We start from the raw sequence: 144,179 nt of genomic DNA, 5'->3' as shown, positions 1-144,179 counted from the left end.
CTTCCCAAACCAGATGACACACCTGTTCAAACAGATGGAGATGGAGAGGGCGAGCAACCCTCAACTTGTACCTTCTTCTGAAGATTTTCTTGACATTGCCTGTGTCACTTGTAATCTGTTTCTAGGGGCTGGGCAGCCTAACCTTGAAATACTTCACCCATTGTATATTTCCAAGACATTTTGGGTGGCAGCCATTGTTTCAATATCCAATACTTAGCACATTTAGTGTCTTTTCCTTAGACACTTGCAGGTTTAGATGGGTGTCTGGATTATAGGAAATGTCTCTCTCTTCAGTCTCCTCTAAGGGATTGGTTTCTCACTTTCACCTTGGAATGTGACCTTGCACCTTGAAGCAGTTTGCTCTGTTTCAGTTAAATTGCAAAAGCGCTAGTCAGTTGAAATCATATTTTTAAAAATGATGGGGTATTGCCATGTAACAAGTTGTGGGAAGGGTAGGCAATAGATTTGGGAAGTAAAAACACATTCAAGGACAGAAGAGTCAAGACATAGCTCTAAGGATGGATGTGACGAAAACAGATTTGAAACAGAGGGAACTGGTACCTGAGGAGAGGGGAATATTAACATTAATAAACATGGGGCTAAATAGGAAGGGTGGAGAGTCTGTAGTATTGTGAGACACTGGCTGAGGGGCTAGCAGGTGCCGCTCATGGACAAGGTCATAGAATCCATAGAGTGCAGAAGAGGCCATTCGGTGGCATGGTGGTACAGTAGTTAGCACTGCTGCCTCACAGCACCAGGGACCCAGGTTTGATTCCTAGCTTGGGTCACTATGTATGTGGAGTTTGTACATTTCCCCCGTGTCTGCATTGGTTACCTCGGGTGCTCTGGTTTTCTCCCACAGTCCAAAGACGTGCGGGTTAGGTGGATTGGCCGTGCTAAATTGTTCCTTAGTGTCAGGGAGACCAGCTAGGGTAAATGCATGAGGATAGGACCTGCGTGGGACTGTGATTGGTGCAAGCTCAATGGGCTGAATAGCCTCCTTCTGCACTGTAGGATTCTATACTTCTATGATTACGTCTGCACCAACTCTCTCCAAAAGGGCATTTTACCCACGCCCTCTCCCCCATCCCTTCCCATCTTGTAACTTACACATTTACATTGGTTTATCCATCCAACGTACACATCTATGGATACTAAGGGGCAATTTAGCCTGGCCAATCCAATTAATCTGCAAATCATTGGAGTGTGAGAGGAAACTAGAGTACCCAAAGGAAACCTACTCAGACACGGGGAGAATGTGCAAACTTAACATAGTCACACAAGGCTGGAATCACACCCAGGTCCAGCCAAGATTTACCAGATTGATACGAGATCTTAAAGGGTTAAATTATTACAGCTAGGTTGCATACGCATGATGAAAAACTCAAAAGACTCCAACAATTTTGTTCTCTCAAGAAACAAGCAGTGCACATTTAATTTAGTAAGGGGAATAACTGTTGGGTGAGTTCTTATACTGTACAGCTGGCGAGTATATTGAAAACACATCCCTTTGCTGTCTTCCCCTTTTAAAGTTATACTCTATAAATCAGAACAAAGCATTCCACTAACGTGCACTATATGGGGAATATGGCATACACTTGTATTTGCATATATTTTGAGGAAATGACCTTTAAAACTTTATGCTAGTTATTGTGGTCGCCATAAATTTACAATATATGGTGTGTATCCTATAGGTAGACTGAGGACTTTATTTAACAGTGAAATCGTTGAATAACAACCCTTGAAAAGAAGAACTTGTGCCACAATCTTAAACAAAACAGAAATTCAAAAAGTATCAACAAATCTATGTCATATGAAGCTTTCACTTGTGCATATCATAGTATCAGTTATTCATAGGTATGCTATTCATTTCTTAAATTCATTTGTGAAACATGGGTGTCACTGGCTGGCCAGCATTTTTTATTGCTCATCCCCAGTTGCCCGAGGGCAGTTGAGAGTCAACCATGTTTCTGTGTGAATGGAGTCACATGTAGTCCAGATCATGCAAGGATGGCAGATTTCCTTCCCGAAAGGATAGTATTGAATCAGATGAGTCTTTCCGACAATCGTTTCATGGTTATCAGTTGATTCCAGATTTTTTATTATTGAACGCAAAATCCACCAGGATTTTGTGGCAGGATTTGAGCCCAGAACCATAGCTGAGTTTCTGGATTAATAGGCAAGCAATAATATCACTAGGCCATTACCTCCTCCTCAAAAGTCTCCTGACCTCAAGTAACAGACAGCTCAGAGGATTCAACACTTCCATGCGGAGAATTGTACATTCTCTCAGGGCCTGCGTGAGTTTCCTCCAGGTGCTCCGGATTCCTCCCATAGACAAAAGACATGCATTGGCCATGCTAAGTTCTCCCTCAGTGTACCCAAACAGGCACTGGCTGGAGCGTGGCAACTAGGAGATTTCCGCAATAACTCCACTGCAGTGTTAATGTGAGCCGACTTGAGACAATAATGAAAATAAACTTTAAAAATAATCTCCCAACTTCTGGTTTGAAGCCAGATTCTCAACCCTCAGTTCAGTATTAGGTGCAAGGAAGTAGCTAACACTGATATTTGTGAATGATTGTAACCACACACTTCCCCCTACTCTCCCTTCCCCTCAGCCACCGACACCCGAGACTCTCTTTACTTGACTAGGAAATGATTTACAGTCAGACAATAATGGAAGAAATGAAAAGTAGCTGACGGGAAGCAGAAGGATTGGACACAAATGTGTTTCAATTGAAAGAGATTGCCTGCAAGGCAGGAGCTTAAATGGATGGAAAAACACTGAGCATCTCATGCTTCTGGTTAATGCAGTGGAGAATTTAGTTTAGTTCTCTTCTGCTCCTTGAAATTTCAATTCCCAATGGAACTGGGAATTGGAGGATGGTGTAAAGGCTGCCAATAGGACTGGGCAAATTCCCATTCTCATAAATCTTTCATCGGTGAGTTGGTGATGCTAGTGGGAGGCCACGGCCAAGTAGTATTATCGCTAGATTATTAATCTAGAAACTCAGCTAATGTTCTGGAGGCCCGAGTTCATGAATTCAATTTAAAAAAACCTGGAATTAAGAATCTACTAATGACCATGAAACCATTGCTGATTGTCGAAAAAGCCCATCTGGTTCACTAATGTCCTTTAGGGAAGGAAATCTGCTGTCCTTACCTGGTATGGCCTACACGTGACTACAGAGCCACAGCCATGTGGTTGATTCTTAACTGGCCATTGGCCAACTAGGGATAGGCAATGAATGCTGGCCAGCCAGCGCCACTCATGTCCCATGAATAAATAACTGTACGGACTCCCATACTGAAAAGCCTCTTTGGTAGGCCCACAAAGAAAATTACAGCACAGGAACAGCCCTTTCAGCTTTCAAAGCCTGCACCAGCCATCCTACCCTGAACTAAACCCCCCTATTCTTCCGGGGACGTGTCCCTCTATTCCTATCTTATTCATGTATTTATCCAGATGCTCCTTAAAACTCACTATCATATCTGCTTCCACTACCTCCCCCAGCAGCAAGTTCCAGGCACCCACCACTCTCTGTGTAAAAAACTTGCCTTGTATATCTCCTTTAAATCTTGTCCTTTGCACCTTAAACCTGTGCCCCCTAATAATTGACTCTTCCACCCTGGAAGAAAGCTTCTGACTATCCATTCTGTCCATGCCTCTCACAATCTTGTAGGCTTCTATCAGGTCGCCCCTCAACCTCCGTCACTCCAGTGGGAATAAACCAAGTTTCTCCAACCTCTCCTCATAGCTAATGCCCTACAAAACAGACAACATCCTGGTAAATCTTTTCTGTACCCTCTCCAAAGCCTCTACATCCTTCTGGTAGTGTGACGAACAGAATTGAACGCTATATTCCAAGTGCGGCTTAACTGAGGCTCTATAAAGCTGTAAAATTACTTGCCAGCTTTTAAACTCAATGTTCCAGCCAATGAAGGCAAGGAAGCCATAAGCCTTCTTGACTACCTTCTCCTCCTGCGATGCCACTTTCAGTGATCTGTGTACCTGCACACCCAGATCCCTCTGCCTATCAATACTCCTAAAGATTCTGCCATTACCTATTTATTTCCTGTCATTATTTGACCTTCTGTAAGGAGGATGTGCCAACTCCACACAGACAGTGACCTGAGGTCAGAATTGAACGCGGGTTCCTGGCGCTGTGAGGCAGCAGTGCGAACCACTGTGCTATCATGCCACCCCATAATCAAACCTGCCAGGGAAGAAGTGGAGGCCCTAAAATGCAGATTCTAAGTCATCAACAAAAGGAGAATCTCAATACACTTCAAAATGCTAGAAAAACATGCAAAAAACAGAATTAAAATCAGCTCAAATTGTGAATATCCAGTTGTGCAGACCCATTTCTTCATGAATTTTACAATACTTTTATATTTTAGTGGATCTGGGAATGGATTGCGCTCAGGAGTTCTTTATGTTCATCGTGCCCAGTGCCCTACATGACCTGGATCCATTTCTGATCGTGAGGCTGTTTTGGTGATGGGTTTACATCAATGATGAACAAGAGATGATGATGATTAGTATTCTGGCTTTAAAATAATAGAAATGTGACATAACAAATGTCAGCGAGTGAATTTAAATCAGTTGTACAGTGTGGGCAGCACAGTGGCACAGTGGTTAACACTGCTGCCTCACAACACCAGGGACCTGGGTTTGATTCCAGCCTTCGATGACTCCACGTTCTCTCTGTGTCTGTGCGGGTTTCCTCCAGGTGCTGTTCCGTGGTTTCCACCCACAGCCCAAAGATGTACAGGTTGGGTGGATTGGCCATGTTAAATTGCCCCTTAGCGTCCAAAGATGTGTAAGTTAAGTGGATTAGCCATGGTAAATGCACGGAAGGATAACAGGGCGGGGGGGATCCTAGATGGGATGCTCTTTTGGAGTGTCGTTGCAGACTCAATGGGCCAAATGGCCTCTTTCTGCATTGCAGGGATAAATGGTACCATCTTAGAGCTTAGCTGATGCATTTAAATCAGACTGATTTCTTTCTGGTTTACTATATTTTCTTACCTAACATCTTATATTTTCATCACCGCATCTCATAGTGGAGAAACAATGTGCTTTCTATGTTCTGCATGTGACCCTTTTCAGTCCACTTCATGGGTGATTTGTTAGCAGTGTTGTGGTTAGCTATGCTGTCCATTTAGTTATTAATTTATTAGTGTCACTAGTAGGCTTACATTAACATTGCGGTGAAGTTACTGTGAAAATCGCCTCGTCGCCACACTCCAGCACCTGTCGGGTTCACTGAGGGAGAATTCAGCATGGCCAGTGCACCTAACCAGCACATCCTTCGGACTGTGGGAGGAAACCGGAGCACCCGGAGGAAACCCACGCAGACACAGGGAGGACATGCAGGCTCCGCACAGAGAGTGGGAATTGAACCTGGGACCCTGGCACTAACCACTGTGCCACCCCTATGTCTGTCTCCTCAGTCACATTCACACTGCTCTCGTTATTTACAAGACCATCTAAACCCTTCAATTGGGTTAACCGTTTTCGCAGCTCACTGACAAGTACATTTGCTGCACCTTCCGTTCACACAATTTGATTTCACACTAATCCGATGTAGCTTTCTCCTGACATATTTCAGCAATATTTGTGCATTCTATGTATAATTCTTTTGGGGAAAAAAGATACATTATTGGTACGAATTAGCCATCTGATCACAATACTTGGCCACTTTGTCACAATGTAATAACTCACGTGCCTTTCTATGCCCCTGTGATCAGATGCATATGCTCGGAACTGGCAAACAGCTTCGCACATCTGGCTGACAGACTCCTGCGTCAACCGCTGGCTGGTATTTAAGTCAGTGATCACTGTAGTGATGAGCCAAGAACCGTCATGGCTTGTCTCCCTCAGTGGAATAACTATCAATTCTGTCCTGACCTACTTTTCGTGTGTACTTGTACTGGCGGTTTTGTTTTGTTTGTGGAGACTAGCACAAGGGTTTGCTACATAGTCTGCACCATGATGTTCGTATCAAATGTCCCTCTTACATACTTTTCAAAAATATTGTTGCCTGGTTACCATAGCAAACATACTCCAACAGCTGGATTAATTTATATCCTCTTGCAGCTTGCTGAGGAATTCCTGTTGCTGCTGCTGTAAAAAAGGATTGGTTTTAGCAACATTTCTGTTTTGTGCTATCTGAGAAAATGTTGCACATTGTCCGCCCTTCTGAACAGACTAATCAGAAATAAGTATCTGTTGGCCTGGAGTTTTCACTCCCCAGATGCAAATTGTGACCAAAATTTGATGTTGATTTAAGATATAGGTTTCTCCTCTGCTTTCCATTCAAGCTCATCTGCTTAAATGGCTTAGCTTGCCATTAGTGAGTCCAGGATGCTATTGTTCAGGCTCATTTGAATGTATCTGCTTGTTGGTCAATCTTCTTACTGGCGAGAATCACAGCTGTTCTCCACCAAAGAAGACCAGACATGATGGCCTCACCAGGGGTGAGGGGGAGTGGTCGGAGGCCATTGAAGGCCCCCTGGGTGGCTGGGGGCAAAGCTGGGCAGTGCCGCCCTGGCACTGCCCACCAGGTACCCTGGCACTGCCCACCAAACACCCTGGTACTACCCACCGGGCACAGTGCCACAGCCTGCTGGGCACCATAACTGTGTCAGGGGCCAAGGGGTTGGGCCTGAATGGAGATGGAGCAATGAACAGGGGCAGAGAGGGGGTACTCTGCAGATGGGGGCAGCCAGGAATTGAAGGGGAAAACTCTGCAAGGGTGGTGGTTGGCAGAGTCCTAGTGTCAATGGGGCAGTGAGAGTGGTAGAATGGTACATGGGACATTGGCGTTAAAGTTAAATGGTACACTGACGGGAGGGCAGTCCCATGTCCATGGGGTGGCAGGGGTGTGCGGATGGCAGGATGTCTGTCAGTTCACTGGGCGATCAGGGCGCCTGCCCAATGGCACGCCAAGAGCTCAGCAGCCGGTTTCTCCAGCAAGCTCAGGCTTCACCCCATCCTCCCCCCCCCCCACCCCCCAGTGAAAATCGCATCCCAGCCCTTATTTTGCACAAAGTGCCATAACATTGCGATTCACAGGAAAGCCGACATGAACCTGTCCTGCTTTCCCCCACGTTCGACACTTAGAATTCTCCTCCTAAGTTTGCACTCATTGTCTTGTTTTCTTAAAGAGCTTTGCTCTGAGAAAAAAGTCGTCCTTGATAATGTCTGGCATTAACTTGGTGCAGTTTTACTTTTCCAGCTGATTGGAGTTATAATAAAAAAAAATGAGTATTTTAATCAGAGTGTTTAGTCCAATCTGGGTAAGCCAATTCTGAATAACTGTAAATGACCTTTTAAAGTAGGGTGCAGAGCCATTTGTCAAGATTCATGGGTGTACAGTAGCTAGTTATTTAGTAAACTAAAAATACAAGGGTCATTTAAAATAATGGTGCCCTTGGACAGAGATCTGTGGCAGGCTTTGGGGCCTCTACAAGGGCTGCAAGTGGCTCCTCAGCTGAGACTTGTTGATAGAGGGATGGGCCAGTGAGTTTACTACTGGCAGCCTCTAATGAAGGCCAGCCAGCGGGATTTTGACGCTGCCAATGTGATCAGGTGGCCGACAACTCCAAGCTGGAAGACGTGGACACTGCTTAGGTAGCTCTGAGAACACAAGGGCACCTCAACATGGGAGGTTCCCCTTGGAAAATTAAATAAAAATAAAAATTTAGGTGGTTGATGATGATATGCCCAGCATGACTGAGGAGAAATTTCTCTGGGGAATAATTGGGGGTCTTAGGGTGTTTTCCTTTGTGTCCGCAGTCCCCTCCGGCATCTCTGAATTGTTACACCTCCCCCGCCCCCGGGTCGCCCACTAAACCAGCAGCCAACCCACACTGACACCACTGTGCAACATCTGTAATGAAATTTTTTATTTCGTAAATTGCATAAATTTTTTTATTACGTAAAGTGGAACTGATCCACTTCAGATCAGCCATGATCTTATTGAATGGCGGGGCAGGCTCGAAGGGCTAGATGGCCTACTCCTGCTCCTATTTCTAATGTTCTTATAAATAGACTGCCCACCTCTATGACGTGGAGAGCTGAACCACCTCACAACCCCATCCCCTAGTATTAAAAATAAGAACATTGGAGCTAAAAGCAGGAGTAGGCCATCTGCCCACCACCGCCCCTCCCCCCACCCCCCGAGCCTGCTCCGCCATTCAAAAAGACCTTAGTTGATCTTTTTGTGGATTCAGCTCCACTTACCCACCCACTCACCATAACCCTTAATTCCTTTACTGTTCAAAAATGTATCTATCCTTGCCTTAAAAACATTCAATGAGGTAACTGTAACTGCTTCACTGGCAGGAAATTCCACAGTTTCACAACCCTTTGGGTGAAGAAGTTCCTCCTCAACTCAGTCCTAAATCTACTTCCCCTTATGTTGAGGCTATGCCCCCTAGTTCTAGTTTCACCTGCCAGTGGAAACAACTTCCCTCCTTCGTCATCTGATATTTTTCTATAAGATCTCCCCTCATTCTTCTGAATTCCAATGAGTATATCCCCAGTCTACTCAGTCTCTCCTTGTAAGCCAACCCTCTCAACTGTGGAATCAACCTAGTGAATCTCCTCTGCATCCCCTCCAGCGCCAGTATATCGTTTCTCAAGTAAGGAGACCAAAACTGTACACATTACTCCAGGTGTGGCGTCATCAGCACTTCATACAGCTGCAACATAACCTCGCTGTTTTTAAACTCCATCCCTCTAGCGATGAAGGACAAAATTCCATTCGCCTTCTTAATTACCTGCTACACCTGCAAACAAACTCCTTGAGATTCCTGCACATGGACACCCAGGTCCCTCTGTACTGCAGCATGCTGCAATTTTTTACCATTTAAATAATAGTCCATTTTGCTGTTATTCCTACCAAAATGGATGACGTCACATTTACCAACTCCTAGTCATGACCATCCTGCAACCATGTCTCTGTAATGGCCACCAAATCACACTCGTTTGCAATGACTTGTGCTGTCAACTCATTTACCTTGATCTGAATGCTACAGGCATTCAAATAAAATGCTCTTATGCTAGCTTTTGTACCTTCTTTTTGAATTCTAACACTTCCTTTAATAAAAACTCCTGAGTCCTCCTTTCTTTTAACTTTTTTCCTGATTTTTGATGCAGTTGGAAACTTCTCCCCACATTTTGTCCTTGCTCTCTCCTTCTCGGACTCCTTTCATAAGTTCCAATCTCCCTGGCATATTAGTTTAAATCCTCCCCAAGCGCTCAAGCAAACAATCCCCCGAGGACATCAGTCCCAATCCTGCCCAGGTGTAACCAGTCCAATTTATACAGGCCCCACCTTCCTCAGAACCGGTCCCAATGCCTCAAGAATCTGAAACCCTCCCCCTGACACCAGCTCTTACCCGAAAGAACCCACCCCCCTGACACCAGCTCTTCAGCCACATATTTATCCAATATATCATTTAATTTCTCCTCTAACTAGCACGTGGCACTGGTAGTAATCTTGAGACCACTACCCTTGAGGTCTGATTTCTTAACTTTCTTCCTAGCTCCCTGTATTCTGCTTGTAGGACCTCATCCCTTTTTTTACCTATGTCGCTTGTACCAACATGTACTACAACCACTGGCTGTTCGCCCTCCCCCTTCAGAATGACCTGCAGCTGCTTCGAGACATCCTTGACCCTAGCGCCACACCATCCTGGAGTTTCGTTTGCAGCCACAGAAATGCCTGTCTATTCCCCTTACAATTGATTCCCCATAACTACTGCACTGTTATAGGGGATTCTTGACAGCAACCAGGGGCAGCCTCATTGCACTAACCTGCTACCTTACCAACTCCTTGCCTCTCACCCCACCTCAACTGCTGAAATACCTCTGATGTTTTTTTAAAGAAAGCTTAATTTTAGCAATCTCCCCAAAGACTTGTTGACATAATTTGCAGAAATTCACCCTGATGGTAACTTCCACCTGGGTAAGTGGCCAGTCTAATGCGTGGGCCGGGCTCAAAGGAGATGTTTTTGAAACTAGTGCAAAAAAAAATCTGCATTTGCGATTCCTCAATCATTTTGACTGCTTTAGCCAATTTTGGATGGAAGAGACAATACAACAACACCGTAACTTATACAGCTGCAACACATATATACTAAGCTGCCAATATATTCTAAATTATTACAGAAACAGAGAAATTAGAAGTAGCATGATGCCATTCGGCCCTTCCAGCCTGCACTGCCATTCATTTTGATCATGGCTGATCATCAAATTCAATATCCTGATCCCTCCATTCCTCCCATATCCCTTGATTCCCTTAAGCCCCAAGAACCATATCCAATTTCTTCTTGACATGATACAACATTTTGGCCTCAACTACTTTGTGTGGTCGTGAATTCCATACATTCACCACTTTCTGGGTGAAGAAATTTCTCTCCACCTCAGTTCTGAAAGATTTACCCTTTATCCTCAAATTATGACCCCTAGTTTTGGACTCCCCCACCATCAGGAACATTCTTTCTGAATCTGTTAGAATTTTATAAGTTTCTAAGCGATTCCCCTCTCACTCTTCTAAACTCCAATGAATATAATCCTAACCAACTTAGTCTCTCCTCACATCAGACCTGCCATTCCAGCCTGGTAAACAGTTTCTGTGCTCCCTCTATGGCAAGAACATCCTTCCTCACATAAGGACACCAAAACTGCACACAATACTCAAGGTGTGGCCTCACCAATGCCCAATACAATTGCAGTAAAACATTTCTACTCCTGTATTGCAGATATGGTTCAATATTATTCTTGCTTATAGTATCATAGAATCCTACAATGCAGAAGGAGGCCATTCAGCCTATCAAGTCTGCACTGACTACAATCCCATCCAGGCCCTATCCCCATAACCCCATGCATTTACTCTAGCGAGTCCCCCAGACGCTAAGGGGAAATTTAGCACGGCCCATCAACTTAACCTGCCCATCTTTGGACTGTGGGAGGAAACCGGAGCACCCGGAGGAAACCCACATAAACATGGAGAGAATGTGCAAACTCCACACAGACTGTGACCCAAGCCAGGAATCAAACCTGGGTCCCCGGTGCTGTGAGGCAGCAATGCTAACCACTGTGCCATCCCTAGAAATAACATGATAGCTCAGTGGAAAGAACACAGTGGAATAGTAGCATGCTGAGTAAATGTCAAGAACTCGTTTCTTAGATATTTGAGAATAAAATATATGAACTTAAATGTGATGTATACAGAAGGATCAGCCAAGTGGGTGAGAGTATATCTGCTGTAATGAGATCGAGTGTTTCAGTAAAATGGGTTAAAACTCACAGCTATATGTATTTCACACAAAGAGGTCATGAATAAGTAAATCACAAGCAGCATGTTGTTATGAGCATTAACCCATCGTGCACCAGTACCATAAGATGTTCCCTCACATTTAGCGACGAAAGGAGATGCTAGATCTTAAATGTGTCCTGAAATAGTAAAACAAACCAAAATAGTTTGACTTTTGATATGTTGTGGATTAAAAGTAGTTCAATTATTCATCCAGTTGGCAATTGAATGTGTCTTTTCTTTGCATTTGGACTAAGGTACATTTGAGCCAGATGTTGCAAGGCAAAAGTCATTATAAATTGTCACATTCACAGCATAGGCAGTCACGTGGCTGTTTTGTCTGTGACACCTTTTCAAAAGAGCAGTTTTGTCCCCATAACCCTGCAAATGAGCTCTCTTTAAATACAACTCCAATTGCATGTCATAAATCCCCGTGCAATCTGATTCCACCAGACTTTAAGGTATTACATTCCAGAGCACTCCATGTGAAAAAGTTTCTCAGCAATTTCCAAATGTGGACAAGTTCACATTTCCTAATTATTTTTTTTTAAACTACTATCTTAAGTTAACAACCCAACAGGGTGGAGCAGGTAATCAGGAAATCTTATGGAATGTTGGCTCTTATTTCACAGGGCTTGGACTTTAAGAGTAGGGAAATCTTGTTGCAACTGTACATCTGCTGCTACTAAGAATGATGTTCATTGGGTTCATGTCACACTAGCTGTAACCCCACAACTTGCCTGGGCTTGCAAAATCTTACTAACTGCCCTGGCTGGAGACAATACACATGTCTTTAACCAGTGCTTAACCCCCTCCCCACTCACATTGTCTGCACCTGTAAAGACCTGATTACCTGTTAAGACTCGTATTCCAACCATTATCTTGTAATTGAGTTTGTGTCTACATATGCCCTGTTTGTGAAACAAATCCTGCACTCACCTGATGAAGGAGCTGTGCTACTAAATAAACTTGTTGAACTTTAACCTGGTGTTGTGGGACTACTTACCACAACTAAGAATATGCACCTAACTAGCATGTCTTTTGGACTGTGACAGGAAACTGGAGCACCCAGAGGAAACCCACACATATACAAGGAGAATGTGCAGACTTCACACAGACAGTGACCTGAGCTGGAAGTTGAACCCAGGTCCCTGGTGAATTGAGGTAGCAGTGCTAACCACTGTCCAAAGTTTGGGTGAGACTGCATCTGCAGTACTGAGAGTAGTTTTGTCCCCTTTCTTGAGGTAAGATTCTATTGGAGGCAGTTCAGAGAACATTCACTATGTTGATCCCTGGTATGAAGGGATTTTCTTGTGAGGAAAAGTTAAACAGATTGGGACTCTACTCATTCTCATTTTGAAGAATGAGAAGTGATCCCATTGAAACATATGAGATTCTTCAGATGCTTGACAGGGTTATTGCAGAAAGAATGTTTCCCTTCATGGGACAGTTGAGGACCAGAGGGCACTGTCTCAGAATAGAGGTACCATTTTAAGACTGGGATGAGGAGGAATTTCTTCTGAGTGTTGTGAGTCTTTGGAACTCCTTGCCACAGAGCTGTGGGGGCAGGATCCTTGTATATTTTAAGGCTGAGAGATCTTTTTTGATCAGTAAGGGAATCAAGGGTTACATGAAAAGGGCAGGAAATTAGATGAGGAATACTGGACCAACCATGGTGACTTGATGTTTCCTCAGGGGAGGGTGGCAAGAGCCAGTCTGGGCCAACACAGGTGGCTCAGCTGCATGGGCAGGAAAAGAGTGGCAGAGCAATGGTAGAAGGGAGTTCTATAGTTAGGAGAATAGACAGGCATTTCAGCAGCCTCTGCCATAACTCTAGGATGGTATGATGCCCCCCTGGTGCTAGTGTCAAGAATATTATGGAACAGCTGCAAGGCTTCAAAGGGAAGGGTGAACAACCAGAGGATATGGTTCATGCTGGTACCAATGACATGTGTTTGATTCCTGGCTTGGGTCACTGTCTGTGTAGACTTTGCACATTTTCCTTGTGCCTGCATAGATTTCCTCTGGGTGCTCCAGTTTCCTCCCACAGTCCAAAGATGTGTGGTTTAGGTGGCTTGGCCATCCTAAATTGCCACTTGGTGTCAGGGGGATTATCTAGGGTAAGTGTATGGGGATAGGGCCTGGGTGGGATTGTGGTTGGTGCAGACACAATGGCCTCCTTCTGCACTGTAGGGATTTTATGACCAGATTTTCAAAAGAACATGGACAAGTTTCTGGAATAAGCAGATAAGTGACAGGTGAAGTTCAATGTGGAGTAATTTTCCAATCTTCAGTGGACGCTGGTGAGGTGGTAGAGATTTAGAGGATGGCTAATGCTGTACTTTCTTTAAACAGGGAGTGAGATACAAGCTGAATAATTACAGGCCACTCAGTCTGACTTTAGGAGTAGGCAAATTATTTGGATCAGTTCTGAGAGACAGGATAAACTATGTCTCTAAACCAAACTTTCTAAGCTATCATTTAGAAAAGCCCAGATTAATCAATTAGTCAGCATGGACTTATTAATGGAAAGTTATTTCTGACTAACTTTTTGAATTCATTGAGCAAGTAACAAGAAGGATTGGTGAGGATATTGCAGTTGATGTGGTCTACATGGATTTTAGCAAGGCTTTTGACAAGCTCCCAAAGGGCAAATTGGTTAAACAGTTAAAAACCCATGGGATCCAGGGGAATCAACTGGATACAAAATTGGCTCAGTGGCAGGAAACAAGAGGGTGTTTCATGGATGTTTTTATGACTGGAGGACTGTTTGCAGTGGGGTTCTGCAGGGCTCAGTTCCAGGTTTCCTGCTTATTATGGTGGATATTAATAATTTTGATAAATGTCAGGGAATTATCAAATACTTTCCAGAGTGCACAAAAATTGGCCATGCAGTAATAATGAGGATGATTGCTGTGGACTGCAGGAAGCATCAATGGACTAGTCAGGTGGGCAGTGAAGTGAGAAATGGAATTCAGCCCAGATAAGTGTGGGGTGTGGCATTTGGGGAGGTCAAACAAAGCAAAGAATTATTCAATGAATGGAAGGATGCTGAGAGGTATCGGGGAACACTTTGCAAAATGTGTTCCTTTGTTTCCTTTTCTAACTTCATTAACTTGTTATTTGGTTCTGCTATTATCTCACCCAAGTGAACATTTATTTATCCATATGTATGAGTTCCAGCAAGTTATTTGACCGTGGGTGTATTACAGCCAGGTCGCACCTTCATCTGAGGTCTGCATTTTCCAGAAGTTAGCACTGAATGGCAATGAGGAAGAGGAAACCTGGGTCATTTTTCCCTTCCACAAACAAGGAGCCTTAGGCCAACTACAGCCTGAACACCACAGACCTGAGCTTGGTTAATTCCACACTAACCATAGATTGACTGCAAAACTTTCTCAAATAAAAGCAAAATACTACAGATGTGGGAAAGTCTGAAATAAAAACAATAGATGCTGGACAAATTCAACAGGTACCAGGATCATTGGTGGAGAGAGGAACAAAGTTAATGTTTCGAGTCTGCGAGCTAAAAGGAGGTAGAAATGTAATTGGTCTTAAATGGTTGAAGAGAGTGAATGGAGCAAGTGAAGCAAAATAAGAGGCCGGGGACATTTGGGAGCTCAGGAAGTATCATGATCACATGACAAAGGAAGTGTTAATGATCTTCTTAAAGACTAAGGCAGGTGTTAATAGTGGCAAAAAAAAGGTCAGTTAGCAGAATGTGTCACCAACACAAGTATCAGTACTCTGACAGTAAACCATGACAATAAGTTACATACTGATGTGCAGTGTCCAGAAGGCAATCAAGTGCCTAATTGGAAGGTGAAGTTCTTGAGTTTTTGTTGGGCCATACTAAACTCTTTTTATGTTTGTGTCACAAGTGGGCTTACATTAACACTGCAATAAAGTTACTAGACAATCCCCTGGTTGTCACACTCCGGCACCTGTTTAGGTACACTGAGGGGGGGGGGAAAGAAGAGCACTCGGAAGAAACTCAACCCATTTGTCAACTTGTGTCGGGGAGTTATTAGGTAAGCCCAGTGAAAAATACTGAGAGCTCTGTTAAACATGTCTGCCCTATATGAGCCTCAGCTCAGACTCACTCATTGCAAAGTGAGTTCTTTCAAAACCATGGCTCTAACACATAATCAGTACATCTTACAGATCTCAAGACACACTACAAAAATAAACACTCCAGGTTCACGTCAGTGCCAGAGATCTAGTTAAGAAAGCAAACAGTAAAAAGACACAGAGCGGTACTCAACTGTGTATCATCAGTGCTGCTTAACCTTGTCAAATCTTTTGAAGACAGGAAGCATTTTTAAGCATGCTGGCAGTAATACAAACTGATAAATAGAACAGACTAGAGGCTAAGCATTGCAAACTCTCCGAATCGAACTGCGTTGTTACCAAGGCACAAGTACAAGTCTGAACTTTCAAATGAAGTGTTTATTCATTTATCAACCTGCTTTTCTAGTTAATGCAGCACAGAGCATGGCACTGAACTAGAACAACATGATGTTCAGGGCAATTACTATTTTAGATGTCAATACACTTGCACTAATCATGGTGTTGTGGGGAAATGCGCTAAAATGATTACCTGCACCCCATACTAAGATGCTTGAGATATTGAGTGTCTTGACAGATGACCTAAACACTAATATGAATTTAATTGACTATTTTGCTTTGTGAAAATATGATATCTAATTCTTTACTATGAATGCTCAACCCATATAGTTAGAAGGGAGCTCCTTTATAATTTTCCCCCAACATCCTGATCGTTCCAGATCACAAATCGGGTTGTCATGCCTCTGAAATGTGTATAAGTTGCAGCTAAGTGAGGAATGAAACCATAACATCTCCGTTCCATTTATTCTCACTGTTCCACACACCTGATTCCCAGGCGCCTAAATTCCCAAATGCTCCAATGGCTAAATGTACCACCCCTGTGTCATATTAAGATGTAGCTGAAGTACTGCGTACAGTTCTGGTCACCGCATTACATAAAGGTTATGATCACACCAGAGAGGAAACCAAAGAGATTTGCGTGGATGTTGCCAGGAATAGAGAACTTTAGCTCTGAGGAAAAGTTTGGATATGTTTGAGTCATTCACTTTGGAACAAAGGAAGCTGAGGGGAGATTGAACTGAAGAGTATCAATTTATGAAGGATTAGATAAAGTGGATAGGAAGGACATAATCCAACTTAGCAAAGAGGTCAATAACCAGGGAGCAGAGTTTTTTAGTAATTGGTAAAAGAATTAGAAATGGGTCGAAGACTCCCTTTGAAAGAGCAGCACGGTGGCACAGTGGTTAGCACTGCTGCCTCACAGTGCCAGGGACCCGGGTTCAATTCCCAGCTTGAATCACTGCCTGTGCAGAGTCTGCGTGTTCTCCCAGTGTCTGCATGAGTTTCCTCCAGGTGCTCTGGTTTCTCCCCCATAATACAAAAAACATGCAAGTCAGGTGCATTGGCTATGCTAAATTCTCCCTTAGTATACCCAATGAGGCAACGGAGTGTGGCGATTAGGGGATGTTCACACTAACTTCATTGCAGTGGTAATGTAAGCTGACTTGTGACACTTCTCTTCAATAAAAAAGATTCTTTCACCCCAAAAGTGGTCTGAAATCTACCATCTGAGAAGATGGTCTTGGCAGATTCCTCATTACATTTTTAAAAAAAAAACTTGACTATGCACTTCAAGTGCCATAACCAACAGGTCAAGGATTGAAAACAGGGGTTTAAGCCAAATAGTTTGCTTCCAGCCTGCATAGAAGTTGAAGAACTCCTGTGCTGTAGATTTTTATCTTTCTAAGAGTTATGGACGAGAAGAATCTCATGATGGCTTCTAAGTGAGTACTGTGTTAGTTAGAGGGACAAGTCGGGATTCCCATTCATGATTGTTACCTGTAGTGATGTGTGCTGATACACATGTGCCTGGATACATGTGAAGGCAGGGTCAGACATGGGTGTGATGACCCTCACAGCTCAATAGTTTGCAAACAGCCCATAAGTGATGATGAGCAGTTTGGGCAAGGAATCCTGCCACCACCCCGATGTTGTGGACAAGAGGAGGAAATTGGGGGGATGAAGGAGGAATCCCTTTGAAAAACACACAATTGTGCTTTAATCTAATGAAAACCAACGTGGCTCAGAGGGGCATTGGAGTTTTAAAACTATTTATGAATACATTTATAATTCTAGCACAATGTAGAGACAGAAAATTCACCCTAAATATTAATAAAATACTTGGTCATAATTTGTGGACTGTACATTCGATTCCATTAAATCAAACCAGCAAAACTAATTTATACTTCTATTCCTGTGGGATATTTGATTAAGCAAAAAAAAAAATCACAGGCACAATCACAACTCTGGACTGTAGATAGAAAGGATAACTCCCACTTGAATTGCGTTTCGCAGACTAGAATGGCTTAAATGCTGAAACATGAAGATTTCATTCAAATTGCTAATATAACGTTGGAGGCAGAAGTTAAGAGATCATCTTGGGTATTTCTTATACCATCCCCTCAACCAGTGTGAGGCACACATTTTAAAGGATTATATTTCCAATTCTAGTAATAATAATTCAGGCAGTTTGTTTTAAATTTGATATTAAAATAACTCCCTTAAACGTACTCCGATGAAGGGTCATCCTGACTCAAAACATTGGCCGTGATTCTCCCAAAAAAATTCTAATGAAAACAGGGGTAACTCCCACTGGATTTTTTAGTGGGATTTTCAGAATGAATCTCCCATTCTCTGAGCACCATACAGTGCCCTGGTGCATGATTCACTCTGAAAATCAGGGGCAGGGCCTATTCCCATCCAAGAGGCCGGCAACATAGTGCTGAGTGAGCCACTGCACATGCGCCGGTTTGTCAAAGAGTCGAGATTGGTACATGACAGTAGTCCCACATCACTGGCCATCCCTGCAATCCCCCATCGCTGCCATCTCATGCCCCCACTCACTGATTGCTGGCCTCCCAGACCTCCCCAGATAAGCTCCAATGTCTCCCCTGGCCGCACCCAATCTCCCCGACGCCCCCTGGAAGTCCTGGTCCTCTGGGCAGCCCAACCCCATCCCTACCCTACCACCTGAATGGCCAGCTCTAACCACCATATTCCCTCTCTCTGCCACCAGTCCCAAATGCAGAGTGGCAATGAAATCCCCCCGCCCAGAGATAGGCCCATCCCCTCTGGCCCCACCCCTTGACACTGCCTGGTGAGCAGTGTCATGGTGCCCTTTGGGCATTGCCAGTTTGCCCCTTGGGCAGTGCCAGGAGCAATATATGATGCATGCAGATCTTCAAATATAAGACACACAGATACTGTTGTGTTGTGGACATATCTTTTCAGGCAGATACAGTACACTACTCTTTACATCCAGTCCTCTGACCTGTTCATCAAGAATCTACACCAGGAGTAGTGTCTTGCAATTTAGGGATTGTGCTTATCTCTTTATTTGATGAGGAGGTGAGTTAGCAGTGTAGGTTGGGAAATGTAAAGTAAGCAATACTCGCATTTTGGGAACTCTGGTGACCACTCGCTAATGATTTGATTTATTATTGTCAAATGTATGGGGATACTGTGAAGAGTATTGTTTTTTGCACACAAAGTATACCATCCTTAGAGAAGGAAAGGAGAGGGTGCAGAATGTAGTGTCATAGCTAGGGTGTAGAGAAAATTAGTGCGAGGTAGGTCCATTCAAAGGTTGACTATGATTGTCCACCTGTGAAACTGTGTCTGTGTCTCATTGCGTGGCATATGATCCCAATCTTAGAACCGTACCTTCGACTGCACACTCGGCAAGTGTTTCTGAGAGGTGAATTTGGTCTTTGGACTGTAGAACACTTGTATTTTTTTTCTCAGGGTCCTTTTCAGGGCCTTCCCTTGCTGTCAGGTGTCCTCAAAGAATTGTTTCCCTTTGATCAGGAGGTTCCTCCAAGTAGGTTTATTATAAGCAGTTCCAGACATTGATGTCTATGTTGAGATGAGCCTTCAGGGTGTCTTTGAAGCACTTCCCAAGTCTCCCTCTTGTTAGGGAGCCTTCCTTGAGCTGGGAGAAGAAGATTTGCTTTGGCAGTCGGCACTCTGACATCTTAAGCACATAGCCGGCCCAGGGAGCTGGTTTTAGATGATCGTGGTCTCGATGCTGTTGCTCTTGGCTTCTTCAGGGATGCTGATGTTAGCATGCCTGTCCGCCCAGCAGCAAGTCCATCTCAGATAGTGTTGTTGGTACCCCTTCAAGGACTTGGGGTGGCATCTGTACAGAGTCCAAATTTCTGAACTGCATAGAATAGTTGAGAGGGTGGCTTGTACGTGGGGATCTTGGTGTCAGCACGGATGTTACAGTTGTGGAAAACTCTCATCAACAGGCATCTGAAGGCGGCACACGTGGATTGATATGGGAATCCAACATCATATCCAATTTCATGCTTTGAGAGGTGGCCCTCCTGGAGGGAAATGGTCCATGTTTGGGAGGGTTTCTCTGTTGATCTTGATGGCAGGAGAGACTGGATTTTGCTGTGGGGAGGCTTGGTAAAGGATTTGAGCCTTCCTGGGGTTGAGGCTGAGACCGATTCTTCGGTATGTTTCCGCAAAGGCCTCAAGCATGGCTTGGAGATTCTCTTATTATCCACACACTGGAGTACCACAAAAAATCTGTCATTTTCTTCTTGGATTTCAACTGAATGAGGTTGAAAAGTTTTTCACCCATGCTGTAGATTATGTCTGCTCCACTGAGAAACTTGTTCTTGACAAGGTGAAGGATGATGGTGATGAAGATGGAGAAAAAGGTGGGAGTGATTACACATCCCTGTTTGACTCCAGTCTTGACCTCAAAGTTTTCTGTCATATTTCCATCAGTGAGGACAGTTGCCGACACCTTGTCATGGAAGAGTTGGAGGATGTTGATGAATCTTACCGGACAGGTGGCCTTTGACAGAATCTTCCGTAGCACCTCCTGATTGACTGAGTCGAAAGCCTTGGTTAGATCGACGAAGATCGTGCAGAGTGGCTGATGTTGCTCTTGGCATCTCTCTTTTTAAGTTATTGAGTGGTGAAAATCATGCCTGCTGTTCCGTGGTTTGGTTGGAAACCAGACTGGATTTCTGGAAAGGTTCCTTCAGAGATTGGAAGAAGGCAGTTAGCAAAGATTCGGGCAACGATTTTCCTGGTGATGGAGATTAGTGCAATTCCTTGGTAGTTCCCATATCCACTCTGCCATAGTTGAGATTCAAATCCAGGGTCTCTGGATTACTAGCTCCAGTGACAATACCATGAGGCCACTACCTCCCCCAAAGGTATCTGAAGCAAGATGCTAAATTTGTGAAAGTCAAGTCAGTATCCTTCAACAAAAGGAAAAACACTGCATTTATTTGAATGATATTCTCAAGAGATTAGCTTCATTCCTAGAACTATGGTTTCTTTTTTGTTACCTTGTCCATTCAAGATATTTGGAGGACTGCCTACTGCAAATAAATAACATTGGTATTTTTAACTTGAAGCAAAGTCTATCGTAATGTTCCTTTACTTTGAAATACTAAATACGTGATCATGTGAAGGCGTAAGTATGCTAACCAAACATTACACCACATAGGGTTTTCTGTTTGTTTCCCTGTTTCTTCACCAAAAGTTTATCTCGATTTCAAGGTTGGGATTTACCAATGTGAGTCACCTAAGATGTGGGAGCCAAAATAATCTAGGTTAAGAAGGTTAGAAGACTGAAAAAAAAGTAAACATTTCAAATTTGTTCCAATCGTACTATTCATCCATGATATCCCAACATCTTAATGATTTGGAGATGCCGGTGTTGGACAGGGGTGAGCACAGTTAAATGTCTCTCAATACCAGGTTAAAGTGCAACAAGTTTATTTGGAATCACAAGCTTTCGGAGCACTGCTCCTTCATCAAGTGAGTAGAGTGGGTTCACAAACACAGCATATATAGATAATGACACATTTGCAAGATAATGGTTAGAATGCGAGTCTTTACAGATAATCATTTATTTACAGGTACATCTAATATATTCTTCTCTAATGTGTCCAACAGTACAACAATGACTACACTTAAATGTATTTCACTGGCTGTAATGCACTTTGAGATGTCCTGTAGTTATAAAAAGCATTGTATAAATGCAAGTCTGTATTTGTTATCTCATAGCCTTAGAGTCTATCATCAGTTTCATTCAATATTTCTCATTACCAATCTATCAGTCTATTTGCGATTTTTTTTTTTCTTTCTCCATTTGTTACTTTGGTTGGGTGCTTAAATTCACTCTGATCCCATTTTACTAGGCACCTTTTGTTTTCATTTTCTGCTCTTGCTCTTCATCTAATTATGTTGGAGCCACTACATCCAACTATTTTTAGGTTGACTACTTTTCCACTTTGTTAGCCAGAACTGGGCTAAGTGGTGTTTCCTTTCTCTGTTGGAGGAGCAATATATTGACTGAGAAAACAGACTTGAACACACAGTGGGGAAAAAAAAACTTCCCTTTTTACCACAAATATTTTCCTTCTCCATATCTATTTTTGGATAATTAAACATCTTTCACAATTATGACCCTGGAATTTCCTGATACAGGGTAACTGGCAAGTTCTGCTGAAACTTACACCAAGACTTGTGTTGACCTCCCCACTAAATTAGCCCAGGACAGAACATTCATAAACAGGTGGTAATTGACACACACAATTGGGACCCAAGTGAAACTCCAAACTGACTCCATATTCCTTCTTCAAATTCCCCTTTCCTGATATCAGAGTCCCTACAGTGCAAAAGGAGGCCATTACGGCCCACCAAGTCTGCACCAACCACAATCCCACCCAGGCCCTAACCCTACTTATTTAACCTACTAACCCCCTGACGCTAAGGGGCAATTTAGCATGGCTAATCAATCCAACCCACACATCTTTGGACTGTGGGAGGAAACCGGAGCGTTTGGAGCAAACCCACGCAGGTTATTACAGAAGGTCAGGGGACATGGAGTTGGGGGTAGAGTGTTAGCGTGGATAGGGGATTGGCTGTCAAATAGGAGGCAGAGAGTGGGGGTCAATGGGTGCTATTTGGATTGGTGATGCAGAGGGACCTCGGGGTTCTTGTGCATGAGTTGCAAAAACCCAGCTTGCAGGTGCAGCAGGTGGTCAGGAAGGCGAATGGGATGCTGGCCTTCATAGCGAGGGGGATTGAATATAAAAGTAGGGAGGTCTTACTGCAACTGTACAGGGCACTGGTGAGGCTGCAGCTGGAGTACTGTGTGCAGTTTTGGTCGCCGCACTTACGCAAGGATATTTTGGCCTTGGAGGGAGTGCAGAGGAGGTTTACTAGGCTGATACCAGGGTTGAGCTATGAGGAGAGGCTGAAGAAACTAGGCTTGTACTCATTAGAGTTTAGAATAATGAGGGGAGATCTCATTGAGACGTATAAGATGATGAATGTGGTGGATAGGATAGAGGTGGAGAGGCTCTTCCTGCTCAGAAAGGACAGTAGGACTAGAGGGCACAGCCTCAAGATAAAGGGGGTGTGGTTTAGAACGGAGTTGAGGAGGAACTTCTTCACTCAAAGGGTGGTGAATCTCTGGAATTCTCTGCCTGTTGGGGTGGTGGAGGCTGCCTCGCTGAATATATTTAAGACGCGGGTTGATAGGTTTTTGATAGGCAAGGGGATTAAGGGTTATGGGGAGAGGGCGGGAATGTGGAACTGAGCCACGACAGATCAGCCATGATTTTATTGAATGGCGGGGCAGGCTCGAAGGGCTAGATGGCCTACTCCTGCTCCTATTTCTTATGTTCTTATGCACAAGGAGAATGTGCAAACTCCACACAGTGACTCAAGCTGGGAATCCAATCCGGGTCCCTGGCGCTGTGAGGCAGCAGTGCTAACCACTGTGCCACAGTACTGCCCCAGAAAGGAATATGTCACATGGTGCAATTTCATAGATTACTTGAGAGGGATTAAGGCTCCGCTCAAAGGCTCAAGTTTGATGCATTTTCTGCATTAGTAGTATAGATTTCTGGATTTTTTATACATATTCTCAGTGCCTAAACGTTTATTCAAGGTTACACAAAATATATTTTTTGTTCTGAATGAGAAACTTACGAAATATGGCAATAAATGTCAGGATTATAGGTTTGATTTGATTTATTATTGTCACATGCATTTGTATACAGTGAAAAGTATTTTCTCGAATGCTATACAGACAAAGCATACTGTTCATAGAGAAGGAAAGAGTGAAGAATGTATTGTTACAGTCATAGCTAGGGTGTAGAGAAAGAGCAACCTAATATGAAGTAAGTCCATTCAAAATCTGATGGCAGCAGGGAAGAAGTTGTTCTTGTGTTGAAACCTCGGACTTTTGTATCTTTCTCCCAGTGAAAGAAGGTGGAGGAGAGTGCATCTGGGGTGCATGGGATCCTTGATTATGCTGGCTGCTTTTCCAAGGCAGCAGGAAGGGTAGACAGTCAAAGAACAAAGAAAATTACAGTACAGGAAAAGGCCCTTTAGCCCTTCAAGCCTGCACTGACCATGCTGCCCATCTGAACTAAAACCCCCTACCCTTCCAGGAACAATATCTCTCTATTCCCATCCTATTCATGTATTTGTCAAGACGCTCCTTACAAGTCACTACCATATCCGCTTCATTACCTTCCCCAGCAACGAGTTCCAGGCACCCACTACTCTCTGCCTTGTACATCACCTTTAAACCTTGCCCCTTGCATCTTTAAAATTGTGCCCCCTAGTAATTGACTTTCCTCCCTGGGGAAAAAGTTCCTGACTATCCACTCTGTCCATGCCTCTCATCTTGTAAACTACTTCCAGGTCGTTGCAGTGAGAGCAAACCAAGTTTCCCCAACCTCTCCTCACAGCTAATGCCTTCCATACCAGGCAACATTCTGGTAAATCTTTTCTGTACCCTCTCCAAAGCCTCCATTTCCTTCTGGTAGTGTGGTGGCCAGAATTGAACACTATATTCCAAGTGCGGCCTAACTCAGGTTCTATAAAGCTGCAACATGACTTGCCAATTTTTAAACTCAATGCCCTGGCTGATGAAGGCAAGCATGCCATATGCTGCCTTGACTACCTTCTCCAAATGCATTGCCCTTTTTCAATGACCTGTGTACCTGTACACCCAGATCCATTTGCCTATCACTCCTCTTAAGGGTTCTGCCATTTACTATATACTTCCTATCTGTATTAGACCTTCCAAAATGCATTACCTCACATTTGTCCAGATTAAACTCCATCTGCCATCTCTCTGCCCAAGTCTCTAACAGATGTATATCCTTCTGTATCCTCTGGTCCTTATCACTCTCTGCAAATCCACCAACTTTTGTCATCTGCAAGCTTGCTAATCAAACCAGTTGCATTTTCCTCCAAGTCATATATATATAACAGCAAAGATAACAGCCTTGATCCCTGAGGAACGCCATTCAGAAATGCACCCTTCCACTGCTACCCTCTGTCTTCTTTGACCGAGCCAGCTTTGTATCCACCTTTACCAGTTTACCTCTGATCCCATGCAACTTCACCTTCTGCACCAGTCTGCAATGAGGACCCTCAGTAAAGGCCTTACTGAAGTCCATGCAGACAACATCCGCTGCCCTACCCTCATCAATCAATGGATGGGAGGCTGGTTTGTGCGATGGACTGAGCTTCATTCACAATCCTTTATAGATTCTTGCGGTCTTGGCAGGGCAGGAGCCATACCGAGCTGTGATGCAACCAGAAAGAATGCTTTCTATGATGCATCTGTAAATGCCGGTGAGCGTTGTAATTGATATGCCAAATTTCCTTAGTCTTCTGAGAATGTAGAGGTGTTGGTGGGCCTTCTTAACTACAGTGTCGGCAAAGGGGGACCAGGACAGGCTGTTGGTGATCTGTACACCTAGAAACTTGAAGCTCTCAACCATTTCCACTTCATCCCCTGTGGGGGCAAATGTACAGCTGGTTGAGATGTAAACTTGAGGAATTTGAGTATGCTGTAATCCAACAGAAATGAGTCAATGGATTTCCCTAAGCAGTAGTGAAAATACGTTTTCAGGGTCAGGTTTTCAAATTCTAGATCCTGACCCCATGCCAATTTATGTGCCTTAAGTGGGGGGGGGGGGGGGAGAGAGGGAGGGAGAGAGAGAGAGGGAGGGGGAGAGAGAGAGAGAGAGAGCGCACCTGTCTGGCTGAAGCCAGCAACAAAGGCAACAGCAGCCATGATGGAGCCTGCCACTGCTATGCCTAAGAGAGGAGGCATCTCGTCGGGTAAATTCATCAGAATGGCTTGGCCCAGTCACCCTCAATGTAAAACGTACACTCTAGAGCAGATTATCCAAGCATCTGCAATGTTCACCAATCCAACAAGAAATTGCACTTGACCCCACAGCAATCCTGACTGATATGCACCACACTGTTCAGATTCATCGATACGGATATTAAAAATTCCCATTCCCAACCACACCTGCCCTCTAAAAGCTTCACAAGGGGCTTAATAGTGGCAAGTGGGTCCTTGATCCCCTCCTAATGTCAACGACTATGGAAACTTTCAGGGAGCCAATGATGCAGCGGTATTATTGCTAAACTCTTAACTGAGGATCTTTAGCTAATGTTCTGGGGACCCAGGTTCACATGGCAGCTGGTGGAATTTGAATTCAATTTTAAAAAATCTGAAATTAAGAATCCACTGATGACCATGAAACCATTGTCAATTGTCAGAAAAACCCATCTGGTTCACTAAGGTCCTTTCGGAAAGTAAATCTTACCTGGTTTAGCCTTCATGTGACTCCAGAGCCACAGCAATGTGGTAACTCTCGACTGCACCTTGGGCAACTAGGGATGGGCAATAAGTGATGGCCAACCAGCGACGCCCATGTCCCACGAATGAACAGAAGAAAAGCAACTTGTCTCAAAAGATCCTGAAGCAACCTTTCCAAACGTGGTTTTGGAAAGCTGCCTACACTTGGGTGGTACCCCAATTGCAATTGAAAATCTGATCCTAGAATGATCCCAGCTGGATCGGGGGGTCAGTGGGAACAGTGCCCTTTAGACTAAGGTGGAAAAGGAAATCAGTCACAGTCCTAATTAATTCGATTGCTTTCCCATATTGGAGTGCATGCAAAGGGACATCAGCTGAGGACAACATTGAGTTCAGCTGTGACGCTTCTCATGGTTAAACGGCACGTCAACACGCTTCATGCGTGAAGAATGACCATTTGGGCAAATGACCGTAAGACAGCCAAAGATTGTGGAACCACATGACAAGAGGGCAGGAGCCAAGATGATGGAAAGGGAAATGATTTCAGGGGTATGTTTTGCTGGATACTCTAATATGTTTAGCATGATTGAATTTTCCCACATGAAACTGACTGAGAGGTAGTTTAATCACCAGTGATATAGTAAAACAGTAGAGTGATAACTAACTGAGGGCAGGGCAGAATATTTAGGGTGGCATCTGGTTAGCACTGCTGCTTCACAGCTCCAGGGTTGTGGGTTCGATTCCCAGCTCGGGTCACTGCCTGTGTGGAGCTTGCACATTCTCTTCGTGTCTGCGTGGGTTTCCTCCGGGTGATCCGGTTTCCTCCCACAGTCCAAAGATGTGTGGGTTAGGTTGATTGGCCATGCTAAAAAAATTGTCCCTTAATGTCCAGGGATGCGTAGGTTAAAAGGATTAATGTAGGGATATGGGGGTAGGGCCTGGGTAGGATTGTGTTGGGTGCAGACTCGATGGGCCGAAGGGCCTCTTTCTGCACTGTGGGGTTCTATGATTGTAGCACTTGTACCCTGAATCTTCTGAAAACATTATGCTTTAACAGGTTAACTTTTTTTCAGTTTACAAATCAGCAGTGGCCAAAAGGATCTTTAGTTAACTGAAGCTGTAGAGAGGAATCCGCTTTTAAACAGTTTCTTCCACATTAGACGTACAAGCCAGAAAAGATTTAGTCATTTCCATTGTAGTCTGGAAGCAGGATGGTTGAAATTCAATATGTACAGGTTCAGTTAAGGTATTCCCTAACAAAAAAAAAATGTGTAGTCTCAACAAGAAGTCTGAAAGATCAGGAGCGAGGGATCACAAAGTGATACAGACAAACAGGAGGCTACAGATGAAATGATGACAAAGCACTGAGCAGAGCAGTGATCTTCTGGCCATTTTAGTATCTGCGCAATGCAAACATCTAACCTGCTTGATTCAGCTGTCTAAACATTAGGTGAGCTCTGTTTAGTTTTTATTCGTTTCATCCTTGCATAATGGGGTCCTTGCCAACTTGCCATCCATGCATCACGTTTGGATCATAGACCCCACAGTTTAAAAAAAACTCACCACAGACATTTCTGATATTTGCTTCGCAGCAGGATGTGAGTATTCGGTAAACAGGACATTCGGAACAAGGGAGTGGGGTAAACATTTATGGAAAAGGAGGAAATACCATTTATTTGGTTTGTTTTTTTTGCCTCATGGGGCCCGTTTAGTGCTGCTGTTACTCTGTGCAGCATAGGTAGCATGTGTATGAGTTACATAGAGTGACATAGGGCTGGATTTTACGTGTCACCTGCGGGCAGGAAAGCAGGTGGGTGGTGGTGGGGGGGATCCTGTGAAGTAGGGCAGATTGTCACCATCTGCCCTCTGTGTTTACAATTTAACCAGGAGTTGGGGGAGGCATTGTGTGGGCCCGTGGCCCAACTGAAGCCCTTAAGTTGGCAATTGATGCTTATTTAAGGGCCTCATCCCACCACCACTTAGATTAAATGGGCAATGGGAGAGGCCCACGCCCAACATGCAGTCTGATAGATTTGGCCCTGTAGGGTGCAGACCATAAGGGAGAGAGTGCCTCCTTTCTGAATCCCCCCCCCTCCCCCCCCCAGTGCCAAACGGAAGTTGCTCCTCACAGTTTCCCCCCCCACCCTGCCACATCCACACTCCCTCAGCTACTGCCCTGTCCATTATGCCTCCTCATCCCTTTCGCCATGGCTTAGCAACCTTGCCCTGATGAGATCCCTCTCCAGGGTTCAAGAGCATCCATGATTGCTCTTCCTCCCAGGGCTCCTGCAAGACCCGTGGTATCCACCAATCCTGATTTGACAGAGCTGCTGGCCTCCGATTGGCTGGCAGCTCCATGAGCCTGCATTGGGCAGTGATTTGAAAAGGGCAAAGTTCATTCAGCAATTTTAATGCTGCTATCTCGAGCTGTTCACCATCACAAAATCTTCAGAGATGGGATTTATCTCTGAACAGGGGCAGAATCGTGTTCTTTAACAAAAGTGCTTTAGTGGATAAATTAAAGTGAGGCGAGCTGACTAAGTGGAGAAAGGCTCACCCCAACATTTCCAGTGGGGTAGGGAGAAGCTTTGATGAACCGAGAGATTCATAACTTCACTCTCCACTCGGAGTATAGTAGATAGTGTCTCTGTTAAAGAAAGGAACTCGCTACAGAGCGTATAAACTTCCTCGGGTCTAAAGGCTGAATTTCCACTGCTTCTAATAGACAGACAGTCATTCAAATGATGAGCATTGTCTACTTGTTCCAAAATTCCTGGAAGTATGCCAATATCATCACTCACTATGGATGTGGGTGGCACACTAGTGGAGAGAATAGTATTTCCATAAATCTATCTGCGGACCTCTGTGGTCCTATGAAGTAGTCAAACGTTTGAGGCAAGGGCAAGGATAGCTCACCAAATATGGTCATCACTACCTTTCCCCAGACTGCCTCTCGCAGTAGACCATTCGACCCCCTCCAGTCTGCTCCATCATTCAATAAGATAATAGCTGCTCTATTTTGTGTTTTGAGCTCCACGTTCCCTGTCTTTAGATCCCTTGCCGAACGAGAACCTATCTATCTGCACCTTTAAAAATACTCAGTGACCCCACTTCCACTGCCTTCTGAGGCAGAGAGTTCCACAGTCTCTCAACCCTCCAAGAGAAAATCTTCCCATCTCTGTCCTAAAATCTCTGATTTTTAAAACAGTGCACCTTTGCTCTGGAACTGCCCGCAAGAGGGAAAATCCTTCCAACGTTCACCTTTGCGTCACCGTCCCAATTCCTATTGCTGCACAAGTAGGTGGAGCATGCTTACCATGGAATACACAGAACACAACGAGGCTATTCGGCCCATCAAATCTACACCAACCACAATCCCATCCCCATAAACCCCTGCACTTTTCCTATCAAGTCCCCCTGACACTAAGGGACAATTTAGCGTAGCCAATCCATCTAACCCAGACATCTTTGGACCGTGGGAGGAAACCAGAGGAAACCCATGCAGACGCGAGGAGAATGTGCAAACTCCACACAGACAGTGACCCAAACCAGGAATCAAACCCGGGTCCATGCCACTGTGAGGCAGCAGCGCTAACCACCGAGCCACCGTGCTGCCCCTTATATGGGAACACAATTGGAGTTGCGGCCTTTCAAATGGGATATTAAATCAAGGCCATGTCTGTCCACCTCAGATGGACAAAAATGCCCCATGGCACTCTTGAAAGAAGGACAATGGCCTTCTCCCATTGTCCTGGCCAATATCCCTCCCACCAATGTCACCAAAATGATTGTTTTGTCATTGTCACACTGCTGTTTGTGGAACCTCTCCTTTGTGTTCCCCACAGTACAACAACAAGTACACTTCAAATGTATTTAATTTGGGGCTGCTTGCAATTTTGAAACGTGCTACAGCAGTGCAGGTCTTTCACTTGAAAGAAAGCAAAGATACAGAGAACTGTGAACAGTCCCAATTAAAGACAAAGCAGAAAGTTAACTGGTAACTCTAAAATCATGGCAAACATGAAATATGTAAAAGATAAATCTGTTTGTTATTCATTAGCAGAGGCACTAAGTTATTCCATTTGTAATATGAAACGCACTGAATATTGATGCAATTAATTGTTCCTTTCTACTCTTGATCTCTCTATTACTGACTCCCCTTAAAGTCCCAAACTATCCACTGTCTTGTTCGCTATCTGCTTATATAGAGGAGACAAAAGGTCACAATCAGCAAGTTAATTATAATCAATGGGAAGAGGACAAGGGAGATGCAAAGTTCAAGTAGTTAAGGAGCTTCCCGCGGTAGCAGAATATTCCACGTGAGAGCACCAACAGAAGGAAAATTGGATCTATTCATAATTTTCTGTCTGGCGCATTGCCCAGACTGTCCCAGATTAGAGATGTTCATCTGAAAAATTTACTCAGTTTCAAAGTCCAAGTGCTCTCGTTCAAAGGAGTATTTGGCACTGTGGCATGCAATTGCAAACAGATCCAGCAGAAGGAGCCAGTCACGGAGATAATAGTGCACTTTGTTAGCTAAGTAAGTTTCTAGTTGAGAGGAAAATTGTCAACAGATAGGAGAAAAGAAAATAGGACACCTTTCATATGGCTACAGGATGTCCCAGCCAATGAAGTCCTTTCGAAATATAATTGTTATAATGTAGGAAATGCAATATTCAATTTGTGCACAGCAAGCTCCCGCACACAGCAATATGATAATGACCTATACTATAATCTAGTTTTATGGTGTTGTTAGAGTGATAAATATTGACTCGAACGTCAGGAATAACTCCTTTTGCTCTTCTTCAAATTGTGCCAAGATATCTACTAACTCTCGGGAGAAAATATGAGGCATGGAGAACCATACCAGGGGAAAGAGGTTGACAAATCTGTGAGAGGGGGAGGGGAAGGGTGGGTGGAGGGTATCAGCAATAGGCAGTCACTATGGAACAAATGCACAATGTCTTCAATTATGGAAGAAACGTAAAATCAGGGATGTGGTCATCCTGTCTTCTACATTTACCTGAGGAATCAGAAGGCATCTCAGTTTAACATCTCATCCAAAAGACAGCAGTTCCGCCAGTGCAGCACGCCCTCAACACTGCATTGGAATGTCAGCCTTCATGCTTGTTTTCAAACGCTAGAACCGGATTTGAACCGGGTACCTTCTGAGGCTACCTTCTGAGCCATGTCTGAGACGCAAGACGTAGTCACTGAAGAGATAGAGTAATTGTGAAATTGCTTGGCATGCCAGATGAGGGATGGAGATGAACTGCCCACCTCTATTATCGTGGTTTTATCTCGAGGGGTCCTTTAGCTTCTTCCTCTGAAAGAAATCTTGCTGGAGATAATCTTGGAGAGACCATTAGTTACATACTATTTACAAAGGTTAACTAAGTCCAAGACATGGCTGGAGCTATTTTCTAAAATGCTTCTTAGTTATCTTCCCCCAGTGAGTGACATTGCTCCTCACAGGCATGCTCAGTAGTATCTTTAGAGTTCACCCTCTAGGTTTAGGAATGGGTTTAGTAATGGATAGCAATAGGTTTAAGAACGCCTGCTGACTGCTTCCCATTGGGCGAGTCTCCAATCAATAAGGCAGTTCATATTGCCCCAGGACAGTTGAGAGTTAAACACATTGCTGTGGCTCTGAAGTCACATGTAGGCCAGACCAGGTAAGGATGGTAGATTTCCTTCCATAAAGGACATTAATGAACCAGATGGGTTTTTCCAACAATTGACGATGGTCATCAGATTCTTAATTCCAGATACTTTTTTAATCAAATTCAAATTCCACCATCAGCGTTGGCGGGATTTGAACCTGGGTCCTCAGAACATTAGCTGAGTTTCTGTATTAATAGTCTAGCGATAATACCACTAGGCCATGGGTCTTTATCCTCTTACTATTATACACACATTCCCCGACACCAGCCGGTGTGGAAGGCCATGACCTATATTCCCCTAAGGTGAGGTAATGACCTAGTGGTATTATCGCTAGACTATTAATGCAGAAACTCAGCTAATGTTCTGAGGACCCAGGTTCAAATCCCACCAACGCTGATGGTGGAATTTGAATTTGATTTTAAAAAAAAGTATCTGGAATTAAGAATCTGATGACCGTGGAACCATTGTCAATTGTTGGAAAAACCCATCTGGTTCATTAATGTCCTTTTACAGAAGGAAATCTACCATCCTTACCTGGTCTGGCCTACATGTGACTTCAGAGCCACAGCAATGTGGTTGACTCTCAACTGTCCTGGGGCAATTAGGGATGGGCAATATGAACTGCCTTATTGATTGGAGACTCGCCCAATGGGAAGCAGTCAACAGGCATTCTTAAACCTATTGCTATCCATTACTAAACCCATTCCTAAACCTATTACTCTACCCAGGCTGTCATTATATGTCCCGATGTAGAGGCTACCTGATTGTAAGCCTCAACCATGGCCCTTTTTATTGTGAATCAAAAGAAGGTATTAGTGACGGGAAACTGGCTGAATTCCTACAGTTACACTATTGTCGTTCCAAATATTTATGTCTTACTTGGGGAATACTCATATCCTGTTATGATGCAAATATCAAAATTTCTGGCGGTAAGTTTTCATTTTGAGCTAGTTGTGTTTGATGTTTCAAGGCAGTGGTCAAACAATGAAACATAGATGATAAAGCACTGAGTGCTGTATAATACAAAAAACAGAATGATTAAATAGAACCATAGAGTCCGTACAGTGTAGAAAGAGGCCATTCATTCCATCAAGTCTGTACCAACTTTCCAAAGAGCATCTTGTCCATGCCTCCATAACCTTGCGCACTTACCCTGCTAATCCACCTAACCTAAACACCTTTAGACATTAAGGATCAGTCCACCTAACCCGCACATCTTTGGACTGTGGGAGGAAGCCAGAGTACCTGGGGGAAACTCTCGCAGATATGCGGAGAACGTGCAAACTCCACACAGTCACCCAAGGCCAGAATTAAAAGTCTGCCCACCATCTACAAAGCTCAAGTCCGGAATATGGTAGAACATGCTGCAGCAGCACACAGGAAAATGCAGAAATACTCAATAAGCTAGGGTGACACTAGCACTGCTCCCTCACAATGCCAAGGATCCAGGTTCAATACCTGGTTTGGGTCACTGTCACTGCAGACCTGCATGTTCTCCCCATGTCTGTGTGGGTTTCCTCCAGGTGTTCCTATTTCCTCCCATAGTTGGAAAGATGTGCTGGTTAGCTGCATTGGCCATGCTAAATTCTCCCTCAGTGTACCTGAACAGACACCGAAGTGTGGCAACCAGGGGGGATTTTCACAGTAACTTCATTGCAGTGTTAACGTAAGTCTACTTGTGACAATAATAAACGAACTTCTAATCTTTAAACCATCCAGGACAAAGCAATGTATCTGATTAGCATTCCATCCAATACCTTCAACATTCACTCCCTCCACCACAATGCAGAGTGATAGCAGAGTAGACTGTCACAAAATGCACTGCAACAACTCACTAAGTTTCCTTCAATAGCACCTTCCAGGCCTTCAACCTCTATCACTTCAATGGATAAGGGCAGCAGGTGTATGGGAACCCCACTACTTGTAAGCTTCCCTCCAAGTCCTTCACCATCCTGACTTGGAAATATATCACCGTTCCTGCACTGCTCCTGAGTCAAGATCCTGGAATTTCCTCCCTTACAGCACTGTGGGTGTACCTACACCACATGGACTACTGTGGTTCAAGAAGGCAGCTCATTGCCATCTACTGATGGGGAAATAAAAGCTGGCCTTTCCAGCAATGCCTGTACCACATGAAAGATCTTTTCTTGAATTGGGATTGAGAATTTGAAATCAATTTGGGAGGCTCCAACACAAAGGAAGAAGTGGGGATGTGGTAGGGGTGGGCAGGCAGGAGAGCCTGAGGAAGTTGGCAGAGATTGTAATGCTTACTTGAAATGCTAAAAAAGCTTTGAAAGGGAAAATCTTCCGGTGTTGCCTTCAGTGTTCTAGTATAATGTACATGGAAGAGGCGGTGATATAATAATATTGTCATTGAACCAGTGATCCAGAGACCCAGGATAAGATCTGGGAATCCAGGTTCGAATCCAGGTTCAAATCCCATCATGAGGCAAAAGCTGGAAACAGTTGACTTTTTGGTCAATCTCTTCAAGAATTCCAGATGTCTGACTGAGTGACTGGGACATTTTAATATTCAGCATGTTCTAAAATTTTAAGTCAGTTGGTGAAAGAAGTGAAAGAAATCATTGCCAAATCTTGGCCACTTCTGAATCATGCCAATGTGCTCCCAAGTTTAAAATTAAGAGTGAACATTCACTCCCCAAACCATGTTGGAAATCTAAAGGTAGATTTTCCTCTTCAGCTTGACAGGCCAAAACCCCTATCGCAAAGTTAGGAACAGTGGGTGAAATCTTACCAAAAAGAAAGAAAGTGAATAGAGAAACGGGCCGATATTATCTCCAGATCTCTCAATACTGTGCCAGAAGAAACAAAGGGGCATGTTTCACACTATCACAAAGGGGGGCAGGGTCTCAACACGCCAGCAAAGTCCAGCTGACAGAGATCAGGGCACCATCTTTAAAGTACAAGGGGTGCTCATCATCAGAAAGCTTCCGAGTGTAAACTTGATCGTCTTTCTCGACCCGTTCAAACAGGGTGAATTTGCGGGGATTTGAATATAATCTCAATAAATCTTCCACACAACCCTCCACAGATGTCTCAGAGCTCCCCTGCACACTCCAGATCGGAGTCGGGGCTTCTCTACTGCCGCTCCCATTACCCAGCCCCTTCCCCCAGCCCCTTCCCACCCCCCTTTATCATCAATTGACCCCTTTGACCCACCCCCCCGATCAAAGGCCCCTATGTGCTTTCCGCCCGCCCCCCCCCCACTCCTTCGATCATCATCCACTTCTCTCCCCATAGCCTGAGCCAGGCATTGCCGTCCTGCACCAAACTTGATGTTCTGGGGACCCAGGTTCAAATCCTGCCATGGCAGGTGGTGGAATTTGAATTCAATGAAAAATTAAGAATCTACTGATGACCATGAAACCATTGTCGATTGTTGGAAAAACCCATCTGGTTCATTCATGCCCTTTAGGGAAAGGAATCTGCCGTCCCCACTTACATGAGTCTCCAGAGGCACGTCACTGTGGTTGACTCTCAACTGCCTACTGAAATGGCCTAGCAAGCCACTCTGTTCGAGGGTAACCAGGGATGGGCAATAAATGCTGGCCAGCCAGCAGTGCTCATGCCTCATAAAAGAATAAAGAAAAACATTCTGTTTTGTTACATTTTCTTTCTCAATTTTTTGCCACTCACTACTTTGCTCCTAAGGGCATTGCAGCCTTGCTGAGGTCAGATTCCGCAGGTGACGAGAGTCTTAGAATACCTTGTCCATTTGGCTATTGTTCACCTGACAGTGGATGCCAGCGAGCTATGTGGCCAGCCTGGTTAGAAAGATGGCTGCTGTTCATGTTCGAGGAACTTTATGCCCGCCTAAATGGTCCAAAGGTGAAAAGACACTACTGGGACTGGAAGGTTTGAATTATGAGGAGAGGTGGGATAGACTGGGACATTTTTCCCCTGGAGCTTAGGAGGGGTGACCTTTATTGAAGTTTATAAAATCATAAGGGGCATAGATAAGATGAATAGTCAAGGTTTTTTTTCTCCCCCAGGGAAGCGAAGTCCAAGAATAAGGGGAATCGGTTTAAAATGAGGAAGGAAGGATTTAAGGAGGAATTGGAGAGCAATTTTTTTCACACAGAGGGTGGTGTGTGTGTGGAATGAATTTAAAATACATTTGCACAGGTACATGGATGGGAAAGGTTTAGCAGGATATGGGCCAAATAGGACTAATTCAGTTTAGGAAAGTGGGTTGGTATTGACAAGTTGGGCTGAAGGGCCTGTGTCCATGCTGTATGTCTCTGTGACTTTAAGTTTTCACAACTGGGCCCAAAACATTCCAAACGTTGCCTAACACAAAACAAAGAATACAGCAGTTTTGTAAGCGGTAAACTGTCATTTCCCTTGTTTACAGCCACACTGCCATACAAAGAACACATTCATTCTTAAAAAGTACCCAAGCAAATCTTGTACAATCTTTCCTCCGGTTTGTCTTCCAATAATTTGAAACTCAGCTCTGCAAGTGCTGCCAGATGTTTTGGCAAAATCTTCCCTCAGTCCAGTACTGATTAATGCTGAGAAAATGGAATCATTGCTCAGTCTGAGACATGCGAGCATTTTAAGTCCGAGCTTGGCTATTGGGAGAAGCTAATATTTTAAAGTTACAAACTTAATAAAGCCACATAAATCAGTGAGCAACTTAATTATAATACTGTAAAAGATTGTTTTAAATTTTTGCTCAAAACCATTATGAACGACGGAGATACAAACTATTCAGAAGAACACGGTGAAAGGATGTTTTCAGGAATCCACACAGAGTAAAAGGAGGCCATTCAGCCCATCGAGCCTGCACCGACAACAATCCCACCCTATCCCCATTGCCCCACGTATCTATCCTGAAAGCCCCCCGACACTAAAGGCCAATTTATCATGGCCAATCAACCTAACCCACACATTTTTGGAGTGTGATTTGTGATTCAAGGGTTAATATGACCACCTGTCCCTCCTACATTGTTGGCTTTGTAAATGGTTAGTAGTGATCCACCTGTTAAATCTGCTTATTTGGTGCTAAGGTTCAAAACTGGCATGTCCAGATCCTGATTTAGTCAATAGCCCTGTGTGTTCCAACAGGAATGCTGTGAAACTGTAGCCCCAAAAACTTTTGGGTTTTTTTTTGGTTGCTTTTATTTATTATTGTCACTGCAATGAAGTTACTGTGAAAATCCCCTAGTCACCACATTTCAGCGCCTATTCGGGGACACTGAAGGAGGATTTAGCATGGCCAATGCACCTAAGCCGCATAGTTAGTGGGTAATGAAAAGGAGGGAGGCTATGGACAAAATCTCCAATGAAGTTGACTGTGACAGTAGCAAGGTAAACTGATTTTGGAGATGTGTTGTCTCTATTAGATAGGAACTGGATTGATAACATGAGAAAGATAATCGATGTAGCAGAGGCACAATTAAGGAACGATGGATTATTTTTCTTAGGGACAGATTAAACATAAATACACTTCTAAATGATAGATGTGTTAAGAGCCAGAGGTGGTTTGCAGTAATTTCAGCAACACGTATTTGAGGATACTGGAAGGGATTGCATTTGGACCCAATTGACCCCAGACAGCACAGCATTTGATAGTCTTAGATAAGACTCAATGTTGATTTTAATGGAGAAAACTTGTTACAAACATGATTGAGATTAGAGTTGAGGCCTAGATAGAGTGGATGTGGAGAGGGTGTTTCCACTAGTGGGAGAGACTAGAACTCAAGGGCACAACCTCAGAGTGAAGGGAAGCTCCTTTAACACTGAGATGAGGAGGAATTTCTTCAGCCAGAGGGTGGGAAATCTGTGGAACACATTGCCACAGAAGGCCGTGGAGGCCAGATCATTGGATGCCTTTAAGACAGAGATAGATAGGTTCCTGATCAATAAGGAGATCAAGGGTTACGGGGAGAAGGCAAGAGAATGGGAATGAGAATCATATCAGCCATGATGGAATGGTGGAACAGATTTGACAGGCCAAATGGCCTAATTCTGCTCCTATATCTTATGGTGTTATGGTTTCAGGAGCAAAAAGCCAGCTTTCTTTCGAGGAGAGCCACCTGGGCAGGAAAAGGATAGAAAGGAGCATTTGTAGAAGTCACAAGAGGCAATCTTGGCAGGAAGCCAGAAGAAGCAGCTGCTAGGAAGGCTGGAAGACATCAGTTGACATGTCCTTTCAAAAACATTGCGTTTGGCAGATCTAATGGTGAATTTGCAGAGGTCACAAGGAGGCTTTACATCGATCGAGAGGCCAGGTGCAAGAGGCAGTATTTCACAGGAGACTACATAATGATAGGCATGATTGAAACAAGGCCCAGCGCTGCAATTGATAGAACAGGAAGAATAAGGGACATCAGCGTTCACATCACTGGAACAGATTGAAGGCTCAGGAGAATAAAAGCAGCAAGTAAACCAGAAAAGAAATCCGCAAAGCGTTTGCAAGGACCACCTCAGCTGGACAGAAAGGAGCTGACCGTTCTATAATTAAAAACATCCACTGATTGACACTAAACCTGGAGTGTCAGACCTTCTCCATGTGGGTGAATTTAATATCTGCTTAGCTCACACATAGTGACATGTCGACTAAGTGGGTGGTCTTCAAATCACTTTTCCAGCCTGGACAGCAATCCACATGGAAAGAACATTTAATTAGCTTCCAATTCATTTGTTTGAATTGGGTTGCCTTTCTTTATTAACACCACCTCATTCGCCACATGCTCACAGGTTTGAATGTAAGTGTATTGGACAATGGTGGACTTCCAGGAGATCTTGTTTGTTTCCTCTCGTCTACTGAACACAGGAGCAACCACTGAAATTGGGTACTTCATATCAATTCAAGGATCTTTAGTTAGCTGCCTGAGCTGGGTGCTGGACAGCACAAACAATTGCTCATAATGGTGTCAATGCCATCCCATGTTAGGGAGAGCGCTGCATGTTGGGTGTTTTGTCTGTAGTGTTTTCGCCTGACTCTGTTGTAATACAAGTTCAGTCTCTTTTACATAAGATTGCAGCGCTTCTGGCGCCGATCACCAGAAGTAATTGGGCGTCTTATCTCCCAACTCTTTTTTTTATTCATTCATGGGATGTGGGTGTCACAGAGCTGGCCAGCATTTATTGCCCACCCCTAACTGCCCTGCAGGAGGTGGTGGCGAGCTGCTTTCTTGAAACGCGGCAGTTCCTGTGGTGTAGGAATACCCACCGTGCTGTTAGGAAGTGATTCCAGGATTTTGATCCATCAACAGTGAAGAAAAGCAATATATTGCCAAGTCAGGATGGTGAGTGGCTTGGAGGGGAACTTCCAGGTCGTGGTGTGCCCGTGTGTCTGTTGTCCATGTCCTTCCAGATGGTAGTGGTCATGGATTTAGAAGATGCCGTCCAAGGAGCTGTGATGAGTTCCTCTAGTGCATCGTGTCGATGGTACACACTGCTGCTACTGTGTGTTGGTGGTGGAGGGAGTGAATGCTTCTGGGGGGGCACTGCCAGGGTGCCAGATTGGCACTACCAGATGGGCAGAGCAAGATGGGCACTGCCCAGCCATGTCCCTGATCACCTAGGGGCTTCAATGGCCTCCAAGCTTCCTGGTCTCCACTGGAGACCAGTGCTGATTTACATCAGGTTTGAGCTGTGCCCTAGGGTCAGTAGATCCTGGGAACTGGGAGAATCTGGCCATGAACAGGATACACATATTTAATTGCTAATTTAAATATGCTATTTAACCTTGCATCCTTTCTAGGCAGGATTCAGTTTATGCTAGTGGCAAGGGACTGGGCAAACCAATTGGTGATAGGCCGGTTTTAATCCTGGCTGCAATTTTCCCAGATTAGCGCAACCTGCACCAGGTGCGGTTGGCCAGAAAACCACCCCCAATGCCCCTAGGAGCTTGGTAGATGCGAGTGAAAATCTAGGATTATTCAATCATGCATTCTAATTCAGCCAAACCTTGGAGATTTCACTTGGAGAGTTTCACCTCCAAGTGAAGCTTATAGCATGACGTGACCTGGGTTGTTTAATAAAGATCGTTGAAGCAATATCCCAGGAGAACCTTTCATTCTCAGTTGGGAAGCAAGATGTTGAGCATGTTGTCCCTGGAGTGGAAAGTTGAAACTGTAAAGTCAATTAGAAGTTTGGAACAAACAATCAATTGGACACTATTTAAGAGAGGAATTTCAGATCAAATTGGAAAAGTAAAATGCCTAAAGCAAGAGAGTAAGGTTCAAAACAGTTTGTTTAAATATCTGGAGACAGGTAACATTTTTCAAAGATATCTATTCCATATTGAGGCTAGGAACTTGGATCTGATTCCCGGCTTGAATCACTGTCTGTGCAGAGTTTGCACATTCTCCCCATGTCTGCGTGGGTTTCCTCCACGTGCTCCGGTTTCCTCCTACAGTCTGAAACGTGCATTGGCCACGCTAAATTCTCCCTTAGTGCCAAGAGTGTGGCAACTAGGGCACCAATATGGAATAGATATCTTTGAAAAATGTTACCTGTCTCCAGATATTTAAACAAACTCTATTGAACCTTACTCTCCTGGCTAACATCCCCCTTCAGATAAGGAGTCAACTGATGTTACAGAAAAAGACACTCAAAATCTCAAATTACAGTATGCTTTATTGCACCTTAACAAGTTGCCACAAGAGTAATAAAACTTCAGTACAAAAGATATGAAAACTTTGTTAAGTTATAGTTTATTTATCAGTGTCACAAGTAGGCTTACATTAACACTGCAGTGAAGTTACTGTGAAAATCCTCTAGTCTCCGCACTCTGGGAAAATTTAAACATGCATCTAAGCAGCACGTCTTTTGGAGGCAATCAGAGCATGTGGAGAAAACCCACGCAGGCACTGGGAGAACATGCAGACTCCGCACAGACAGTGATCCAAGCCAGGAATCTAACCTGGGTCCCTGGACTGTGAAGTATCAGTGCTAATCATTGTGCCACCATGCCTTCAAACTCTGTTGTACTTGTACACTAATCTCTGATCTATTTCATTATACATCAAGTGTCTAACCTCTGAAGTTCTTCATTATAAACAAAGTATTCAAAGGTCTCAAAAGCTCCACAAGAATATCCAAACTTATGACTTGGATTTAGATACTCCCAGTGATGAAGTGAGGTGACCAGACTCCCTCCCCATGAGTTTGGTTCCAATGGCAAGAACCCCAGACTCAAGGTCTTGATGCTTCTTCTGTGATGATTGGTCCCGAGTTACCATTGCCAATGGTTCTTTGTTCCTTTGTTTATACAGATTCCGCTGGCACTGATATGTTTTCAGTTACAGACTCGCAGAACGGGCACTAATAAATCACTATCCTTTTGGCTCAGGGAGTTGTGTCTCTCTGAGTGTTGTATTTCTCTCAGGAGCAAACCATGAGGGTCTGTGTTCAGTCCACTGTCTGTTCAAGGATTAAAACTGTCACTGTAAAATTAGCTCCTGCGCCTGTTCTTCACTGCACACCTTTTTGATTTGATTTATTACAGTCACATGTATTGTTATACAGTGAAAAGTATTGTTTCTTGTGTGCCATACAGACAAAGCATACCATTCATAGAGAAGGAAAGGAGAGAGTGCAGCATGTAGTGTTACAGTTATAGCAGAGAAAGATCAACTTAATGCAGAAGTCTGACAGCAGCAGGGAAGAAGCTGTTCTTGAGTCGATTGGTACTTGACCTCAGACTTTTGCATCTTTTTCCTGATAGAAGAAAGTAGAAGAGAGAATATCCAGGTTGCGTGGGGTCCTTAATTATGCTGGCTGCTTTGCCAAGGCAGTGGGAAGTGTAGATAGAGTCAATGGATGGGAGGCTGGTTTGCGTGGTGGTTTGGGTGACATTCACGACTTTTTGTAGCTCCTTGTGATCTTGGGCAGAGCGGGACCTACGCCAAGCTATATACAACCAGAAAAAATGCTTTTTATGGTGCATCTGTAAAAGTTGGTGAGAGTCATAGCTGACATGCCAAATTTCCTTAGTCTTCTGAGAAAACAGAGGCATTGATGTGTTTTCTTAGTCATAGTGCATGGGGGCACCAGGACAGGTTGTTGGTGATCTGGACGTCTAAAAACTTAACTCTCGACCCTTTCTACTTCATCCCCATTGTTGTTGACAGGGGCATGCTCTCCTCTATGCTTCCTGAAGTCAATGACAATCTCCTTCATTTTGTTGACATTGAGGGAGAGATTATTGTCACCGCGCCAGTTCTCCAAATTCTTTATCTCATTCCTGTACTCCGTCTCATCATTGTTTGTTTGAGATCTGACCCACTACGGTGATGTCATCAGCAAATTTGAAAATCAGTCATTATGTGTATAAGGAGTATAGTAGGGGGCTGAGAACACAGCCTTGTGGGGTACTGGTGTTGAGGATGATTGTGGAGGGGTGTTGTTGCCTATCCTTACTGATTGTGGCCTGTGGTTAGGAAATTCAGGATGCAGTCGCAGTGGGAGGAGTCGAGGCCCAGGCTACGGAGTTTGGAGATGAGTTTTGTAGGAATAATGGTGTTGAAGGCTGAGCTGCGGTCCATAAATAGGAGCCTGACATTGATGTCTTTGTTATCTAGGTGTTCCAGGGTTGAGTGGAGGGCCAGGCAGATGGTGTCTGCTTTAGACCTATTGCAGGGGTAGGCAAGCGAAAGTGGTTCCAGGTAGTTCAGGAGGCTGGAATTAATTCATGCCATAACTAACCTTTCGAAGCACTTCATAAAGATGGATGTCAGAGCCACAGGCCAATAGTTATTAAGGCACGCTGCTTGGCTTTTCTTTGGGACTGGGATGATGGTCTCCTGTTCTTTGCTGATACAGGGTTAGCCTTTGTTAACCCATCAGTCTTTGCTGGTGTCTTTATAGATACCCATCAGGCTAACATTAATGCCCTTAGTTGTAGATACAAAAATCCTCATTCTTCTCGAACATATAAGTGTTTTGGAGGTACAACATAGTTTGTTTTGAACTGGAAATCGCCAGATCCCAAAGACTGAAATGTTCTTGAGTTTCCCAATTAACCCAAGAGTTTATCAGTTTCCTTTTGGCATAAAAAATTATTCCAATGTTGATAGAATTATGGAATCCCTATGGTGCAGAAGGAGGCCCATCAGCCCATTGACTCTCTGATAGCGTATCTGACCCATGCCCTATTCCCGTAACCCCACAAATTTACTCCACTAAAGCCCTTTTGGCCAATCCCACTAACCCTCGCATCTTTGGACTGTGCGAGCAAACCGGACCACACCACAAAGTCACCCAAGGCTGGAATTGAACCCAGGCATCAGGGACCCATGTAAACAGGGCAAGCAACTGTGCAGCTGGAGGAAACCCACACAGATATGGGGAGAAAATGCAAATTCCACATAGGCAGTCACCCAAAGCTGGAATCGAATCCATGACCCTAGCACTGTGAGGCAGCAATGCTAACCACTGTGCCACCGTGCCACTCCATGGAATTGGAATCCTGAAGTGGTTTGCTTCCTCTGTGTGTGAAAAGATTATCACCAAACACAATAGTAGTCATTCTTTAAACAACATTGCCAATGCAGTCGGTGCCAACTGACCTGTTAGCAGGTACCAACTGAGGTGATGTGATCTGCTGTCTTCTTGAGAAAGGTCGTCATGTACAGCTCCCAAAATATCAATGCTGCTCTGAGCTTGTGGACTCATCATGTCTTTCGAACTCAACTTACCGATCCTCCTGTTGTAAAGCCCACTATTATGGTAGCACTTGGATTTGCATCAAAACTGCAATATACGTGGACTTGTTCATTTCTGGAGGAGGCCTCATTATCCGGGTCGGACACAAGATAGCATTGCCATGCAATGTGGATGTGGATTCCTCTATACTCTCAGCCACAGTGCTGAATCTCCTTGGTATGTCTCTCAGTGTCTCATAAATAAGACCAGCTATTTTCTTCTCTTGGGCTGGTTCCACAAAATCCTCACTCCCATCTTTCCCAGTGAAGGCCCTGCTCTTCAGTAAGGCTTCCACTGAGTGTGTCTCTGCCAGAACTGCATGCTGCTGCCCGTTGCTTCCAGATAATTCAGACAGCACAGTGGCACAGTGGTTAGCACTGCTTCCTCACAGTTCCAGGAACCTCGGTTCAATTCCCAGCTTGGGTCATTGTCTGTGTGGAGAGTACATTCTCCCTATGTCTGTACAGGTTTCCTCCGGGTGATCCAGTTTCCTCCCACAGTCCGAAGATGTGCGTGTTAGGCGCATTGGCTATGCTAAATTGCCGCTTAGTGTCCCGGGATGTGTAGGCTAGAGGAATTAGTGGGGTAAATATATTGGGTTACGGGATAGGGCCTGGGTGGATATGTGATCGGGTAGATTACATTCACTAGAGTTTAGAAGAGTAAGAGGTGACTTGATCAAAACCTTTAAGATCTTGAAGGGTCTTGACAGACTGGATGTGGAGAGAATGTTTCCTTCAGTTGGAGAATCTAGAACTAGGGGTCACTGTTTAAAAATAAAGGATTGCTTATTTAAAACAGAGTTGAGGAGATTTTTTTTCTCTGAGTTATAAGTCTCTTTTCCTCAAAAGGTAGTGGAAGCAGAGTCTTCAAATTTTTTAAGGCAGAGTTAGATAGATTGTTGATTAACATGGGGGCAAAAAGTTATTGGGGGTCAGCAGGAATTTGGTGCTCAGGTTACAATCAGGTCATCCATAATCTTATTGAATGAGGGAGCAGGCTTGAGGGGCTGAGTGGCCTATTCCCCATTTGTATGTTTGTATGAAAGAGCCTCAGTTTAAAACCACGTTCAGACAGCGGCATGTCTGATGGTGCAAGACTTCCTTGTGAGTTTATAGAATTCTGTGCTCAAATCTAGAATAGGATTTGAACCCACAACCTTCTAAATCAGAAGTGTTATATTATTTTAATTTAAACAGCTCCCAAGCATTCCAGTTTAATGAGACAAACAAGGACAGTATTTCAATTATTTATTTATTTATTGAACACTTCTAGTACCAATTCAAACATAATCAATTGCAACTCATTAACTATTTACTGAACTTTAACTTAACTGAACATCAACTTTCAACAACTTTAACTCTTAACTGCATATTAATTTTAATGGAGCATCTACTTTAACTATTTAACTGAAAGTAGATAATACAGAATTTAGGAAAACCTTGGCCAAGATGTGGAATCTATCTTCTCCTTCTATGAAGCATCCTTCAGGGCACAGGTCACTTCGAGTTATCGCTGGCAAACAAAGGCTCACATGTCTGTTTATCTACAGTTTTCCACTCATTTCTGGAAAATGTATTGTCATCCAGCCAATGAATTGAACAGAAACCCCCAATTGCATCATTTGATTAGGCCAATCAAACAGAGGCAGAATAGTGGAATTGGCCACCTCAGGCTTCATTATCTCTAGGCCTCTTAAGTGCATTTTGTTTACATTCCAATGCCCAGATGGGGCATTGGAACACTAGCTCCAAGAGTCTGTACAGCACTCATCCCTTCCAAGTACAAGCTGTTAAAATCTGACACCTTCTGTCCTTTGACAAATTCCAGTCCACTGGCCACAAGAAATCCCAGCATAGTGAAGAAAACAACTGTAATTCCACATATTTACCCTGCTAATCCCTCTGACACTAAGGGGCAATTGAGCTTGGCCAAATCAACCTAACTTGCACATCTTTCAGACTGTGGGAAGAAACCCATGCAGACTGAGGGAGAACATGCAAACTCCACACAGCCATAGGAGTCCAGAATTGAACCCAGGTCCTTGGTGCAATAAAGCAACAGTGCTAACTACTGTGCCATGCTGTCGGCTGTATATAAACATTTAATCGCAAGGACGTGCTGAATAAACTTGCATTGATTTGAACTTAGAAATTTACAGGATGGTTTAAAGGTGATGTTTCAAATGACAAATGAATGCAATGGAGTAGATGTTAAAAAATACTCTTGGCTACGTATCAGAGTATCAGGAGACATGGATTAATTCGAGGCAAATTGAGTTGTGTTACAGATGAGAAACAGGCTTGAGGGGTTTTATGGCCTGCTCCTATATTCTGAGATTATGTTAGGTACTGCAAGTGTAGCATTGCTGCAGTGGTGGCAATGACAATATGCAACAGACAACATCCCCCACTCAAAATAATGCAAGAGATATATATATTTTTATTGTATTGCTTGTCCAAAAGAACAATTACATGAAATATTATTAAATAATCACATCACTCTTCCAATAACTAAAAAAAGCTACTTGATTGAAAGCAGAAATTAGCTCGATCCTCCCAAGCTCAGTCCTTGAACTAGCTTCAGGAAACAAAACTGTCATTTAATAACAAACATGTTTTTGGTTTGGGGAATTCTGCCAACAGTATAATTTCAAGAGTACAATCATTGCCTAAAAACTATTACCGTAATAACTGGGGAACGGATACACACACCAAACACAAAACCAGGTGCCTAGAGTTCAACTCTATTTTCATTTTCTCTCCGTCATTATATTTAAGCAGTTAATGACCATTCGTTTAACACACCAAAACTGAAGACTTCAAGCACAGGTGTAAAACTCCGTGATAATACTTTTGCTTCTACTCGCAAGGTAGCCAGCATTATTAAGGACCTCATGCACCTTCTTCCGTCGGAAGAAAGACACAAAAGTCTGTGGTCACATACCAACCGACTCAAGAACACCTTCATCCCTGTTGCCGTCAGATGTTTGAATACACCTACCTCGCATTAAGTTGATCTTTGTCTATACTCTAGCTATGACCATAACACTACATTCTGCACTCTCTCGTTTCTTCTCTGTGAATGGTATGCTTTGTCTGTATAGCATACAAGAAACAATACACTGTATGCTAATACATGTGACAATAATAAATCAAATCAAAAAAAGGGGACCATTACTGTCAGCATTATTTTCCCCCCTCACCCCCATGCTGCTGGTTCTCAGTCTAAAAGTTTAATTATTAGTGTCACAAAGAGGCTTACATTAGCACTGCAATGAAGCTACTGTGAAAATCCCCTAGTCGCCACACTCTGGCGCCTGTTCGGGTACACTGAGGGAGACTTTAGCATGGCCAATGCACGTCTTTCAGACTACGGGAGGAAACCGGAGCACCCGGAAGAAACACACGCAGAAACGGGGGGAACGTGCAAAGTCCACACAGACAGTGACCCAAGCCGGGAATTGAACCCGGGTCCCTGACACTGTGAAGCAGCAGGGCTAAGCAATGTGCCACCCAAAAAAAAAACCTGTGATGACTTTGGAAAATCAAATATAGTTATTTCTACAAGTATTGACGCAATACGGGCACAGAGAGGTTTCAAACTGCAGCTTTTTAAGAGCTTTTACACTGAAAAGCACTTGCCAACAGGCAAGGAGCTACACAAATAGGTCAATCATTAGAGTTTGCATTGCAGGATTCGGAAAAGAAGATGGAAGTATAAATGAATCCAATAGCAAAGGGATATATTGAGTCATCTGGCTGGGCTCCAGTATCAGTCTGAATTAAAATGAACGATTTATCTTCAGGTTCATCACTGAGTCATGAGGAGATTGTGACCCTCTGCAGCTCCATGTTATATATACTACCATGTCCTTTCTTAATAAACTCTCATTGAACCCCTACAGTGTAAAAGGAGGCCATTTGGCCCATCAAGTCTGCACCGACACTCCAACTAAGCATCTCAACTAGGCCCACCCCCACCCTATCTCTGTAACAACACACACGTATCCTGCTAATCCCTCTAACCTATGCTTCTAGGGACACTAAGGGGCAATTTTGCCTGGCTAATCCCGCACATCTTTGGACTGTGGGGGGAAACCGGAGCACTCAGAGGAAACCCACGTAGACACGGGGAGAAAGTGCAAACTCCACACAGATAGTGGCCCAAGGCTGTGAGGCAGCAATGCTAACCAGTCTGCCATCCAAAAAGAAATCTGTGGTGACTAGAAAATCAAATGTAATTATTTCCACATCCGTGCTGCTAATGAATTCTATTTATGAATTACCTGATTTTTAGTCTTTTTTTTGTCTTAAAACAAAGTTGGACTTTGCAGTAGAATTAATGGTAAGGCACATCATTGTAAGTCTGACAGCAGCTTCCAGAGACCACACATACACAGTTGCTAAGTTGCCCCTTGGTGGCCCAAGATGCATAGATTAGGGGGATTAGCAAGGTAAATGACTGGGGTTACGGGATAGGGCACGGGGTGGGCCTAGTTAAGATGCTCTGTCGGAGTGTGGGCACAGAAAGTTGCCATCTGAGAGACCTTACTACTCCAGAAACTGTACAATAATGGCACTTTGCTGAGAGATGCCCCATTCAAATACACTGAACAGCATAAAGTGTATACCTTATCAACATGTACTAAACTCGCCAGCCAAATTTAGGGCCTGTCCATTCCTGTGTACGCATCCAGTTCACAGTTTGAAAAGTTTCAGTTACTGCCAAACGATTTTTTTGATAGTGAAATTTACAAGTGCTGAGTCTTAATCATTCAGATTTGAATTATTGTTGGAGATTTCAAAATGAAAAATTTGTGTAAAACAATGTCTTTCTCTTATATCTATTAATATTATTTATTTTTATTCATTTGTGGGACATGGCCATCGCTGGCTAGTCATCCCTAGTTGCTTTTGAGAAGCTACCTTCTTGCAACGCTGCAGTTGAATGCAAATACCCATAGAACATCAATGTGTTTGTTCCCTGCTAACCGCAAAAATTGGCCCAATGTGTAAAACTAGCATTATTCTACTAGTTTTGAAGAATTCTTTTATGTTGTACTCACACTAATCACTCTGGGTAGGAGAAAGTTAATGTCAGTTGAGCGAACGCTGCATTTTCCACTGCATTCTTCACAAAAAAAAAGCTGTGGTGAATTTAGAAAATCAAATATAATTAATTCCACATCTACGCTACTAATGAATATCCTTCTAATAAGTACTTCCATGAGCGAGCTGCATCACATTGCCAATCACTCAGTGTCTACACGTAAAGTGATTTGTAACCCTAAGTGATTTGATTTGACTTATTATTGACACATGTATTAGCATACAGTGAAAAGTATTGTTTCTTGCGTGCTATTGAGACAAAGCATGCTGTACATAGAGAAGGAAAGGCGAGAGTGCAGAATATAGTGTTACAGTCATAGCTAGAGTGTAGAGAAAGATCAACTTAATACGAGGTAGGTCCATTCAGCAGGGAAGAAGCTATTCTTGAGTCGGTTGATACGTGACCTCAGACTTTTGTATTTTTTTTCCCAACAGAAGAAGTGGAAGAGGGAATGTCTGGGGAGCATGGGGTCCTTTAATTATGTGGGAATTGTTGACAGAGTCAATGGATGGGAGGCTGGTAATGCAATTTTAGATGAAGCAATATTCTGAAGGTATGTAAGTATGCCTAATTAAAATATTTGCATTTATAGGGCACCTTATCGCAACTTGCAAGAATGTTACACATAAGTTGAAGTGCTACAACTGTTACGTATACTATTTATTTTATATACAGCAAGATTGCAGTTAAAGCAATTAGGTGAATGCCCAGTTAATCTATTTTTAGAGGCATTAGAATAATACAATGGAGGAGGTGGCCATTCAGCCCATCAGTCTGTACTGACCCTTTTGATGAACAATCCAGTTGGCCCCACTCCCATGCACCTTCTCCTTATCCCTGCAATAGGGGCACAGTGGCATGCCTAGGGAGCACTACCCTTCCACTGTTTGGCCTCTGGGGAGCCCCAGTTGCCCCCCGCCCCACTCTGGCGGGGTCTCCCGCTCATTTCCCGTATGTGAGAAGCTACTCTAAGCCTTGTTGGAGTGAAGTAGTCCTGGTGGGGTAGGAGATGTTATCGGGCCTGACAAGCTCTGTACCAGGCTCGATAGTGACATCTAAAATAGATTTAAAATTCATTTAAAACAGAGTAAAATCACTCAACCTCTCTTCCCGACGGTTTCCAGCATGGTCCTGACTGCGCCTGTTCTCTGGCTCTGGGAGATGCGCATGTGTTACCCACACGCGTGTGAATCCCGTGAAATGGCCGACACGCGCATCTCCCGAGGTGGCTCTCTGCTGGGCTGAGGAAGGAGGGGTGGTGGGGGAGGCTGGTCAGATCAATCTTTGGTGAGGAGGAGGGAGGTGGGTCAGATCAATCTTTGGTGAGGAGGAGGGAGGTGGGTCAGACGGATCTCTGGTGGGAGGGGGGCAGGGGGTTCCACTGCCACTCGGCGTGTGACCGTTGTGGGGGAGGGGGTTCCACTGCCACTCTGTGTGCGATCGGTGGGGGGGAGGGGGGTTCCACTGCCACTCTGCGTGCGATCGGTGGGGGGGCAGGGGGAAGTGGGGTCTGCTGTCACTCTGTGTGCGATTGGTGGGAGGGGAAAGGGGAGGGTCTGCTGCCACTTTACATGCAATCGGTGGAGAGGGAGGGGGGGCAAGGGGCTGCGATCGTCTAGGTGGGGGGGGGGGGGTGGGGGATAAGTTGGTCAGTTATGTTACGGGGATGGGACAATGTCTATGGGGGTCAGGAGGACATGATGTGGAGATGCGGTCACTACCAAATAAACCTGTTGGACTTTAACCTGGTGTTGTGAGGCTTCTTACGGGGTCAGGAGGAGGCATTATCCAGCCTGGGAGCGATGTGGCAGGGGAGGACTTTTCTATTTCTCTTCCACTGCGCATGTGCAGTTGAAGGCTCCGATCTGAGCTGCAGGATTTCGGGTGCGATGAGCCCCACCCACAGGCTTGTGCAGCGCGATTCAGAATTGCTGATATATTTTTTCAGGCAGAGTGTGTATGGGGGTGCCTGAGAACAGGTCTAAAAATCAGATCTGAAACGCTCCCAGTTTTAATTTTGCCCAGCACTTAGAATTATAATGGTAAAATAGGGCTCCTTGTGTCAGGGGGACCAGCAGGGTAAATACCTGGGGTTATGGAGATAAGTCCTGGGTGGTGTTGTCAGTGCAGGCTTGATGGGCTGAATGGCCTTCTTCTGTCAGGATTCTATGATTCCCCTGCAAATATGGTGGCAGCATGGAATTTTTTTTTTACCTGAACAGATTTAAGAGGTGTCAGGTCAGTGTAGGGTGACCACTACGAGAGATAATGGCATCAAGCATCGGGGTTTGAGAAAGCAAAGATGCATTGGGAACCAGAGTGGCTAAAAACTGGACTATCTGGTATGCAACGAGAGTAATGAACACTCTAACACAATGTTTAACCTGAAGAATAGCACCTCCAACAATGCAGCATTGTCTCGGTACTGCAGTGGAATGTAAGGTACTCATATCCTGCTGTGTAGCTGGAATCAACTGCCTTCTAGAACAAGAGGCAATAATGTTTAATACTCAGGCAAGGAAATGATATAAGCACGTTTGGGTAGATTGTATGAATTGTACTCCCAATCTTAACATTTGGGTCTCTGTCCGAATGCTTCAGGTGGGGCTCCCGCTGGAGTAAGTGAGATTTTTATGGTGCATCTTCACACCCATAATTGGGATTTTCCGCACCTACCACTGTGTGTTTCGTAGCGGGGGGAGGCAGCCCACCATTGGCTGGTGGCAGGACCTTCATGCCAACAGGGTTTCTGGTTTTATGCATCCCCTGCTGCCAGGAAACCCCCGTTCGCCATCAGCCAGACTTGAAGATCCCACCATCAGGAACAACTGGAAAATTCTGCTATAACATTTCCCATCCTTTGGGAAATATTGAGGCAGCTAGCGAAAGAATTCCCAACAGGATTATCAGCCTGTTGAGCGCTTCCTCTGTAGTCAACAACTCTTGGCGTAGGACTCGAAGCCAAAGCTTCTGGGTCCAGAGGTAGGGACGCTTCACTGAGCTACAAGACCTAGCGGAGTAGTTTAAGTTTTAAGTATATTTATTAGTGTCACATGTAGGCTTACAGTAACACTGCAATGAAGTTACTGTGAAAATCCACTGGTCTCCACACACTCTGACGCCTGTTTGGACACACTGAGGGAGAATTTAGCATGGCCAATGCACCTAACCAGCACATCTTTCGGATTGTGGGAGGAAACCGGAGTACCCAGAGGAAACCCACGCAGACACGGGGAGAATGTGCAGACTCCACACAGACAGTGACCCCAGCCGGGAATCGAACCCGGGTCCCTGTCACTGTGAGGCAGCAGTGCTAACCACTATGCCAATATATGGTGCCACATTATTATTAATTCAGTGCGTAAACCTACTAGGGGCCTATTTTCTCTTGCATTCTACCACATTTTTGTGTGTTAATGGGTAGAGAGGATAATATGGTGAGGTGGGGGCTGGGGGCGAGGCATCAGGAGTTCTTAATCCAGCTTTCCTCCAGAGCTTTGTGCATCAGGAATGCATATCAGGAATTCAGGCACAGAGGTTTGCAAGGATACATGGAAATTAGTATTCGGCCCACCGATTTCATCGCCTGTATTCCCTCTGTGCCCTCCCAATATTCAAGCTCCATGCCAGGAGTGCAAAGCCACATTGTTAGTTCTGTTCCAGCAGTAAAGAGCTACCATCTTGAAAATCTCCCAACTAAAGTTTAGATATTAAATTGAATAACAGTCTCTGTCCCATACACAACTTGTTTCAATTTTCAAAGTTCAATTACTGTCACCTAACATGGATGTAAATAATTCCACATTTTCTCGTGGAGACATGAGGCATAAATATTTTCCTATTTGTCTCCCAAGCTAAACCTCTAGTGCAGAACTATGTTGACATGCAACTGAATCGCAGCTGTGTGTGTTTTTTTATCTCGAAAGCTATTTAGTACAAGTTAAACTTCTCTTCGTACACTGTGATGGGGGCAGATAGCACGTTAAAGAAGGTCTAACCATTTATCACAGACCCCCATGCCTAGCAGTGTCCAATAATGCAGCAGCGCCCACCAGCCTTTCAAATTAGGAAAGAAGGGACAACTGTGTCTAATGCGCCGGATAAAATAGTTCTGAAACTATCTTTTCTCATAAAATCAAAATTCTGCTGATGCTGGAATCTGAAGCAAAAACAGAAATGCCGGAAACTCTCAGCAGGTCTGACAGCATCTGTGGAAAGAGAATAGAGCCAACGTTTCGAGTCTGGATCACTCTTTGTCAGAGCTGTGATGAAGGGTGATCCAGACTCAAGACATTGGCTCTGTTCTCTCTCAACAAATGCTGTCAGATCTGCTGAGATTTTCCAGCATTTTTCTATCTTCTTTCATACTGTTTACAGTTGTAGCTGGAACCGGTGACCCAATGGTTAGCATTGCTGTCTCACAGCACCAGGGACCCCGGGTTCAATTCCAGGCTGCGGAGTCTGCACATTCTCCCTGGGTCTGTACGGGTTTCCTCTGGGTGCTCCGGTTTCCTTTTGCAGTCCAAAAGTCGGGCTGGTTAGGCGCATTGGCCATGCTAAATTCTCTCTCAGTGGAGCCGAACAGCAGTGCGCGACTAGGGGATTTTCACAGTCACTTCATTGTGGTGTTAATGTAAGCCTGCTTGTGACACTGATAAATAAAATTTAGCTGATTTTAAATTTTGAAAGCATCTAACCTTATAGGTACATTTTACACAATGTGGCTCTAATCCCAAGCTGTAAAACTCACCTGGTAGACAGATGCATTATGTGGGAGCAGTACCAAACACAATGCTGTGCACTTAAGATGCCAGAATACTTGAAAAAAATAGCAAGCAATTTATCATATTTCATTTTAAAGAGGTTCCCTACCTCCTTTTCGTGCTTACATGAATAAGAAAATGTTTTAGAACCGATGGCTGTTATTTGCCATCAAATTTATATCATCTTGATATCAAACTACATCAATTGTTCAGTCATCCAGTGACACACACATGATGAATGAATAACCAAATCCTTGTGTGCAGTGTGCAGAGCAATTATGTTCTAAGTCGGGCTCAGATCCCAGATGATCAAGAAGTTCTGGGAACCAAAGCCTATAAATCACTCTGACACTGCAAGTTTTTTCCATGCTTAAGGAAGAGGGAAAAGTTGGCTAGGTGTCCCCAAACCATGGCAGCAGCTGCTCCAATCTAGGCTAACAGGAAATAGCATGGAAGGAACTCAGCGTTTGCCCCATCTGGAAAAGATTGCTTGTCTTTGAAAATAATGCCCAATTCCCTTGTTCCCAATGATGAAATTTCAGACTTCCATATCATAGCCAACAAAATTGCTTCGAATTAGATAAGAAGCAACTGGATTAACCCTATCCTGCTCCGTATGAATTCAAATAATTTAGTTGAACTGAGATCAAGCTTGAGCAATTCATACTCAAATATTAATCTACATTATACAAATACATTGTATTAGCAGAAGCCAGCAAAATATTTGTGGTGAGATTTCTTTACCGCAGTATTTCTTTAAATCTCCATTCAGACCATTCCCATTCCATCCTTCCAATCACATCCCTTTCATCCAAACCCATCTCATTCCTTTCATCTGTCTCATATGAGCCCCATTTGCAATGCCATCCCTCCCGTCCCTTGCTATCCTATTGCCATCTGCCAATGTACAGCTCCAAGGATGGTGCCCCCCCCATCCATGCTGTTCCACCTCCTCCCTCCCTCTCCCAACCCACTGACATACAATGCCGTTCGTCCTCCTCCTCCGCCCCCCTCCCTTCCCCTACCACCCCAAGCCAACCTCCCTGCCATGCCAACTTTACCCCTGGCTCCCATGCCAGAGTTGCTCTTTCTCCCATGTCATCCCATTGTCATTATTTCTGAGACATTCACCCATGCTGTCTCCTTCCTCACCCATCCCATTACATCTTTCCCCATCTATGTGGTACCCTCACTTCCACAGTCCCATACTGTACCCACTTTCCCTCCTGTGCCATCGCCCACCACCCCCCCCCCCCATGCTGTTTGCCCTTCTCCCCTGCCCATGCTGCTTTCCCCTTCGCTCCACATCATCGAAAGCCCAGTAAGTCAGATCCAAGTGGTAGTGAGGGCCAAGACAGTGAGCGAGGTTGGGGTGCAGTGAGGGCTGGGAGAGAAAATGAGTTTAGGATGCAGTGAGTGTTGGGACATTAAATGTGGTTGTTGTGCAGTGAGGACTGGGACACTAGAGAGGTTGGAGTGCAGTGAGGGCTGGGACAGTAAGTGTGGTTGGGGTGCAGTGAGGTTGAGACAGTAAATGAGATTGGGGTGCAGTGAGGTTGAGACAGTAAATGAGATTGGGGTGCAGTGAAGCTCAGACAATAGAGAGGTTGGGATATAGTGAGGGCTGGAACAGTAAATGAGATTGGAGTGCAGTGAGGCTGAGACAGTAGACAGGTTGGGGTGTAGTGTGGTCTGGGACAGTAAGCAAGGTTGGGGGGCAGTGAGGGCCAGGACGGTAAGGGAAGTTGGGGGTGCAGTAAGGATGGGACAGTAAAGAGGTTGGCGTGCAGTGAGACTCAGACAATAGAGAAGTTGGGGTGTAGTGATGGCTGGGACGGTAAGCGAGGTTGGGGTGCAGTGAGGGCTGGGACAGTAAGTGAAGTTGGAGTGTAGTGAGGGCTGGGACAGTAAGTGAGGTTGGGGTGCATTGAGGGCTGGGACAGTGAAGAGATTGGGGTGCAGTGAGGGATGGGACAGTGAAGAAATTGGGGCACAGTGAGGGATGGGACAGTGACGAGATTGGGGCGCAGTGAGGGATGGGACAGTGACGAGATTGGGGCGCAGTGAGGGATGGGACAGTGACGAGATTGGGGTGCAGTGAGGGATGGGACAGTGACGAGATTGGGGCGCAGTGAGGGCTGAGACAGTGACAAGATTGGGGCGCAGTGAGGGATGGGACAGTGACGAGATTGGGGCGCAGTGAGGGATGGGACAGTGACGAGATTGGGGCGCAGTGAGGGCTGAGACAGTGACAAGATTGGGGCGCAGTGAGGGATGGGACAGTGACGAGATTGGGGTGCAGTGAGGGATGGGACGGTGAAGAGATTGGGGTGCAGTGAGGGCTGAGACAGTGACAAGATTGGGGCACAGTGAGGGATGGGACAGTGAAGAGATTGGGGCGCAGTGAGGGATGGGACAGTGACGAGATTGGGGTGCAGTGAGGGCCAGTGGGGGCAGGGGCCAGTTGGGAAACATGCCAAATCCTCTGGCCTTTATCTCATTAATTATGGATGCAAGTGGTTTACACTACATTTGGTGCTGGGACAGGACTGGATGGTGTGCAGTCCAAATACCAATTGAAAAGGGGCTCATCATCACAGATCCACTATTGAAGAAGGAAAATGGTCCTCTTGAGAACAGAGATGGATCTCCAGGTATATTCTGAGGCTGGAAAATGGACCTCCTCCTGGACACCAAATCTGTAAGGACCACCTGCAGATGCTCCTCTGCCCCAGTGCTGTGGTGTTCCAGGGTTGCAGGCAGCCGCTATCCTGAACTCCGGGACAAGCCCTGGGTATTGTTCAGATGAGGTCCAACATCTGCATGCCATGTTATTCCAAACGTGGTTCAAACTGACGTGTTTTCCCAATGGCACTGTGGGAAATCTGGCTGGGGGGCCAGGTCCCACAACGCATTAATGGGACACAAATAAGGTCCACACCAGCCTCTGGGGGGTTTCCTGACCTGCAATGGCAGGTAGCGGCGTGAAATTCTGTTGTGAATTTGTGTATGGGAGAGGCAATGGCCAAGTGGTATTATCGCTGGACTCATGTTCCAGCTAATGTTCTGGGGACAGGATGTAATTTGAATTTAGTAAAATATATCTGGAATTAAGAATCTCCTGATGACCATGAAACCATTGTCAATTGTCGGAAAAACCCCATCTGGTTCACTAATGTCCTTTAAGGTAGGAGATGTGTTGTCCTGGGCGGCACAGTAGCACAGTGGTTAGCACTGCTGCTTCACAGCTCCAGGGTCCTGGGTTCAATTCCTGGCTCGGGTCACTGTCTGTGTGGAGTTTGCACATTCTCCTCGTGTCTGCGTGGGATTCCTCCGGGTGCTCCGGTCTCCTCCCACAGTCCAAAAATGTGCGTGTTAGGTTGATTGGTGATGCTAAGAAATTGCCCCTTAGTGTCCAGGGATGCGTAGGTTAGAGGGATTAGTGGTTTAATATGTAGGGATATGGGGGTAGGGCCTGGGTGGGAGTGTGTTCGATGCAGACTCGATAGGTCGAAGGGCTTCTTTCTGCACTGTAGGGTTCTATGATTACCCGATCTGGCCTATAAGTGACTCCAGAGCCACATCAATGTTGTTGACTCTCAGCTGCGTTCCAAGGGCAGTTAGGGATGGACAATAAATGCTGGCAAGCCAGTGACATCTGTGCCCCATGAATCAATAAAACATAATTTTTAGACCTCCTGCCATAATCTCTCACTGAACCCACTGGTGGAGGATTGGGAGAATTCCACCCTTAGATTGACGCAAAACTCATAAAAATCAAAAGGTTCAAAGCGAATCATTTCTCTGACGTTGATACAGAATCAAACAAATTGACAACGCAGAAGGTGACCATTTATTCCATAGTGTCTATGCCAGCTGAACAAATGCTATCCAGCCTATCGAGTTCTAAGTCTGGATTCTTGTAGGTTGCAGCACTTGACATGCATATCCAGATCTTTTTAAATGGGTGAAAATATTCTCATCCAGTTCCTTCTAATCCTTCTTTAAGTATTTTATATCTGTGCCCCTGTGTGCTGTATAATTTGATATACCTTCAGTAAATTTTCCCCCACTTGCCCTTTTTCCAAAGAATCCAATCCCAGCTTGTCTAATCTTCACTCAAAGCAAAAATTTTTCACTCCAACTAACATCCTTGTAAATCTCTTCTGTTCCCTCTCTGGTTTGATCGCATCTTTTCTGCGATGTGATCAGAATAGTACGCAGTATTCTAGCTGTGGTCCAGTTAATGTTCCAGCATGACCACTCTGCCCTATGCCTCAGGGGATAATATATGCCTTCTTAACCACCCCATCTGCCTGTTTTTTTTTTATCTTCAGGGATTTTGACCTGGAAACCCTATCTGTTCTAACTATTTTATGAACAGGCTGAAATTTTTGGTTCAGACAAAATTCAAAAGTATTTGCAAAACTTCCATTCCAGATCAAATTTGTGGTTGTGTGTGCGATGAAGTTGCCAATAGCAGGGAACAAGCGAGAGAATTATAGTATTACACCCAAATCATGACATATAAAAATGCACAAGTGAGGACATTTTAAAGTTAAAACATGCTGCAGTACGAAGATGAATGCAAAGAGGACTAAGTTCAAGTACACAAGGCAGAATCAAATAATTTTCCTTCACTCAAAAAAGCTTAATTTACGCAGAATCTTAAATCTCAACTTCCACCCTTGTCTATTAAAAGTACAATGAAAGGACAGTACAAACATATTTATAACTTCTAAAATCTGTTCCTGTAACAAAAGCTGAAATTATATTCTAAAGCAGCATCTGCAACATATATGCTCCATCACTTGCTACCTGTATAATAATTCGTATCAAGTTTCACTCATCAATACAACAATGTTAACTGACTTACACTGAGGTTTGGTCTAATGCCTGGAATTTAAAAGTCTCACCCATGAAGTTTTATCCCTCCATGGCCTCCAGCTCTTCAGAGGTCTCTGCTCTCCTCTAATTCTGATCTTTTTTCCAAACCCCATTTTCGTTGCCCTACTATTGACGCTTGAGCCACATCTGCCTAAACTCAAGCCTCGGGAATTCCGTCTCTCCCTCTTTGACATTAAAATCTATCTTTTTGACCAGGTTTGCTCACTGCTCCCAATTTTTTTTTATGTGACTCAGTGTCAAATTTTGACTGTAAACACTGCAGTGAAGCTCTTTAGGACTTCTCACAATTTTAAAAGCATCATATATATGCAAGTTGTTGTTAATGATTTGCGGCTTGCATTTAAGTGACTTATGGATGATTGTATAATCACTGCTACATAAAATCACAAGTGCCACTGATGAAATAATGACTTGCAGACGATGACATCCTGTGTGACACTTGAACTTATACTTGTGCATATGACTGGTTGAAACACAGGCCAAAATCTGGTTGAAGACAAATATTGTGAAGGAACTTAGTCATCAGCATTGAACAAAGAACAAAGTTTAAAAGAGATGTGAGGGATCAGTTTTTCACACAGTTGGTGGTAAATGTCTGAAACGCGCTGCCAGAGGAGGTGGTGGAAGCAGAATCCATAACAATATTCAAGAGGCATCTGGATAGATAAATGAACCAGGAATGGTGGGATATGGACCACATAGAGGCAGGACAGTATCAGATTAGAGAGGCATCTGTGTTGGCACAGTCTTGGTGGGCCGAAGATCTGTTCCTGTGCTGTACTGAGTATGGGATTATCTTGCTGTTGGTGCTGCACCATTACATATCTCCTGATGGCAGTACTTGCTTTTGCTAAATTATACAATGATACATTGGAAAATGGTGTAAGAAAATCAGTGCCATTTTTTGGTAAGAGTTACAGTATAAAAATATCTTGCGTGTCCATGGAATGTGCTTTTCGGTCCGAAGGTCAGCATTTACTGTCCATATCTATTTGCCATTGGGAAAGCGGTGGCGAGCCACATTCTGAACCACTGCTGTGGTATAGGTATAGTCTCTGTGCTATTGTGTTGGAAGATCTGTAATTCTGACTCAGCCACAGTGAAGGCAATATATTTCCAAGTGAGCATGGTCTGTGCCTTGGGCGGGTAGTTGTGGTGGTGGCATTCACACCCGCTTGCTGCCCTTATCCTTCTAGGTAGGCATAGAGGTGATAAATTTCAAAAGGTGTTGGCGAAAAAGTTTTGGGAGTTGCTGTAGTGTATCTTGGAGATGGTGCACACTGCCATTTCATCAAGTTCCAGACTTGAGACTTGTAGATAATGTAAAGGTTTTTGGTGGTCAAAAGGTGAGTCACTCTGTACATTATACCCAGCCTCCGACCTCTTCTTGTAGCCAGAACACTTGCATGGCTCATTCAATTCACCTTCTAGTCAATGCAAACCTTGTGCCCAACAAAGATGTTGATGGTAGGGGGATTTAGGAAAACAGTACCATTGAATGTCAAGGGAAGGTAGTTAGACTCCTCTTTTTGGAGATGGTCATTGTCTGGCACTAAAGGCATGAATGTTACTTGCTATTTCTTGAATAATCATAGAATCTCTACAGTGCTGAAGGCCATTCAGCCCTTCAAGCCTGCACCAGTAACAATCCCACCCAGGTTCTATCCCCATAAGCTCACAGATTTACCCTACTGATCCCTCTGACATTAAGGGACAATTTAGCATGGCTAATCAACCTAACTGCACATCTTTGGCGTGTGGACGGAAACCAGGGCACCCAGAGGAAATCCATGAAGACACAGGGAGAATGTGCAAACTTCACACAGTAACCCAAGGCAGGAACTGAAGCCAGGTCCCCGCCACTGTGAGATAGCAGTACTAACCATTGTGGCACTGTGCTGCTCTTAATAGCCCAAGATGAATTTTACCCAGCATACAGAGGCTGCTTCAGCATCTGAGGTGTCGCAAATGTGACATAACCAAGTTTCAAAGTTTGTTTATAATTGTCACAAGTAAGGTTATTTTTAACACTGCAACGAAGTTACTATGATAGCTCCTAGTCGCCACTCCAGTGCAGGTACACTGAGGGAGAATTCAGCATGGCCAATGCACCTAACCAGCACGTCTTTTGGAGTGCGGGGAGGAAATTGGAGCACCCAAAGGAAACTCATGTAGACACAGGGAAAATGTGCAGACTCCACAGACAGTGACCCAAGCCGGGAATTGATCCAAGGTCCCTGGCACTGTGGGGCAGCAGTGCTAACCACTGTGCCACTATTCTTTATGCAATCACCAGTGAACATCCCCACTTCTGATTTTATGGTGAGGAAAGGTAATTATTGAGGCAGCTGAAGATGACTGGGTCTAGGACACCGCATTGAGGAAATCCTGCAGTGATGCTGGACTGAAATGACTGGCTTCCAACAACCAACATTTTTTTTAATGTGCTCAGCATGATTCCAATCAGTGGGCAGTTTTCCTCTTTCTTACAAAACCAATTTTAGAATGTTACCAAATGCTATCTTGATGTCAAGGTCAATCTCTTTCACCTAGACAATTCAACTCTTTTGCCTATGTTTGGACCAAGCAGCATTGAGGTGCGGAGTGAAGTGATCCTGGCAGCACCAAAACACAGCTTCAGTGGCAAGTTACTCATCAGTGCCGCTAACATGCATGGTTGTTGTCACTTTCTGGGTGGGATTTTCCAGTTGTGCTTGCCCGCCCGAGGTCAATGAACCTTTTCCTCCCACCCACTGCGATTTCTGTGGTGGGTGGGAAGGCAAAATTCCAGCATTGGTTATTTTACTGATTATTGAGCAGGTAAAATAACGGAGTGGTAATTGGATAAGTTCTGATTTTTGTGGACAAGATAACTGGGCAATTTTCAAGATTAAAGATCAGTTTTGTAGCTGTATTTGATCTTTGGTGAGAGGTGCAGCTGATTTTGGAGTACAACTCTTCAGCACTGCAGCTGAGTTGTTGTCATGGTCTGTAGCCTTTGTTGTACCAGTGTGCTCAGCCATTTCTTGATGGCATGTGGACTGAATCAAATAGGCTAAAGAATGAAATCTGTAATGGTAGAGACCTCAGGAGACAGCTGGGGTGGACTAGCCACTGGGTACTTGAAGCTTATGGTCATGAATACTTTGACCTTGTCTTTGGCATTCATGTGCTTGGCAATGTCATCATTAAACATAGAGATGTCCCTGATACTCTTCTACCCGTTAGCTGTTTAATTGTCCACCACTACTCATGAATAATACAAGACCTCTGAGCTATGATCTAATTTGATTATGAGTTCTATAGCTGTGTACATAGCATGGTTTTTTAAAATTCATGGCACATGGGCATCGCTGACTGGCCAACATTTATTGCCCATCCCTAGTTAATTGAGGGCAGTTCAGAGTCAGCCACATTGCTGTGGCTCTAGAGTCACATGTAGGCCAGACCAGGTAAGGACAGCAGATTTCCTTCCCTAAAGGATATGAGTGAACCAGATGGGTTTTTCCAACAATTGATAATGGTTTCATGGTCATCAGTAGATTCTTTATTCCAGAACTTCTATTGAATTCAAATTCTACTGTTCATTATGGCGCAATTTGAACCCGGGCCCCCGGAACAGCAGCTCAGTTGCTGGAGTAATAGTCCAACAATAATACCACTAGGCCATCATCTCCCCTAATGCTACTTCCACTGTTCAGCATCTATCAGTTAGCAACTTGGGTGCTTCTTCTGGCATGCTCTGCCACACAATTCATTGCAACAGGGAAACAAAACATTACAGGTTCAATCCTTTATATTGAATATGCATCATCTGTGCCTGCATTTCCTTCTTTTGGTTCCTTAATTTATGCATTGGACTGGTTGTATTATATTGGGCTACACAAGTTTAATTCTGCTGCTTGTCAAAGATAACTTTGAAGAGCCTCTCCACATTTTGGATGCAGACACCCAAGTATGTTTCTTCCATATTCAAGGTGTATGCAAGAGAACTTGTGTTATCCAGACTGATAAATGCAAAGCAATATATTTTTTACAAAACATTTAAAATGTATTTTTATTCAAATTCAGAAACCAAAAATTACTTCAGTTCTTCTGAGTTGGTGAAAAAAAACAAAACAGCATTACTAAATCAGCATTTATTCTTTATCCTCAAACTTTTACAAGTGCAGGATTCTGTTTTTTTTTTATACATCTTTTGCAAAGTCATAACTGAAGTCACCATCACCAGACTTCAATTATTCTCAAATACAACCTTGATTTTCCTTATTTGTTTCTGCTGAACCAGCTTACAAATAATGTTTTTTATTTAATCAGCACAAAATGAAATGAACAATCCTTTTAAATTCTGTCATTTGATTTGCTAAATTACTTTTAAAGAACAAAAGGAAAATGAAGCACTTTTATAATAGGGTGTAAAAAGTGAGAACAATTTTACAACCTCAATGTTAAAATTAATTTCCAGTTATAGTTCTTTAGCGATCCGATGCAATGTTTAAGCCAATAAGAAAATAGTTGTGTTAACAAAGCAGTTCATGTCATGCAATAGTCACTGTAGATGTAGGCACAAGGAGAAACCAGCAAAGCAATTCCAAAAGCCGAAAATATGTGGAACAATTATTCTGAATTTATTTTAAAAAAAGGCATATGAAGATAGCGCTCTAACCCTAATTCCAGTAAACTACACATTTGTTCTTCAGACATTACCACTTTGCCGGGGGAGAAAAAAAGATGCTTTTTAAAGTTCAATAATTTTAAATAGTTCAAGGAATAGATCAGTTTGTTTTAAATCAAATTTATCAATTGATTATAGGTTGGAGAGGATGGAAGGGCAAAACACTTTGGATATCCAGTTACAAACTTGTTTCAGTGTCAATGTTTGGTCAGTGATTAAGGGTACAAGAATGGCTCCACTGTATTTCTGTTGTACCAATTTGTAGATTAGAACATTTTTACATTGAAAACAGATCAACTCTGCATTTGAAAGGGAAGGTTCCAACCATCTAGCAACTCAGTAAATTGGCTCATTTATGAAGTGTCTTTAAATTCAGTATTTTGCTTAGATTTTGTGGTAACACCTTAAATTATTTATTCTTCAGTAGTTTTACATCCAAATAACTTGGCAACTTGAAGCACAACATCTGGACATTTCACATTAGGAAGGAATGTTCGAGTTGCTCGTTAGCCACATTCTGGAAGAAAGATACAAAATTGCAAAATTAATAATTTCAGAATCATTGTTTTCCCCTCATTTTCTTCCTAATCTAGATTTACACTCTTCTTCAGGAAAGAACTTACAATCAGTAACAGTTCTGTGTTTGTAATCAACCTTCTGATACTCTACCCAAGGGACCTTTCATTCTAAGTAAACATAGACAAGGAATACTAGATGTTGATCACACTATAGCCCCAGTCTACTTTCTAAGCAGATCCATTAAGAAAAAAAATGCCATGAAAGGAGGCCATTCAGCCCATTTTTGCGCCTGTGCCAGCTACTAAACGAAAAGCAAAATACTGCAGATGCTGGGAATCTGAAATAAAAACAGAAAATCAAGTCTGGTGGCATCTCTGGAGAGACACACGAGTTAATGTTTTAGGCCTGTTTCTCTTTTAATGAAAAGAAAATGTCCCAAATTGCGTCACAGATGCATTATAAAGCAAAACATATCAAATCACAAAATGAGATTTTGGAGCAGTTTACCAAAAGCTTGGTGAAAAGGGGAGTATTTTCAAGGAGGAACAAGAGGTAGAAAGCTGAAGGGAATACCAGAGTAGGCACTTCAAGACACAGCCATCAATGCTGGAGTGATTAAACTGGAGATGTTCAAGAGGCTAGAATTCAAGATTATCTTGGAGGATTGTAGGCATGAAGGAGATTACAGAAGGGAGGGCCATGTTATAGAGAAATTGGAAAACAAAAGACACACACACACACACACACACACACACAAAAAGACAGTGGGCAGTTAGGGAACCAGTGCACTGGAGCTGAGATCATGGCTGGGGGAGACCAAGGGTTTTCTTGTGAGGTCTGTGGAGAACACTCCTGCTGCTCCTTCTGGCCTTCAAGGTATACGAAAAGCGATCTTCAGCACTTACCTTGGTCAATGAGTCCCTCTCACCTCATACCCTCTGCCAGGGAAATCCTGCTGCACTGGCCACTGGTTTACTATAAATTAAAGTCTTCGACAGCCTGACATGTTTGCAAAAAAGTTTAAACAGGCTGCAATGTAACAGGTTCCTCGATCCAAATGTTTTAACTTCCTTCCCTGACCCTCTCATCCATTGTTCAGTAAGGTTTAAAAACTACAGTGAAAACTGTCAACTTGAATCCAAAATGGGTGGAGAAGTGAATGGGACTCCCACTGATCACCCGAAAACTTCAATGTGAGTTACAATTGCTTGCCTGGTCAAAGCTTCATTGAAAGTTGTGTACAATTCTGGTCACTGCAGTACTAAAAGATGTTATAGTTACCAAAACTATAGGAAAGAAAGTAAACAGAAGAGAGCAACAGGATTAATATGAGAAAGGATGGATTGGATTATGAGAAGTGACAATGCAAGTTAAGTATGTTCCCAATGGAAAAGAGAAAGCTGGGAAGTGATGTGATAGCTGCTTTTCGGGTTTGAAGGGATTAAAGGATGTTGGTCATGACAGGCTACTTCACCTTGTTCAGGGCAACTCCTATGTTTCAAGGGAGATAAATTCAAAACTAATCTGCAAGAACAATATTTCACAAAGTGGTTAACCTATGGAACAAACTCACTGTGGAGACAAGGGGACCAGCTAGTATGGATTCATTCAAATGCAAAATGCCAGTGGCGCAACGGATAACACATCTGACTACAGATCAGAAGGTTCCTGGTTCGACTCCTGGCTGGCTCACGGTAAATTTCTTAGAGCAGCACTGCTGCCTCACAGCGCCAGAAATCTGGGTTTGATTCGCAGCTTGGGTCACTGCCTGTGTGGAGCTTGCACGTTCTCCCCATGTCTGCATAGGTTTCCTCTGGGTGGTCCAGTTTCTTTCTACATTCTGAAGGATGTGGTTAGGTGCATTGACTGTGATGACTAGGGGAATTTCACAGAAACTTAATGTAAATGTTAATGTAAGCCTTACTTGTGACTAATAAATAAACTTTAAAAACTTATTTGGAGATAGATAGGTGAGGTAGAAATGGGCATTGTTCCAGGGATACAAGAAAGCAGCTTTGGTAGCAGAACAGACAAGGAAGGTAGCCCAACTGCATAAACTGATGGAAATCATGACTAGTCAGTGACTGAAACAGAATAGCAGAGTTTTAGCTTTACCCATTTCAGGCTAGAGGGAATTGTTTTCCACAAATTCTAAAATTGAACAGTTAGTTAGGACAGCAGCAAAAGCCATGAGAGCAATGTTTATGTGGGAAGGCATGTTGAAGCTGACTCCACAGAGCAAGATTACACATGCTAAACACTTACACATGCTAAAAATATAGCCTTATGCTTTATTAGTACATTGGCAACAATGTAAGAGGTCATTCAGCCCATCTAGTCCATTTGACTTTTTGTAGACCAATCTAAATCAATCCATCCCCCTGCTCCATTTCACTGGTCCTGCAAGTTTATTTCCAAGTGCCCATCCAATTTCCTTTAGAAATCAGTCAATTATTGGAATTCTCCCCAAAAAATTCGAAGTGCCGAATTCACGTAAAAACTGGAGTAAATACCACTATTTTTTCAGCGAGACTTTCAAAATGAATGTCCCACACTCTGCATCAGAGTGTCCTAGGGTGAATCACTCCAAAAATCATGGGCGGGGCCTATTCCCACCTGAGAGGCCTGCAGCATAGCATTGAGCAGGTCACCATGCACGCTCCGATCTGTCAGTGCCGAGACTGGTAGCAGTGCCAAAGTGCACACTGGGCATTGCCACTTTGCCCCTTGGGCAGTGCCAAGGGCCAGGCTGGCACTGCCAGGCTAGCAATGCGCCCCCCCCCCCCTTACTCCCAACCACCTCGGGGGCCACCAGGGGCCCCCCTTCACTCGGGGGAGGGGGGGGTCCAAGCCGCTGGCTCTCCATTAGTGGGGAGCTGTTGCAAACCCTGCTGGAGTGAAACAACGCGCCTGGCGGGGAGACGGGTGGAGAGACTAGCAGGATCGGGGACTGAAGTCTTTGGACTCGCTAATGATATTAAAACGCCAATTTAAATAGTCTATTCAGCTCAGTGTCAGAAATCAGCACAGAGCTGACAACGCCAGAAATTTGGCAGCCAGAGACACGTGGCACACAATAGGAAGCTCGTTACACTCTGCCGTTACAGAGCCCGTTGCGCTCTGGAAAAACACCCCCATTGTCTGCATTTCCACCACCCTCATCGGCAGCGAATTCCAAGTTGTTAACACTCTGTCAGAAAGTTCTTCCTCACATTCCCCCCTTTCTTGCCCAAAGTCTTAAATCTGATCCTTTAGTTTTTGTAGCATTAGCTAATGTAAACAACTTTTCTTTCCCTACCTTATTTATACCTGTCATAACCTTGTACACCACTATCACATCTGTCTTCAATCTCCTTTTCTCCAGTGAGAACAGCCCCAACTTCTCCAAACTAACTTCCAGGGATGAGGGATTTTAGCAGCATGCTGGTAAATCTCCTATGCACTCCCGCAAGGACTCATATCTTCCCTCAAGTGTGGTGACCAGAACAGGACACAGTATTCAGTGGTGGCCCAATTAGGGTTTCACACAAGCTCAACATAACTTTCATGCCATTTTTGTACTCAGTACCTCCATCTATGAAGCACAAGATCCAAGAGATGTGATCAAGAATGGAGTTCTCAGTAACACTCGAGACAACAATGCAGCCAATGCAAATGGAGAAAATGCATGATATACAACACCTTTGCAGCAAAAAGTACGAATGAGATCAGGAGGCAGGAAATAGAAATGCAAAGAGAATGCATTTTCATCACAATTAACATGTTAATTAAATACAAGGATATATTGACCTAAATAACACTTAAGAAGTAGGTTAAGTACTAAATCACTGTGGTAGAACCAAGCCATTGGTCAGGCTGTTACCCCTTTCCTCATTGAAATGATTCCTACCTTTAGTATAAGAAGAAAAGTCTGGTCCGGTGCGTTGCAGCCATGTTCTCAGACATATTTCTGATCTTCAGGTAGTTGATAAAACCTCTGAAAAACAGCAGCAGTCCTAAAAGGAAGAATAAAATTACACATTAATGCACTTTAGAAAGCACTCAAAGGGACAAAAAATAAAATTAACACAAACATACTATTTTATAACAAATAGAAGGACATAATGTCTTCAATTTGAAGCATTCCACATCAGGAGAAAAGCTTTGCAAATCTACTTCAGATCACTTTTTAAAACAAATGTTACAACTAACAAAAAAAACTCAAAACTATTCCATTTGTATTCAGTAAGAGGTCGAGTATAAAGGTGGTGCTCAAATTGTTATTTAGCCACTTCATGCCTCTGTCCCACAGCTCAATAAACTAAGTTACTTCACTATTTATAAATGCAGGAATTGGATTATATGCATATTATTCCTACTGTCAAAAAGTTTAAATGAACAGTGGTGCTGAAAAAGGTCAAATTTTCTCATTTAACTTTTCGCAAGGCTTAAACAGAGGTGTATTTGCACAAAGAACAGAATTCCCATTTCCATAAGCAATTTTTATCTGACAACTCCTCACCAACTATCTTCACAAGGACATTTTTCTCAGTGACACCTGTATAAATAATAATTTGAGGCAAATTTTAAGTGAACTAATTGGAAATATTTCACTAAGATAAAACAAACCAGTTGCAGAATTAGTACAATAAAACACCAAAATGCCAGGTAATTTAGTAGGGTCCTAAAACAAAATGGGCTTTTGAAAATGTGGTAAAAAATGAAAACTGTAAAATAGACTTTGGTCTGGAATGGGAAAAAAAGTGATCTTGTGTGTTTAATTGAAAAGTTACAACATTTGAACAAGCCATTAATCTAAAGGAACAAAAACAGAAAATGCTGGAAAAACTCAGCAGGTCTGGCAGCATCTATGGAGAGAAAGCAGAGTTAATGTTTTGAGTCTGCATAACTCTTCATTAATCTCAGTAATTCCACTGCAGTGTTAATGTAAACCTTGTGACTAATAAATAAACTTTATTTTTAATCAAAAATCCCGATTTATTTTTAATCCTGAAATTATTGCTCCTCTGAAAATTCGTATCAGTATTAATAAAAATTCTTAAAATTGTAGTAGTTCTATGAATGCTACACTATAACGACATACTGGATCAAACAATTGAAATTTCACTGGTTTTTAATATAAAAGATGAAAATTAGGGCATTTCAGTAACTGATATTACAGCTCAAACTGTTTTAATTTATTCTTGACTAATATATATATTTATATACACACACACACACACACACACACACACACACGCACACACACACATGCACACACACAAACTAACTGGTAGAGAATTATAGCTAAAATAACAAAGCAATTCTATAGGTTTCCAGGGTATCAAATAGCTTTTAGGATTCTGCTATGAATTGTTAAGATTAGATTAATTAAACATGCATTTTTATTAGCTACATTTAAGTTTCTGCTGTGTGTATTTATCCAATTTTCTTGTTTTCAGAGTTTAGCCTCATTCACAATGTGAATCAGTCAATAGATGAATACAATATTAAATATTTCTGTGATTATAAATAGAGTTCTCTCAATTATGCTTTTCTCCCTATCTGAAGATATTGACTTCATGCTGAGGTATGGTTCCACTGGCATTAATCACTCTTTGGTACCTCTTCCCTTCCAAGTGGCCATTTTTCATGAACAATTTTATTAAGGACAATTATACGGTCCCTAGCACAGCCACTGCTCAAGTTATCATAAACCAAGAGCTTGGACTAAACCAAGAGCTTGGACTAAACTAAGAGCTTGGACTAAACTGCGAGCCTATCTAAAATACAACCTTATTCAAAGCCTGCTTTGTAGTTATACTGAGTATCTTCCTAAACTATGCTGCAAATGCTTTAATCTCTGAAAAAAAATGCATTCTACCAATAGTAGCTTTAAAAAACAGCAAAATACTGCAACACCTTTTGAACTATAGGCTTCTGCAATTGCAGGCTACTATGATTCAATATTGCATTAACAGATAGACAGAAATCTAGCACAGTGCTAGTTGTACATTGCATTAGGAGCTAACATTGGAAACAGGACATAAAATTTTTACTACTTCCTTAATAAAATGAATGGCAAAGATTATATACCCATCTGAAGCTATGTACATAGGTGGCATCACAAGACAATTCTGAATTCTAAGAAAAACAAATGGCAAAGTAAACATCGAACTGCCATATTTTAAGGCAATAGGGGGCTTTCTGTTGTCCAACAGCTTCAGATTGTCTTTTTATCTGATCTAAAGTACTACCAACCCCACTGAAGTTACGCTAAACCTGTACAAAATCTTAGTTAGGCAACACATAAACGTATTACTCTATTTTCATAATGGCTATAGAGACACTGGAGGTGCATTGCTACTTGAAAATTCCTGTTAATCACATCATAAACTTGCACACATTTTTCTTCCTCCAATTTCCTTCCCACAATTTGGTAGTCTGTGGTATGTAGGGTGATATGGTACTTGGTCTTCACTTTCCCTAGATCTGTAAATAATCTTGTAAGTTCATTCCTGAATGTACTGCTATGATACTCCTCAGCAACTTCAGCCACTTTAAAGTTTATTGCTTCACTAGTATGTATATATAGTATTGCTTCACTGTAGAAAGTATGCCTTTCTGCTTAGTAGGTAGCATACTTAATTTTGTATGGCGTAGAGAGGTTTGAAGATTTCTCTGTATTGGTAAAGTCAAAGTTTGTTTATTAGTCACAAGTATGACTTACATTAACATTGCAATGAAGTCACTGTGAAATTCCCTTAGTTGCCACAGTCCAGCACCTGTTCAGACAAATGCACTTAACTAGCAGATCTTTTGGACTGTGGCAATAACCTCCAAATTGTAAATGACTCCAGGTTCTAGAGACTTAACTGCATGCTAAGAAAGAACACTAAATGGTGAATTCAGAAAGCTTGTTAACCACTAAAAAGCTAGCAAGTCAAAGGTAAAAAGCAAATGTCAACTAACAGTAATTAGCAGTTAGAAAAAGTAATTTACAGTAAGAAGAGAAAGCTTTAACAATCGAACAGACTTTTCACCACCCTTCTCAAACCAGGACGTGATATGCTTCTGAAAACATGGATAAAATATAAAACCAACACCTCTCAGTAAGCATCTCTCTATCCATCTCTCTACCAATATGGCTTCTTGAGTTGATTTTTCTACATCTTAAAGATGTAGAACCTTAGTCAGTTGTTGGAAAATAACGAACTAGTCAATAATGTAGTCAGAGTTAGCTTATTGGTATTTAGCCAGTTATGCCCATTTTCTCAATTTTAAGACATTGCTTCTTCCTTGGGCTAACTCAAGAGATATAAGTAACTATCCACCAAAAATTGGTTAACATAGCTGTCTGTCATTTAAATCTGAGACATCTTAAATAGGAGACTATTCACTCCTCCTGTCAAGGTTAAACAGACAATGATGCCATTTTTCTGTTCATTGGAAAAGGGCACATCTTGTAATTCTCATACATTTTGAGTCTATTAATCAAATGTTAATGTTTATAATTATAAAAGTTATAAATTTCTATATTCCAGATTACACTACAGACCTTCATAATATATCTATTAATGAATTACTATGTAACTGTCTCACAATTAAGGATGTCTACTTAATCTATCTGACAGGTTTGCAATAATTCTGGTTTAGTTTTTAAAAGAATGGCTTTTGCCAATTTGCTTAATTTGCAAAAATGCTTAACATATTAATCAAACTGCAATGATAGTCACACTAAAACAAATGATTTTAAAACTACCAAAGATTTGCAACCATTTTTGGCCAGACGTACCAAGTGGATTATTATTGCCTCCTTTTGTAGTCCCCAGCATCATGGGCATCAGTCTTCAGTCAATTTGATTCACTCCACATAGTATCAAGAAATGGCTGAAGGCATTAGATAAATCAAGGATTGTGGACTTTTACATCACTAAGGTGTAATACTAAAGACTTGTGCTAGAGACCCATGCCTCTAGACAAGTTATTTGAGTATAGGTACAACGTTGGCATCTATCTGACAATGTGTAAAATTGTTGAAGAATGTCCTGTCCACAAAATGCAGGACAAATCAGATGTATGACCAGTTATTGCCCAGTCAGTCCATAGTGTCTTTGACAATGCTATCACGCAGTACATGCACAGCAGTCACCTGCTTAATGATGGTCAGTTTGGGCCCATTAGGCCACCTGGCTAGACCTTACTACATCTTTGGTTCATAAATGGACAAAAAAGTTGAATTCAAGAGGTGAGGCGAGAATAATTGACCTTGACATCAAGGTAGCACATGAACGAATGTGACACAAGCTTTCAGATGTTGATTAATAGGACTTTGCAGGATGTGGTTTTGTGTTTTACATCAGTCCTGTAGTTTAATGGTTATCATTAATGAGAGCAGCATATATTATTCTGGATTTATTAAAGAAATGCATTTAAATTCTACCAGCTACCATGGTCTCTGGACTATTAGTCCAGTAATATTATAATGATAAGAGCAGCAAGAATTGAGTGGGGAGAAAAACGCAAAATCCACTTCATCTGATGTGAAAGAAAGTGATTGTACAAATTGAGTGGTGGACTCAATAACAGACTGTGTTTACGTTGTGCTTTTAATGTAGCAAAACTTTTGAAGGTCGTTAACAGAGGAGTAATCACACAAGCTGGAGGGAGGAACTTTTAGCACTTTGGGCCCAGATTGCTGAAAGCTCAGCTGCCAATCTTGAGATGAAGGGTTTCTGGTTGTGTAAGCAACTGGAACTTTTCTCAGAACGTTGTAGACTGGAAAAGTTACAGTGATTGTGGGGCCTGGGAAAGTTTTAAACACGGGTCTTAAAACAGAGTCATTTGGTGGAATAGCTGTGATGCTGCAACCTGTTTTAAGAATTATTTTTGGAACCATTGGGGATTTGGAACCACTGAGGATGAGAAGGGGGACTTAGTGGTAGGGGATGGGGAAATGGCTGAGGTCTTGAATGACTTTTTTGTTTCGGTCTTCACGGAGGAGGACGTGAATAATTTGCCGGGTGTTAGAGATGGAAAGGTGGTACGACTGGAGGGTCTCGATGACATTACTGTTACTAGAGAGGCGGTGCTCGACAGACTGGAGGGGCTGATTGTGGACAAGTCGCCAGGACCGGATGGAATGCATCCGAGGGTTCTGAAAGAAATGGCGGAGGTGATAATGGATGCCTTGGTGGTTATTTTCCAGACGTCGCTGGATTCTGGGGAAGTGCCGGAAGATTGGAAAATGGCTAATGTTATGCCATTGTTTAAGAAGGGTGCCAGGCAAAAGGCGGGGAATTATAGGCCGGTTAGTTTAACGTCTGTTGTAGGTAAAATGTTAGAATCTGTCATCAAGGAGGAAATAGCGAAGCATCTTGAGGGGAATTGCTTGATAGAGCAGACGCAGCACGGTTTCATTAAGGGGAAGTCGTGTCTGACAAATTTACTGGAGTTCTATGAGAATGTGTCTAGGGCGGTGGATAGAGGAGAGCCGGTGGATGTGGTCTGTCTTGATTTTCAGAAGGCGTTTGACAAGGTACTTCACAAGAGGTTATTGCAGAAGGTCAGGGGACATGGAGTTGGGGGTAGGGTGTTAACGTGGATAGAGGACTGGTTGTCAAATAGGAGGCAGAGAGTGGGGGTCAATGGGTGCTATTCGGATTGGCGGATGGTGACTAGTGGAGTGCCTCAGGGGTCGGTGCTGGGGCCTCAGCTATTTACCATTTATATAGATGATCTGGAGGAGGGAACCGAGTGTATGGTGTCGAAATTTGCCGATGACACCAAGATTGGTGGAAAGGCAAATTGTGCGGAGGGTATGGAGAGTCTGCAGAAGGATCTAGATGGGCTGGGCGAATGGGCCAGGAACTGGCAAATGGAATTTAATGTTGGCAAGTGCGAGGTGGTCCACTTTGGTAGGAATAATGGTAGGAAGGATTATTACTTACATGGAGAAAAACTGCAGCATGTGACGGTGCAGAGGGACCTCGGGGTCCTTGTGCATGAGTCGCAAAAACCCAGCTTGCAGGTGCAGCAGGTGGTCAGGAAGGCGAATGGGATGCTGGCCTTCATAGCGAGGGGGATTGAATATAAAAGTAGGGAGGTCTTGCTGAGGCTATGTACGGCATTGGTGAGGCCGCAGCTGGAGTACTGTGTGCAGTTTTGGGCGCCGTACTTACGCAAGGATACTTTGGCCTTGGAGGGAGTGCAGAGGAGGTTTACTAGGCTGATGCCAGAGTTGAGGGGGTTGAACTATAAGGAGAGGCTGAATAAACTAGGCTTGTACTCGGAGTTTAGAAGAATGAGGGGAGATCTCATTGAGACGTATAAGATGATGAATGGGATGGATAGGATAGAGGTGGAGAGACTCTTCCCGCTCAAAGGACAGTAGGACTAGGGGGCACAGCCTCAAAATAAAGGGGGGGGGGGGGCGGTTTAGAACGGAGTTGAGGAAGAACTTCTTCACTCAAAGGGTGGTGAATCTCTGGAATTCTCTGCCTGTTGAAGTGGTGGAGGCTGCCTCGCTAAATATTTTTAAGAAGCGGGTTGATGGGTTTTTGATAAGAGAGGGGATTAGGGGTTATGGGGAGAGGGCAGGAAAGTGGAACTGAGCCATGACAGATCAGCCATGATCCTATTGAATGGCGGGGCAGGCTCGAAGGGCCAGATGGCCTACTCTTGCTCCTATTTCTTATTTCTTATGTTCTTCTTATGCCCCTATCAGAGTGATTGGTCCCCTTTAGCTTTTAATCCAGTCCACAGGAGTTCTGTACCTATCTTATTGGCAGCTACATTTCTTCTCCTCCTAAAATCACAAGGGCCTAAATCTTTCTATCAGGATCGGAACCCCTGATTCTGAGCAGCTGTACAATGGGAAATTCTCAGGCTGGGTTAATGTGCGGGTGTTTCCGCTGGTGAGGTGGCCAGTCAGGTCAGACTGGGGGTCAATCTGCAGGGTCAAAGGGGAGTCGTGCAGTTCAGTTGTACAATTATTCAGCAGTCAAATTAGAATTTTTCTGTCTAATATTTCCTGAGCATTCTGGAGATTTTTGTTTTTCCAGGACATCCGGAGGAACAGGGGAATTGTCAATCACAAGTTTAAATTTCCCAGGCAATTCCCACTGAGTCAGTGGGTTGGGACTTCCAAGAGATCTTGTAGCAGATCTAGTGAGGTACAATCCAGAGAATCCAAAGATTCTGCGCCATTATCTTTAATTAGTACAACTATTCCATACTCCCCCATCGTCCCTCCCTTGCCTTCATAAAAAGCTGGAAATATTTAGTTGCTAATACAGGTCTCTTCATAGTCAGGTTTCATGCATCCCGACTCTGAAAGGCCCCTCGCTACAAATTAGCCTTCGATTTCTCCATTTTGTTTTGAACTCTCATGAGATCCTGATCGTGCTGTGGAGAAGCTCCGACCGTAGCTGAGCAGTACTGCATACACATACATCAATTCTGGAGATGCCATACTACCACATGGAACGGTGATTTTAAAAAAGCACAAGAGAATTAACAAGCATGTGTTAACAAAAAGCTGCTAGGAGGCCAATACTTAACACTTACTGAAAAAAGACTGCTGTTAACTCTCAAACTTAGTACAAGCAATCCTCTACCTGGATTTCCTGAACTTTACTTAAATTGCCTAGATTTTGTCACAACCAGGATTGAAGCTTTGATTTGACTTAAACAGGGGAGGTCAATTAAGGATAATCATCACCCTGATGATTAATCATCACCCTGAAATAAATGTTTTAATATTAGTTTTCTATTAGCAATTAAAAGATTTGAAACAAAATAGTATTGAGAATATGTTACACAATGTTAATAATGATTTACAACGACCGTTACACAGGTGGTCAAAATGGATGCTTTGTAAAAATTTATGTGACGCAGCTGTCAGCGTCAAACGGTATTCTGCTTGTATTCATCTTCATTTACATTTGTTTTCTCACTTTATTTGAGTTGACCTTTCACCAGGTTTGTAAAATGAAATGGGTTCTGCAATGTTGTGATCAGAAAGGTTATACAGTTGCAGTACAAGTCATTGCATGTTTCCAGGAATTTAGCTGAAAAAAAGTACACTGCTTTGACAACCAATGAGTGTAATTAAATTGTAAAAACATTCATAAAAGGAAAGGTTTATCATTTTTCACAGTGGCACAGTGGTTAACACTGCTGCCTCTCAGCGCTAGGGACCCAGGTTCAATTCCGGCCTCAGGTGTGTGTAGTTTGCAAATTCTGCCCATATCTGCATGGGGTTCCTCTGGGAGCTCTGGTTTCCTCCCACAGTCCAAAGATGTGCAGGCTAGGTTGACTGGCCATGCTACATTTACCCTGTCAGGGGGATTAGCAGGGTAAACATAAGGGGTTATGGGAATGGAGTCTGGGTGGGATTGTGGTCAGTGCAGATTTGATGGGCCAAACGGCCTCCCTCTGCACTGTAGAGATTATGATAATGTCATGGATTTCTTCCCCATTGTTTTATAACACAGTACTTGGAATCTTCAAGATTACACTATTAATAGTAACAATGTCACAACGGTAAAGTTTCAAAATTTGCTTCATGCATTTAATTTGCTTGATATTTCTTTATCAATGTCGTTGTACTTTGGTTTATTGCACTCCTCTGTAAACACGCACATAAAGAAATTGAGAGAGCTGCAAATCAAATCCAGCCCACTAACTAATCCTATGTTTGCCTTAAGCAGCTCCAGCTTTTGGTTTCCCACCATCACAAATATCCGGTCAAAAATGTGGTTGTAACAGGGTTTCATCAGCAGAAGCTCACTGCAGCAGCATTCAACTTCTGCTTCCAGCATGTTGCTTTCCTTCTTTAGTCAGGATCTGTAGTATCGTGGATACCTGAGGCAGGTCCCATGTGAAGGTGGTGAACAGTGTTGTTGGGTGTGGAAATTGCACGTCAATCCATTGTACTGCTCCAGACAATGTCTGTAAACGCTGCTTCAAGTTGGTTTTAACTTCTCACAAACCCAGACTATTTTTTCCACAGTGAATGTTTTTCATGATTAGTGTTTTAACTTACTTCACAGAATGATAAAGCACATCACATTAAGCTAACTAACCCCATACTTTTTTTAATCCATGCCTACTTTCCTTTTGAAGTATCCAAATTTCTTTTGAAAATAACTACTGCACTTTCTCCAAACACACTTCAGAAGGTTTGTAAAGCATGTAAAGTTCCAAATCTCTCTGCTCTTAAACATCCTTTCAAATTGTACCATTTATTTTATACTCACTTTCCACATACTTCCTCAGAAACATCAATTTGTACTTCTCTGCATTAAAAGGGGGCAGCACGGAGGCAGAGTGATTAGCACTGCTGCCCCACAGCACCAGGGACTCAGATTCAACTCCAGCCTTGGGTCACTGTGGAGTTTGCATGTTCTCCCCGTGTCCGCATGGGTTTCCTCCGGGTGCTCCGATTTGCTCCCACAGTCCAAAGAAGTGCAGGTTAAGTGGACTGGCCATGCTAAATTGCCCCTCAGCGTCAGGGGATTATATGAATAAATATGTGGGGTTGCAGGGATAGGGCCTAGGTGGGATTGTGGTTGATGCAGACCTGATGGGCTGAAAGGCCTCTTTCTGCACTGTAAAGGATTCTATGATTCTAAATTTCACCTGTCATGTGTCTACCAATTCCTATGTATTTCTAAATCTTCAGAGTTTAAAATGATGCCAGTACAGTAAAATTAAGGATACGTATATAACAACAATACTAACAGCGACATTTGGTGGTCAGCAATGCATACTTTGTTCGGGTTTGAAAAGCAACCGTACAACATGGTTTCCTGCTTTCTGCCGCTTAGCGAATTACATATTCAAGCCGCCACTTCCCTTTTAATGTCGAACTTAAATGTTGCTGACAAGCATACTATATAGTACTTCATTAATACCTTTTTAAAATCCATACATGCACAAAAAAAAACACACAATCCTTATCAAATCTCTGTTAACTGATTGAGGAACTCAATTCAAATTTATCAGAACTAGTTAATAATTTCTTATTAACCCATGTTGACAATTAGTAACAATTAGTTTTGTCCCAGGTTGTAGTTTAATAAAGTTTCCTCATCGCTGGCGTTAGGCTGACCTAACCCATGTTTATTTGTCGCCGCTTTTTGAACAGGGGTCCTGTGGCACCAGTCCAACATCCAAAGAGACTGAAACATAGTGGATGAGGCCTAAACTATTTCCATCTTTCAACAACATAAAATGCATCCAATCCAGACCAGATACCTGTACAACTTTGAGTGCTACTCAAAAAGGACTTATCTACTTGTTTGTAACTCTGCACTGGGTGTCAAAGCAGTAGGATAGCTCCTTCTGGAGCAGACTGAGGTTGCTAGCATTTTTCCTGTATAGGTAAACATCAACTAAGGGATGAACGTGCCATTCACCCAGTATTAGGTAGTATTGCTGCCACCCTCATCACTGGTAAAGTGTGGCAGAGGGGAGATTGGTGTCAACAAATTTTAATGTGCAGTGGCATCGTTCACTATATGAATTCTTCAAAACACTGATTTAGCCTGGCTCCTCCAGTGTGGATGATGACAAATGAGGAGAATATGTGCTTATTGCCCAAGGTTATCTCAATTACACGTTTTAGTTTTGGTACAGATAAACACACACTTTTTTGTCGCAACTTAATTCTTCAGTTTCATGTTTCCTACTTGGAGCAAGGCTGAAAGAAGTTCAGGGGATTGCAGCAATCTGAAAACATCTGCTTTCAGTTAATAATTTTAATTTCATTCAGATTTCCAGCAGCTGAAAATTTATTTTTATTTGTTTTTTTATAATGACTCTTGCCAAAGAAAACAGAAAAAGGAACAGAGTATTATGGAAACTCAACTTCCTATTACTTAATGCTTTGCACCAACATCATATTCATGTCTGCTTCGGAGGTTTACCCACAGATTTAAGGGAAGTTTCTTTTATTTTCTATAATATTGACAACAATAAATATGTTTCAAGAAAATACATCTTAACTATTTAGGGTGTCAACTGATCATCTCATTGCAGCTCACTCTATAACTCTCATTTAACATTACAAGTTTAAAAAACCCAAAAAATTACTGTAATGCAGAATAACTCAAGTGTTTAATATGAATAGGAATATAAAATTCAGATTATGTCTATGTTGGGAAAAGCTCACATTTAAAACAAACATTTCTTCAAAAAAAAATCGCATAGTATCCTTCAGACAGGAAACAATACCAATCTGTGTGTGGAAAATAAGAACATACTGGTGACCAGCTTCATTTCTGCTAGGAGACCAATACGATAACCATGCAGATGCATTCAACTAAAAGTCTGCAATTTTTTCTCAAGTAAGCACAAATTATTTTGAAGAGTTTCTTTTCCCATTCCATCATCAATATTGAAGAATAATATTTATTTTAAAAATACACAGAGATAAATACACTCTGATTAATCTCAGCAACAAAACTAATCTGATGTTTGACAATTAAATGTGCTCACTCAAAACAATAAGAAGTCCAACAGGCTCATTTGGAATCACGAGCTTTTGGAACACTGCTCTCCTTATCAGGTTACGAAGGAGCAACACACCGAAAGCTCGTGATTCCAAGTAAACCTGTTGGACTTTAACATGATGTTGTGAGACTTCTTAGTGTGCCCACCCCATTTCAATGCCAGCACCTTCACACCATGACTTAAAAAACGAAATAGAGGCATCTGTTCTATTTTCAACTATTCCCAAACATTATTATAGCATTACTTAATCAATTTGCAATCCATATTAGTTTAATAATTTGAGGCCAAAACATTGCCTGATTTCAAGAAGAAATTAGATACAGCTCTGGGGACTAAAGGGATCAAAGGATATGGGAAGAATGGGGAATCAGGATATTGAATTTGATGATCAGCCATGATCAAAATGAATGACGGAGCAGGCTCGGAGAGCTGAATGGCCTACTCCTGCTTCTAGTTTCTATGTTAAACCTTCGTTTGCTAAACAAACTAAGATTATGTTGAAAGTAGTGTTTGAGAATGGTCAATGTAGAAAGTGGGAAGCTGTATCAACTGGCCTGTATTAGTGGTCAGGCATTTCAAAAGATATTAATTCTCCTTTCACCCTTTCCAAAATGCAGATATTAGGCTTCTTCTGGACTTTGAAACAAGAACAGATAATAATCACTAAACACAAGCAAGTTTGGACTGTCAATGGTAGATGGAATTAGAATTAAAATTGAACCTTACCATTCTAGAGTTAAGACCTGTGACACAGGCGCTTTTAAAAAGTCAATTAAATGCCCAATGTTAATTAATTAACTGGAATAAATTATTGCTTCAAACCACCCAACAATGTATATCCATACAACTTACACAATATCTATTTTAACAACAAAGACTCAAGAAATTTCTTGTGAATGATAGGGAGAGACCAAACAAAACATTAATCAAATGTTCAATGATAAATACTTCTGCAATAACACTTGATATCAGGCTAATATTTCCCCACATAAAAACACAAAAGTTTAGCTTTACAAGAATTCAGATCCAAGTATGCAAAGCTAAACATGCACCAGTTTTTTAACTTATACATTTGCACTGAGTGGAATAAGACTTGATGAAAATATACCAAGCTGACGAGTGATTTAAATATGCAGTTATCACACCTTTCAGAAAACACTTTTCTTAGTTACCAGCAAATTGATAGTGGAACAATAATCAACTCACCAAGAACAAGGAATATCCACCAAAGCCAATACTGACCATTGAAATAGCCATTGAAATAATCAGAAAACTGAAAGAGAAAAATAGAAGATCATAAAACAATCACACAGATAATACTGAATATTTCTCCATCTTTTGCAATATGTTACAGCGTAAAGTTTGAAATAAACATAATAATGCAGTTTTGAAACTTTTCAATTACATGGTTTGACTAATTTACATGGTCACATAGTAGGACTGTGCAATGAATTTTCTCAAGTTTTATTCTGGATTAGTCAATTGGGGAAAAAATGCTTTGCACTTTTTGCTACCTTAGAAAAAGATTATAAAAAGGATAAGGCAAATACAAAAACAGCAGGATTTGAAATGACAGTCAGCATTAAAAGAAGTAGAACAATAGCCTGAAACAGGATTTTGTTACTTTAGACAAACTTGGAGCTCTGCACTTAAACACTATACAAAACCAATATCCTGCATCTGTAAATGGAGTAGAGCTAAAACATGATCCTAAGGTTTTCCAACAAAAGTTTTATACTTGACTTTCTGCCTCCCATTAAATAAGAGATACAATTTCATTCTACAGTCTATGTTTACTTTGTACTTTTTCCATGAACTTCAAACCAGAGGTGACCAGCTACAACAGATGTACTCCAATGAAGATATGAAAACAATCCACTCAGGTAAAAATTTTGCTCATGGGTGCAAGTGTTCCCCAGTCTCACTGAAAATGCCTTAATGCCGCCAACATATTCTGTAAGTACTGTCATGCTGTCTAATGGCTTCTACACGGAAAATCAGTGTGCTCCCAATGTTCCAGCTTGAACAGTCTGTCTGCATGAGACTTAGAAAATGTATCCTACCATATGATCACTGATCTGTTATGCCTTTTGTTTTGTTATTGAATGAACACAGTTTTCTTGCTTTACCTTGTTACTGCTTGCACAATACCACAATACAGCCACTAACAAAATCAAATCGCTGACACAAGAATACAGCATCCCACTGTTCTAGATATTAACACCCCATCCATATTAGTTTAATCGTATCAGAGTGGGATGTTACAATGACCTCATGAAAGAAGAGCTTTTGACCTTAAGCACCCCTGCTGCTAATCACTGCCAAGGATATCAGTGCCATAAAGGCCTCAAACTCATTAAAGTCTTTTACTTTTCAAACTAGACACTCCAGCATTCAGTTCCCAGCAGAGTTCGACATGACTAAATGAACCTGAAAACTGAATTTCAACTCTTCCTGTTAATGGCTATGCTATGATGATTTGACTCCACATGATGTGAGAAATCTCAAAAGGCAGCTGGAGCACAGGACTGGTATGGAATAGAGAACAGGTACTGTGCCTTCTTAGGAACCAGACTGCATGCTACAATGATCAAAGGGAAAAAGGTTAATCAGGTACCCCACTGTGGTTACTATTCAACACAAGTCAAATGTCTAGAAATATGGGTTCATCTATTTTAGGGAATCTTACTGCACAGTGTTAAATTCCAGCACCCTAATCAGGAGATCCAAGAAGTTTCATACTTCATTAGGATGTAGATGGCACTATTTTACCAGCCTGCAAAGGTTAGTCCTCTAATTTCCAGTGTAGCAATTGCGTTGGATTGTGGAAGTCTAAAAGAAAAAAGGGTTGGGCCTCAGAGTCTAATCACTGATCACTGAAGGATCAAGTAGGAAGACTGCAGACCTCAGGAGTATAGTCAGGAGTGCTGTCAGGGGTCAAGTTGGAAGGTTTCAACCCTTAAAAGTTCTGTTGGGGAAGGTGAGTCTAACAGGTGAGGGTGTGCAAAGAAGGCAGGGGGGCAGTCAAGGCAATGGATAATGGAGAACTGTCAGAGTCAGGAGTGAGGACAGGCATCTCAGCACCAGGAGCGCAGTAATTACGGTATCTTTCATTTTTTTTCTTAAAATGATGCTTAGCATTGGTTTTGTATAGGCAAATCAGCAATGGCACCCGCTGCCTCAGGGCATAAATGAAAGGTCCCTTATTTGCATAAGCAATAGGACAAATATCTGCTTCAAACATGGGTTAAGGATATCTCTTGTTCATCTTTTACCATGATGGCATCCAGCACAGGTTAGAACAGTATATACACCTACAAATCAGACATCACTCTGGTCTCCAAATGTCACCATAATGCCAATCAGAATTTGGTATCCAAATTATTTTGTCAAGTTTCTGTGATCTATTAATTTACATATTCAGCTTAAGAGTCCTCAAATTCCGTTGGACGATACTCTTCTCTCCACGGAATTTAAATGGAGCAACAAGAATTTGTCCAATTGCTCACAGAAATACAACATTGTTATTGTACAGAAGTTGTCATTTGAGTATCACACCATTAAAAACTCATTGAATTAAATGAGAAAGTGAACAGTCACAGAAGTAAAGCAACTGCAGCTGTTGGTGAGACCCGATGCATAAATTAAGATAGATCTAAATGATGTAATCCAGGATCTCAGTGAAAACACGAAAAATTAACTTGTATTCTGCCACTACACCTTTTTTTTCACACCACTACACCTTAAAAAAAAACAAGTAGGCCTCCTGACATTTCATCATTCCAATGAAACAAATGTGAAAGTCTCTTTCTGGTTGGCATAATGCAATACTTGACATTTAAAAATACTCAAGTGCATTTTTTAAGATCCTTCTCCAGTAGCATCAATAACACAAATGTGCAATATATTTTTATGATCAAAGCATTTCAATAATAACTGGAAATGAACTAGGTTTGTATTACATTCTAGGGAAACCACAAAAATGAACAACCTTCCTCCAAAACATATTAGATATTAGTTAGTGTAGTTCCTGTGTTATGCATAAAGTTCTCCAAATGCATCTCAGCATCAATCATTTTAACCAATACTTATACTAGAAAAAGAGTGTATTTGCACCCCTGACAAGACACAAGGGAATGGCTGCTTTGGAATGCAATGTGCAAAATCATATCCTTCTGAAAGAATGATAACTGTACAAGGCATGGAATTTCTCATTCAGTATCCTATGAAATCTAACAGATAATGAATTAATTGTACTTAGCACAAAGAAAAGGGAGCATTTTGTCAAAGCAGCAGCGACAATGGGTATAAACACGTAGCCAGCTGGTCTGTTGCGTTTATCCCATTCAATCATGTTGCTTGCTTTGCAACATGACCACATCATGCCCATTTCTTCCACCACATGATGGGACCAGAACTGAAAACAGCATTTTAAATGGGGCCTAAGCAAAACCCATTAAAGTCTGTCAGTGGCACAACAGAGCATGTTGTTTTGAATTGGAGATCCTGACTTTATACTCCAACATCCTATTTATTTTCCCTCACTGCATTGGTTACAGACCTTTCAAAACGCTTTAAATACATGGTGAAGGTGTCTGAAGTAGCAATTTTGCAAGTACTATTAACAAACACTGATGTTAAAGATGCTCAGGGAACAACCATAGATCAGGTATGATGATCTTTTACAGTTAGTGGGTTCCCTGCTGGAGAGGTAATAATAGCATAGGATATATTCCATTAACCAGTGAAATCTCTACTTGAAGATTATTTACTTATAACTTTTCAGAGCAAAATTGGTTGAGCATATACAAAACAAAAACTTTTATGATCATACACATTGTGGAAATAGCATTTAAGCTTCAATTCATGAGTGGATAAAATGAAGAACCACTACTTTTTGTTGTCAGGTAAAAATTAGACTTGCACTTCACAAGCCTAGCTTCCACGACAAATATCTGAATTCATAAGTGTGAAAAGAACTGAAAGAAAGAAGCTTCAAGTTCATGATGAATAATTAGACTCCTGGAGTCAAACAGGGGCCTTTCAGGATTTAATTTCCAGATGTCCTTCAGAAGTCAGACAAGGGAATGGATTTAATCTTGGGTTCAGAAAACACTGCAGATATCCAATAATAAGTGGGATTCCACAAAAGTAATAACTGACAGCCTGAGATTAAAGTCAATGTACAAGAACTTCTACTAAATGTTGTAAGTTCAGGTTAAAATGGATATTTTGAATAAGTATCAACCAGGGCTGTTAGTAGACCATTGTCTTGTAATCATCCTCTCTCAAAAAGGGGGGTGGATGCTTGCTTGGTGGAGATGTGAAATACAATCTGTAAATTTAGAGAGGGGTGCTTTGTTGTGTGGAAGTTAGACCAGGACTGGCACTGTTCAATGGAAAAACGTCTAAGATGAGAATAGGATCAGTGTGTTGAGAGAGGCTTGTTGTGTTGTGAGGAAGTGCAATCAAGTAGGCTCTATTCAAGAATCACCATTTATAACCAATGTGACATTACAAAGAATCACTCCTGCTTCCTGCGTTCTGATTTTCAACGGCTAGATAAAATCAGTGAAAATGTACACAGAAATAACTGCCCCCATAGAACAAAGCACTTGGACTCCAGAATGAAGTATCAGACTGCGCAGCAATGCAAAATGATAAATTAAGTAACTTCATACCCATAAGATTTTAGCAGGACATCTCACTGCAAATTTAGAAATCCTTCTACTACATCCTAAAGTTAAATAAAAATCCTAGAGCAAGGCTGCAAAATCTACATGGTAATTACACAAAGGCTATAGGATGCCAAATGGGAACTACATTTCAAACCAAGCTCATGATTATCTGCGTGGTTAATAGGAGTTCATTTGGTAATGTGGCACTTATTGGTACTGGATGATGTTAACAGGTGGCTTGTTCTTTTAACAATAACACTTGTTATCAAATTCATTGGTGTCAAAGTTTTGTCCTGTTATATGGGTCAAAGAAATGGCAAAAGTCTGGGCCAGTAAAATCATCACACAATGCCCCTGGTCAACACAATCGGAGCAACCAATCCAAGTATTTCACGAAGCACCAGGAAATCTCTATTCAGCACTGTTTGCTGCCACACCATGATCAGACAGCCTTCAACGTAGTCAAACAGGTATACAATTTTGTGCTGCAAACTAAATTTGAGAATACTGAAGCACAGGAATCACGAGACGTCTTCCACAAATGTGGTGTTGCCTGGTGGGGTGCTTGCTAATGGCTAACGAAAAGCTTGCAGTGATGGCTGGTATCAGGATACTCAGGGATCTAAAGACAGAATTGGCATTAAAGGAAGATCCTCCACGCCAGTGTACTTTTTCCTTTAAAAAAAATTCTCCTGTTACCTTTGGGAAATATGCTCCAGCCTGTCAAAGCAAGTACAAATTGCGAAATTTGGGGAATGATAGTCACGGAAGGTGAACATGCATTTCAGATAAACTTTTATGGTTCTCTGCAACAGTAAAGAATTTAATGTATTGGGCAATAACATATAACTTTTTATTAGCACAAAACTTGGTGATCTTAATGACATGTAAAACAAAAGATGAAATTGGCCACGATGCTAACAGCATGTCAATCAGTGTACAGAAGGTCAAAGCTCATGTCAAGTTGTCAAAATGCAAGTTATAAAATCATATCACAAAAACATCCTCACTATGTTGCAAAGTCACAGGTTCAATACATAGTCCACGTTGAGCTACTGGATATCAGCTGGCTAGCAATTAAGGCACTATAGTTAGTAGCCCATTCCTGGCCACAATCCATTCAGTTGAGTCGAAAAGTCACTGTATACGAATCATTGACTGAAGTTCAGGTTTGATTGTGATGCTCTCCATAATACAATAGCTGGTTAACACTTATTATACAGACTTGAACATGAAAAATAGTAACTTGATCAAAGCACCAGAGGCTTATGCAACCATAGCTCAATGAGTCAATGCATTTGTAAATGTAAATGGGAGCAAAAAAACGTTATAATAGATTTTAAAAAATCCTGGTATGATGAGCAGTAGAAAATGAATGTTACTGTGGAATTATCAATCATAGCAAAAATATCTCAAGGATCACTATACATTATTCTAACAGGGGATGTGACACCATGTGGTGTGTGGGATGGTATCAATACAGAATAAAGGATGATCAGCCTTTGATATAATTTCTGTGTGATCCAATGTCAGCTTAACTCCAGCTACATGTAGCTAATGTCAAATGAAGACACGTATGCAAAACAGTCATCGTATGTGAGAAGACTGCAGACAAATGTGAAAATCTGAATACAGTACCTCTACCTTTAATAAAAAGTGTGAAAATCCACAAGACAGCACCTACTTCAATTAATAGGGAAAAACAAGAAATGATAGGTAGGTAATGATTACATTCCTGGATAAATGATCAGCGACTGTATGAATAATCCAGAGAATGACAATTTAAATCATTCCCACTAGGTCAGTTTGATAACTGAGTTTACTGTAATAAGAAAGTTGGAAGTCAAAGGCTGGTATCAGTAAAAAGCAACCTCAAAATTACTGCATTGTTGTAAAAAGCCAATTAATTCATTAATGTTCCTTATTGAAGGAAAACCAGTTATCTTTATTCAATACAACCAGTCCTGCAGCAACATGACTGACACTTATCTACCCTCTGAAATGTCTGAGCAAGTCACTGTTGTATGAAATTGCTGCAAGGGTTTCATCCACACCATGAGGTTGAATGAAAAAAAGTGCAAAACAAAAATGCAACAGGAACAAAAACAACCCTATGGATTTCTGGCAAAGTGGTGAACAATGTGGTTTTCCATTTATCTCTGTTATTTATGTACAGTACTGAAATTTAGAAGGTGTCTTCAACAAACCAAGACAACCTGATTACTTTCCTTGGTTTTTTTAAAATCTGCACTCTCAATTAATTTTCATTGTAAACAGGAGTCTAATTTTGATGCTAACACACATTGTTTTTAATATTTAGCAAGTTTATATTCATTGTCCTTGCAAATTTAAACGTGCCCTGAAATAAAAATCTCAATGGCTTTCTGAACAGTGCTTGCTCATTTCAAAGTGCACCTTCTCCCATCATGAAGCTACCCTTTATAAAAAGGTGAGTAAATTTAACTGCAACTAATATTATATTCTGAAGCTTCAGTTATTATAATCCTTAATAATTTAGGAAAAGACCACCACCTTCACTACTTCCAAAGAAGTGAATTTTTTCTCTACACTAACAGCTCTAATACTTTCCACAACACTGCCATCCGTTGCTGAAATTCGGTAACTGCTGCCATCAAATCCTGGCCTTCTGAAAATGATGACATCTACTGCCAGAATGCCAAAGCTGCATATGTATGGTTCAAATCACAGATGAGAGCTGAAATTCAGAGGTGAAGTGAGAGCGACTGCCTTTGACATCAAGGCAGCATTTGATAGAGAGTGACATCAAAAAGCTCTAACAAAACTGACACAATGGAAGATGGATGTGGTGGTTGGAGGTCAATCATCTCAGTTCCAGTATGTCACTGCAGGAGTTCCTCAGGGTTAGGTCCTAGGCCCAAACATCTTCACCTGCTCCATCAATGACTTTCCTTTCATAAGGTCAGAAGTGGGGATGTTCGCTGATGACTGAACAATGTTCAGCACCATTGGCAACTTTCAGATACAGAAGTAGTAATGTCCAAATGCAGCAAGACCTGGGCAATATCCAGACTTGGGCTGACGAGCGACGATTAACATTTGTGCCACGCAAATGCAATGACCATCTTCAAGAAGAGAATCTAACCATCACCCCTTAACATTCAATGGAATTACCATCGCTGAATCCCGCATTAACAACACCTTGGAGATGACCATTGATCAGAAAGTGAACTGGACCAGTCTTATAAATATTATGGTTACAGTAAGAACAGGCGAAAAGGCTGGAAATTCTGTGGTGAGAAACTCACCTCCTGACTCTTCTAACCCCGTCCACCATCGACAAGACACAAGTTAGGAATGTAACGGAATACTCTCCACTTGCCTGGATGAATGCAGTTCCAACACTGAGAAACTCAACACAATCCAAGAAACTAAGCCTACTTGATTGGTACTCCCTCTAAAAAAATTCACTCCCTCTACCACTGACGAAAAGTTGGAGCAGGGCATACGATCCAAGAGATGCACTGCAGGAACTCACTAAGGCTTCTTAGGCAAACTCACAAATGCTGCCATCTAGAAGGACAAGGATAGCAGATACCTGGGAACATCACCACCTGCAGGCTACCCTCCAAGTCACTCACCATCCTGACTTGGAAATATATCGTCGTTCTTCACCATCACTGGGTCCAAATCCTGGAACTTTCTCCCTAACAGCACTGTGGATGTACCTACACCTCAGGGACTACAGCAGTTCAAAAAGGCAGCTCACCACCACCTCAAGGGCAACTAGGGATGTGCAATAATAGCTGGCCTAGCCAGTGACAACCATTTGCAGTGAATATATTTTAAAAAGTAACATTAATTCTGGACATCGATTGCCACAAAATCCAAAACTTATTCTTTCTGCATCATTCATGCTGATCCACAAGTGTGTTTTACCTCGTTACCATTTTTAAAAAATAAACCACCTTCCATTCATTCTTTCCACAATCTCTGTCATTCCGTGGTTGTGATTGGGGTTTGCTTACTTTCTCTATTGCGTCAAACAGTCTAGTTTAATTTTTCTTTATTCGTTCATGGGATGCAGGTGAGATATATATATTGCCCATTCCTAACTGCCGTCATGGTGTAGGTACTCCGACAGTGCTGTTGGGAGTGGAGTTCCAGAACTTTGACCAGTGACAGTGCATAAACGGTGGTATATTTCCAAGTCAGATGGTGTGTGACTTGGAAGGAAACTTGAAGATGTGGTGTTCCCATCTATCTGTTGCTCTTGTCCTTCCAGATGGTGAAGGTACAGTTTGTGGAGCCAAGTGGAGCTGCTCCAGTACATTTTGTAGTTGACATACAGAGCTGCCAATGTTCACTGGTGGCGGAAGAAGAGAATGTTTAGTGTGGATGGGACAGCAATCAAGCTGGCTGTTTTGTTCTAGGTGATCACAGAATTGTTAGAATGTTGAGCTTTGAGTGTAGTTGGACCCACACACATGCAGGCAAATGGAACATTCCACTCCACTCCTGATTTGAGCCATGTAGATGGTTGACAGGCTTTGGGAGCCAGAAGATGAGTTACACCCCACAGAATTCCCAGCCTCTGACCTACTCATGTAGCCACAATATTTGTATGGCTAGTCCAGTTCAGTTTCAGGTCAGTGGTAACTCTAGGAATGTTGTTAGTGGGAGACTCAGATGGTTATGCCATTGAATATCAAGAGAAGACAATTAAATTTTCTCTTTTTGGAGATTATTGTCTGGCACTTGTTACTTGCCATTTATCAGTCCAAACCTAACTATTGTCAAGGTTCCGTTGCATGTAGGCACTGCTTCAGTATGGGAGGTGCTGTGAATAGTGCTGAACATTGTGCACTCATCCACACTTCGGACTCTTAATGATGGGAAGGTCATTGATAAAGTAGCTGAAGATGATGATTGGGACTAGGACACAACCCTGAGGAACTCCTGCAGTGAAGTTCTGGTACTGAGTATTTTGTCCTCCAGCAATCACAATCATCCTTTGTGCCAAGTATGATTCCGCCCAAATGGAAGGCTTCTCCCATAATTCCCATTTGCTTCAATTCTATTAGGGCTTCTTGATGTTTCTTCTTAGGCAGTCCCTTGAGAACAAAGATGATTTGCTTCCACATTAAAACTGAATTGTCAGGTTACTGAGGAGTCCAATGCGCAACATACAGCCTCTGTCAAAGGTGGTTAGTGGAGCAGGTGGCTGGGATTCCCAGGTTGCCATGTGTTCTTTTCACTGTCAATGCTTGGCTTCAGCTTGCTCTCAGTGATGAAATTCAAAGTGTTCAGTTCCTCCAGGATGCTTTTGCTCCACATCAGGCAGTCACAGGCCAAGGATGGCCAGGTGTCTGTGGAGATGTTGCACCTTTTCAAGCAGATTTGAGGGCGTTCACAAAACATTTCCTCTGCCCTCCAGCGTCTCCCTTGCCATGTTGAGGAGCCAAGTGGATGGTTTGTTTTGGGAGTCTCTCCTCAGGCACGTGGACAATGTTGTCTTCTCAGCAGAGCTGGCAGAGTGTCGTTAATGTTTTGATACTGATAATGTTGGCCTGAGCGAGAACACCGACACTGGTACACCAATTCTGCCAATGGATGTGCAGGATCTTGCAGAGGCTAGTGGTATTTCTTCAAGTTTTTGAGGTACATATTCCATGTCTCTGAGCCACACTGGAAGGCAGGTATCACAATTGCCCTGTAGATGTGAGCTTGGTGCCCAATCTCAGGTCCTGATCCTCACGCTCCTCCTCAGGCAACCGAAGAGTCTGTTGGCATATTGAAGTAGAGAAGCCGGTGTGGGACTAGGGTGGGCACTGTAAGAAGTCTCACAACACCAGGTTAAAGTCCTACACCTGCTCCTTCATCAGCCACTCCCAAAGCTCGTGATTGCAAATAAACCTGTTGGACTTTAACCTGGTGTTGTGAGGACTTTCTACTGGCACACTGGAGGCAATGATCAACCTCAAAAGGGTGATATTGGCCAATGTATGGAAAGTGATCCACCTTATCAAAATTCACGACAAGGTCTTAGACAACAGGGGAGCTGTATGCGGGGTTAGGTTGTTAGAGAACCTTTATTTACAGCTGTTCAGTGCAAAGCCTGTGCTGTCACATGCCTCAGTGAAGGTGCTGACTAATAGCTTGGAGCTTGGCCTTTGAGTTTGCGCAAACAAAAGCATTGTTTGCATTATGAAGTTCAATGGCAGAGGATGGGACGACCTTGGACCTGGCCTACAGGGAGTGGAGGTCGAACAAATTCTTATCGGTTTTGTAGTTTAGCTCCACTCCAGTGGGGAGCTTGTGGAGGGCAAGATGGAGCATTGCAGCAAATAAGATTGAGAAATGTATTGGTGCATTGTCAGTCTTGCATAACCCCAGGCTGAAAGTGAATTAAGTCTGTGGTTGATCATTGATTAGAATTATGGCTTGTATGCCATCGTGGAGCAGGTGGATGACGGTAACAAACTTTTAGGGGCAACCAAAACGGAGGAGGATGCTCATAATCCCTCGTGGTTGAGTGCTGAAGGTCCTTGTGAGGTCAAAGAACGCCATATACAAAGGTTGATACAGTTGCCTACATTTCTCTTATAGTTGCCAAGCAGTGGAGATCATATCAGCTGTGCCCCTTAGCGGGTGGAACCTGCACTGTGACTCTGAGAGGAGCTTTTCAGCCAGAAGGAGAAGGTGATTATGCAAGGCTCTCGGAATGACCTCCCCTGCAGCTGACAGCTGGGAAAGTGCTCTGAAATTACTGCAGTCAGACTTCTCATCTTTTCTAAAGCTGGTAACGATTATGCATCTCTGAGATCTTCTGACACGTCCTTCTGCTTCTAGGTCCGGGAAATTAAATAATGTGTTCTGATAATAGCGCTTCTCCACCATGTTTTAGTGCTTTGGCAGGGATTCTATCTGCTCCAAATGTCTTGTTATTCTATAGCTGTCGGACTGCATTTTCGACCTTGTGTCAGGTTGGGCTTGTGCTGACATGGTGGTGGGTAGTATGCTGTGGATGGTCTCTGTTCTCCATCCTTGATGCACCACTCAGTGAAATGCTGCTTTCATGTCAAGAACAGTCCCCCTCACCTCACCGCGGGAACTTAACTCATTTTTACAGCCCAGAGTTCTTATACAAAAATTAAACTTAACCTCCACTTAAAGAGCAATATTCATGTTGAGCAACATTTCACAGCAGGAGAGAGCTGGTCTGTTAGCATTAAACTGAATTGAACTTGCAGAAAACGCAACTGAAAAGCTTTGTAAAGAGGTGGAACGGTGGTAAGAGATAGAGGTTTTGATGAAAATTCTAAAGGCCATTTTTTTTTAGAAAACCACCATCAATTTTGAATAACATTGATCCTATGTACACACACGAAGCAATATGATAAAAAAAAGTACTTACTCGTACAATCAGAATCCATTTTATCAGAGACAATCCAAACCCACAGATTGCACCATAACGGCCTGCTATGGTGTTGGTGAGGCAGAATGACAGACAAAAGCCAATCCAATTAAACAGGAATGCCACTAGAGAAACAAAATAAATACTTATATTAGTCAACATTTTGACAAAACTACATACACCATCCAAAACTCTGCTAAAATGTAAAATTTCCACATATTACATTAACTGGTTAAACATTTTTATTGAGGGCATCTATTCTTGATTGAAGGACATACACCTATTCTATTCTGTTTTGTGCAGGGATCTGTACTTGTGTCAACATCAGGCCTGTTTCCAGGTCTGTCACAATGTTCACACAGGCATGTCATCAATATAAATCAGCAAGATCATCTCCATTAAGCAAAAGTGACAACTAGTTTCATGCTTGATAATTTTTTTTTAAGTAGAAGTCTTGTAGTACCAAACCAGTACTTTATTAGCATCAGCAGAATGCTAATACAAGATATTCATGTTTGAACCTGCATACATTAACAATTAATTTACTTTTCATTCAATAAAAATTGTCTTTTCTCATCTTCAACAAAACAATTTGCAAGTTAGCATATTTTTCAGCAATATTCTATCAAAGAATTTTGCCTTGCACTCACAAATACAAAATTGCTAAATTTCAAATGATCACAACAATTTATACTACATGAGAAAAAAAGTGTGCTGACTGGTTAGTGAAATATCTCTGAATGGCAGATGTTTGTGTTTTTTTCATTCTTTCACAGGATGTGCTGTCACTGGCTACATCGTTTAATGCCGGTCCCTAACGCCCCTTGAGAAGGTCGTGGTGAATTGCCCTCTTAAACCACTTTAGTCTAGAAGGTGTAGGAACATCCATAGTGCTGTTAGGAAGTTCTAGAATATTGACCCAGCGACAGTGAAGTAACAGCAATATAGCATCAAGTCAAGACAGTGTGTGGTTTGAAAGGGAAATTGCAAATGGTGGCATTCCCATGCATCTACTGCTCTTGCCCTTCTAGATGGTACAGGTCATGTGTTTAGAAGATGTAGACTACGCAGATGATCTGGCTCTTGTTACTCAAGCAACCAGCCTTGAAAATCTCAGCAACACTGGTAATTAATGAAGGACGAACATTTCAAGCACTGGCATCTCCACCCAAACCCAACTAAGACCACAGTTATTGCTTTCTACCTCAGCAACCAACTGACAACCAGCCAGCCCTTTCCAGACGTCCTTTTGCAGCAAACTGGTCAAGAACGAACCATACCCCAAGAAAATTGAAGTCAGCTCGGATAACAACCTCACATACCACACCAGAACAGGGTCACAGAAAAGACCAAGACTGGAGTAAATATTATCAGAAATTAGCAAGAATCAACTGGTGGTCCAACACACACTCTACTATACTGCTAGCCTTGCTTTTAGGTTCACATCAGCAGTATACTGCTCTCCTGTGCGGGTAGAGAGCATCACACAAAACAGCTGGATATCATCTTCAACACATCAACGCAAATAATTAGCAGTATATTGAAATGAACATTTATACAATGGTTCCCTGTCCTGTTTAAATGCCCACCTCCTGATGTGTACCTGAAAGCAAAAATGCTGAGAGGTTAGCTAGATTAAAACGATTGCAAAATTGCTTATCCATGAAGATCTTCAGAACTTACTCAATATACAACTGAAATCACAACAAACCTTTTTGGAGTTCTGTGAATGCTTTGAGCAATATATGTTTTAACGAAAAAGGACAAATGGTGCAGCCTCTGGGCTGACACCAATATCGCCAACAGGTGAGCGATCTGAAAGTAGAGCATCCAGAGTTTAACCTTCCTCAAAAGCAGTAGCCAACAGGATTGACACTCTCTGTTTAAGGACATCACACCACCTCCACAAATAGAATATCAAGAACAGCCCGGCAAACAACTATGGTCACCAGATCAGACTGTTCATTGTATTGTGAATGAATGTGGCTTATGAAAACAAATTCAGAACAATTCACCTAATGATACGCAAAGTGCTATGACTTGATTGCTCAACTTGGACTCAGACTTGTGTATGACATCTTGCAGATTTACAAGTTGTAGTAGTTTGCGTAATGTGCCTTCTGTAAAAGGCTAAGTTATGCAACAAGACAGCAACTCAACATATCATGTCAATAGTGCAAAATGTTCCCAGTAAGTCTGGAAGGTGTTGAGTAAGCCTATTATAATGAGCATGTCACACACAAAACAACTTGGCTGCATGCAAAATTTTGAAGTAAACATTTGTAGTGGATACTGAGGCGGATAGCTATTTAAGCACTAGTACAAGTATGAGTTGGGTAAGAAGGGAACTAGGTCCTGTCCCACTGATGGTACAGGATATGTAGGTGGCATGGATAGAAGTGTGGCCTCACAGCTCCAGAGACTGGATTTCTGGCTCAGGTCACTGTGTGGAGTTTGCACATTCTCCCTATGTCTGCATGGGTTTCCTCCAGGTGCTTTGATTTCCTCCCACAGATTGAAAGACGTGCTGGTTAGGTGCACTGGCCATGCTAAATTCTCCCTCAGTATATCCAAACAGGTGCTGCAGTGTGGCAACTAAGGGATTTTCACAGTTATTTCATTGATGTTAATGTAAGCCTACTTCTGACGCTAATAAATAAACCTTTAAAAAAAATGGTCAATTGTCAACACTCGCTCCTATTAAAATATCTATCCAAGTTTTCTTTTAAATTTGACATTTTTACCTCAGCTACCTTGTTTAAGAATTCTACGAAACAGTACTAACAGTACTCTTTTACCAAAAACTTGTCCTGTTACTTAAACTTACATTCCTTCATGACAAGGGAGCTCTTGTACCAACTATTCACCAATGTGCTGCATATGAACTCCAATCTGTTGCGTTTTTTCCACTAATATCAACTGTGTGACTCTTCTGCTCCTGTTACAAACTCTGGAACAGCGATGTTCAATTCTGAACCCTATCAAGGTTGAATCTAACTAACTGGTACATCAACCATGGCTAGGTTAGTAGCAGCCTCACCTTTGGTTCACAAGTTCTAGCATAAATTTCAAGACTGACGCTCCAGTGCAGTGCTGAGGGAATGCTTTGTTGTCAGGAGCTGCTGTCTTTCAGATGAGATATGAGAGGTGAGAGCAAGAAGGAACATAGCAGGAAAAGTTAAAGGTTGAAAAGCATGTGAAGAAAGAAATTATGAAGATGGAAGAAGAATTGAAAATTTGTGATTGAGCTATGAAAGGGGAACAAGTTAATACATGGAACTGAAGAAGAAACGGGGAAAAAGCAGACAAATACCCTGCAAACCTTTGTGTGTTACATCAGATATTTTCTGAAAGCCAATAACCATAGGTGGCAGACATGATATTCAATATAATCTTTCTCAATTGTCTTGCTTAGTATCTAGATAAACAACTGAGAGCTTCAGGAACCATAACTGAGGACCATTCCCCTGAATGCATCATATACTGCCCTAACATTCTCTCCCATTAGAAAGACGTGCAGACACAATCCAGTCTTTTACTGGGGGCGCCAAAGGAATGGGGTGATATGAAACCCACATAGGATCACAGAGCTCCAGGGTTAGGTGAGGAGTGGCGGGCTAGGGATGACAAAAGACTCAATAACAAAATAATTTGGCTTTAAAGAGCTAAACGAGATAAATAAATTTAAGAAAAGAGCGGACACTGAGAGGGATGGAGAAGAAAACAAACATACATATGAGAAAAATAAGAATGGAGGAGGGAGGGAAATTGAACAAGAAAGAGACACCAAAGAGTCTGAAATGGTAGGTATCCTAATGTAAAATAACTGCAGTGGTTCCATATTTAATTACTGTAGGCTGATTTGTGCATAATTTCTAGGTGATTTCCCTGCAAAAAGCAAGTGACCGGAGGGTGTTTCTGTTATACAACCCAAGGCCAATGGTTCACAAAATGCCAACACGATATGCATATCAGCAAGCTGTTTAATGTTAAAAACTCAAAATATCAATCACAGTCAGAATTTTTTGAAATTGTTGTCAATTAGTTATAAGGCATAAACTCATGATCAGTACCAAAACATTGAATTGAAAGGAGATATTTTTGTTCACAACGTAGCTTATTAGAATACAGCTTTGTCAGAAACAGCTGTTGAGACTGTAATAGAATCATCTAAAACGGCTAATTTTCTGAGCACAGTAAGAAGTCTCACGACACCAGGTTAAAGTCCAACAGGTTTATTTGGCAGTACAAGTTTTCGGAGTCTCCGGCTCGTCCTTCAGGTGAGTGGGGAGTTATGTTTACAAACAGGGAATATGCAGACACAAACTCAATTTACAAGATAATGGTTGGAATGCAGGGCTGCAAGTAAGACTCCAAAAGTTTGAGCTGCCAAATAAACCTGTTGGACTTTAGCCTGGTGTTGTGAGACTTCTTACTGTGCTTACCCCAGTCCAACGCTGGTATCTCCATATCATAATTTTTTGAGAAGTTAGAATAATGTGAAGGCAGAAAAAAGGAATCAAGAGAACAGACATCTATTGAAGAGAGTGTGATGGGTCAATAGGCTTCCTTCTACATTGCAATGTAGCAGACTACAGTGCAATTGTCTTTCCAAATGCTCAACTGAAAGCTTCATTTAAGCATTCTCCCTTAAAAACATTGTTAGCTCTAGGACACAGCCTCAAAATCAGAAAACTCTAGCAGAGATCTTTCCAAAAGATGAGGAAAAAAAAAACCGGTGCCACTATGCAGTTTCCGTAGCTTTATATAAAAGGAAGGAATGCAAGATTGTGTGATGCTGGCCAGTACTGTAACAAAAGTTTGGAGCGCGAGTATGTTTAGCATATCGCACCCAGCACTATCATAGAATCACAGAATCCCCACAGTACAGGAGGCCATTCTACCCATCATCTATACCGACTACAATCTCACCTTAGGCCTATTCCCGTAATCCCGTGCATTTACCCTGCGAATCCCCCTGATGCTATGGCCAATTTAGCATGGGCAATCAACCTAACCTGCACATCTTTGGGCTGTGGGAGAAAACCGGAGCACCCAGAGGAAACCCATGCAGACACAGGGAGAATGTGCAAGCTTAATCAAGTTCCTACAGTGTCAAAAGGACATCTAAATGAACAACAATAGCAAGAAAATAGTGAATGTTGTAATTTGTGAATAATAGTACAGAAAAAGAAAATATCAGGATTTCTCACTGTGTGATGTGCTCTCAGATGTATACTGCACTGCTTCAAACTTCCACAAGATGGCATGAACAATCTACTAATACCAATCACTTGTTAAATCACCATTAACTACTACAAGATTTGACATTATAAACTTGAATATTTAAAACATTATACATCAGAATCACATTCTGGAGCTAAGGCTATTCAGGAGAGAAATCGGCTGTCCTATATGCAGCTAGTCCAACATCACTGTGGATGACTCCTAACTGCCCTCTAAAATGGCCCAGCAAGGCACTTATTTAATGGATGTGCAACTCAGGATGTGCAAGAAATATTGGCTTCGTCAACGATGCCCACATCCGGTGAATCAATGAACAAAATGCAGCTCTATCTCTTCATCGCTTCATTCGACGCCCACCCCCTAAACCACTCGTTCTAACATTAGGATGAATCACAATTTTACCTGAATTTTGCAGAATCCAAGCCATTGTTTTCAGAGAATCATAGAATACTTACAGTGCAGAAGGAGGCCACTCAGCCCATCAAGCCTGCACTATCAACAATTATATCCTGGCCCGTAACCCCATATATTTAGCCTACCAATCCCCCTGACACTAAGAAGCAATTTAGTTTGCCAATCAACCTAACCCTCACATTGTTTTCAGCTCTCATCAGAAACATCAGTGCTCTGCTATAAACGTTACTACCTCCTCATCACTGCCTGAATCTGCACGTTCTTAACATTAGTGTACTGTGTGTTCCCTAGCACAAAGGCAGCTGGCTGTTTATTCCTGCACTATCTCAGCCAGTTCACCATTAATATAATTGGATTTTCTGTCAACTCCAGGCTAAACTGCTCCCATGTTCTATTGGTTAGCCTTCCCCACCCCATCACCCAAAACCCCAATCTGTCCCAAAATGCTGCCAAACTTATCCTCTTCTGCTCAACCATCAGACAAATAGGAGTAAGAGACCATACTGCTCCTCTAGCCTGCTCCAACACTCAATAAAATCATGGCTGATTGTCGACCTCAAGTCTAATTTCCCACCCAATCCGGACCCTCAATTGATCCCCTTGCATGTTGGTTCTGAAATAGATTTAATTACTGATGTTCCACAGCCCTCAGGGATACAGAATTCCAAAGATTCACAACCCTGAGTGAAGAAACTTTTGCACGACTTTGTGCTGGAGAAGTAAAAAAGGGGGATTAAATGAAAGTCCTTACGTTTTGGGCAGTTTGGATTAAGGAAAGTTCAAAGTTGTGGAGAATTTGGAGACAAGGAGGTTCTGTCAGGTGCGAGAATTTTCCACCCTCGCTTTTGGCAGAATGGTAGCAGGGGCAGAGAATTAAGGAGGGAGTCCCAAAATAGCTTTTATGTAATTTGACAATAGCATGAAGTCATGGGACACGCCTCATTGATTTGTTTTGACTAGGTGTCAAAATATATGGTGGGAAAAGCTGACAGTGCAGTTGGCAGGCTACATGCTGCTTTTCCTACTTGAGATGACAAGACAGTCAGTCACAAAATGAGAAAATTCCACCCTTAGTAACATTGTTTAAAAGGTAAAGTGTCAAGGAAAGATGAATTAGGATTACAGATTACCAGCAAATGGGGTAGAACAGAAAACTATTTTGTAAACAAAACTGAATTAGCTTTTTTTTTTCAGTAAAGGTGGCACAGGATTTGTTATTTTGGAATCACAGCAAGGGTCATGAGAAGAGGCTTGGTGTGCAGACTGGTCAGACCAATCATCTTCTGTGTCCTGTGTTACATGCACGCTGATAACATTCAAACAGGGTAAAAGAAAAAAATTTGCATGTAGTAATCCTCAAATCATGGATTTGAGTACATGTATTTTAAAGAGGGATGAGGTGGTATAGTGGTTAGCATTGCTGCCACATAGCGCCAGGGACTCAGAATCAATTCTCATTTTGGGTCACTGTCTGTGCAGAGTCAGCACGGGTTTCCTTCGTGCGCTTCAAATTCCTCCCATAGTCCGAAAGACGTGCTGGTTGGGTGCATGGGCCATGGTAAATTCCCTCTCACCTGAACAGGTGCAGGAGAGTGGTGACTAGGGGGTTTTCACAGTAACTTCACTGCAGTGTTAATTTAAGCCTACTAGTGACACTAATAAATAAACTTAAAAAGCAGAATCAAAGAAGAAAAAGCCAGTCAATCTGTGTTTATTAAGGAACCTAATCAGGCATATAACATTAGAACTTGCATTGTTGAACTGCATATCACTCATACATTATTGTGTGCACAAGGCCCAACTTGACAATAAAGGGTAAAATACATTGGAAGCAGATTTTCAGTCCATTATCACACTGTGAACCTTATAATGCTTACCTCCATATCACAAACGTCTATGCTTCATATAGTAAGCAAAGCCTACAAACAAGTCACATCTTTAAGCACTTATTACTTTGATGTTTCTGTGCTGCACGTATTGCTTCAATCTGTTAAACACCATTCATTCGCTTTATTACAGAGTCCAATGAAATCCTTTTACCTACAATCATTTATCTGTAGGTTATGAAAAACTTCAGATCTCAGTTCAATTTAGACATATTCTGAAGAATTTAGAATGCATAAATATTACATCACTCTAACATTATAACTAAATAAAAAACCAAACAACAAAAAAATTGATAATAGACTTACTGAAAAATGCTAACATGAAGATGCCATCATTGCCTACTCTCAGCTGGTCTGCATCATTGAAGTCATCTCTTGGTGGAAAATCTTCCTCCTATATTTGTAAGGTGACACAATGCTTCATGTGAGAGCTTGTAGTTTTAGATTATGATTAAAAAATGTTACTAAAATTTCCACAATCAACCAGATCTCCCACACAGCACCTTGCTTGTACGATAAAATTCCAGGAAAGTAACACTCTCAAGTACTGCTGGGGAATGGAGATTATGTTAGCAATACTGCAAACATAGTGATAAGATTTCCTCCAATTCTTATTTCAAATAAAAATATACAGACATTCTCAAGTATTCAGATTCTGAAGAATGGCAGAAAAAACAAGAATTTTCCATTGTGGTTACTGTCATGAGGCATAATGACTCAAGAAAATCTTCCCCAGAAGCTACTAACAGTTGAACTAGATTGGAGTGTTTCAATACTAGTTTAAAGCAAACCTTCTTTAATGTTTGTTAATTGGAATTGAATAGTAGTGTGGAAAAGGTAAGAAACAGTTTTGTATGATTTTGATATAGTTAGACAAAATAGTTAAGACAACTCGTTGGGCCTGATTTTACCAATCGGAGGCTAAGGGCTAGATCCAGGTGTAAAACAGATCCGTACCTGGAATCCTCGTTCCAGTGCGCCCATGTGCTTTTTGTTGGCTCTGATCCGGTCCACGCTGTGAGTGGGGTGTAGTGCTGCTGGAACGATCAGAGGTCTGAGCTGCGCACGCGCAGTTAGAAAAAAAAATCTGAAGCAGCGTGCCCAGGCGCGAAAAAATAGTGGGGGATGGGGGTGCGGTTCATTAAATCGATTTAAGTGCATGCTAAAGTATTTAAATCATCGGGCCGCCCGACTGGGACGCAGACTGGATCTGCGCCCAAATCGGTTGTCGGTAAAGGTGCAATCTGCTCAGATTCGGGTGCAGATTGCATTACAGGCCTGACGCCTGAATTTACCGCGCTTTTGCGCCTGTCATTTCATTACAAATTTCCTTAAATTATGCAAGCCATTAAATTTTTATCTGAATGTTAACAAGACTTTTTCATGTTAAGTTCTATAAAAACTGTATTGTGCTTTCACTTTTAATTAAGCATTTTGTGTTGAAGCTGCAAATTCTTTGGTTTAAACAGCTTAAGAATTCAAAAACATTGCTATAATATTCACAATAACATGGGCCTTAGCAGTTCAGATAAAGTTGACTTGATTCTGTTTGTAACCTACTGTATTAAATAGACGGGATGCACTAAAGCTCTAAAATACCATGATCTAGTTGCTTAAACTCCAATCCTATGCTATATTACATAACCCATATATACCAAATCTATGACTAAACTTAAGATTCTTCTTCCACTTCAAGGTATCTCAGCAACACATATTCTGGTAATAGTCTACACCCAGACCATATTAATGCTACTTTAAAACTTCTAAGAGTGACAAACTGATCGAATTTGATCCCTTCCTGTTTTTAACACATTGATTCCCATTCCAATAATATGACTCAGAACAGAAACTGGCCAAACGGGCACTGCAGTTACTGTTGTGATATAGGAACACGTGGCAGTCAATTTATGCTCTGAAAGTCCCCCCAGCCAGCACTGAGGTAACAAGCAGATGCTGTCTGAGGAATAAATATTGATGTGGACGTGCCGGCGTTGGACTGGGGTAAACACAGTAAAAAGTCTGACAACACCAGGTTTTAGTCCAACCGATTTATTTGATAGTAAACTCACAAGCTTTCGAGGGGACTCCCTCTTCGTCAGGTGAATGGAGAGTACTGTGAATAAATACTGGCCAGAGCACTGAAGGGAAACATGATTATTCTAGTAAGCCATGGAATTTTTCTGTCCATTTAAGTGAACAGGTAGTGTCTGTTTAACATCCCATGTTAAAGATGGCATCGCTGACGGGCACTCCCTCAGTAATGCACTGAATGGTCAGCTCAGATTGTACAATTGAGGAAAACGAGTGGGAATTAAACACACAGTGGCGCATTTAGCCAGTGAGCCAAGACTGACGCTCAGGAAGAGTGTAACAACTCTAGCCTGCTAATATACACCATGCAGAAATATAACTTGAATTATTTGAAAATGTAATCTTCCATACATTTCACCTTGAAATTCAATTTAGGTCATATTTGATGTGATAATCAGTTATTGTACTGTTTCCCTTCTTTCTCACACCCAAATTATATTCTTTGCTCTATGCTCCTTTCCACCAACCTAATCTCCATTCTCTCAGTCTTCCTCCTTCTAGCCTCCAGCTCTTAAATGTACATGCTTGCCTGCAATTGTCTGCAGGTGCAAAGCCAGTTAGGCACTTTATAAAGTAGATAGAATATATTTACTCAGTATTTACTTAGTTGATATCAGCACATAAACAGTGACTAGCCACAAGTCATGGGTGCTGAACTGACAATGGTTTAAAATGCTTAGTTGTTTAAGACAGATGCAATTTCAGCTGTTACACAGGATATGTGGCATAGAAAAAGACCACTCAGTTCAATCAATACAGGTCCATACTAATGTTTATTCTCCACTTGAGACTCCTCCTCTCTTTCATTCTCTAACCCTATCAGCATAACCCCATATTCCCTTCTCTCATGTGCTTACCTAGCCTCCCTTTCAATGCATCGTCATTGTTTGCCTCGACAAATCCCTATTGCAAGTTCCTCATTCTCATTGCTCTCTAGATAGAGAAGTTCTTCTGAGTTCCCTATTTAATTGTTTTGGTGATTATCCTATATTGGGAACATTCTCTGTGTCTACTCTATCAAATGCTTCACACTTTTAAAGACCTCATTTAAGTCATCCCTGCCCTTCTTTTTAAGAGACCCAGCCTGTTCAAACACTTATTTTTGATATAATTCTTGCATACCTTTATTTTCTCAGTTCCTCAATCTTTTAAAAATATAGCAATCAGAATTCTATTCTGCTACAGTATATGTTCAGTACAGATAGAGCATTACTTTTTCAATTCCACCCCTCTAGAAATAAACTCGAATGTTTGTTTGCCTTTTTAAAAATTACCTCAAGTAGTTTGTGATTTGTATATTTGTACTCCCAAATCCCCTAACTCCTCTACTCTATTTAAATTCCTATTTCCAAAGTAATATGGAACCTCCCTTTTTTTGTCAAAAGCTAAGACTTCAAATTTATGCATGTTGAAATTCATTTGTAATTGATATGTTGATTCTACGGTTTTGTTAATATATTCTTGCAGTTCTCCTCAGAATTACTGTTCTCCCCACCACCATCCCCTCCAACTAATCTAGTGTTATCTGAAAACTTAGGAATTGTGTTTTTGATTCCAAAATGTAAAGGACAATGTAATTTGTGAACACCAATGTCCCAGCACATATCCTCAATCCGTTATCCATCTCCTGAATAACTATCCCTCAATCCTACTTTCTGCTTTACTTCTTGAAACCAGCTTACTATCCCATTCCATTTTCAATTGAACATCACCAAGCTACCATACTTAAATATATCGAGGGCTATTTTTTAAAAGAAACATGCAACTTTAAAAATATTTTAATAAAATGTTTCCCAATTGTGCTGATTCATAGCCATGAAAGCATGACTGACAGAAACACGGGTGTAAAAAAGCAATACAAAATTAAGTGCAAAGCTGACTGTGGCCCAAGCAAAAACTTTATCTTTTTATTAAATTAATAATTTTAATTAAAAATTTGTTTCAAATGTTTAACTCTTTTTTAACTCACACTACAGTCTGTAAGAAAATTAAACTTTATTCTCAAGAAAGGTGATGTAAACCCATGTTAAAAAGTAGTATGTGGCAATTTAATTAAACAGAACTTCACTTGCCGAATTAAATATTTATTCAAAGGTATTCAAATAGTACGGCGTTTGTAAGTTGTGTGCACATCACGCTACAGAATTTGTCATATGAGTATTTTAAATTTCAGGGTGGAATAACAAACCAGCATATTAAGAGACTGTGGTTAAATGTGGCATTCACACCCCTGTAAATATCAGTTTGAAACTGTGGCATATTACAAGTGGGACAGCAGGAAAAGGAGACAGGAAAAAGACAGTGTTTTAAGATTCAGCGTATAAATACAGCTTCTGATAGTTAAGTATCTTAAGTATTACTTAGCATGTGTAGCATTAAATTTACAAGCTAAGTTTCATTCAAACCCAGCTACAGAGTCTCTTGGGTATTACCTTAAAGAAACGCAATAACCATCTACAATTGTAATTACAAAGAGCATTTCAAATCTCTTTAACTAAAACTCCATGCAGTAGTGCAATAAAAGCTACCGTAGGTCAATACAGATATAGCGTCTCCATCAAATTACTGTTATGCTTAAGTTCTAATGGACAAACTCTGGGCATCAACTACACTTAATAGGACAAAATACCCCTTGGTCATACAGACACATATGCATTTTACTTTTTAGGTTACCTAGATATTTGATAATGAAAGGCTTAAAAAAAATAAACACTGCTACTGGAAATTTCCTAGAAGAAACGTCTTAAATCCGCCAGAAATTGGATTCCAGAGATTTTGAAGACTATTGTAAAATGTAAGGTTAAAACATGTACCAACAGGGCAACAAACGACACATTCACTTCAAAATTCCAAACTTAGTGAGCTCACAATGATAGCCAGACTGTCAAGATTGGTAAAATAAATCAAAATTAATCTTTCAGATCATTAACTTGAAACATTAGTTTCTCTCTACAGATGCTGTTCAACCTGCTGAATGTTTCCAGCAGTTTACAGAACCATCGTGTTAGGTTTATATTTTTGTGTAAGGAACCTACACAGGGAAAAAGTAAAAAGACAGACTAGTGTTTAAAAAGTGCTTTTCCGTTTTCCAAAGTGCTCCAGAGCTAATAAAATACTTTTAAAGAATAGTCACTATTGTAATGGAGCAGCCAATTTGTACATGACAAGTTCCCACAAATTTGTTTTTTTTAAATTATGTCAGTTAAGGAATAAATATTGGCCAGGATATGATGAAATAGTGCCACGGAATTTTATAAGATCACTCATGAAGGCAGACCATCTTGCTTGAAAGTTGGTGCCTCCAACAGTGCAGCACTCCTGCAGGGGGATGTTCACCTAGTTTTTTTGCACTCAAGTCCCACCACCACAACCTTCAGGCTGAGGTGAGAATGTTACCAACTGCTTGGAAGCATTTCACTGTTTGTACAATCGGACCTTAAAACGTCAGGAAAGTATTATAGCCCCTGAATTTGCGAATGCAACAAAAAAGAAAAATTAGAACTCAAAGTCAAATCTGGAAAGGATTCTTAGTTAGATTCAATACATTATTGTTATTTAGGACGCTTAGCCTATAAATATTAAAAATGACACTTGTACACAAAATAAATTACTGATTTACTTTGACATTTTTGGCTCTGTTAAGCTGCATACTGCAATTTCATGGACTTTTAAAGTTAAATGAAGTCATGTTTTGGCAAATTTCTGATTTCAGTAATGGATACGCAAAGCCAAGAGGAAAGAAAAATGAACTTAAATGAGGTACAACTATAATTTTAAAATCTGCAAATACTGAAATATCAGGGTGGAAGGTGGCAAAGGGAAAAGTGATGGGAAAACAGAGCAAACCAGTCAGATGGCTGATCCAGGTTTACAAAAGCAAACTGAGGCAAAAGACCATCCTTTATCTACTATACATTGATCTTGAGCGCAAGATATGTCTAAATTTTTAACTCATCTTAACTGTCAACAATATAATGGATGAACTTCATTATAACATGAAGTTGGGACTAACAAATAGAAAATTATATCTAGGTGCTTATTATTATATTCAGTTTTTGCATTTGCTGCACCAGGAAAACAAATAAACAACCAATTTCAGATTATGTTTAAGGATTTTACATCATAGTGTGTGTCATAGATGATGTTTTGCTTTTAGAGACAAAGAAGATCTTTTACTCACCATTTTCATGCACGTGCATGTTTCCTTCTTGCAGTTGCCTCCACATGCCTGTTGCCTATTCTCAGTTTGCATACAAACTTGTCAGGCAACAAATGCATACGTCATACAGAATTCACACTATAGCTGGTTATCTTCCAATTGGTATCAGCTTGATTACCAGTTGCATCCAGCTCAGTCCGAGTTGAACCTGTTTACATGTTCATTTTAGTATGACTGATTTCCATTTAAATAAAAAAAGGTCTTGCTCTTGGGGCTATTAAAACTACATGGTCATTATAAACATGCTTTGCTATAACAAAGTTAGCCAGACAGTAACATAATTTACTTGATCCCTTAGATACACTGACTCCTCAAAAAAATAAAAAAGCAGCATGAGATTTCCATGTATATCTCACTTTCCATTACTAGAATTGCTCTGGCCTTTTAATTTTTGTTGCAGTTTTATTGTTCAAGAGATAATAATCTACAGACCATCTTTATACTAAAATGTTGAACTCGTATCCTGGTCTATAGGATCTGCAATTTTAATTATGGTAAATCAAATATTGTAATGTTAAATCATAGAATCCTACAGTGCAGGAGACAATTTAGCCCATTGAGTCCGCACTGACCACAAGCCCACCCAGATCCTGTCCCAATAACCTCATGCACTTACCCTAGCTAGTCCCCCTGACACTAAGGAGTAATTTAGAATGGCCAATCCACTTAAACCGCACATCTCTGGAGTGCGGGAGGACACCGGAGCACCCACAGGAAACCCATGCAGACACGGGGAGAATGTGCAAATTCCACACAGACAGGGACCAAAACCAGGAATCGAAGCTGGTCCTTTACACTGAAGCAGCAGTGCTAACTGTGCCATATCATCCTGGTTCCAAGAGGTGACAATATATTGACATTAACTTTGTTCTTTATCAATAAAAGGGACAGGTGAAAGTCAAAATGTTGACTTTGTGCGCTTTTATGTAAACTGATATTGAAATTTACTTTCAAGTATGGGAAATGCATCAACTACCCATTCATCACCTTCCACACTACTATGCAGGGTTCCAAAACATTCCATTCCTCCTATGACCATTCTGCATTTGGCCTTCTACAATGTTCCAATGAAAAGGATGGTTCTGTCTCATATCCTGTTTCTTTTAAAATACTTTTCATCATTAATATCCTCTAGCGCTGAAGACTCTGCAGGTAGAACATTAACTTGTCTATTTTGTCAACAGATGCTGCCTGACTTCGAGTGTTGATTCAGATGTTCTGCACTCCAAAAGTCATCTCAAATAGCCACAACTCCCTGAAGCCTGAAAAATCTAGTTTAATGGACACAAGTATCACCAACTTTTATAGTAACCTTTCCTGTCTCCACTGCAGACCCATTAATCATTTGGGACCAAATCAGCATCACTGGGAGCCTCAGTAGCTCTTTTTTCAACCCATAGCCTATTGACTGGCAGAGATGGAGAATCCCAGTTTCAACTTAATACTGGTTCCCGGGTGATGCAAGAAAGTAAGAACTGAAATTAATAAAGTCTGATTGAATCTATTTTGGGTAAGGTCTAGATTTCAAAAACAACTTCAAAACAACTCTACTCAATGGAAATCCATTAAACGATATTAAAGTTCCAGTCCACCAAAAGCTTTGGCTATCCTTTCAGATGCATTGTGTCAAGCTGCCAGGGGGTATCAATTTACATTTAACACTTCAAGGAATCTAAATTTAGATGTAGTAAAATTATAATTCAGATTTATAATCCAGATGGCACTTCATAATCTCACTGTCATTCAAATATTGCACTTTTATTATTTTACAGTCCTGAGACATTAAAGCAAGGAATTAACCGCTGCTTAAAGATAATTTAATTTTCTGAACTACGCTTAACACTTGTTTCAATCACCTACTGTCAAATTGACAACATCAAAATAGCTGACAAAAATTATGTTGATATTTCAAAGCAATAATTGGCAAAATATTGCTGTTATTCAATGTATAAAAATCAACTAACAAGTTCAGGAGATTAAAGTAAGATGCCACAAGTTGTGAATCTGCAAACCATTCCAATATTTGCATCTCATCAACTGCATCTTGCCATTAGCCTTCCTGTTATTTTTTGGAACTTGTATATTAACAGTCCATTAAATAGCTGCAGAAAAACGTGGTAGCAAATGTTTCTTTTTAAATGTGTGCTATTGTTGATGTAATGTCAATCGACCGCTTTGATCCGGAAGGAAAACAATTAGCACTGTTCAATCAAATTTTACATTTTAAGGATCTTTTCTTCTCTTTCTGCATACAATCTTTATTTCTCTGTGGTTGATTTACCATTTGAATTCACCCGTTCTCCATTCTTGTTTTTCCTCAATCCACAAATGTCATTCGTTAAGGAGAAAAGTGGCATAGCATCATCATAATCTCTCAGTTCCAGCAAGTCATGCACACAAAGAATTACACTGAAAGGTACAAGAAAGGATACAGATCTAACCAGTAGCATATACAGGGAGATATCCCACTGCAACAAGATCAAGCCCAGCTTATTTCTAAATTCAACAGCCAATTTTCCTCCTTATTTCTCATTCCGTACCTGATTTGACTCTAATCCATCTTCCCCCATCATTCCTTTGTTTCACTTTTAATTCTTAAATCTCATTGGCTAAGCAGCTAGACAATCTATCAAAAATTTGAAATTCAAATTAAATTCAAATTGTTCCACATTGGTTTTCTTTGACATAGTGCCTGGTTTAACATACCAATGATTAAATGATTCTTGGACTATATCATTAGTGCGTTTGGAGACATATTCAAAGTCATGTAATAACCTGTGTTGCATGCTGTGATTGGTAAACTGTCATTTTTCAATGCTTTTCTGGTAATATAACCCCATTGCAAATAGGGTGTATTTACTAGAAAGATTCCCATTTTGTATGAAATTCAGGGTGAATTATAGTTTTACTCATGAACAACTTTTACACAAAAAATTAAAAACATTTCACCTCATAGGCATCGGTTCTTCAAAATCAATGTCTATTCAGTCAATAAAAGATAAACACGAGGGAGTGTTTTCTGTTTAAAAATCACCAGTTTCCACCAAAGAAAATATGATAATATTTAATTGTTATCCACCAAAAACATCTTCTAAATCTACTGCCACTTGTGGGTTCATCTTTCAGGGTTTCCTGCCCTTCACAAAAATTATAATGAGGTTAGTTATAGGAAAAGTTATTTTCCTCCAATCATTTTCATAGGGAAAGTATAAACTCAGGCAAAAGTCTAACACCAATTTGAAGGCATTTACTCAAACTGGTTCAAATTATGAAAGGGCTAATTTGCAACAGAAAACACCCTTGATAATTATAATTGTGATCGATATATGATAGCATCACGCAGAAACTCAAGAAAAGTACACAGCGACCAATTAGAAAAATATGCAAACAGCATTTTTTAAACATATAATGCAAGCACTCCATTAGTTATATATGCAGGATAGAACTGTACCTGAGGTGTACTTTGTAGAATTTCATCAAACAGATTCCTAGGCTCCCTAAACTGTCCATGCGTAGCAGATTGTTAAGCAGAAAAACACAAGACAATATATGGTAACAAATGAGTAGAGGCTAAATATAAAATGTCAAACTGCCATTCAAGTTTTTAAAAACCTGATTAGATTGTCAAAAATCTCATGAGTTTGGCACAACTGCGTAGTTAACACAAAATTTTAAACAGTTGTTTAAATTGTTATTTTTGCAAAATTAGAGGGTGAAGTTTTTAGATTGACATTTTTCTAAAGTGGGCATATTTTCAAAAGAGTGTTAATACTTCTGTGGACCTAGAAGTAAACACTCCCATTTGCCGATATTACAAATGGTTAAGCGAAGCAGGCTTACAAAAGTGATTAAGAATTCTACTTGGATCACAGAACTGGGTATCTGTTTTCAGCACATAGAGCAGAAGGCTTCAAGGAATAACTGGGTGAACTGTATCATTGAGTAATATTATCACAATAGTAGAACTCATTAATGCTTTCTGCTGTTCACAAATTCCTACGCAAAACATCTAGCTTGTATCCATCAGACCATTTTGTAAATCCACCTGGTTTGTCAGCACGTATCAGTCACCTAATTAAAAAAAAGCTATGATATCACTTTGACATTTTGGACTAAAATAAAATAATTTCTCACTCTTTGTCCGGTTTCTGCTGCCCCAGCTGCCATTGCAGCAGCTTTGGCTTTTTCTGCTTCATCATATGTTGGCAGGGAGGTGGCAACACTGTATGGGGGTGGCACTGGCATAAGGTCACTCTGAAGATCGGATTCTATTGAAAGACAGGACAGGGACAAAATTAGTTGAACTGTTGGTCTGGAGAGAAGACAACAAATAAAAATATATTTGCAAGTTACTTTGTAACAAACGGTGTTAATTTTACCAAAACGTGATTATTCCAATATTGAAAACTGTTAGCACGAGAATGGAAAATCATGAACACATTTTTTTTTAACACTCATTATTACCAGAGGAATTCCTACCCACCATGCTCATGTTTAAATTTATAACAGCTTTCTAGAATGGAGTTTAGATCCTTTGCGTTTATTCTCACTGTAGATCACCCAATTGATTTCATCCTGATTTGTTGAAGGAGACTAATATACAATCAGCCTTTTCTATCTTTTTGGTTTAGAAAACAGCAACATCTTGTTTTCCAAATCTAGACAGCAACAGTGCTAGGTATTTATGCTTCAGTAAAGCATTTTTTATATACCTTATGTCTGTGTCTGGAACTCCTTGGTTTATACTACATCCAATTACAGAGAAAGGTTGCAACCTGCTGTCTTATTAATGAGTCACAGACCCAGCCTTACGAATGTGCCCATCTTGCGCCAGTAAGCAAAACTGCCAATTTGGGTTAAACTGCAGGTAGCTACAATCTTATAAATGATTTAATACAAAACAAGTCTGTAGGAAGAAGCAAATAAAGGAAAAGAAACAGAAGTGAGAACGAAGAAGTGTCAGCACTTAGAGAATTAGATGGGAGAAAGAAAAATCAGGAAACAGAAACAGGAGAGAGGCTCAAGAGAGAGTTAATAGGCAAAAAGGAAGGAGAGGGAACGAAAAGCAAAAAACAAGAGCCAACAGCAGGAGAGAGAAGTGGAAAGGAAGATGTAGATTCAGAAGCGAATAGTAGTAAATAGAAAAAGAGATATAAAGAAAGGAAATTAACAGATTTGTGTGACACACAAAAGGAAGATGCAGAATAGAGGTGGAAAAAGAAAGGAAAGGAGGTAAGCAAGATAGAATGTATTGGTAAAGGGCCATGGACAAGGCAAAAGACAGCTTGAGAGAGCAAGTGACTCGAAGGTCAGGAGGCATGAAAAAGGGATGCAATGGCAGGAAAGACAGAAAGATTATATTTTGCACTTATGTAACACCTTCAACTCCAGAACCACCTACAGCAGTGTGGATGATACCCTCGACCTCCATACTTTCAACTAGCAAGACTGAAAACTCTGGAATTCCCTTCCTAAAACTTCTCCACCTCTCGTTCTTACTTAAGACACTCCATAAAACCCAACCATTTATCCAAATATATCTTCATGTGGCTCAGTGTCAAATTTTATTTTAGAATTCTCTTGTAACGTTTATTACATGGGAGGTACTATATCAATACAAGTTATTATTTTTGGGAAAGAGGTTAATGATTAACTGAATGGTAAGATAAATTAATATTTTAAAAGGAGGATAGAAGAGGTGAACAAAGGTAGGGTGTATGGGAGATCAAATTCAGAGGACTGAAGTTTGTGTGAAAGAATTTTCAGTTGGAAGAGATTGCATTTAGTGAAACAGATTTGAAGACAAGGATTTTAAGTTGACTTGATGGGGTTTATGGGTCAGCGAGGGTGGATGCAATGGATGAACTGACTTAAACATACGGGAAACTGTAGTTTGGAGCAGTTGGAGTTTATGAAGGGAGGATGATGGAAGGTCAGTACTAATAGCTTTGGAGCCAGGAAATGACAAATGTGTGGGCGGGTGCTTTACTGGCACGGAGGAGGGAGATGTGGTGAGAGAAAAAGATGAGCAATGCTGCAGGAGGTTGAAGCCAGTTTTACTTAAACAGATTTTTTTCAGTATGGTGCTCAGATGAAGGGACAATATAGTGCACATTTGCACATGGCTTTGTTTAGCTGGAGAAGAAAATGGCATCAGAGTTTCAATTAGGATGTCATATTAATTAGGAAACACAAATGCAAGCAATAGTTTTTGCGTCAAGAAGTTTTATAGAAGGAGAGCAGGGAGTTTTCAGTGTATATATGCACGCTGACCTCATGCCTTGGGATCATGTTATTGCAAGCTAACAGAGCCATTGACTTAAGAGACTTAGAAGGTGTTGGTGTTGAGTAAGAAGACATTACTGAATAGGTAGGAATGGGATCATTCAAGACAATCTTACAGGGCTAGACAATGAAAGGAAAGCATTGAAGACAGTTGCATGGTCAACTGTGATGCATTCATAGAATTCCTACAAGGCAGAAGGAGGCCATTCAACCCATCAAGTCTTCAGCGACTCTCTGGAACAGCATTTTACTCTGTAACCCTACATATTTACCCTGCTAGTCTACCCCAATCTACACACCCTGAGACACAAAAGTACAATTCAGCATGGTCAATCCACCTAACCTACACATCTTTGGAATGTGGGAGGAAATCAGGGCAACCGCAGGAAACCCACACAGACACAGGGAGAATGTGCAAACTCCACACAGTCACTCAAGTCTGGAACTGGACCCAGGTCCCTGGCACTGAGGCAGCAGTGCTAACCACCATGCCACCCAATGCTGCAGAGGCGTCAAGAGGATGAAAAAAAAAACACATGGTTATAATCATAAAATAATGTCATTTGTGATTCTGTTTAGGGCTGTTTTATATGTGCGAAGAGGAAAGATGTAGAAGTAAATGAGGAAAATAGAAATCAGTGAGTTATTTTAGTTATGGAATATTTACTTCTTTTAAACTGCAAACACTTTGAGAACTAATCAACTGGATGGCTCCCTCTTTTATTTCAGTTTCTATCCTCACAGTCATTGCGTAGAGTTGTTGTCTTCCAAGGCTGTTGCAAATCTGCTTCAATTCGCCTCCTGCTCACTCTTACAAATAGACTAGGGAATAAACTATTCCAAAATCAACTCAGCCTCAGGAAATCACTGCAGTGTTCCTCAGTGCGGTCGCCTGTGGCCAATAATCTTCAGCGGTTTCATCAATGATCTTCCCTGCATCACAAAGCTAAAAGCGAAGTCACGTACTAATGATTGCACAGCATTCAATTTCATTCTCAATTCCTCAGATAATGAAGTAGGCCGTGGTCACATGCAGCAAGATGTGGACAACATCCATGTTTGAATGATTAGTAGCAAGTAACCTTTGTGTCTTACAAGCGCCAGATAATGATCATCTCCAACAAGACAGATTCTAACCACCTTCTTTGTATCCACATTCCAGATGTTACCATTGATCAGAAACTTAACTTGACAAAAATACAAAGAAGAATTTTAATAATACACAGAAATTAACTCAACTCCTGCCCTCCCACTATCTACAAGGCAAAAGTCAAGAATGTGATGCAATGCTCTACACTTGCCTGGATGAATGCTACTCCCAAAACACAAGCAGCTCATCAGCAGCCAGAACAAAACAACTGACTGGCACCTCCAGCCACCAGTGCTGCAACAAGGCTACACTGTACACCATCTACAAGATACACTCCAGCAACTTGCCAAGGCCTCCCCCTGAACCAATGACCTCCAGCACTTAAAAGAACAAAAGGTAGCAGGGGAATAGGAGCGTGACCACTTACAAATTCTCTTCCAAGTTACACTCTATCCTAGCTCGGAAATATAATCGACATTTGTTCTTTGCTGCAGAGTCAAAAACCTAGTCAATCTACCTAATAGCAGTAAGGACTCTCCATGTGAACGGCATCAGTTCAAGAAAGCAGCTCAGCAGCACCTTCTCAAGTGTAACTGAGGATGTGCAATAAAACGCCAGCCTTGCCAGTAATGTTCACATCCCATAAATGAACTAAAGATAAGGAAGCTATTTCTAAAACTGACCTGTGGCTGATGCAGTTGCTCCCATTGTGACACTGCTATAAGGTGGTGGGGCTGTGTCAGTTTCAGCTGATGTTTCAGGAGACTCTGTGGGAAGATTTGGCTGTAACACATCAGATGTTTGTGGAGAATCATCCTCATTATGCAGCTGTTTTAACAGGAAAAAAAACAAAAAAAAAACTTAATTAGGAGAGTAATTACAACATTTTGAATAAATTCCAAATTTAATTATTTGATTTCTGTCCTACTATTATGCCCTCTATAGCAGTTAGTCACCACCCTCGGAAGAGGGTGAAGCAGAATCAAAGCTCCTTATTTTTAGGCTGCAGACAGGTTCACATTTGCTGTTTTTACTTACAAGAAATGCATTTAACATATTAATACGAATCACAACACAAACACTTTGTGGAAATAGAATCTGGATTTAATCCCAAGCATCATTAATCTGGGATTAAGCTCCCCTTTTAATACGCTGCTTAACAAAAATACATTTGCTTTGTTACAATCTCCATTAGGTATCAAAGAGGTATGAACTTCCTCCATTTGGGTGATTAGATCTCCTAGTTTTGCCTTGGGACTGGCCCAGTTTATCAGTAAAGGCACAAGGCAGGAATGTGATGGAACACGCACCACTTGCCTGGATGAGTGCAGATCCAATAACACTCAAGAAGCTCAACATGGTCCAGGGCAAAGTAGCCCACGTGATTGGCACTCCATCCACCATCCTCAACATTCACTCCCTCCACTACCAGTGCACAATGACAGTAGTGTGTACCATCAACAAGATGCATTGCAACAACTCACCAAGGCTCCTTTGAGAGCAACTTCCAAACCTGTGACCCCCACTGCCTAGAAAAACAAGCAGAAGCAGCATGGGAAGATCATTACCTGCAAGTTCACCTCCAAGCCACGCAGCAACCTAACTTGGAACTACTATATCACCAATTCTTGACTATTGCTGCTTCAAAATCCTGGAACTCACTTCGTAATAGCACTGTTGATGCAGCTACACCATAGACTGCAGCAATTAAGAAGGTAGCTCATGACCAATACCTCAAGGGCAATTATGGACAGGCCACGAATGCTGGTCCAACCAACAATGCCCACATTCTGTGAAAGAAAGAAAATGTGCAGACAAACAGTAGAAGTAGCATGCTCTGGACAGTGTTAAGTGAACTCACAATCATCGCTCTGTAGTCTTGCTTCATCCAGTCATGAACTAAAAGAAGTAGGTACCAAGAATATCCCCCATTCTCAACAATAAGGCCAACGCATGACACAAAGTAAACAAGAATAAAGCATTCACAAATATCTTTAGCCAGAAATACCAAGTTGATGATCCTTCGTAGCCACCTCACGGATTCCCCATAATCAGAACACAGTCTTCAGTCAATTCAATTCACTCTACGTAATTTAAAAAAATAGCAACATGCACCGTATATATACATCAAAGGATTTAGGCCCTGATAACATCCTGGCAGCAGCGCTGAAGACCTATGCCCCAGAATTAGCAAATTTGTTCCTGTACCACTGTAATATTGACAAGTACAAAGATAATATGGGAACTTGCCCAGGCATGTTCTTTCCAATAAAAGCAAACAGATCAAACCATGCCAATTGCCACTCCAATCAACTAACAACCACCGGAAAACTAGACAAAAATAAATGTTCAGGGGCAATTACTCACCAATACTTAGTTAGGGTTCCATCAGGAGACCACAGCCCCAGACCCCATTGCGACCTTAGTCTAAATATGAATGAAAAAGCTGAAAAGACAAGATAGACCACCCTTGATATCAAAGCAGCAGTTGATCAAATCTGGCATAAAGAACCCCTAGAAGAGTAGAAGAAAAGTAGTAATTGAGGGAAAACCTTTCCAGGAGCTGGAGTCATACTTTGAGTAAGATGGTTGTCATTATTGACAGCCAATCATATCAGCCCCAGAACATCACTGCATAACTTCTTCACAGCAGAGTATTTGATGCAACTATCTTCAGCAGTTTCATCAATGACACCCCCTCCATCATATGGTCAGAAGAAAGAATATTCAGTGATGAATGCAGAGTCTTCAGCTCAGTTCACAATTCCACAAATGAATGGCAGCTAACACTATCTCTCAGAGTCAGAGGTTTACAGTATGGAAACTTCAGCTCAACTTGTTCATGCTGCCCCTTTTAACACCTAAGCTAGTCCCAATTGCCTGCATCTGGCCCACATCCCTCTATACCCATCTTATCCTTGTAACTATCCAAATGCTTTTTAAAAGACAAGATTGTACCCACCTCTACTACTACTTCTGCCAGCTTATTCCAGACACTCACCACGCTCGGTGTGAAAAAGTTGCCCCCCTGGACACTTTTGTATCTCTGCCCTCTCACCTTAGTGTCCTCTAGTTTTAGATTCCCTTACCTTTGGGAAAAGATATTGACTATCTAACTGATCTAAGCCCCTCATTACTTTATAGAGCTCTATAAGAACACACCTAAGCCTTCTATGCTTGAGGAAAAAGTAACAGTCTATCCAGCCTCTCCTAACAACTCAAACCATCAAATCCTGGTAACATCCTAGTAAATCTTTTCTGCATTCTTTCTAGTTCAATAATATCCCTTCCATAATAGGGTGACCAGAACTATGCACAGTAGTCCAAGTATGGTCTTCCCAATGCTCAAGTGCTCAATAATGGTCATCTTCAACAAAAGGGTCTCAGAAGTATTTCCATGTGGAATTTAATGACATTGCCATAACAGAGTCTGCTACCATTAACATCCCAAGGGTCACCATTGACCAGAAACTCAACTGGACTAGCCACATAAATGTTGTGGCCTTTAAAGCACGTCAGAGGCTGGACATTGTGTGGCAAATGGTCTAATTCCCAAAATCCCAAAGCCTCTCTAACACCGATAAGAAACAAGTCAAAAATAAGATGGAATATTCACCAATGGTTTAGACGTTTACAGAAATACTCAAGAATCGGGATGATATCCAAAAAAGCAGTCTGTTTGATTGCCACCCCAACCACCAACTTCAGGATTCATCACCATAGCTGCATTTTCTATAGTCTACAGCCAGAAAGTTTCAGCTATTTCTGACAGTGGGATCTTCCAATTATACCATTTGCGAATCCTGCCGCAGGTTTCCCAGTGGCAGGGGTGTAATACTATGGGAGAACCAGAAGATTCCACTGCCAGCTAATGGCAAACCAAAGTGAATCACACCACTGGAGGGAGAGCAGAAAATCCTGCCTTATTAAGGCAGACAGCAGGCAAGCCATTATCTCCCAAACTCTCAACTTCCAGCACCTAAAAGGACCAGGGTAGCAGATAGACAGTCACCTGCCAAGTCACACTGCATCCTGTCTTAGACATATATCACTGTTCCTTTTTCAGTGTTTGATCAAAATCCTGGAACTTCCTAACTGACAGCTTTGTAGGAGTTCATCACAAGGGTCATGGTCATTTAAGAATAAAGTCTACCACCACCATCTTCCCAATGGCAACTAAGGATGGGCAATAAATGCCAAGTTTGTAAACAATGTCATATCCTAAAGAATATTTTTAAACAATGCCCACCACCAAAATTAATTATATCAAATTTAATTAATATATCAAATTTGTTTAATCGAAAACACTCCAGCTTTCACATAAGCAAAACAAAAAACAGGAGCGATTATCATGTGAAGCACAAAGTTGTTTCATTGTTTATCTGCAATCTACAATGCATTCCGGACCACTTTAGTGCACCAATGCTAGGCAATTTAATGCCTTGCCCAGCATATCACCCAGTCCAGCTATTACTGTTCCAAATCACCTCGTGTTCAAGCACCTATCAATGAACAAATATCTTTTGAGAGAGACCCATAGACAATAAATCCATGGCACAGCATTAGTTAGCACTGCTGCCTCACAGTGCCAGCGACTCAGGTTCCATTCCTGGCTTGAGTCACTGTCTGTGCGCAGTCTGCACGTGCTCCCAGCGTCTGTGTGGGTTTCCTCCCACAGTCCAAAAGGTGTGCTGGCCATGCTAAATTCTCCCTCATTGTACTCAAACAGGTGCCACAGTGTGGTGACTAGGGGACTTTAACACTGCAATGATGTTACTATAAATGTAAGCCTACTTGTGATCCTAATAAATAAACTTTAACCTATTGATATATTAATATGAATGGTATATAAACGTGTCTACATTCCAACGTCTATTTCATAATATTTTGAAGAATATTTCATCTGACAATCATCTTTTTAATCATCTTGCACATTCCAGTATAAAGGAGAAATATTGGGAATCTCCTCAGTTCCCTTCATTAGTCCTGATGGTCACTTATAATATTGCACAGACAAAATAATTAACAGAAAGAGGAAGGTTCTGATGGGATATCAAATCTATCTCGACTACAAAGGAATAACTAATTTAACAAAAGTTGGGATTTGGCCCAAAACATTTCTATGGATATTTTGTACGTGAGCTAGAATGATGAGACACAACTTCTCCATTTTAAAGGGATGAACAAACTAAAACTTCATCTTTACCAATAAGATTGCTACACAGGTTGATAAACGTGAAGGACGTTGCTGATGATAATGGATTAAATTAGCAAATAGTTTCTACAACTTTATTAAATATGCATGGCCTGAAAATGCAAGTTCCTCTGTTATGGAATCCCCTGCACAATTATACATTGTCCTTGCTGTATTAAGGTAGCAATGTCAAGTGGGAAAACATTAGTGAAGGACAAAACTGGGGTTTGGAAATTGGCCATAGAGTTAGAACAATAAAGCCAAATAGACTAGATCCATTAAGTTTTGAATTCAACGGAATTTAATGGGCATATTCAAGGACTCAAGGATAGACGTGGCTGAAGAATTTGAATTTGAGGCCAAGGAATATTACATTGTGTTATAAAGAACATAGTCCAGGTAGTTCCTGCATGTTATGTAAACTCTAAGATTAGAACAGAAAAAAAGTATGCCAATCAGCTACAACAGATTAGATAAAGGAGAACAGTTGTTGATGCATCAGTTATAGTGAAATTGCTTAACAACTCTAGCTAAAGGTCTTCAGGATTCAGTACATTAAAGTGCCAGTAATTTTTGCTCTCTCCAGGTTAACTTGTTTCAAAGACCAAATGCAATAAGACTGTTGAGTACTGCCGAGAACTGAGAACAGGTGGAGAAGAAAACTGAGATTACCTGATGCAGGCTAATTCTAACGTTTAACCTTCTGCATATTTAGCTAACTAAAATTTATTAATCTTGGATTCAAAATTAACAATTGAGCTAGTTTAAATAGCTATTTGTGGAAGAGAGATCTAAACTTTGTTTGATTATTTAAAGTTTGATTGTTTGATAAAAAATTGACATATGTGACAAGTGAACATCAGAAAGCTATTGAGTGTAACAGAAGCAGGGATAAATACAACGACCATTGAGGTCTAATAATGCCACCTGATGTGATCACCTGCAACACTGAAGATAACCTGAAACCTGAGAGACAAGTTCATTCGAGTGTATTCGGGATAATATCTTCGTGCAGCAAGTTCATAAGTCAATCAGACAGCAGACAGTGTGCAATGAGACAGGGTTAATTAATGACCTCATGATAAAAGGGGCCTGTCAGTAGCACTGATAATAACATGACTGAATTTCACATTCAGTTTGAGGGTGAAAAGCATGGGTCTGAGACTCATGTTTTAAACTTATATCTTAAAAGATACAATTTCTACGGTCACGTACCTACCAGCTCAAGAACAGCTTCTTACCTGCCGCCATCAGAGTCTTGAATGGATCTATCTTGCACTAAGTTGATCTTTCTCCACATCCTAGCTCTAACTGTAACACTACATTCTGCATTCTCTCCTTTCCTTCTTTAGTGCGCAACTAACAATACTTTTCACTGTATGCTAATACATGTGACACTAATGAATCAAATCAAATAAATAATGGCAACTGCAAGCTAATGAAGACAGGGCAGTCTAAAGTGTACTGGGAAATCAGGCTAAAAGGTAGGATGCAGTGGCAGACATTGAAGGAGAAATTTTGTAACTCTAGGCAAAGAAACATTCCAGTGAAAGAGAAAGACTATGAAAAGCACTCAATCCTTCCTTAGTTAGCCATGGATGTATCAAATTGAAAGAAAAATTCTGCTAGAAATGTAAAACTAGGTAGTAAAAATTTCTGCAAGTATTTAAGGAAAAGAGTAACTAAAATGAGCATTAGTCCTCCAGAATGTATGTCTGGGTAATTAGTAATGGGAAATAATGAAATCAAAGACACAATAAACACTAAATTTAGAATCAAAGAATCCTTAGTGCAGAAGGAGGCCATTTGATCCATCAAATCTGCACCTACCCTTCAGCAGAGCATCCCACCTAGGCCCTATCCCCACATATTTACCCCACCAGTCCCCCTAACCTACATAGTTCAGGCAATTTAGCATTGGCAATCCGCCTAGCGCATCTTTGGACTGTGGGAGGCAACCAGAGCACCTGAAAGAAACCCATGCAGACACAAAGACAGCATGCAAACTCCAGTCACCCAAGTCCGGAATTGAACCCCGGTCTCTGGTGCTGTGAGGCAGCAGTGCTATGGCCAAAATTTTTAGATCAATGGCAAAGCTATGGCAGTTGCTGCTGACCGTGATTAAAAGTGTGCCCTTACACCACTTCTCACCCGTCCAACCGGGACTCTGTCCCAGAGCAAGGAATGAGGCTTTATCACAGGGATCCATGAACAGGATTGGTAAGGAGAAGTAGAGTGTCCATGCCTCCTCCTGATGTCACCAGTTCATGTAACATCCATTGAGGTCAGCATGCTTTCAATGTTATGGTAAATCTTTGGGGAAAAAAAGCAAGAACTTTAACTTTTTCAAATGTTTAAACTAACTCTGTAGTGGGTTAGAGACAGACGCAGTGTTTTAGGCCTCCCAGTATTGTTCCTGCAGTTACTCACTGCCCTACGTCCAAGATTAATGGTGAGAGAACACCAGGCTAACTATCTAGTTAAGTATAGGGCATCAAACCCAAGTTTTCAATACTAAAGTTAATGTCAGAGACATTCTTGAAGGAGCCCAGGCTGCATAAATTTATCCACCAGAAGTTTAAATTTTCTGGGGAAAATACGATTGTGCGCTCCAATCAAGACTTCTCAAGAGTCTCAACAATCACTGCTGAACCAACCCAATATGTTTCTGAACTTGACCACGACCATAAAGACCAGGACTATGCCCTTAGAGAGAGGGGGATTTTAATTTAATACCTATGAATCACTATTTTTTTAAATAAATATCCCAGGTCAAGGGTGGCTTCCACTGTACAACCTTTGAAAGCTACATGTACAGATGTGGCATAGAATCATAGAATCACAGAACGCTACAGTGTAGAAAGAGGCCCTTCAGCCCATCGACTCTGCACCGAACACAATCCCATCCAGGCCCTACCCCCATATTCCTACATATTTTACCCACTAATCCCTCTAACCTACGCATCCCAGGACACTAAAGGGGCAATTTCTTAGCATGGCCAATCAACCTAACCCGCACATCTCTGGACTGTGGGAGGAAACCGGAGTACCCGGAGGAAACCCACGCAGACACGAGGAGAATGTGCAAACTCTATACAGACAGTGACCCGAGCCAGGAATTGAACCCAGGTCCCTGGAGCTGTGAAGCAGCAGTGCTAACCACTGTGCATATCTTTGATTATGTGCATATTGGCATGTTGCGAATAAAGTAACCAATATGTGGAATGCATGATTAAAAAAAAATCACTGAAGAACAAATCTTTGACATGTTCAGTCACAATAACAACAGCATGATATGATGTAATTATATACAGGAAAGGGAGAACACATATTACTAATTTAGTCGTTTAAAATTTATATAAACTTTTTACGCATGGCTTAGTCATGTTTCTCAAGGAGAAACTAATATTTTTCATACAAGCATTAAGGAAGCAACAAATGTTCATTTACACGGCCTACGAAAGGAATTGAAGTTAAAACAAAGGAAGATAGATATGGAAATTCCAAAATTCCAGGCTGATTATGTGCATATTGGCATTAAATTTGGAACAATGCTTAAATTAGGTAAAGGAGCTCCTGATTAAAATTATCCATATTATGGATAACAATAAAAGTGTGCTTGTTAAGAAGGATATTGTAAGACTCAAATTTCAGTATTATAAATAATTAATTGTTGCTACTACTGTACATGTACACAACATCATAAGATGTTGACAAGTGATTTTTTTTCTTTCCAAAGACATAGCCTTTCTTGCCCCATCTGGATTAATATAATTGTACAAACTAATCACCAGATGGAAATCATACACAAGAATACCAGATTTAGCCCCAAAGAAGAGAATATCTTTGCAAAATTTTATCTTATTAAAGTTTACATAGGATGGGAGGGAGGATCAGAGCAATGCTAAGGGAGACAGAATCAAAGACAAAAGATACAAATCAAAGAACTGCAATTAAGTACAAAAATCAGTAAGCGAATCATGGGTATGGGGATATGATCGGAAAATGGAGTTGAGGATTATTGCATCAGATAAGTCACGATGGGCTAAATGGCCTACTTTTGCTCCTGTCTCTTCTGGTCATCTTCTTTATGCGATAACAGAAATAAATATTCTGATCTTGTTAGTTTGATACAAGATCTACATGTTAGTGAGGAATTTAGTGTCTTGACTTAGTTGCTGATGAGATCAAAGCTCCTTAGCAATTGCTTCTTATATGGAAGTGTTTGGTTTTGACTTAATCACAAGCTAACAATCTAGTTATCACGTAGCAGAGGCACGAGAAAGGCTTACACGACTACTTAATGTTATGAGAATTTTGCTTCAAAGGTGTGATTAACCTCAATACTGAACTCAAAATTGTAGTGTGCAAGAGCCTTATATCATCATCAGAATCTGATGACTCAAACAGGAATACGTCTTAGCATTTCTTGCAACCTGCGAGCTGATCCTGAGCTACAAGCTCAAAATTCCAGGTTGAGCAATAATGAAGGACCAAGAACACATTTTGAAATGCTTCAAACAAATGCAACCAATTGCTACATTAAAAGAGAGGGGAAGTCCAGCAAAACACCACATAATGGAAACAACCTATTCAATGTGCACATAAATAGCAGATTTTATCAAAAGTGGTGATACGGTTTAATACAATTCTTATTCTCATTTGTGTATCTATCTGAACGTTTCTTTACATTAATTCATGAACATTAATGTACTGATGATGTTTCTAATCTCGCAAAAATATTCACAACACTAATATATCTCAACAAATTATGTTTTTAAACTAGCATAATCCAAGAACCAAGATGGTTCAATAAATGTACTTAATCTAGCAAAAGCTGTTAACGGCTTGATGCTGCATCTTTTCTACTCCAGGTCTTTGATCCAGGCTGAGTTATCCTTGGTCCTCTTAGTTACAGTTCAAATTATAGCTTTGAAAAATGGATTCAACTTTCTTTATTTGTATAATAGCAATGATCACACAATAGAGATTCATAATACATTAACTGTGCGTGAAAAGTAGTATCATAGTATCTTCACATTACTGGACAGAATTCACAGAAATGGATTTTTGTACAGCAAAGCTTGTTCTAGACTATTCTGGATTTTGAGTGACAGCTTCAAAAGCCACTTCCTGTAAGACTGAAGATAACAAATTCAAGATGGGTTTGTTTTGCAGCATTAAAGAGCAAATTGTGATAATGTTTCCATGATGTCAGAGTGGAAGGTTGTAAAATTCTGGGCCTTTGTGAAAGAGACAATCTTTCCCATTTTAATTGGGTCTCCTCCAATCCCTCCCACAACAACCAGTTGAGTGATTGAATTACATAACAGTAAATTGTTTGTCCATATTTCACCCTTTATATATTTTGCTATTCCAACAATACAATGCATGACTTATCATCAATACACTGACCATTTCACTCTCTCAGCTACAAGTGATAAATCAGAAAGCAAAAGGAATAGTCAAGTAAATTAATCCAAATACAAAAGAATGAGGCAACGCTTAATAAAATGAACACAATAAAAAAATTTATGAATGATGCACATTCAAAAGAAGAAGATGAGACAAGTGGCAATGGATGGCCATGGATAGAATTGCAACAGTGGTTAAACTGCCTTTCCAGAAAATAGCTTAAGAGTTCAAAATATTTCAAAAGAAAGCTATATTTGAACAGGCAAATGCGAGTAGCATCAAGGTCTTGTTTTATCTTGTGTAGTCCAATTAAAAGCAATAAAAGGGAGTGGCACGGTAGCACAGTGATTAGCACTGCTGCCTCACAGCCCCAGGGACCCAGATTTGATTCCCAACTTGAGTTACTGTCTGTGTGGAGTTTGCATGTTCTCCCCATGTCTGCGTGGGTTTCCTCCGGGTGCTCCGGTTTCCTCCTACAGTCTGAAAGACAGGTGCATTGACCCGAACAAGTGCCGGAGTGTGGCAACTAGGGGAACTTCACAGTAACTTCATTGCAGAATTAAAGCAAGCCTTACTTGTGACTAATAAATAAAACTGTAACTATAAAATATTCAAAATTCCAGAATGTTTTGAAAAAGTCTTGCTGTCCAAAACTTTCAATATAAAACATAATTATGAAATGCATCTTTTAATCCAAGGACCAAAACTGGAAAAAAAATGTTTCCTCCACTTGTGGTATTCTCAATGAACTAAAATGTAAAGTTGCCATAATCTCAGGTGACCATAGTTCTGACTAGGTGGTGATTTAACTTGAGGATCGCCACATCTCAGGCGAGCCTTCATGAATAACTCCAGTCAGTACAGGAATTGAACCTACGCTGTTGGCATCGTTCTGCATTATTAACCAGCCATCCAGCCAACTGAGCTAAATGAACTACTGCCACTTTAGAGGGGGAGGATTCAATCTTGCAAACATAAGCATGATGAGATGCCAAGTAAGATGACTAATCAGAACAGCAAACCGAGTGATGACATTTAAACAGAGTACAAGTGCAATTCACACTTTGCTGAACCTTAATCTCAAGTGTAACAGCTGAACTATTTTTAAATCAAGTGTACAGAAATATACTAAGGGGTTCACACACTTTTGTTGTGTTAAGAATTACTACATCATTTGTATTTCAAATAGTTTACTTGGAAAGGTTTATCTACAATACTCATTTAATTCCAGCATTTAGGTGTCTTCTAACTTGCATTCCGCTGGCAACAGCTAAGCAGAAAGATTGCCAATTCAGCACCGGATGCATAAACAACATGAAAGAAAAGGAATAAGATGATCATTGGGAATGAGAGTAAGTCATTCAGCCCATCAAGTCTGTTTTGCCAATCAATTAGATCATGACTGGTTTGTACCTCAACACCATTTACTCACCTTTGCTCAAAGTATTTGACACCCATCTAATAAATACATCAATTCTAAAAACACTGAAAAAATATCCCAGTATCTACCTACCACCTTTTGGGAGATAATTCCAGATTGTAACTAATCTTAGTCTGAAAAAGTGCTTGCTAATCACAGCCAAATGGCCAGTTGTATTTTAAGATTATGGCCTCTCATTCTTTTTTTTTTCACCAGAAGTAATAGTTTTTCTCTACATCTACCTTAGCAGTTCATTACCCAATCCTCCATATTTAACGGAATAGAAGCCAAGTTTATGTAACCTAACTTCAGAATTTAATCACCCAAGTCCCACGTCCTAGTATTATTCTTGCAAACAGCCACTGCATCTGCTCCAAGATGAATATATCCTTCCAGAAACATGCATTGCACTTCACAGGAGAAACTTTCTATGGAACATGACCAAGGCTTTATACAATCAGAGCAAAACTGTCACCTTGGTGTATTCCAGACCTGTTGATATAATGGCCAGCAGTGCATTAGCCTTTTGACTGCTTTTTGTACAGGCCCACTAATATATTTTAAATAAAGTTGCTTGGAGCATCAGAGCTTAAATGGCTTGTGCATTTGAACTTCTGAATGCATTTGCCTCACAGTATCTACCTTCTCACAATTTAGAAAATATTTTGATTTAGTTTTAGATTCTGGGTGCATGACCTCACAATTGCCCATCTGCCATAATTTTCTTCACTCATATAATTTTTTTTACGCTCTTTGCAGCTTCTCATTCCCATCTCTATTGCCACTTCTAATTTAGTGACATCTGCAAATATCCTGTTCCTCCATGCAGACCATTATTAATTATAGTGAAAGTTGAGGCCTCAGAGATGACTGGGGAACACAATGACACAGTTGGCCAATCTGAGTGCATATGCTCCCAACTCTAGGTCAAAGGCTGCCAACAATTCAATGCAATCACATTTTGTTAATATTCTTCTGGAAGATATACAAGTTACACCCAAAATGCTGCCCTCTGTTTTATTAGCCTCACACAGGATAGGATGCATTCAAGATTATAAAAAACATTGAATCCAAATCATTTAACGTTGATCTATCATGTAACACACAGAAACTATCAAAACGCAAGTTTGACAGATTTATGTTTTTAAACATTTTCATTCTAAGACTGCTAAGCATGAAAAAGTTATGCATTGTAAAATGTGTAGCATACCATGCATTTGTCAGAGTAGAGACTGTTGTAATACTTGATTTATTGTCACATGTATTAGTATATAATGAAAAGTATCGTTTCTTGTGCGCTATATAGACAAAGAATACTGTAAATAGAAAAAGAAACGAGAGAGTGCAGAATGTAGTATTACAGTCATAGCTAGGGCGTACAGAAAGATCAACTTAACACGAGGTAGGTCCATTCAAGAGTATAATGGCAGCAGGGAAGAAGCTGTCCTTGAGTAGGTTGATACTTGGTCTCAGGGTTTTGTAACTTTCTCCTGATGGAAGTAAGTCCAGGGTGCATGGATCCTTGATTATGCTGGCTGCTTTGCAGAGGCGACAGGAAGCGTCAATGGATGGGAGGCTGGTTCACGTGATGGACTGGGTTTTGTTCATGACCCTTTGTAGTTTTTTTTGTGGTCTTTAGCAGTGCAGGAGTCAAACCAAGCTGTGATACAACCAAAAAGAATGCTTTCTATGATGCATCTGTAAAAGTGGGAGAGTCGTAGTGGACATGCCAAATTTCCTTAGACTCCTGGAAAGTAGAGGCATTGGCATGGAGGGACCAGGATAGGTTGCTGGTGATCTGGACACCTAGAAACTTGAAGATTGTGACTATTTCCACTTTGTCTTCGTTGATCTAGACAGGGACATGTCCTCCACTACACTTCCTGAAGTCGATGATCTCCTTCATTTGCTGACATTCAGGAAGAGATTATTGTCATTGCACCAGTTCACCAAGTTCTCTATCTCTTTCCTGTGCTTCATCGAATCATTGTTTGAGATCTGATCACGACGGTGGTGTCATCAACAAACTTGAAAAATCGACTTGGAGGGGAATTTGGCCACACAGTCATAGGCATATAAGGAGCCGAAGACACACTCTTACACACTTACAGCTGTAAGGGGCTGACGACACACTCTTGTGCAGCACCAGTGCGGAGGATGATCTTGGAGAAGGTTTTGTTGCCTATTCTTACTGATAGTGGTCTGCGGGTTAAGAAGTCTAGGATTCAATTGCAGAGGAAAGAGCCGAGCCCCAGGCCACAGAAGTTGGAGGAGCTCTGTAGGAACAATTGTGTAGAAGGCTGAGCTGTGGTCTGACATAGTGTTCCAGGGTTGAGTGTAGGCCAGGGAGATGGCATTCGCAGTGGAACAATTGGTGAACTGTAGTGGTTCCTTGCAATATGGGAAGCTGGAACTGATTCATGGCACGAATAACCTTTTGAAGCATAATGATGATGTCATAGCCACCAGACAATAGTCATTAATGCACAGTGCCTGCATTTTCTTTGGCACGGGATGATGGTTGACTTCTTGAAGCAGATAAGGACCTCAAATTGATGTTAAGAGAGATTAAAGGTGTCTGCGAATAACCCCGACAGCTGGTCTTTGCAGGATCTGAATGCTCATTTGGGTACCGCATCCAGGCCAGTCGCTTTCCGTGGGTTGACTTTCAAGAAGGCTGCTCTGACATCTGCAGTGGTGATCACCGATTCCGGTTCAGCCAAGGCTTCTAGGGTAGAGGGCATGCTGTCACTGACTTCTTGCTCAAAATGGGCACAGAATGCATCAAGTTCTTCGGGGAGGGTTGCATTGGTGCCAGTGATTTTATATGCCTCCATCTTGTAGCCTGTTATCTCTTGCAGACCTTGCCAAAATCAGTAGGCGCCCATGTGGCTAGCTTGGAATTCTACCTTGGTCCAGTGCTACCTCTTGGCACCTTTGTCGGATCTCTGTAAATCATATCTGGATTTCTTGACTTGAATGCCAGGACTTCAGCAAGCAGTGGATATTCCAGTTCACCCTCGGTCCCGTAAATGATCATTTGAGAGTACAGAGTTGATATATTTGGATTCATCAAAATAAAAACAATTCAATATTTGGTAATTTAGTTTTAATGAAAATAGGGGTGGTTGGACATGATCTCTCTGATCCAAAGCTTCATTCTGCATCAAATTTCCATTAAAACAATTGGATTGTGTTGTAAATGGGTGTCTTCAGTATCTTGGTTTCAATTTGCAATTGAAAACTAGATATATATGACTAAAACTTATTCTGAACTGTTATTCAAGAATGTGTTAAAGCATAACAATTTGACCTATTTTGCAAAGAGCTATACTTTTTCCTCAGCAGTGGGATATTAGGCAAGAATACAAAACAATCAATAAAAAAATTCTAATGTATTAAGAGAAGAAAAATATTGGATCAATTCCTGAATGTAGTCTTCAGATGAAATGAGATTACAAACTTAAGGACAGCTGGACAAGAACACAAAGACATAACTCAGCCATCATTTCAAAAGTATCTTTCCTGTTTATATATATTTTGACATGATATTATTTATACTGAAGTAGTAAAAATGTACCATAATTTTAGAATGCAGAAGAATAGGGCTGCTTGGAGCACCAGAGCTTTTCTGGAATACAGATTGGCAGCTAAGAAATGTAAACGTGTGCCAACACAACACCACAACTGGGAGGCTGTAATTAAAGCCTGACAAATTTACAAATGCAGCTCACATTCTAAATGTGGAAATTGGAAATCAGGATGGAAAAAGCTTGACAATGGAAAGTAAAGCTTTTTCAAACAGGAAGTACATGCAGGCCATTATACAACTGAACGTTTACCATAAAACATAACACTACATATTTTCTCATGTCCAATCCTGAAATTTGGACTACTTGACCATCACCCTAGTATCTGAAAAACTTGATTGTGATATGCGATGTAAGAGTTTAAAAACAGCCTGGATCATTGCTGGTTAGGCAGTGAACACAATGCTATAAACTTCCAAGGAAAAGATTTCTAAGTCTCAGAACTTGACTGTTGCATCCTTTTAACATTATCCTCTTTCCTGCTCATCATACTCCATCAGGCACTGGTTGGGAAAGAGTTAACAAGTATTTTTTCCAAAGGCTACAGCTATTTATCAGCCATTTCCTAAGAGTACACGGGGAATTCCATGATCAAATGTCACAGGAAAGATGACAAATTTCCTCAAAACAAGTATACTACCTTAACTTAGCCACTTCACTAATGTCTATGAGCATATCAAGTGGGGAGTGCTAGAGACATACCCACATCTTGCTATAGCTCCTAAAACTGTTTGGACAAGAAAAATAAGCTCCTGGCTTGGTCTAGATCACAAAAGATACACCTTTTCAAATTTACTTAATAGGAATATTCTAAAATTAAAAATACAGATTGGAATTATTTCATGCCTTTCATGACTTCAGGATATCTCAAAACGCTTTACAACCAATGAAGTACCATTGAAACCAAGTTGCTGTTCTAAAGTGGGAGAAGTGGAAGTCTTTTTCTACATAGCAAGCTGCCACAAGCAACAATGTGATAACTACAAATCTGTTTTTAGAAGAATAACTGAGGAATAAAACTTGGCCAGGACTCTGGGGGTACTCATTTGGTCTTCCTTAAAAAATACCATGACATATTTTATGCCCTTCGAAGAAGGCGGAGTGCACCTCAGTTTAACATTTCATCGGCCAAACATCACTTCCAAAAATACAATACTGGAGTGTCAGCCTAGATTTCAGTGCTCAAGACTCTCATCATAAGCATTATGGCACAGGAGGAGGCCATTTGGTCCATCAAATCCATGCTGGCTATTTGTAGAGCAATCCAATCTTTCCTATTCCCTTTGTCTCTCTCCCTAATCCTGCAAGTTTGTTTCCCTCAAATGTTCATCCAATTTCCTTTTGAAATCAATCATCATCTCCACTTCCACCATCCTCCTAAGTCTTGAATTCTAAATCATTACCACTCACTGCTATGGAAATTCTTCCTTGCATGCTCTCCCTTCATTTCTTGCTCAGAACTTAATTCTGTTTCCCCTTGTCTTTCCAGTGTCAGCTAATATATACCTTCAGCGTATTCTTTATTCTACACTGGCAATCACCATCAAGTGGATCAAGTGACAGTAGGGAAACGGTTAGGGATCACAAATCACAAGTATTAAGTTAACTATGCAAAAGGGTAAGAAGCAATCCAGAGTTAAAGTACTAATTGAAGGAGAGCCAATCTCAGCAGGGTTAAAAACAGATCTCACCCAAGTAAATTGGAATCAAAGATCGCAGTCAAAGTGATAACAGAACCATGTACTGCCCTTAAAAAGATGGTTCAGGTACGATGAAGGTGGATGATGAAAGAGATAAGGAGTGAGTGAGATGTAAAATTGATAAATGTCAAGTTGAGAATGTGAGAACCAGGGGAATGAGAGAGGAAAAAAGAAAACATAACAGACTGTGGGGAATCTGAAGTCTTCTACAGGCATTTAAATAGTATGAGGAGGGATAGAGCATACTAGGGACTACAAAGAGGATCTAGGCATACAGGAAGTGTCTTTATATGCCCTGTTTGTGAACAGAACTCCCGCTCACTTGATGAAGGAGCAGCGCTCTGAAAGCTTGTAGCTTGTGCTACTAAATAAACTTGTTGGACTTTAACCTGGTGTGAGACTTCTTACTATGGAGGAAGTGGCCAGGGCTAAGGTACTAAAAAGTAATTCAGATCTGGCAAAGTCATAATGGAAGAGGAGTTACTGAAGTATTGAACTAAAAATTGACGAACAGTAGGTATAAAAAAAGCTGGTTGTATTTAAAGATGATAAATCACAGGAAAAGATGGAATGCTTCCAAGAATACTGAGGTACCTCCCATGATCTTCTAATCTTCCTTTGACACAATTATGGTGCCGAGGACTGAAGAATCGCAAGTGCTAAGCTTGCCGTGGACAGAATGCTCTCTTACTTATCTTTTGAATGGAACGATAGGTGTCTTTCCTTACCTTGTGAATAAATCCAATTAAATAATTCAGCAGCAAGCTTTTCTTAATTCAAAATAACGAAGGTTTTTTATTCTCACACTTACCCAAATTAAAGTAACATCACACACCGTCTCACATGCACACAAAGATTACGTACAGGTAAAAAAAAAGCACAATTTTACAGATTTTAGTTAATTCGGTCTCTGAATTATGATTTCCAGTCTCCCATGTGGCAGGTCTGTAGTTTCTCAAATGGATTTGATGACCTAAAGTTGAAGTGAAGACATTGTAAAGTGAAGGGTTCACAGCAGGTTGCGAGATTTCTTGTAGTCAAATATCTAGGAGGTTAGTTCTCAAGTAAACTTGGAAACTGGAACTTTGGCTGATTGATGACTTGCAGCTAGTTTCTTGGTCTGGTTCTGAGACTGGCTGATGATCAACAGTACTGATAGATTTACTGGGTCCTGAAGTAAAAAGAGTGCAGTCCCTGAAACTCGCTTTAATCAAAAAACTGTTGAGTTAACACTTCTGAGCCCCACCTACTTTAAGTTTGAATGGGAGAGGTAGCTGCAATACAAGAAGAATCATACAGTGACAACTGAATTCCAATCTTCCCTTTTGTTCAATATGATATATCATGACAGGCAGTCCAGAAGCACGACAGTCTTCAGATGTTGACCCATCTCAACAATAAGTCACGTGAATTCCACAAATGGCTGAGAGATACCCTCACTTGTACCCACCATTTAAATACATATTCACTGGAAACATAGTCCACTCTATAGTCCAAATGCCAAGTCACTTAGTTTGTAGCAGCCATTTTAACAGCTTGTATGAGTCCAATTTTTACAAGTGTTGACTGTAAGTTTATAGTATGACATGCCTGTACTAGGCAAGAGAGACCCTTGCTCACAACATGTCAGGCTAAACCTGACAGCTACAGGCCAGTCATTTTAACTTGAACAAGAATGGATTTATTAAAGAAAGGCAAATCATTTTTAACTAGGTGATTGAGTTTTTACATAAGGTAAAACAGAGGCTGGAGTGTACTGGAGCTGATGTGGTGCATATGGTCTTTCAAAAGGTATCTGACAAAGGACCATGCAAAGGTTAATCCCATGGAATAAAAGAGATTGCTGTAACATGCATATAGGAAAGAGACAGTAGCGGTGAGAGGCTGTTGTAGACGGGAGGAAGGTAAACAATGAGGTTCTCCAGAGGTCAGAATTGGGAACAATGCTTTCCTTGATTTATATTAATGATCTAGACTTGGGTGTGCAGGGCACAATTTCAAACTTTGAAGATTTTACCAGATTTGGAAGCATCAAGTGCTTGTGATAGACCTCAACTTAGCGGCAAGTGGCAGATAAAATTGAAGGCAGAGAAGTATTAAGTAACAGATTTTGGAAGGAAGAATAAGGAGAGACAAACAAAAAAAGGGTTCCAATTCTGCAGTGCGTGCAAGAACCGAAAGATCTGGGAGTTTGAGTGCATAAGTTGTTGAAGGTGGCAGAGTGGTTCAACAAAATGGTTAAAAAGGCATTAATGGCTCTGGTCTTTATAACTACAGGCACAGAGTACAAAAACAAGTCATAATGAACCTTTAAAAATCAACTGAAGTAGAGTTCCCAATGCCAAGAACCACATTGTTAGAAGTATGTGAAAGCTTTAGTGGGCATTCAGAAAAGATGATTTCAAGGCTAGAGGACTTCAGTCATATGGATACATTGGAGAAGCTGTGGCTGCTGTCTTTGGAGGAGAGAGGAGATTTGATAGTATTCAAAATTATGAAAAATCTAGACAGATGGGGAGAAACTGCCCCTATTGGATTACGGATACAGAACCAAGGGCCAAAAATTTAAGGTAAATGGAAAAAGAACCAGTGGCAATAAGAAGAATTATTTTAAAAATGCAAGTGGTTTAGATCCAGAATGAACTGCCTGAGACTGTGATGGAGGCAGATTCAATTATGGCTTTCAGAAGGGAACCGGACAAGCACTTGGAGAGAAAAAGTTGCAGGGCCAGAGAAAAAGGGCAGGAGAGCATGTCCAGCTCAGTTGCTCTAGGAAAGAACCAGGAAGGAGACTGAGTCGAATGGCCTATTTCTGTGCTATAACCATTCTATAAATTAGAGAATGTAGAAAAAAATTGATAATTTGTAAATAAAATCAATTTTTCACTGCCAGCAAGGCTGTGCAGTAGAACATCACAATACCTCAAAAAAGATATTACATTTTAGTGTTTTAATGAACAGCAATATTCTAACATAAAAAAGGAAGTTTTCAACAGTCCAGTGAGCCATTTTCAGAGACTTCAACAGCATTCTCTGTGGAAGGGCAGGGATTCATAGGCAGCAATTTCTGAGTTTCTGCATTTTGCAGACAGCACTGACAGTAAACATGACAGTTTTGTCATCATTAGCCTGCCGTTGTTACAAACACAAAATTTGGGTCAATGGGTATAAGGAGCAAACAAATGCAAGGCAACCATCCCACCAGATAACTACAATAAATCATTGCATGAGTCAAGATCTAATGTCTAGGTTATGAATATTTAGCAAATGTAAACTGTGAAAAAAAATTAAGGCATTACAACTGATGGAAGTACTAACCCAAGAACAAAAGCAATGGCTATGTTTCCCAGTTCTCAAGATTGCCCCACTAATCTTAAATGCACATCTGTGAATAAAGTTGAAACAGGCCAAACTTCAACTATGATGTACTCAAAATATCTCACCATCCAGATGCCTTGTCCAGGCTCACATATTGGACATGGCAACTTAACTTAGGTAACAAATGGTCCAATGGATGCATCTAGCATTCCATACTACTGCAGGAAAAGCTGTGACTAACCACACACACTATAGGGTTAATGCAATGGCAAAGATATAAAGGTCCTTTGACAAGAGTTTGCAGAACCCTGGCTCATGGTTGAACTGTTACAAGTTCAGTCAGATAAGATCTCTTAAACCATGCAACTTAATTAGCAGCTGGAGTTTGGTATAATAAGCAAGCAATCACCCTTGATACAAAGTGCTAAGTACACCTGGATTTTCATGTTAAACATATTCAGTGATTAAAAGCCTTATGATATGCTGGAAAATTTGAGCCTAGGTTTTTATGTTAGTGTTCAGCTTTTTTAAAAGTAATGAGAACGCTCAACCAGTTTCATACTGAATTTAGACAGGAAAGAGGAAGATGTCTGCAAATGAAAAAGAGCACTTATTTGCCACCAGCCCGACCTCTAACCAAGCCACTCTCTCAACACAAGAAAAGCATCTGCAAGATTGGTGCCCTAGACTCAGAATTGTTACAGTGCAGAAGAAAGCCATCTGGCCCATCGTATCTGCAGCTCCAAATGAGCATTATGACTTAGTACCATTCTCCCACCTTTTCCCTGTAACTCTGCACATTATTTTAAAATAACTATCCAATGCCCTCTTGAATGCCTCAGTGGAATCTGCCTTGACCACATTTCCAGACAAAGTATTTATTTGCTGTGTCAAAAAAAACGTTCACGGCATGCTTACTTCCTTTGCTTTAGACCTGTATCCTCGTTCTCAACCCTTTTATTAGCGGGAACAGTTTCTCACTATCTACTTTGTCCAGCATCTCTTCAACGTTCCACCTCTGTTCCACCTTCTTGTGTCAGGAAAAAGATATAAAAGTCTGAGGACACGTACCAACCAAGTCGAGAACAACCTTTTTCCCTGCTGCCATCAAACTTTTGAAATGGATCTACTTCGTACTAAGTTGATCTTTCTCTACACCCTAGCTATAGCTGCAACACTACATTCTGCATGCTCTCCTTTCCTTTTCTATGAATGGCATGCTTTCTCAATATATGTGACAATAATAAATCAAATCAGCCCCATTTTTACCTCTATCAAATCTTTTACTGGCCCTCTCTTCAAAGGAAGCAGACCCAAGTTCTCCAATGTATCTGCTTAGCTGAAGTTCCACATTCCTGGAACCATTTTTGTAAACCTCTTCTGTACTCTTTCCAGTCTGTCCACATCCTTCCAAAGTGTTGTGCCCAGAACTATGCAAGTCTTCCAGTTAGATCTAGCTAATGTCCCATAAAACTTCGGCATAGCCTTCTTGCTCTCGTACTCTATTCCCATATTAGTAGTGCCCAGAATACTATATGCCTCATTAACTGGTCTCTCCACGTGGCCTGCCATGTTTAACAATGTACGCAAATATACACCCACGATCCTCTGCTCCTGCACACCTTTAGGAATTTTACCTCATTTTATATTGTCTCTCTATGTACTTCCTTTCAAAATGCATCACCTCACATTTCACCTCACATGTGAGGTGATGCATTTTGGCAGACACATGGCACATCTGCCATGTGTCTGCCCATTCTACCAACATCATTTTGAAATTCTACACTGTCCTCTTCACAGTTTACAATGCTTCCAAGTTGTATATCATTTTGAAATTGTCCCTTGCACATCAAGATCTCAATCATTAATAGATATATCAGGAAAAACAAAAAGTCCTAAAACCAAGCCCTGGGGAAATCCACTTCAAATTGACTATTATTTGCTGTCCATTAACTATTACTAAGCCAGTCTTGTATAAATGTTGCTGCTGTCCTTTTATTTCATGAGCTATAACTTTTCTCATGGGTCTGCTGAATGGTGCTGTATTGAATGCCTTTTGAAATTCTATATATACACCACATAAACAGCTCACCAATGCTCTGTTACCTCTTCAAAACAACTACAGCAAGTTAGTTAGACATATTGCATTATTTTGTTTCATCGATCATCACATGATAAAATATTCTAAGTGCATTAATTCTTAGTGCAAGCCCAAGTTAAAATTAATCCTTCAGGATAATATCACAGAGCTCAAAAGCCAAAGAAGGTAGATGTAAAATCTTTAAAGACAATCATTTTTTCATTACTTCCATAAAATTAAACTCCATGATTGACTAATAAATCAAACTGTTCAGAAAGGAATTCTCCTTTTTGCAGCTTCTCTCCCAAAATAATTTCCAGTTAACGGCAGCTTAGCTTTTGAAATTTTGTCTTCACAGCAGAAATCTGACAGCACAACAAAACCTGATCTGTCAGTGCAGGGTGTCAGTCCCTAGCACCACCTGCCATCTGTCTTTGACCTAACTCCAGCTGCCTGTCTGGAGGTGGATTTCAAGAGGCACATTAAAAAAAAAACACACACACACCAGCAGTACCACCTCCTCCTCCTTCTTCACATACACAAAAACACTGACAGCCACTGCTGATGGGTGCAATGGGAATTAGCACCGTCACAGTGAAAAACACAAAACCCATACAAGCACAAAATCCTGTCACGAAGATAAACAGATACAGATTTGTAGATATTAGTTACCAATACACACATACATATACAGACACAAACACATAAATAAAATGTGTATGTGTGTACACAGTGAAATTAGCACCATCAGTGAAAAACACAAAACCTATACAGCACAAAATCCTATCACTAAAATAAACAGATGTAGATTTATAAATATCATTAATTACAAATACACACATATGTGCATACGTACACAGCAGACAATAAATATGTATGTGTGTGCATTCAGTGGAGATTAGCACCATCTGTGAAAAACACATAACCCATACAGCACGAAATCCTGTCACTAAGATAAACAGATGTAGATTTATAGATATTATTATTTATAGATACACATGTACATAGACACATAAATAAAACGTGTATGCACACACAGACAATTCTTGCATTTGCAGTGGAGGCCTGTCAACGCCAGCGGGGTAAAAAAAATAAAGAAATTCCGATTGAAAGGTGCAAACCATTCTGGGGAAATGGAAAAAAAGGGAGGAAATAAGGAGGCGAAGGACGGTAAGTAAAACCCTCGTGGGAGGGACGGGGGGGGGGGGTGGATTTTGCGACGCTGAGAGATGGGAGACTGGCGGCTTCGAGCCAGGGATGGATGCTGGTGCGTTTGTTTTACATTGCTGCTGTCCTTGAATGAAGCAGTGGGCGAAGACGGACACACACACACACACACATTGAGAATGGGTAAACTCACCACTTGGTAGCGGCTGCAGGCCTGGTGATGCTCCATCATTAACGCTCCTCTCAGTGTCCGCCAACACAGGCTTGGCCGTCCGTTACCCCCACACACACACACTCGACGCCACTCAAAGCTACGATCACCTCTTTTCTTCTTTAACCTCCACTGAAGACTCCCGATTTTCTTTTACCCTCTCCGTCTTTTTCCACACCCCCCTCCCCCAATCCCCGATTTGAAAATTAACGATCCGTTCTGAGAAGGGGAAAAATAAAAACGGCGACGCTCCCGCGGCGACAAGAAGTCAGCAATCGAGCGAGTAGACGCTGGCGGATCTGCGCCTGCGCGAACTTAGCCAAGGCGGCCGACGGCCCGGCCTTTGTGACGTTACCTCGTCACGCCCCCCGCCATGCCGGGCCACGCCCACTCCCCCTGCCCTTTGGTCACGCCCAGCGTCCGGACCACGCCCCTTCTTCCTTTGACTGACGTCATTTCTTCCTACCATGTAACAATGTGCTGACTCCAGTTGCTGGTTGGGGATTTCCTTCTATAACCCCCGCTTTGACTTCTTCCTACGAAGCCAGGTAGGCTTCCCCCGGAGGGTGCCAAATCCTCTCCCCACCCCCTTTCCTCAAAGAGTATCAGCTATAAAATAAGAGTTTAGCTTATTTATTGGTGTCACAAGTAGGGCCCATATTAACGCTGCAATGAAGTTACAATGAATCTCCCCTCGTCGCCATGGGCCCTGTCTAGTTGTGTTAGAATTTTATATGGTAAGAAGTCTCACAACACTAGGTTAAAGTCCAACAGTTTATTTGGTTGCAAAAGTCACAAGATTTTGGAGCACCGCTCCTTCATCAGGGAAGTGGAAGTTCTGTTCACAGAACTGTGCCTGCTGTGAACAATGAACAGAATTCCTTACCTGACGTAGGAGCACTGTTCTGAAAGCTAGTGGCGTTTAATAAAAACCTATTGGACTTTAATCTGGTGTTGTGAAACTTCTTACTGTGTTTACCCCAGTCCAATGCTGGCATTTCCACATTAGGGTTTTGTAATCCTGGACCTTCACCCTAAATGGTCTACCCTGAATCCTTAGACTGTGGCCCCTGGTTCTGGAATCCCCCACTATCAGGAATATCCTCCCTACATCTACCCTGTTTAGTTGTGTTAGAATTTTATGTGGCCATGAGATCCCCCTTCATTTGCCTAAACTCCAGCAAAAACAATCCTAACCTACTGAACTTCTCCTCATACGTGAGTTCCCCCCATTCCCGGAATCAGCCTGGTAAACCTTTGCTGCACTCCCTCGACAGCAAGAACCTCCTTCCTCAGAAAAGGAGACCAAAACTGCACACAATACTCTAGGTGTGGCCTCACCGAGACCCTGTATAATTTCAACAACACATCCCTGCTCCTGATCTCAAAACCTCTCACAATGAAGGCCAACATGCCATTTGTCTTCTTTACCACCTCTATGCTTAACCTTCAGTGACTGGTGCACAAGGACACCCAGGTCCTGCTGCACACTCCCCTCTCCCAATTCATAGCTATTCAAGTAGTAATCTGCCATTCAGGTTATACTCTGTTATGCATAATTTGTTACCTGCTTATCTGACATACACTACAGGGTAAGCAGAAATTCTTTACAACTATATATTGAACAGACTTGAGACTAATAGTCAGCTGATCAACATTCTGTTTTTATTAATTAGATCAGACAGAGCCTAAGCATGCGTGCACAATTAAACATGGAGATCAACAAGTTTTGTATTGTGACATTAACGTATAACAAAACTTATCAGAAGTGTTACCAAAAAAAACTTAACACCAAGCCTCATTAAAAGAGAGTTGAGCAAATAATCAACGTTGTTCAAGGAGGTAGATTTGAAGGAATGCATTAATAGAGAGAAAAAAAAACAGGATTAGGGAGACTATTACAGAGCACAGAGCCTTGCCAGCTGAAGGTGCATACACCAGTGGTGGAGCAATGAAAATCAGAATGCTCAGGAGGCCCGTATCAGAGGATTGCAGATATCCCAGAAGGCTGTGCAACTGCAGGAGATTCGAGAAAGGGAGGGGGGCAGACTATGAAGAGATGTGAAAATCAAGGCATTGCTTAGCCAGGAACCCCAATCTCTGATTCAGGCCAAAGTGCTACCACCAATTATATGCAAAGGTTGAATGATCTTGTTCTTGTAAAAATGCCTTAGGAATCTCTTATTACGTTAAATGCACATTGTAAATGCAAGTTATTTCTAACAAGTGTGCAGGTGTTAGGTTTATATATGCATCCAACAATTGGCTCAAAGCTGCTTGGTATTTCCAGACTGAATCCATATATTACTCGCTACGACAACTTGTGACAGCAATCTTTCACCCAAAATATTTCATATGGAAAATTTGTGCTCTAATCAGGAGACCAGAATAGAAGGAAATATTGTCTTTGGAGAACAGTTAGTGAGCCTTGCTAGAGGCTAGAGATAAACTCGGCAATTTCTTGTTACTTGAAGCAGAAACTCTCCCCTGACATACAGGAGCTAAATATAATAAGCTGGCAAACAAGTCAGAAAAACTGCATACACCTAGCAACAACAAGCCCAGACCAGGAACTACAATCATGAACGCAAAGAATAAACTAAATCTGATCTGGCCTGCCTCCCATCTTCCAACCTGCATACAAATATCTTCAAATTACCAAAAGTATTATTTGTGTATTTTATCTTGTCCTACACCCTTATTGGTTCACAGTTGGACAATGTAATTTCTTGGTTTTATTCTATCTCTGGAATGTTCTCTAGCTCTGCAACCTTTGAAGACTTGACATTCCTCCAACTCTGACCTCTTTTGCATTTCAAGTTCCCTTCACTCCACTGGCAACTTGCCATCAGCCTTCTAGGCCTGAAGCTCTTTAACTCATCAGCACCTCATCAAGAGTTGCAGGGGAGATCTTGCTCAACACAAGCCAAACTTTCTGCCGTATAGCAACAGGCTTGGTGGCAGGGTTCCTGTTAGCACTTCTCTAAAGAATCGGGGTTATGAATGTTGGGCAGTACTGCCCCTGCCTGGAAAATCTAGCCCGATAAATGATTAACTGTTTTTAAAAAGGAGCATGTTAAGAAGATAATGCAAAGTCCCCAAATGTTAGTGGCTATATGCATTATACGTAGAACTAAATCATGCTGCTCATGGAAATCTGCATCCTCAACCCTTGGCTTGTGTTTAGTAAGCTAATCTGAGCTTCAATCAAGGTCAATCAGCCGAGTCATAACGTTTTTCATCCCTGGTAAGTAATGTTTGTGCCAGAAGCGAAGGGACCAAAATAGCTTTCGTTGGCTGTGGACAAAGAGGAGAAACATTAAGCCAGGTTCCTGCTGCTGTGTACTGACCATGTCAGAAACACATATATGTGGATCTTGTGTTAACACACAAAAGTGCACTAAACATGGCCTCACGTTTAATCACTTGTGGAAATTGACCAGCCTCATACATGAAATGGTCAATTTGGTGTGACATTATGTTAATACACATGGAATTATTCTCCAGTGTTAATCACTACCTGGTGGGAGAGCATGAAACTGGCTAGGTTTTGCAATCTTGGACAAACATGGGAACTCATGCCGAAAGTTTGCTTCTGTTGGTTTTGGGTTTGCACCAAGTCCAATCTTGATCACTCATTGATAAGGCTCAAACATCATAGATAATTTTTGATGAGGTATTTTAGCTCCACAGCTACCTCCAGCATTGCTCCGATAGGAACTGCCATCTTTAGACTGGGAAACTGTAGGAAAGAGGAGAACATCACGTGAGAGGAAAATTAATAGAATTTTTAAAATAATAAAATTAGAATATAACATTGGATAATGGTTGGTTCTGTTAGCAAAGTGACTGAATAACAATAACTGTAGAAATGCGCTAGAGCAGTTCAGAATAGTAAAATAAACATTTTATGTGTCATTTTATATCAGTCTCCATGTCTTTGGCCCTCCGTTCATCAGAACACTTGTTTAGTTAAAAATCTACTCCATCACAAGCCCACATTAATCATTAATCCCCATGTTCCCAGTAAAGTTTATACTCTACCATACTGGCTGATCCTTAGGTATATTTTCCATTTTTGTACAAAGCTCTGACAAAGAATCATCCAGACTCAAAACGTTGGCTCTGCTCTCTCTCCACAGATGCTGTCAGACCTGTTGAGATTTTCTAGCATTCTCTGTTTTTGATTCAGATTCCAGCATCCACAATGATTTGTTTTTCTCTTATTTCCCCTCAGGCAATATTGTTAATGGATCCCCCTCAGGTGCTTTCCAGCTCTCTTTCACATTTGTCATAATCCCCTATCAAAAAACATCCCTTGATCCCTCTGACCTGGTAACTACTGCCATACCTAGAATATCCCTTTCATCTCCAAAGTTTCTTGAACATGTTATTGCTTCCTAAATCCATGTCTATCTTTCCTGCAACTCCATGTTTGAAATACTTAAGTCTGGTTTCTGTCCTAGCCACAGCATTAATCAAAGTCACAATGACATTTACTGTGACTGTTACCGTGGGGCACTACCATTCGTCATCTTGTTCAGGTGTCTGTGCCTTAAGCAAATTGACCAAACTATCTTCTTCCAGTGCCTCTCCATAATCCAGTCTTAGCCAGACAATCGTCTACATGACTTGTTTTTCCATTCCCTCAACTTTCTTACATCTGGAGTCTCCTTAGCCACTTTTCATCTATATGCTGCCTCTTGGTGACATCGTCCAAGGACACCATGTCAGATTCCACGACTAACTTGATAATACCCAGCTATATCTCACCACCACCACTTCCAGTCTCTGCACTGCCTCTGTATTAAGTCTGAGCACAGACTTTATATGCTCTGTCTGAGGCCAGAACTCTCCATTCACCTGACGGAGGGGCTAACCCGAAAGCTTGCGAGTATATTATCAAATAAATAGGTTGGACTAAAACCTGGTGTTGTCAGACTTTTTACTGTGTTTACGCCAGTCCAACGCCGGCATACCCACATCCTGCCTCTGTATTGTCAGAGACTGTTTGTCTAAAGCCAATCTTGGTATGATAAAATGTCCTCCTATTGAACATTTAGACGATCACAGTCATCATCTTCAGCCCTATCGTGAACTCTGTTTCTTCATCCCCTATTCCATCGTACTCCCTGGTCACTGTCCAAGGTTAAGTCACTTTGCTCACCAAACTAGCATCCTGTTTGTCCCTGACCTCAGCTACCATCCCAGATAATATTTTAGTGACAAGGACAGAAGATGCCGGAAAAACTCAGCAGGACTGCCAGCATCAATCAGGAGAGAAACATAGTTAATGTTTTGAGTCCATTGACCCTTCTTCAGAACTGAAAGGAACTGTAGAAACTGCAACAGAAATAGCAACTTTAAGAACAAAAGACAGATGGCCTAATGTGAGATGGGGAAGGGGTGTTTTGCATTGAGGCAATATATTATGGCATAGTTAATTAAAGGAAAGGTGGGTATTTAAGATGGCCAATAAAGGACAAAATTTAAAGTTGCCAAACTCAATGTTGAATCCTGAGGGCTGCAACATACCCATGTGGAAGATGAGATGCTGCTCCTCCAGTGTGCACGCAGCTTCACTGGAGCATTGCAACAGGCCAAGAACAGACATATAGGCACGCCAAGGGTTCAGCCACATGCTGATCCATTCAGTGTATCTAATTTTGTTGGACAGGTGTACTTTCTTAAATAAAGGGGAAAACACCCCAAATCATTGAATCCCTACACTGCAGAAGGAGACCATTTCGCTCATCATGTCTGCATCAATTTCCCAAGACAGTATCCTATCCAGGCCCTATCCCCGAAGTCCCACATATTTGCCCTGCTAATCCCCCACCCTGCACATTTTGGGACATTAGAGCGCAATTTAGCACAGCTAATCCACCTAACCTGCACATTTTTGTAACTGTGGGAGGAAACTGGAGCACCTGGAGGAAACCTGTGCAGACTCCACACAATCACCTGAGGCTGGAATTGAAGCTGGGTCCTTGGTGCTGTGAGGTAGCAGTGCTAACCACTGTCCCACCATGCTGCCCTAATGCTATCCTGGAACGCATGGGTTGCCCTTGTTGTATATGCCATACCCAAGTGTCAAGGACTCGGGTTCATATCTGGCCTCAGGTGACTGCCAGTGCAGAATGTGCATGTGTTTCCTCTGGGTGCTCTGGTTTCCTCCCACAATCACAAAAATGTTGGGTTAGGTGGATTGGCCATGCTAAATTGCCTCTTATTGTCTGTCATAAGATGTGTAAGTTGTGTGGATTGGCCATGCTAAGTTATCCCTGAGTATCCCTCGATGTGCGGATTAGATGGATTGGTGTTGGTAGTGTGGCACAGTGGTTAGCACTACTGCCTCACAGCACCAGGGACCTGGATTTGATTCCCAGCTTGGATCATTGTACGGAGTTTGCTCATTCTCCCCATGTCTGCATGGGTTTTCCCCAGGTGCTCCAGTTTCCTCCCACAGTCTGAAAGACATGCTGGTTAGGTTCATCGGTCATGCTAAATTCTCCCTCAGTATACCCGAACAGGTGACGGAGTGTGGCGAATAGGGGATTTTCACAGTAACTTCATTGCAATGTTAATGTAAGCCTACTTGTGACATTAAAATAAATTTTAAACTTTAAATTACCCCCTAGTGTCCAAAGATGTGCACATTAGTGGACTGGCTGTGCTAAGTTATTCCTGAATGTCCCAAAATGCACAGGTTAGGTGGACTGGCCGTGCTAAGTTATCCCTGAGTGTCCCAAGATGTGCAGGTTGAGTGGACTGGCCCTACTAAGCTATCCCTGAGTGTCCCAAGATGTGCAGGTTGAGTGGACTGGCCATGCTAAGTTATTCCTGAGTGTCCCAAGATGGTAAGTCTCTCACATGACTTG

General features: G+C 41.5%; 1 protein-coding gene across 2 annotated transcripts; it reads right to left on the bottom strand.

Moving 5' to 3' along the window:
* Positions 1-62,329: 62,329 nt before the first annotated feature.
* On the bottom strand, positions 62,330-137,613 carry ndfip2 (Nedd4 family interacting protein 2). 2 transcript variants are annotated; one of them, XM_080198134.1, is made up of 9 exons: positions 137,281-137,613; positions 113,887-114,031; positions 109,963-110,096; positions 109,280-109,330; positions 99,825-99,912; positions 91,972-92,096; positions 80,104-80,170; positions 67,289-67,394; positions 62,330-63,397 (listed from the first exon to the last, which is right to left on the bottom strand). In XM_080198134.1, exons 1-8 carry the CDS (start codon positions 137,317-137,319, stop codon positions 67,291-67,293), a joined length of 753 nt encoding a protein of 250 aa, XP_080054260.1. In that variant the 5' UTR covers positions 137,320-137,613; the 3' UTR covers positions 62,330-63,397; positions 67,289-67,290. The 2 variants fall into 2 exon arrangements, with proteins under 2 accessions (XP_080054260.1, XP_080054261.1); XM_080198135.1 differs by lacking the exon at positions 109,280-109,330 and having other exon boundaries at positions 137,281-137,611.
* Positions 137,614-144,179: the final 6,566 nt, after the last annotated feature.

The sequence above is a fragment of the Carcharhinus amblyrhynchos genome, chromosome 10 (genome assembly GCF_965287045.1).
Source record: "Carcharhinus amblyrhynchos chromosome 10, sCarAmb.v2.hapA, whole genome shotgun sequence".
In the NCBI taxonomy this organism is placed as follows: Eukaryota; Metazoa; Chordata; class Chondrichthyes; order Carcharhiniformes; family Carcharhinidae; genus Carcharhinus; species Carcharhinus amblyrhynchos.
This window is presented reverse-complemented; position numbering and strand designations above follow the sequence as displayed.

What these genes read in the sequence shown, in the direction of transcription:
- ndfip2 (XM_080198134.1), bottom strand. Translation starts at nt 137,319, where the DNA reads ATGATGGAGCATCACCAGGCCTGCAGCCGCTACCAAGTG. An exon ending in TTCTACAAAGTACACCTCAG is followed by an intron (nt 99,913 to 109,279) that starts GTACAGTTCTAT and finishes TTACAAATATAG; the next exon opens with GAGGAAGATTTTCCACCAAG. An exon ending in GTGGATATTCCTTGTTCTTG is followed by an intron (nt 67,395 to 80,103) that starts GTGAGTTGATTA and finishes TCTTCCTTTTAG; the next exon opens with GACTGCTGCTGTTTTTCAGA.